This window comes from Lampetra planeri, chromosome 30 (assembly GCF_965212315.1).
Source record: "Lampetra planeri chromosome 30, kcLamPlan1.2.h2, whole genome shotgun sequence".
In the NCBI taxonomy this organism is placed as follows: Eukaryota; Metazoa; Chordata; class Hyperoartia; order Petromyzontiformes; family Petromyzontidae; genus Lampetra; species Lampetra planeri.
In genome coordinates, this window is record NC_136136.1 from 1,444,238 (window position 1) to 1,588,416 (window position 144,179).

The window sequence follows — 144,179 nt, forward strand, 5'->3', positions numbered from 1 at the left end:
TTGAGGACACGCTTATCCCAGAGAGACGATGCATGTTTAGTTCATATGGAGGCGGTTCGAGGCAGAAGAGGAGAGGAAGGCGATGAGGCAAGGGAGTCGACAGCACGGAGAGCGGCGGAGGCAGCAGGCCAGGAAGATCAGCCTCCTCGCACGGATACTGAAGTTCGATTCCAATTACGAAGAATTACAACCCACGCGCGATGATCAAAAGCAGACCCTAAAGACTCTGCGATATAGAATTATTCACAGGATAAGGCTCGTGTGAGTTGGCACCAAAGTTTACGTTCCCTATCAAGTTAATGATAATAAAGGTGGCGATTTAGAACCATATGTCAATCCACTGCTGCGTGAAGGCTCTCACCACGCCGCGTCGTTCTTACGCTACGTTTGACCATACTTCACCACGCTGGTCAGTGTGGATTCTTCAAGTAGGTGGCCCTATGACCAAGTCAGATGCCACTCGCCGCTGACGTTAGCTGCAGCTGGGAATCAAACAGAGGTATACACCCGGGTTCTGGAACATAAAAAATATATAATAATAAGCCTCAACAGACGTAGAGTATCCACGTCTCACAAGCCACAATGGGTCACAATGGGATCGTAGATGGAGCGGACAGATAACATCACGCGGGCAATTTTTTGACACGTGGATCATCGCGCGCTCTCCCACTTACAAAAACGTGGGCGTACGTCACGAAACGCACATCTGGAGGTCATTCTTAACCTTCCCTACGATGTAAGGCAACTCAATCTGGAGTCTCGTGGCCATGACATTCAGCGTGTTCCGCAATGATGTTACCCACCGACCCCACATGATGCACATCGCATTCAATGCAAAGCAACATGAGCCAGACAATTTCTCCGCATACTCTACACAGCATTGCAGAGCGTTCTCTGCGGTCGATTGTTTTGAATATAAAAAAAATCACAAAAAATAATGGCGATTGCTTACCCTCGACAGCCTTACTCTGCGTCTTGTTTTGTTTTTCTTCACGTGGGTTTCTGCTGCATCGGGGTGCTTGACCAATAACCATGACTGGGTGGCTTCACTTTGTAATTAAACGCAGCACGCGGAGAAATGTCGGCACGTATTCGAGGTGGCACTCAGCACTGCCATCTTCTGGCCATCTCGCAGCAGCGCCCCACGTCTTCACAACTCACGACAAAGGGGTTTGGTGGTGACTCACCCTCATCCAAGCACTGCACGAACCAGTCTCGAAGCCCGCTTAGCTTCTGAAATCTATCCAGATCGGGCGCATTCCATGTGGCTTTGTCCTCGGCATTTGTTGAAATTGCACGTTACTATAGGTACGTGTCATTTTTTGAATAAGTACCTTATATACAAAATAATAACGCCTTGCATTTACACATGAAAGCCTCAGTGAGTTCCAAGACTCTCAAGATTCTCTTAAATTTGGGTCCTGCACTGAAAAGCTTAGTAATTTCAATTCGTGTTTTGCAATGGGGAGCAACTGGGTATGGTATACAGTATTTGTTAGTAAATGCTGTATAGCATGAGCTTCAATTCCCGTGTGCGTATTCACGCGTTGGAGTGGTGGCGCAGTGATTAGCACATTGCACTACGAACCCGGCGACCTTCGATTCCCGATCACGACTCTCTTCAGTGGCGAGTGATGTCTGAACCGTTCGTGCTCACACAGCCCCTAACCAGCGTGGTGAAGTATGGCCAAACCCAGTAAGACCGATGCGGCGTGGGCATGTTCTTCACACAACAGTGGGCTGACAACAGGACTGTACATTGATATTCTTCTCCCAAACTAAGTCATAACTCATAATTAAGACCATAATTCAAGGACCTATTTATATTGAAGCGGTTTTTGATAATAATTGATTTTGTTGCAAACTAATCTTGTGCTACGCTCGGCGCTCCGTAACACACTCAGGCCGTTCTCATTAATAACCGCTTGGTGCCACCACGAAAGAACACGGAGATATAATTAGCAATCAATGTCCACTCAATAATGCCAAATGTTTCGATTTAAAGCTTTCGTGACTGCAGGGATTCATCTTCTTGGTTCTTTCGGTAAAGTCACGTAGAAGGGAAGTAATAAAATAATACAAATAAAACATAATAAAATCAAATAATTCTCACGACGTTTCGGCTACAACGCAAGCAGCCGTCTTCAGGTGAAGACGGCTGCTTGCGTTGTAGCCGAAACGTCGTTGTAGCCGAAACGTCGTGAGAATTATTTGATTTCATTATGTTTTATTTTTATTATTTTATTACTTCCCTTCTACGTGACTTTACCGAAAGAACCAAGAAGATGAATGTCAAATGAGCTCACGCTCGTCAGATCTCGGAAGCCAAGCGCGGCCGGGCCTGGCCAGCATTTGGGTGGGGAGGCCGCCTGGATATGGCAGGAGGTGTTCTACACTTGGGCTTCAAGGTGTCCGGGAATTGGCGGTTCAGCCGATGGATGCTTGATTCTATTTGTGCTTTAACGTGTAAAGCTTTACCACGTCGTGTATGCTTGGTTAGGTTTCTCTCCGGGCTCTACGGTTTCACTCATCACTGAAATTCGCCGAGAATGCAAATTGAGTCGGACTCTCCCGAAAAAAAAATCTCGACACTCAGTGAGGCTTTTTTAATGGGTAAGTAAAGAACATTTATAATGCTCGTATTTAATTAGCTTGACGTGCGACTGGTGGGTCAATTCTGATAAATTGCACACTTGTGAAAAATAAACCCCGCAGTAATGCATTGCTGGAGGTACGCATCAATGAACAGAGGTCGCTCGACAACAATTGAATCAGCCGAGGTTCACGTGCGACTTCATGTGGAGGATCAGAATCAATGCCGAGGAGGTTGCCATGGGAGGCCCACACGTGCGTGAGGCCAGGTTACCGATGCAGACGTTCCAGTGGACACCCAGAGGTCAACCACCAAGGGGAAGACTGAGATCCAGATTGTTGTGGCGTTGAGACACGAGGAGCGGTGCTTGTGATTTCGGGTGCCCATTGTGCAACAGCGAGGAGCGAAGTGCTGGCGAGATGTGGTGGCATCAGTGTGGCATTGGCCTGCACAGGGAGACGCTTGTGCATCAGCAGACGCTGCGGACTGCGTGATCACGAAATGCGTAAAGAGCCGTGTGCGCCACAGGCGCTACTCGCGACGCCTCGTGGCTGCGCCGCGGGCTATTGTTTGATTGGCGTGGACTCCACGCCGCGGCCGTGTGCATGAGACTTTCCATCCCCCCCCCCGCTTCCTCCTCTCCCCAACAACAACGACACCACCACGGCCACGACTCGCGTCACCCACCACCACACCCACCTACCCAGCCACTCGCTCACGCATCCTTCCCTATAGCAGGGCCGCCCCCACCGCCACCGCGTCCAGCACCTAACTCCCACCTCCCCCTCCTCCTCCACCCCACCGCCCCAGTCCTCCCCATTCCTGCCTTACTCCCCCCACTCCTCCCCCCAAGCAATCGCACGCGAGGCGGTGCCTGTGTAGGACTCGCGCCGGGACACAAACGTGATGGCCGTGAGGCGTGCGGTGGCTGCGGCTGTGCGATGTTGCGCGCTCGGCCATTCAAGTTCGTGGCGGCGCGTCAGCGCGGGTACAGCGTGTGGCGCTGTGCTGCTCTAGAGTCGGGCTGTAGGACGCTTGTGTAGAGAGAGAGAGACGTACCGATACGCGCGCGTGCATACCTGATCGACTCATTCCGTGAGGTTTTTTTTAAGGACTTGGGAATTGCTCCGATTCCAGCGCACACTCTCTCTCTCTTTCGCTCGCTCTCTCTCTCTCTGCGTATGGCGTAATAGTTTAAGCGAGCGGCAAAGCCACGCTAGGGTGGCTTAGTGACCGCCGCGGTGTTCTGCGGGCGGAATGGTGCGCTCAGTAGCGCCGCGTCGCCGCTCCTGCAGGCAAGCGTAGGGCGCAGATCGTGCGGGGCAGCTCCTCGGCTCGCTGCGTGGCGATCAAGGCGAGTCACCGCCCGCCGGACCGCGCCTTGGGGGCGGCGCTTTATCTTGTTTTACCCCCCACCCCTCCTCTTCTGACAAGTCAGCTGCTCAATATTTGTTCATTTTCTCGTCGTTTCAATATTTTGCGAATTGAGCGCAGCTTGGATGAGTGTGCGCCGTCGCCCACGCTCCGGGAGGGACCTTCTCTTGCAGTCGCCTCCTGCGCACGGACGAAGAGGCGCAAAAGACCTGGACCTTTAACCATCATCACCATTCACACACACGCGCGGACACGGAGAGGCAGGCACACGTGCGCACGTACACTAGCACGCGCCTGTGCACTTGAGCATGCTGCTCGCTGCGCGGTGACTCGAAGGCGGTGCTGCTGCTCCACGTGCACTTCTCGTCCGTGAAACGGAGCGAGGAGGTCTGTTATTGTCGTCATCTACACAGTGGCGATAGATCACACGTAGAGAACACGCGCGCCACACGCGCTGCTGCCAGGGGCGATGCTGGCAGGGGCGATGCTGCGTCTGTAGCCTGCACACACGGGGCGCGTGGCGGCTTCTGGAGGGGTTTATAATCGCATCGAGAAGGCAACCGAGACAATTTTCTTTTTTTTTAAACCGTAACCCCAAGACAAGACGATGAAATCCGTGTCGGTGAACAGAGACGGGACGCAGTACGCATCGGAGACGAGGAAACCGGTGGTAAGTTTGTGTTCGCATTTCACGGCGCGCACTCCACATGCGGCAAACGAAAAGCAATTCAATGCACAGCCCTTGCGTGAATCCACTCCTGGATGAAGGGTGCCTCCCGCCGTGTTGCTCGTCGACGGTGTTTGGCTGACTATACTTCACCACGCTTGTCCGTGCGGGTTGATGAAGGGATGAAGCGGTGGGTACCGATTAAGATATCACGGTCACATTGATGTTCGCCTTGGCTCGGGCTAGGCTGGTTCTTAATGCACTCCGCTGACCACTGCGCCACCGCTCCCCGAACGAGGACAACGTAAAGGCGCAGCGCTGCAATTGCTCGCTCGCCCCACTGGTGGCGGTAGGGCGCCTACCAGAGGGAGCACTCGAGAGCCGCTCTCGTAGAGGGTTCGCCAGCGATTCGTCTCGGCGATGTGGGTCGGTGACTGTCGATTGCCATGATGAGTCTTCACGGCCGTTGTGTTGTGTGCGCGCCGCTCATTGGCAAGGAAGGCGCTCTCTGAACGGCGCTTGTGCAGTCCACAGCGGCGTTCGCTGTGCAACGTCGCCTGCCCGTGCCGTTGGGGCCTTGCGCTGTGTGTGTGTGGTGGCTACGACACTCCATGGTATCTCCGTTATTGCCGAAGACGTCCTGAAGCAGTTTTTTTTACGATTGAATGTCAGCGAACGAAGCCCGACGACATCGCTAGGGGATACGTGTACACTCTGTCGTATGCAGCGATGTGAGGGTCCGTTTGGATGTAATAAAACAAATATCATCATCTTTACGCCGCTCTTCTTCCCTCTCGCTCATCATCCTATCTCACGTGAAAATGAAATAAATCTTCCGGATCGGCCCAAGTGATGTTGTGAGCACACGCTTCAACAGCCATAGCGAGAGGACAGGAACGGTTCAACCTTGTAAGCAGTTGGAGTCCACCGTGTTATGTGAAGCAATCCAATTGGTTATATCCTGCACAAAGCAACACTTTAGCCCATAGAACACTGCGCTAAAAGGGAAACGATAATAGGGTCACATATTGGGAAGGCATTGGCGTGAAACGTCGCCTCCTGTACGCGTTTAATTTTGTTTCGTGTTTTTTGCTGTTATTTGGGCACGGAGCACGGCCACATCCGAAGCGGTCATCGCGCACAGCTACTTGTTCGGTGTCCTCTGTTGTTGAGAGCGCTCTGTGGCGAGAGTGCGGATGGGGTGCCTCGTCACACCCGGGTATGACGAGCGCGTGGTCTATGCGGGGCTCCGTCCAGAGAGGGCGGCTGCTGTTTCCCAGCCGCTGCGCGGACGCGCGAAGCATTCCTGAGCAGTCGAATGCGAATGCGCCCAGGACAGATTTCAATTCCCGAGCGTTTGTTGAATCTCCCAGAGTTCTATGCGGTCCCATTAAATTATTCATCGGTTCATCTCGGGTAACGATCACCGCACATGGACTTGCGATTCATTCAGATATATGTTGAACTTCTTTCGCGCCGTCCTTAGTCAAACCTATTCGATCTTTCCGCGCGGCAATTGAAACAATTTGATTTTTTCTCTCCCTGAAATACTCCACCCCACCTCCCCCACCCTCTGTATACCCAGCAACATAAATGAGGGTGCATCATAGTTCGCGTGCGGTGGGGTAAAGTGTGGGTAACTCCCACCTATTACAAGACCTTGGGCCAGTGTGGAAGAGTAGGCCAAATACCATCCAGAGGGGCCCGTCTTGAGCTCGTCTTGTGGGAGGCCCCTTCTGCCAACAGTGGCGTGAGCAAGCAGTTGCAGATTCGCCCCTTTTACATTTCGCCCCGCTGATTGCCACCAAGTGAGGCACATGCTCGTGACGCTCTCGAAAGGGCTCCTGAGCTGATGTTTGGCACGCAGTGTCTAGGAATACATGGACATTACAAAACAAGAGGTAGCGTTTGGTTCTGGAGGTTGATTGGTTTCACTTATCGGGCACGGTCTTCCCTAACTCTCTAAAACTCCGAGCCACCGCTCCACACAGCAACCCGAGATCCATTCCCCGCCATGGCCAACATCAGTGGCGAATGAAGCATTTCCTGCCCCCCCCACCACCTACCCCCCCCACCACCTACCCCCTCACCTATACGCTCACCTACCCCCTCACCTACCACCTCACCAACCCCCTCACCTACCCCCTTACCTACCCCCACACCTACTACCTCACCTACCCCCACACCTACTACCTCACCTACCTCCTCACCTACCCGCTCACCTACCCCCTCACCTACCCCACCACCTCCTCCCTCACCTACTACCTCACCTACCCCCTCACCTACCCCCTCACCTACCCCACCACCTACCCAACCACCTACCCCCTCACCTCCTCCCTCACCTACTATCTCACCTACCCCCTCACCTACCCCCTCACCTACCCCCTCACCTACCCCCTCATCTATCCCCTCACCTACCCCACCACCTCCTCCCTCACCTACTATCTCACCTACCCCCTCACCTACCCCCTCACCTACCCCCTCACCTACCCCCTCATCTATCCCCTCACCTACCCCACCACCTCCTCCCTCACCTACCCCCCTTTTCACCAACCCTCAATGACCTGCATGGCGAAGTATGTTCAAAGAATCCCCAAAAACAAAATGCACATAGATGCCTTCATCCAGCATTGGATTCATCGATGCAATGCTATCGATTATCAATGAACCAATTGATTCGTCTGCGTGGAGTCTGACCCTAAAACCGGTAAATAGCACGTTGAAGCTTGCTGATGCAATATACAAATGTATTTGGCGAACTAGCAATTGATTCCTAATTTACCTGGAAGTATATTGTGAGTCAGAGCGATTGGAAGAGGCCTTGAACCGCAGCGTAACTTGATAAATGGCACTGCTCGAAATGTCGAGTCCGGCTTTAATTGTTGCACGCAGAAGACACGAGCGCTGTTAATTTGCAATTAATTGCGGCGTCTCTGCGCGGCTCGCTTCGGGAGCGTTTCTCCGTCCTCTCATTCCCCAGAGCCCTCGAGAGCGAGACTCGGCGATAGAAACGAGAGGGCGACGATGGCCATGCCAGAGCGGTTGTTGGTTGCCTCCTGCGGCCACGAGGAGACGGGCCACGCCAGGAAGAGAGACGAGCACGCGCGCGCACATGTCCTGGGTGGTGATTGTGTGTTTCGCTCAAATAAATAAATAAATAAACTCGATTAATTCCTTCCAGGGGTGGGGGCGCTTCCTCCAATTAATGGCAATTAGCACAGCAGGCGCGTAGTTGTTCAACCAGCCCGAACGCCATTTATTCATTTGTGTGTTTCCGGAAAATCCTTGAGTGCCGTCTTTTAGTGCGAACTTGGAGAGGGGAGCACCAGCAGGCATGCGACGTCTGTGTGATGTCGCAGTGATGTATGTATGATGTGGTGGTGATGTAGGTGTGATGTCAGTATGATTTAGGTGTGATGTGGTGGTGATGTAGGTGTGATGTCAGTGTGATGTATATATGATGTGGTGGTGATGTAGGTGTGATGTCAGTGTGATGTATGTATGTTGTGGTGGTGATGTAGGTGTGATGTCAGTGTGATGTATGTATGATGTGGTGGTGATGTAGATGTGATATCGCAGTGATGTATGTATGATGTGGTGGTGATGTAGGTGTGATGTCAGTGTGATGTAGGTGTGATGTGGTGGTGATGTAGGTGTGTTGTCAGTGTGATGTATGTATGTGTGATGTCACGGTGGTGTCACGGTGATGTCGCTGTGAGTCTGCTGGGGTGTGTGTGGGGAGAGCAACATTTGGTTCACCGGGTGCCACGCGACATGAGGGCTGCAGTGATCATCTCACAACGCACACCCACCCATTTTATCGATTGCGGTTCGTCGCCAGGTGCCATGAATTCCGGTTACACCAGCACTGTCGCTGGAAATGATTGGCCCAAAATTCCACTTTACCCCCGATTACCCAGCTGAGATATGCATTGTGTGCACTCCCACAGCAAGTCGACTGGACACTTGTGGGACAACTTAAACAGCCACTAAGATATGAGATTGCTTACTCCAACGTGTAACTCAAGCCCAAATACTGCCTGCTACTGCTGATGCCCGTGTGATTATTGATTTGCATTCACTCCTGTGTTCTGTGCATCGATTATTCCTGTTCTCTGCGGTTGTGTGTGGATGGGTAACGCATGACATGGTCTCATGGAACGCGAACTTTTATAATATTATCCGTGCCTTTCTGCATGTAAGAAGAGTCGCCTATACGTGACAGAAATGTCATCCTATTTTCCGTTATATGTGGATGACTATGCTTTATAACAAAAGTAATTTCCTTGGATGTACATGAGCAGCCTGGTTGTCAATTCACTATTGGACGAATGTCTCCTAGGCCATGTCGGTTGTGAGGGTTCCATGCATTCCTCTGCCCACGATGCCCATAGAACCTGGTATTGTGCATGGTCGTGGTGACCCATCACAGCATTACCTCGGCTCAACTCTGCTTAGCTTTTGAGGTCAGATGGGACCGGGCACATATTGAATGCTTTGGTCATAGACAATTTCCATGGATAATCGTGGGTAATAGCTTCCACCAATCGCAACTCCCCAAATCACCACAGATAACAGACGTTTCACTGTAATTACATTCCCAATGAGGCGGTGTGGGATTGAACGAGCCCAGGCTATTGTGCTACCGTGTCGCGAGGCATTTCTTCGGCACGCAGAAATTAATTCGTGTAATTTCGGTGAAGTAATGAAATATGTCAATCTTGCTGCATGGCAGCTGAAACGGCTGGCAAGTTTCTTAAAGCGTGGTCTCTCCCACCTCTTCCAAGACGTCTGACCAGCGTGGAAGAGTAGGCCAAGTTAGCCTTGAGTGGAGGCTCCCGAGCGCCCTCTAGTGGAGGATCTTCCACCAGCAGTGGCGATGCCAAGCCATTGCAGGGCTGCACCTGTACCTTTCACTTCTTAGTTTGTTGTTGCTGTTGTTGCGAGCTGGGTCATTTTCTGACGAGACAACTTGCATTTATGGAGCGGCGTCTAAATGCAGCCGCATCTCAAGGCGCCGTAAAGCAACGGCAGCAGCGTGGGACACGGACAACCATATTCTTAGTTCTTTTGGTAAAGTCACGTAGAAGGGAAATAATAAAATAAAATAAAAATATAAAAGAAAATTTTATTTTTTTTACCGAAATAATCAAGAATATGAATCCCTGCAGTCACGAAAGCTTTAAATCGAAACGTACAACCATGTTAATAAGGAGACGTGGCTGCGGCTTGACCTTTCTAAATATTAATTTGATCAAACTTTCGCCGCACGCGGACAAACAGGCGTCGTCGGATGGCAGCCAGCCCCACGCGAAGGCCGCTGCCGCCGCCGCCGCCTCCCCGGACGATCGCAGCGGCCTCAGGAGGCCGACGCCGGAGGGGGCCGGTGCCGTGCCGGGGGCCGGAGCGTGGGCCGGCGAGGAGGCCAGGGTGGGGGGGCCCCCCCCCGCCTGGTGCGCCGCGTGCGGCTCGCGCCAGGGGGAGCCGCGGAGGAAGCTCGCCTCGCCCGCCAAGGTCAGCCCAGCCCGTGACCCCTGCAGCGTGTGCGTGGACCTTGTTAAAAAAAAGTGGCTTGTGGGGTGTTGCGGGTTCGAACGAAACTCTAAATCGGAATATTGATGTTATACTGGGGGAATCCGATGAGCTATGAAGCTCTGTTTTTTCACAGTTGTCCTGTAAGCAGCCGGGGCACGACACGGTCGATGGTAAATAAGCGTTAATTAAACTTTGAAACAGAACGATCCGCCTTCTGATTTCGCTCTCTCTGTCTCTCTCTCTGAATGGATGAGAATAATCTCTGACGCTCATGGCGTGATCGTCACCGGCGTTAATTATTGTTGACCAGCAGTGTTTGACTTGCCTATGAGAATTCAGATGCGGGGCTGAGCCTTAAGCAAGGAGGGAAAGGGTGGGGATAGGGGTTGGGTTGGGTCACAGCTCCCACCAGCCTCACCAGGACTTTCAATTTCGGCAATTGTTTGAAATGGTGCGAAGTCAGAACGTCCTTTTTGTCCTCAATATTGTTTTCGTCGCGGCCACATAAGCCGGTATTTTTCAGTCTCTCCGCGTCTCTTCACAGGGGAGAATTGTTGGTTGTAAATAAAGTTCGTTATCAGCCATTGTCTATCCACTGCTGGATGAAGGCCTCCCCCATACCGTCACCCCCCCTAAACGGGCCAGAGCTGCTGCCGTCCGTTTCAGTACCGCCCTTGAACTGACCTCATCGCTCCATCTCGCAAAAAAAAAACCTGGATTCATTATAAACGTAGAGGAAGAAAGAATTATGTTAGTGGTATAGACCTTTTGTAAACACAATCTACACACGCACACACACACCCAGTGAAAAATGGGATTCCAATGATAACATTCAATTGTGACTTAAGTCTAAGGCAGCCTGTAACACAGTGAAGGACTTCAAAGGAAACACTTTAAACCCTTAAAATGGGGTAGGGCATTGAATGCTATCTCTTAGAAAAATTGCGTAGATTTTTCATGTTGTTATTATACGCTCGTATTAATGGCGCAAGAATATTGGTAACTCTCTGTATGTATGTATGTGTGTATGTTGAACTTCTTTCGCATCGTACGTAGCCAACCGTGCTAAACGGAGGTGCAAACTCTGCAAATAAACACAAAATAAGACGGGCGCTCCGTGATGGAATTTGCACACTGCACGGTAATGTTAAGGGCTGCAAACAAATTGAAGTCCAGTAATCTAATACCGTTAATATGCCGTGAAATATTATCGTCAGCTGGCCAGCGAAGTACCGCACAAGAAACTTAACGAGTCGCTTCGAGCAAAGTTTCCCAAACGCCTGCCAGCGTAACCCGGCACGCCCCGTCTGTCCCCGTCTACAATTTGCTCCCCATTCAGATACGAATCAACGTGTTCCACGCTGCACGCGCCCGATGATTGTTAAACACGTCACACGCGAGGCGACAAGCAATTAACACTTTGCATCACGTGCAAAACGCGCGCGCGCGCACACACACACATGCAGCACCTGCATCGGCTCTATATTAGCGCAGACAGCTTAATTGCTCAGAGCATCACATGGGAGTTGTTTAAAAATAATCAGGCGCGTGCAGCGTGGAAGGACTTAATTTGGATGGGGGGGGGGAGTAAATTTGTAAACTTGCAAGTAGCGCCGACTGGAGCTTGGGAAATCCTGCTTTCGAGTAACCATTCAATTAACAACATCAAACGCGCCCTTCATGAAACTGGGTGAATTCAACAACGTCCTGTATCACGCTCCGCGTTCTTGCCGAACGTGTCATTGCAGCGCGCCGGCGTGTCAACGGTCCGTGGAAGTCGCGTGGAGTCTAAACTCACGCTCGTGTAGACGCACCCCGCCGCACATCTGTGCTCCGTAAAATGTCCCTTTTGGCTCGAGTGGGGGAGTCAAAGCATCGAGACAGTGCCGCTAATAATCTGGGTGTGAATATGTTCAGCCACCTGTGATTAAAGCGGGGTCTCAAGTGTAGCGGTGATCTCATGGTCTGGTCACCAATGGCTGCACAACAACAACAACATTGGGTTGACTTCCACGCGACACACAGCCATGGTTTGAATAAGAGGTTGCTTGAGGGGCTCCTCTCTGAAGAAGTTCTGTGATATCACGTTCCGTGGGGCCGTTGTCTAATATGATTGTTCTGAATGGATTGTCCTCTACTGTGAAACTATTGCAGAATGTGTCTCTGAAATATTGTGTATTCACGACAGCCTTACATTGCATGAATGGCGCCAATACCAAATGTACTTGCAATTTGATTGAGTCCTGCGGTCTTTCGTGCGATGTTGCAGCAGCCCTGCGAGTAACACCTTCTCCCACCAATCGAGCACTTCCACTTTGACCCCCGATCAGTCTATGGACAACTCCCCAGACATGGGTTACAATTGTCTGGCACACACCTGACCAGTTTATGAAATTTAATAATAGTCACGATATATTTATTGACAGTGATCATTTGTGCGATGATAAATGTTCACACGGTGGAGCGATCGGTGGCATAGTTGTTAGTGTGCTGTGCCATGAACCTGGTCACCTGAGTTCAAGTGACGAACATCAGTGGGAAGTGATGTGTGCACCTGGTCTGAGCTCACCTGCCTTCACCAACCTGCCCTGACCAGAGTGGTAAAGTATGGTGCAGCGACCCCTGTCTCTGACAAGGAATGTGGAGGCCGTGATTCAGCAGTGTATTGCAAAACGGGTTCCGTATAATTATATATTAACATATATTATTATTGCTATGTTTGGTTATACAGTGTTTTGCGAGTATGTGGCATCATTATCCTTCTCTACGGAGTGAGCTCTCACTTGACTTCCGAGCATTCCTTGGAATCCCGAGCAAGACCCAATTGTGTGTCTAGACATCGGGACAAAATTGCCCTGCAGGCAAAGCATAGCCAGTGCACTAACTCTACGGGATTACTTTTCAGGATATAATACAATATCGTTGATCTTAAAAGCGTCTCAGAAATCGTAATGAAATATCAGAATGGTACAGGAAGCGTCTCTCGGTCCAAACAGGGCACCCAGAGTGCTCGATGGCACACGTTCATAATCAGGAGCCCGCACGGCTTAAATTCCCCGGCGAAATGTTTGTTTCTTGGTCCATGATCTGAATTTCCATGTTTTTTTTTTACATGCAGGATGATTCAGTTGTAGATATCCCACTAAAACACCACTGCTCCCGCCAATCTCAGTGCACTTCTTAAATTGTTATATTTTTAACACTATGATGGAGCCATCGAGTACACAATATCCAATCACCATTCCATAATTAAGGAAGTGGGGTAATTAGAAATCAGTGGAGTAGTTAGAATTAGTGGGGTATCTATGAATGTTATATTTTTCTCTCTCTCTGCAGCAGTGTTCTCCATTGCAAGGCCCACGGGCCACTGGCAGCCCGTTGGTGGCCTCTAGTGGGGCCCCTGATATGCGTCCCCCCAGAATACACAAAGAGTGACACCCCCCCCCCCCCATCATCATCGTGCTGCTGTCAAACCCCAACGGTTTAAAATGTGTGATGATGTCTTACAGGCGAAAGTGCCCCCCCTCTGAAAATATTGAAGAACACCCCTCTACAGACTATATATATATCTTTGTGATGAGATGACGACGATGATGAATGTTAAGCAGGCCACAAACTTTTGAATATTTTCCAGATGCAGTTTTTCCATAATGTTGGGGCAACGCAAAGCAAAAAATACCCTTTTGAAGAGATGCAGCGTAAGAAACAGATGATAACGGGATGAGTTTTGAACGTTGCCCCTAGAAGCAAGCAGTCGTCCTCTCGGATAAACCTAAGCTGTGTGTGTCTGCCATTGAAATTCTGTCGGACACATTTAACTTAGCCCCCACTCTATTGTGCAAGCAATCTGCTTCTCTCAGCCACAGCATTAAAGGCAGTGCCTCGCATGAAACCAAGGTGGAGCACTATTCATTATAAATCTTGTCTATAAAATGTCTGCGGTTAATAAATCGGCCTTCAACGCATTCCTGGTAATTCACTATGGGGGAAGGGGGGGGGGAATTATATGTTTTTTTACGTTATGTTTTTATATATTATGGGGTTCGACTGAAAAGGAATTAAAGCAACGGAGCCGCAGACGGTGTGCTTATCGTACTGCTGCTGCTGCTGCGGCGTGGTGGTGGCGGTGGTGGCGGTGGTGGTGGTGGTGGCGGTGGTGGTGGTGGCAGCGTAATTGAGGGCTCGGTGCTGTGAGGAAGAAAGCGCAGCCGCAGCTGTTTCCAGCCACATACTTGAGGGCCGAGACATCATGACGAGATGTTGCTCTGTGTTTTGTGCCCCCCCCCTTTTCGCTGCACACCCTAAAAGCAAAACATGCATGCTACGGGTCCAATTTGTGTTGAACAGGAACAGTCAATTTCAACAATGCCGTGGGTTTTCTGATGGAAGGGGTTTGAGTTGTTTCCCGACCACTCTCGATCGTGTGTAATAGTCGCTACTCTCAGCAATTGGCCAGAGTTTGAGATTGTTTTTTTTGGGAAGTAACCAACAGAAGCCACTGACGGGGGGTCCACCTTACTTCTGTGTTGATATATTCCAGAAACTCACGGAAAGGTGAGCCGACATTTGTTGTTTTTGGCAATTACGTGGGAGGAGAGGGGGCCTCTTAAATGCGGGAGCCCGAGCAGATTTGGCGAAATGTTCTGGTCCCCAGGATTGACGAAATGAGGGCATGTTGATGATGGCTGCAACGTGAGCCACTCGCGACGCAAGAGCATGGGACGGAGGGCAGAGCTGTTGAGGAGTACTTGTGTTTTGGTGACCCAACCTCAAGCAACATTTCTGCTGATTAAATGCTCCTTTCACAGCATACACGCCACCTGGCACGGGATGCATTGAGCTCCAATTTCATCGGTAAAATGAGCCAGTTGAATTTTTACAGGGCATCCTGTGTGTCCGATGAAATTAATCGACCGATTGTTAGTTTCGTGCGAAATTCGCACCGACTTCTTTGCCGGCACCAGGCCACTGTGCCGCGCGTCATGTTCAGCAAATTGGAGTTGTGCTCACCCCCATATGGGTTAGCTCGCGTGAGGTTGATTCTAAAGTAAGATAGTCCTTCTTGATTTCACATCGCTTTTTTTCTTGGTTTAAATGTATACTCACACCTGGGTGGCCAATGGGTTAACAAAGTAGACCGTTGTGCTCTGTTTAGCGATTGTTATCTGCCCTCTGACCCCTGATATATTATGTAATGGGATACTTTGTAAAACGGCTAATTTGTGCAAACATGCAAAAGTCTGAAGACTTTTCAACGCACACCACCATGTCCCATTAACGTGATGTGCCCATTAATGTAATCTGAACATTTTCTTTTTATGTGGGCCACAGCTAAGAAATCATTCCACAAACGTTTTAACAAGTGATTCTGGGATGTTTCAATGTATCAAAACTGTTAAATACAGCTTTCTTTTTTACCTAATGATGATGGCAACCTATTATTGATTGCCATGATTGTGACCTTGACCGTGGTTCGCATTTACAATTAAATCTTCATACTGCAGAGGGAACATGATAACGAGTTTTGATCTGGACTGACAAAGTGACACGGGGAGGGGGGGGGGTTACAGCGACCAATTGGGGAACTCGCCACAGGCTGCACTGATGCACTGTCTAAAATGCTTGTGGGTAGCAGAAGTTCTCTTTAAGAATTCCATCCCGTGAGTGGGTAAACGGTGACCGTGGGGTCGCTTGGAAGACCATCGGAGTAAAACGCTACATGGTGAATTTTATAGCCAGGCCACGTGTGTGTGTGTTGAACTTCTTTCACACCGTACGTTGCCAAATGTGCTAGTCGGAGGCAAAAGGTGGCCAAGAAGCTCTCCAGAAAGCGCGGCTAAGTCTTGTTGCGGCGACGTTGATGTCGATTCGACATTGATGGCCGCCGCTCGTTGTGGGGATTTTGTAAAGTGCCCGGCTCTCTCGTCCTGTCGGGATTACAGTGACGCCTGTGCCGAGTGAGTGTTCGGCGGTTAATACCACTGCGTGTGTGGTTTACCGCACTATGATTTCACTGCCGAAGCATTTCTGTTGTTGTTTTTTGTGCAACCTTTAGGCAATCACAACGGTAGCTTTCCCTTCACATACTCAACCGGTGTCTCATCAACAGAGTGAGCAGTGTGTGGCTTTTAAGTCTCCATGAGTTTCTTTCATACACGCAGGGTCACGAAAGGTCTTTGGACGCCCCCAGGCAATATGCAAAATTAGGCCCCTTCTGAGGCCTGGCTTGGCTTTTTCTGAGGCCCTCTTGATATCTGAAGCCTGTGGAAAACTACCCCACCTGTGCCTCCTCTCCACGAGGGTTGCCAACTCCTGGGGTTCAAACATCCACGTTTCATCATGGGAAGAAGAATATTTAGCAGAAAAAAAACTATTTGCAAACTATTTTTATAAGGTCGACTGAGCTAAATATCTATTTTTCATAAGCAACCTGGCCACAAATGATAGCTCAATGAAGTGGCTTATCACGTGGAAATTTATAGCAGCCAAATACTCTAAATACACGTTTCTAAATGTGGAGAGAAAAACGGATGGAAGCGGAGAAAAATCCACGTGACCACCGAGAGGACATGCATGCTCCAAATATACAGGGTCAGGGTCGAACTCATGGCCTACTGTATACCAGACGAGGTAATTAAACGTTTGCCACCGTGGCTTCCGACAAAGAGAGGGAGAACTATATGCTGCAAATGCATGATTCTGAGTTGTGTATTATCACACAACTGACAACACAACAGGCCTCCTAATATCCCTGGAAGACTTAGAGATGTCCTAGTACTGCAAACTCAACAAGAGGACTATGCTCAGAAAACTGTGGCAATCCTACACTCTACAAACACGTCATTACCCAGGGCCCACATTTTAAAGTTTACTCAGACTGAATGCTTGTGTTCCTCTAATAATAATAATTCAGATTTAAGGTGGGTACATTTCTCCATCAATAAGGATACTGCCGTGGCGTAATGATTAGCAGACTCATCTTGCAATCCAGAGGTTGCCGGTTCGATTGTATCTCCCGGCCTGGCGTTTTAGTTAATGGTTAAGTTTTTTGTAAATACCACCCCCCCACCCCTGTTCACCCAGAAGTGGGTCAACTGTAGTTAGTCGATCGACAGGTCACTTGCGGTGTGGTACCTCTTAAAAGACATCTGGCCAGAATACCCAAGAGAGGGGCTCTCTCTCTCCCCTCTTCTCCCCCTGAAATCGCTCACTGGCGTGAGCGATTTCAGGGGCAGTACTTTCCCCTCTACTCTCGCTGCCACCGCCCTTCTGCTCTGGGTGGCTTTACGCTCCGTGAGTCCTACGCCTGCACGTCTCCATCACGACTGTTTTGTGAAAGCTCTTCACGCACACACTGCCTATTAAAAAAAATGGAGTAAACCCGATGGCCCCATTGTTGTATTTATTCCTGGTATTTTAAATTATTCTTTTTTTTGTATGCATTTTTCGAGTCGCAATTTCTTTTGTAATCTGTGTATACAAGTGGAAAATTCAAGTTTTCAAAGAAAGGGAGACGCCTGCCAAACCGCGTGCTTCGGAGTTTACAGGGTTCATTAAAATCCCACTGAAAAAATGCGCCGAAATGCTGGGTCCCCCTCCCAGCCACGGCGATTTTAAGCTGCGGCGCTCTCGCGGTTACATCTCAAAGCGCTGCGAAGCATATTTCCTGATATTCAATCGTCGAGCCATGGGCGAACCCCACCCCCAGCGCAAGGTAAAACAAAATCTGACTGCACAAATCATTTGGAATGCGCATCGCCCGTCTATTGCCACTCAAAGTGAAGGACAGTGCCAGGTCCGCCTCTGCGGGGCTGATCAAGTAGCATCTCGGCCCATCGGCGGCAGGTACGGCTGCCACACCGGCTCTTGGGGATTCGGCCTGGGTGGTCTCCCTTTCTCTCGGGCAGAATTGCACTCTCGTGAATTGCACCCGTATCAGGTTCATCTCTCTCCTCTTTTTTTAGCTTCTTTTGAATAATGCTCCAGGCAGTTCCGCCTTTTCCCAAGTCCGCCCGTTTTGTTCCGTTGTAGGGCATCACGCGTAATTGCCGTCTGCGAGTCTACGGCTCGCAATTTTTTTTCTCTAATTCATCTATTCTTTCGGTCTTTGCTGCTGCTGCTGCTGCTGCAGCTGCAGCAGTGCTGTGCTCGTACAGTGCCGTGCTCCTGCAGCACCGGCGTTCTAAAATCCGGCCAGCGACGATGACTGTTCCACGCTGGAGATGGCGGGGAACGTCAGTCATGGGTGGAGAGCAGAGGGGTGGGGCGGGTTGGAATGAGTGTGGCGTTGGATTCCAAGTCAAAATACAGAGCAAACTTGCACCTGTACAGAACGTTTTCTGGCAGCTCTTGCCATCACAAGTTTTGCGCTGTGTTTTTTTAACATTTGTGTGTGTTTTGTGTCACTGTTAGACTAAAGTAAAACGTTTATATGCACCTGTACCTACCTTTTTTCAAGTTACACTTTCATTGTTTCGTTTATGACAGTCAAATGTATTAGTTGTGCGATATTCGTTAAGAACCTCGTCCTCGTTTTCACTATTTGACGTTTTTTGTTGTTGTTTTGTTGTTTTGTTGTTTGCTGTGCTCACGCACTACAGTGATTACAGATATTCCTCGTTAAATAGCTGTGAAACTGGCTAAACAAAATCATCCCAGGAGGGCCTGGGTTCGATTCTGACGCTGACACCTGCTGTATATTTGGAGTTTGCATGTGTCTCTCACCGTGTTCGTGGGGACTTTCTCTCCGGATCCTCCAGTTTTCCTATCCACGTTTAGAATCAACATGCGTTTAGAATATTTAACTGCGATACATTTCTACGTGATAAGCCACTTCGTTGGGCCATCATTTGTGGCCAGGTCACTTCGCTTCTGAAAAAAGCTATATTTAAGTGGGCCATACCTGGTAAAAAAAACATAGTTTAGTTTTAGTTTATCCATGTAGTAAACCAAAATAATTAAATATAGTCACAAAACTCCCTCGTGCAAAACCCGGTATGCCCCGTAGCTAATTATGAACAAGTGTGTCCTTGGGAGTGGTGGTGGTGGACTTTGCTGCATGTAGGCGAATGTAGTAATTGCACGCCTTTTACATTTTCCGACTGCTTTGTATACACTAGGAAACCCCCTCTGGATCGCGCTGCTGCCAGTCACGGACACTCTACCCTCATTACTACACATTTAGTGCAAGAGTTAGGTTATTAAAAATGTTTTTTGTTGTTGAATCAGCAAGCACTAGTAATTCCAAAATAATTATTGGTAAATGCATTTAATTGCAATGACAATGTTTGAACCCACTTCGTGTATAATCTGGTTTTGTTGTTTGCACAGAATGTAGTTTGATTGTTTTAAAAATGCAATTTTTGCAGTCCATTCGTGTGTAAAATAACGTAAGGTTGTTCGCATGTTTTATATTTCTGCAACGTGAGCATAGTACCCTTGTGGCGTCCACGACCCTTATAATCCAGCGGCATTTTTCTTTCGTCACACGATTGGAGTACAGAGTGAAACTTGCAAGATCTGCACACTCCCCTCATGCGAGACTCATTATCATCCACGACGCCTGGTATCCATTAACCCCAGTTGACTCGCAACTACTGCTCTATTATTATTATTACCTGCGCGGTGTTTTTGTGGCTATGAGGAGTTGTGTGGAAATTTAGATCCATATCCGTGGGTAGGAGATCCATAAGTGGTCAGCGCACACACTATGTTCGGCCAATTAATTATTCAATTTTTTGTATATACTTATAGGAGTCGCATGGAAAATTCATCCGATTGTCTGCAATGATCCATGGGTGAAGGCAGATCAGTCGAGTTATTTTCCCCAGATAAATGGAGGTATTAGGGTCTTCCCCAATAGTGCCACCTACATAGGCACAGCTATGAGAGGTTTTGCTGTAAATCCAAACATACATGTGCGAATGAACCGTAAAGAAAAAGACCGAAAAACACCTGACGAAAGCATAACGGAGAGGAAGGAAAATAAAAACTGTCATGTGACAGAAAGTAGTTTATCAAATGCTGCTTTTTTATGTCTGGCACATAAAAAATTGGAGCAGCACCATATTTTTTTTTTGCCGAAGCAAATTGATGCTGCTGGCACGGCAAGTTTTTGATTCATCGTCAGCGTGTGATGTCGTTTGGATCGCACGCACGCACGCACCCATCGGTTTGCCCAAAATACTCCCAAGCAGCTGGCAGCGCTTTGCGGCGCGTTATCTCCCAATCACCCGGTCAATATCGGATATCGCAGAAGTGTGAGAAAATTTTATTTTAAGCACGGACAGGTAGGGGCTCCATGAAAGAGCCGGTGCAGTGCTATTGATTGCATGCTCGTTTCATACACGGCCGGTTACGTATTGCCAGGGGTGCATTGCAAATGTGCAAAGTGAAGCCGACAAAACCCAAACCACTTAATGTGACATTTCGAATGCTGTTTATATTTTCTGTGTGCTATTACGAACAAGGCAAATTGCTGCGATTCAACACATTTGGGGCGGAAGGACTTTCAAGCCTGGCACATCTCGCTCTAGGTGCCAGTGTTGAATTTCAGTCGGAACCGTCTGGAACGCCATTCGGGGAATTATTCTGGCGCGTCACATCCATCTCAACGTTTTTTGCATCTCGTTAGCAAAAAGCTGTTCGTAGGATTTTAGGAACATCGGGTACAATAATATAATAATAATAATATGGCTAAGAGTACCCTTAAACTCCAGTGGTAGTGCCTTGTGCCGATAATCCATACCCCAAACCCTTGGTTGGTGCCCGTTTCTATTGAATCCACCGAGATGCAACGTCCCTGCTCTCAATACGAGAATGGAACGCCCAATGGCTTAATGTCAGTAGTGTGGGGTCAGTACAAAAATGTCAACATTGTCAGCGTCCGCATCGTGTTTCATTTACAAAATTATTAAATGTCACGAGCGAGATCGAGTCCCAGGAAATTATAAATGAGCTCTGAATGGTTAACTCACATCCTCACTGCTCCAAATACGAGGAGTGAATGATGCCCGTAGCATTTGAAGTGTCCATTTCAAGTGTGATTACAAAATGTTTTTATTGCAGGTAAATTAAATAATAAAGATTCCTGCATTCTCCCGATTATGAGATGCCCTATTGTTTTCCTTCATTTTAAAGTTTCCAGTGTCTTATAATCCAGAGAGTACAGTGATGTTTTCCCAACGTGCTAATTAACGTTTTAGTGTTATTTAGCAGGCATTATTCAAGAACTTTGCATATGATTTTCCCAGTTGCATCCAATTGTTGAAATTGATTATGTAACGTAATTCGCCATCTTCCCTGGCTTCTTGTACCTAAAATGTCCCCAATCAAAACATATTCTCTTTCTTGTTTTCTCATTACATGTCCAAAATAAAATTCGCCTTTCTCTAATTACGCTTAAAAATTTATTTATTTTGTACCTGCTATATTTAACACATTCATGTTAGTCGTCTTGTCTGCTCATGACATATTTAGCGTCTCTTTAAGACTGCATTGTTTTCATTTACTTACGAGAGTATATTTTAAGTTTACTGTCATTCATAATGATTGATTTGAGTTGGTACTTCAGCGGGGGCTGAAGAGACTTGGTTCCTGGACTGTTGTTTAAAAAAAAAACTGATCTCATACATTTGTTGACTAATTTTCCCACAGTTTTATGTTGGTTCTGTGAGTGTTTTTCTAAGGAAAAGCCTGGATTGATTATTTTCGACTCTTGATGATTGCCATGCACAAACTGCCGGTCACCGGATTACTTGGAAATGTGCCCAATATAGCCACAGAAAGTAATTCTAATGACACGCTGGATGGAAACTTTCCAAACCGTGTTACCCGATCCAATTACGACGTGTGTGTTGTTCTTAATCAGAGTGACTAAATGCACATTGGGCTGTCACAGACGTAAAAATAAACTCCGCCTGACAACGGTAATGAAACACAGCACAAACATGGTTTTCGTGGCAAATGATTACTTATTAGAAGTCATTTTTAGGGCCCTCATTGTGGCTGATGATAGTTTTCTATCACAGGCTACAGGCGATGGGGAGCATATTCACCGTACTGTTACAATTCGACGAAGAGTTCCATTGCAAAGTAACTTAAGCAGCACTCTGGACTTACAATCCAGACGTTGGCCGGTTCAATCTCCCGGCACTGCGGTTGAAACGATGTGGCAAGCTTCTTAAATCCACAGTCAGTCAATCGGCCAGAATAGCCAATGTAGAGGGGGCTTGGCTTCCACCAGCAGTGGCATGAGCCAGCAACTGCAAAGCACCTTTACCTTTTACTCTTTTACGTATTTGTGGCAGATTTGGTTACAAAGCCGTAGAGAAAGTTTGTAAAGGGGATTATTGAGCGTTTCTTCGCAGAGTGTGGATGTGTGCACCAAATGTTCGGGTGAGCCGAAGTGGCCGATTTAATCGAGTTGGTAAGTTACAAGAAGGGTAGGACGGACGGGGCCCTGTGGGGTGCGCCCGACAGATTTACACACGAGTCCACACAGTGGCAAAGTCGGGTGCGCGTGACAGCTGCCTCGTAGTAGTGACGGCAAGAAAGACAATCTGCGATATATTTTTGGCAGAACTCGGTGGAATTTTAATCAGGCTAAATCGAGCACAAGGCTTCAAGTTTTTTTTTTATAAAAGTGCGTGATTTTTTTAATTTGCCTGGAAAGAGAACATTTTCATATCTCATCTACTATCTCCAATTAGAGGGTTGAACCGAGGCCTATTGATAAAGCGGGCATGCTTTTATTAAGCACACAAATGGAATTGGGAATTTTATACGCATGGTCGTTTGGATAGATATATGGTTGTTGGGGTAGAAAAGTGAAAAGTGTGTACAGTTACGTGTACTGTACATTTTCTGAAAGGTCCTTCCACTGGGCGTTGTAGTAAAGCAGATTGAGGCTGAATGTTTTTTTTTTAACCGGCGACAAAAAACAAAACTAATCAATCAAATCGATGTAAATAGAACATCCTTCGGTCCTCGTTGGCACCGCTTTAATTAGTAAAAAATGTGAGCCACATCTAGGCCTTTTGATTTCCGGCCAAGTCTCCCTCCTCGTATCTGAATGTCATTCACTTCAAGTCGCTTTTTGGCACTTGAAAAAAAGAGGGAAATAGTAAATCGAAGCGGTAATGCCTTTTGTAATTGGCAGAGCATCCATCCATGCTTTATCTGGCTTCGTTGGGTCAGTTTTGCAAAATATCGTCCATGTCCTTAAAATGAAAATAAACCCAAAACAAGGCCTTTTCACACAGTTATGCGTGCACCAACTCCCGTATTACCACCATGCCCAACCCAGGCAATGCCACCAGCCCCACATGTCTTACAAACCCAATCAGTCAAACCATGAAAGCGAAGCACTTCACATCAGCAGATACTCAAATAATCAGCTTCAGTCTCCGAAGACAGATATCGATGTGTGCTGTGACGGACACAGAAGACTGATGCAAGTTTAATTTCAGCCCCCCTGCCACACCCGCCCTGTTGCCAGCTTGCCTGTCTCTCTCCATCCTTCCTATGTTTCACCCTCCTCTGAGGAGAAAGTCAAAGTAATACTATGGCATCAAGATGCTCTTTTAATTTCTTGTCTATTAAGAAATTCAATTTCAAGTAGAACACAATCGCTTCTGCCACTCGTAATGATGTGGTGTCATAAACTACGGATTCCTTTCTCAAGATTGAAAAAGCATACTCTTTGGTTGTTTCGGTAAAGTCACGTAGGTATAAAATAAAATAAATTAAATCACGACGTTTCGGGCGCAACACAAGCGTACGTGACTTTACCGAAAGAACCAAAGAGTATGGATCCCTGCAGTCACGAAAACTTCAAATCTAATTTTTAAAAAGTACTTCATGATGAAAGTGAGGCCTTTTCATGACATTATTGGGCTTTTTTGTAAAAAGAAAAAAACACTTTTCAACTCGCATTCGCTATTCCATCTGTCTACTCATCTGGGGGCACTTACTCTTGTGAAGATGATCCAATGCGATTGAACCTTTAGCATGAAGTTGTGTTGCTATTAGAGACTTAACCTAATTGAAAACTGGCCAAATTGATCAAAAGGGTTGCCCAAAACCTCGAGACAAAACCCCAGAGTAAAAAGGACCACGGTATTTGTAAGCATTCAAACGCATTTTCCACTGCCACATACCCGTGGCCTTCCATACGACAGACACCTGCTGGAATACCTGAATCCGTGAACGCACACGAGGGTCCCCATCTTGTTTATTTGTAAGTTTAAAGTCATCGTATGTCCAGGAGAGTCTCAACAATCGTTATTTAGGCTCCTGCTTGGAATGTTTGGAGCCACTTTTTTTTTATCGTGGAGCTTTTATTTCATTTGGGAGGAATCCCCGGAAGGCATGGAGGGAGAAGCCCGTGAACACGGGAGGATAAGACTAAACTATATGGACGGATGTGTCCTGTAACCTTCTTGATATACTGCACTCTGATGGTTGTCCACCTCTGGATGAAGGCCACACCGACACTCCCTGTGGGTTTATTTTACCATCGTTCACTGAGCTGGTCAGTGTGGCTACCGTGTGTACGTATGTGTGTATGTATGTGTGTATGTATGTGTGTATGTATGTGTGTATGTATGTGTGTATGTATGTGTGTATGTATGTGTGTATGTATGTGTGTATGTATGTGTGTATGTATGTGTATGTATGTGGGGAGCGGTGGTGTAGTGGTTAGCGCGCTGCGCTATGAACCTGGCGACCCGGGTTCGATTTCCGCTCACGGCCAACACCAGTGACGATTATCTGAACCGGTCCTGGGCCTCCCCTAGGTCGACTCAGCCTGAAATGAGTACCTGGTGTGGTGTGTAAACATTGCCACTGGGGAGACAAAGGCGGTCGGGCGTGGTGCTGGCCACCCACCCCCTCGTGTACCGTTCCGGCCTTCATAGGTGCTAGCTAACAACACTTGCCCCTACAGTCTGGTAAGGCTATACGGGAGATCTTTATCTTTATTTATGTATGTATGTTGAACTTCTTTCGCACCGTAAATAGCCAACCATGCGGTTTGGAGGTGCGGGGGGAGGACGATGAACGAAAACACAAAAATCTGTTCTGGAAAAATGAGTTTTCGATCTAGATTTAAAAGTGTATAGCTGCAGTGGCTTCCTAGTATCGGAAGGAAGAGCGTTCCAGACGGCTGCAGAAGCGCATCTGAAAGCGCGCGATGCGGTGACCATCTTTGTTAGATGGGCAGCCAAAAGTCGCCGCTGCTGTGAGGATGACCGCCGGAGTTTGCCTGATGATGGTTTATTCTCCTTGACGACATCAGCGAGGTGTTGTGGTTCATTTGTGGTGAGCACTTTGCGTGTGCAATGAGTGCGAGCGTATAATGTATTAGTTCGGCAACCGCTCCACGCTAAGAATGTCATGCGCCATGTATTTGTCCATTCTACCAATGCCCCCCTCCAAAGCGCTGGTTTGTATTTATCAACAAATGCCTCCCCTCCCCCCATCTCGTGCAATGCCAATCAGAATTGTGGACTCCGTGTAGTCCATGACACACATGCCGTGTCGAACTGTCCCCTGGGTTTTTTCTCTGCGCGCGCGAGAAAACTTTTTTTTAAGCGAAGCTCGGTCGTGCAAAACGTGCGGCGCAGTTCCAATTGGAAGTGACAACTTCATCTCTGCAGGCATAGCAAGCACCAAATGAGGCTTGTAGTATTCCGTAAGTTTGAAGAAGCAAAAAAAACGACAGTTGAGCAAGAGCCATGGGAGAAAAAAAGGAGTAATTTTAAATTAAAAGTGACGTCTTTTGCTTTGATGTGCGCCGCATACACAAGGCTGCACGAGTGAAATAAAAATGAAAACGGTCACGGAGGTGTTCGGCACCACGTCCGACGTTTCGCTCCACGTGCTCGGAGCATCTTCAGGAACTTCAGAACGCATCCGAGAAGCCATGTAGTGCAAAAACCCACCGTAGTTGCGGGTTAATTTCTATGCAAGTATTGTCTTCTGGCAAAATGTGTTTTTTATGTGAATATATTTATCATTTTGATTTCATATCGCACTATCTCTCAGTCAGTCCACAGAAGGTGTCCCTAGCCTGAACCTCGCTGTCAATTTCCTATAGCCTCATGTGACTTCTACGAAATATTCTGCCTCGGCTGCAGAATATAGAGTAGCAAATGGTCCCCACTTAAAGGGTCCCACGTGTATAAATCGATATGGGCCAGGCAACTTTATTAAGGCGGGTATGAGTGCACTAATGGTGAAGTCCACATCTCAAGTTTGTGAACTATTATTAAAGCCTGGGATTATTTTAACCATGTCTGGGCACACGCATTGTGCTGAAATGTCTGCTCTCGGCCGCTTATTAAAATAAACTGAGCTAATGAACTTCACACATTTATTCTTACGTGATCCCTAAAGATTATATGACACGGGATTGGATATGCATATCATTTACATGTGCAAATGCCGTGTTCAACATATCCTGAATTTAAGCATTTACATTGAGCATTGTGCATGTATAATAGGACAATAAGTGAGATGCAACCAGGGAGAGATCGGCTGAAGAGGTAGTATTGAGAAAGTAGATGGACGTTGTTGTGTGTGTGTTTGTTTCCGCAAATCGATGAGAACTTAGGAGAGCACCATCTCACTGGCGCTACTCTTCTCTCTCCACCCCAGCCCTTCCCGTCCTTGTTGGCATCCTGCGCCGCGGGAGATCATTTCACACATTTCACATTTCTTGGCTGTGACCGCCTTTGTTGTCGATCGCGTGCGTGTGCGTGCGCGTGTGTGTGTGCGTGTGCGTGTGTTCGTGCGCGTGCGTGTGCGCGTGTGTGTGTGCGTGCGCGTGTGTGTGCGTGTGCGCGTGTGCGTGTGTTCGTGCGCGTGCGTGTTCGCGTGTGTGTGTGTGCGCGTGCGTGTGCCTGCTCGCACGCGGGCAGCGGTAGTGTAGTGGTTAGCGCGCTGCGCTACAAACCCGGCGACCCGAGTTCGAATTTCCGCTCACGGTCAACACCAGTAACTATTACTTGAACCGGTCCTGGGTCTTCCCTAGGTTGACTCAACCTCAAATGAACATCTCCTGTAGTGTGTAAACACCGTGACTAGGGAGACAAAGGCGGATGAACATGGGGTGCTACCCACCCACCCGTGCCGACCTTCATTGGTGCTCGCGAACAGCACTTACCCCAAGAGTCTGTTAGGGCTACACGGGGGATCTTGTCCTCGTCCTGTTGGTGCGGGTAGCTTTCAAGTGTCGGTATACGCCCGCGTTCGTGCTGGTGGATGCAAGAGTGTGCGTGTGGGACTTTCCAAGGCACTGATGATGTCTGTTCTCTCCCAGGCGAGGGCTTGTGGTGTTCCCTGACGGAATCCGTCTCGTGGTGTCTTTGCTCATCCCAACACAGGTTCTCGTGCTTAAACACAAATACGCATACTGACCTGCCTGGGACAATTGGTGTAATTAAGTCTTCCTTTGGGTGTACTGTACAATGCATTCTGCATACAGCTACACGTTATTGATATGTGTTTATTTATGTATGTTGAACTTCTTTCGCACCGTACGTCGCCAACCGTGCTCATTGGAGCTGCGGCCATGACATGTGTATGTCATGCCAGTCGTGGGGGTTGTTGGGCTTATACTTCACATCAATCCGTGCGGGTTGTTGAAGGAGAGGTGCCCGAGACGGGTCAAGATACCATTCAAAGGGGGCTGGGTTTGTTTTACAGCATGTCAACCACTGTGCCACTGCTTCTTTTTTTATTTGTAGCCATAAGATAATCTATGATGAGAACTTTCAAGGCACCTGAGAATCGAGTGTAGTTTTTGATTGTTCATAGGATCCTAAAGATGTGTTTATTAATATGGATATTCGCTGTACACACAATCTCCTCTAGGTGTGTTTTACACGGCCCATTCTAGTAACTACTAAGATGGATGGGTTTAATTATTTCATGTTATGTTAAGTAGGGATATTTGTCTAGCGATGGAGGTCTTATGCTCCATTGCTTGCACATCCCACCTTACAGAACTTAACGCATCGGTCGCATGCCTCTAAAAAATCCCATCCTGGACACTCAATCTTTTACCCCACTATCTAACTCGTGATGGGGATCCCCTGTTTCTCCCCGACCCTCACCACCAGAAATCTTCCATCGCTTTAATCCGCAATCAGCTGCCGACACAGGCGCACCGATTTACGCCGCTGCAAAACAGGTGGCGGGCATCTCGCGAGCTTTGTCGACGGTTTTTCCGATTCACGGTCAGGGCGGTGAGGACGTAAACCGGGGGCTGCCCAGGGTGTTGGTCACTCTCGCCTGCCTGCCTGCCTGCCGGCCGGCCGGCCGGCCGCCTTTATCATTGTGGAGGCCACGGGGTTAACGGCCTGGCTCCGCCGCCGAAGCGCGCGCTCCCAGAAGCCAGGGGCTGTGCGTTGGGGGCACGCCAGCTGCTTCCAACCATGCTCTTCCCCGTGCCCTCTCTGTGGGATGAATTCATGAAGTTGGCAATCTCCTCCCACACCGACCGCCCCCACCCCTCCCCCCTCCAACTGTTTCGGTGGTGAAGGTAGAGGCGCAGCCCTGCAATTGGCTTGCTCGTGCCGCTGCTGGTGTGGAAGGGCTTCCACTCGAGGAAGCTCTCGATAGGGAGTATTTTTTCCTACTCTTCCACGTTGGCCAAATTTGTTGGAATAGGCAGGAGTGGCGACACATTGCACCTCCGGTCGCGATCTGCCCATTCAATGAGCCGTGGTGTGACCCTTTTATGCTGCTTGGTTGAAACAATATTTGAGAAAGTTGCACCGTCACTTCGAGTGCTGCGTCGGAAAATCGAATGGAACTGGAGTCCTCTGGATTGCACGTTCATCCCGCTGACCGTTACGCCACGGTCGCACCCCGACTGGTTAAACAATTCACACTGAAGGCCGTGCCTGTTGTTAACGAGAAGACAACCGTTGTGTGGCAGCATTCCTGAAGCAGAGGGAGTCCCTTGTCTAACCAGTGAACAAACGGTACATTAAAGCCCCCTTTCTTCTTTTAACTGAAATCACCAGATATCATTTGCCTCTGTTAGCCATGGCCAGGAATGTAACCGAGGTTGCCAGATTCACAGCTCAGTGCGCTTACCGCTGCTACGCCAGTGCCCCACGCTTAATATGCAGCATTACTCTTTTCCTCTCATTTTTCAAGCAGGTGGTCTCCAAATAGCAATTTTCCCTGTGACTGCACTATTTATCTGTTATAATTATACCGCATGAATAACGCACCGCTGCTGGATTGATGAGGGTGCACGGTAGACAGGTTTGGGCTGATATTTGTGCTGCAATTTAATCGCAGATCGCATTTGCACAGCATTTGTCTCTCTGTTGTGTAACTCGCTGAATAATTGCCTGCAAACCTGCTGAGCTATCTACCCATCAACCTGCCTACATACCTATCGACTGACCTTTGTGCTCTGAGCAGTAAGCTGCATTTGCAATATTTTAGTTGATACATTGATATTCATCGTTATTCTGTGCATCTATACTCCTGGGTCAATTCCATCGTTTTTCACTTTTCATTTCCTCTGTGAAAAGACGGGATATTTGTTGTTCACCATCATGTGGCATTGTGGAAAGGGTGTCGGGGTGGGGTATAGTTTTTGAGTCTGAAGGAGATGGAGGAGGGTGGTTAGCCTGACCCAATGAGGAAAGCCTTGTGTACAGAATCTCCTTGAACATGCTCTGAAACTCAAAGCCAGGAACCAGTCTCCTGACATGTGGATAGACCCTCGTGCTCATTGCACACAAAGTGTTTCCCGCAAATGAACCACAACACTTTGGCTGATCTCGTCAAGGAGCTCAAACCATCGCTTGAACTCCGGTCATCCTGAAAGCAGCGGCTTTTGGATAACCATCGAACAAAGACGGTCACTGCATCGCGCGTTTTCAGATCAGCTCTTCCTGCCGATATTAGGAAGCCACTGGAGCTATGCACTTTTAAATCATCTAGGTTACAAACTAATTTCTCAATAACTGCTTTTTGTGTTATGTTTGTTGTCCTTCCCCTACACTTCTGATTAGCAAGGTTGGCTATGTGCAGTGCGAAATAAGGTCTAAATAAATACATAGCAGCTATCCTACCATGGACAGCTGCTCTTCAATTGAGACATCGTTCTACCCCATACATCTTGTGGAACACGGATGTCCCCTCCACCTCTCCCATGTGCTCCTTTCATGTTTGCGTTTGGCCGGGGAAAGAAATGTTGCTGCTGTTGTTTGCACGGGAAAATTGCTCTCGGGAAGATCATTATTCTGCTGTAAAACGTTTAAGGGGAAGAGCAGAATAATGTATGTTGGTTTGGCGGGGATTGCAGGGTGAGAGAGCGGCTGATGGAAGCTGTAGCCAAGGGATCCTTGCCAGTATGTCCTGCAGATCATTTCTCTGGAGGAAATGATGGTGTCACGTCACAGGAAATGCACTTCCCAGGAATGTCCTTGTGTATGCCCTGGTGCGATCGAGTGAAGTTATGAATGATCGTTCCCCGGGACCCTGACCAAAGGGGAAGCCTTGCAGCAGAAAGGTGTGGCCTGTAAAAACAGATTTTACTTTTACAAAAGTAACACCCCTTGTCATGTTTCCACATCCTCAGAACTTGTGTTTCCATCATCTTCACCGCAAATACGCCCAAAAGCAAAACAAATTTGAATCGCGCCTCAATTCATTTAAGACGCAACTCAAGTGAACTTCAGTCTTTGTTTTATGATAAAGATGCCGACCTTGGACAGCGACCGATGCAGCATCTCCACGAATACTTTTCTAGTGAGCAGTGAAACGAGAAAACCATTGAGAACTGCTGATTATTGACAGTGCTTATGATGATGATAACAAGTAGTCCTTTTGTGGATACTAATTTAGTTCAATAAATGGCCACACGGTTTTGTAACTGGCATGGCGTTAATCTTGGTGGCTCTAGGCAGCAGAACAAACGAGAAGGTTTGTGAGAGACCATCTACGCTACGCTTGAATGGTAGCTCCTAATTCGGTGGGGGCTTTCTCCATTTCCTCCCACGTGAATTAGCGCCGAAAATTGCCAAAACATTCCCAGTGTGACCTTTGTGAAATGCATTCCTGGAAACATGAAATTCAAAGTCAAAAGCGACTTCCTGCTCGAATGTGGGCCGAGGCAGTTCCCATCTCCTATCCACTGCTGGATGAAGGCCTTCCCCCACCACGTCAGCCATGCAGGTGGTTTGATCATTCATCACCCCACGCTGATCAATGTAGGTTGGTGGGGAACAGCATCACTCGCCACCGATGTTTGGACGTGGCCGGGAATTGAACCCAGGCCTCCCGAGTTTCTGGCCTGCTCCCCTCATATAATCCTTTTCATCGTCATATCATTCGCAGTAATTCTTTCACATCGCCAACAACGTCCGTCAAGCACATGGCTCTCCAATGTGTTGTCGGGTTTTGCCGCGTGCTGTTTGGCACGATGTCCGACGTTTTGCTTCACATGCTGGGGGTATTTTCACAAAGTAAAAGGTAGGACGTTATGCGGAACAGTGCGTCAAGCATCATCATAACCATAATCAGTCATTAGCGCATCGTCGTTGAAGGCCAACGTCCCAGCGTGTTACTGGAGGCGTCCTGCGAGGTCAGGCCGGTGTCTCGACAAAGCCGAACGAACCTGCCAAGTCCCTTACAACCCACAGACACACCGGAGAGCTGGAGAGCATGATCGTGAAACCCTACGCAGTGGTACGAGTCAGGATCATGATGAATATCCTCCTTGCCAAACCGGCACTCATTTTGCATTGTTTAATTACGAATGAAACACACACACAGACACACAGACAGACAGACAGCCGGTGCACGGCACGGCCACACGGTCGTCACGCGTCACCGGACATCCTCAGCTCATAACCGTCAGAGAGAGAGCGAGCGAGCGAGGTGGGGTGGGGGTGGAGGTTGGCAGAGTCGGCCACACGTGAGCCGCGGGCTCTCTCTGGGTGCTGTGGCCGGGCTGCTCTCGCCGCAAGGCGACCCCCCTCCGTGTGCTCGCCCATTCGCATTGTTTTAGGGTTTGCGACGGGAAGCTTGGCGCGAGCTGTTAAACCGAACGCTCCTCGGTCGAAACAATTACGCCCAAGGGATTGCGTCACTTAAAAAAATTAATATTTATGTTTGGGGTTTTATTTTTTCTTCATTTATTTTTATTATTTGCATGTGTTCAGGTGATTTAGAAGCGGTGGTGTTTGTTCCTTTGTTTGTATTCGGTGAGATTTATTTCGCCGTATCGGAAGTTTGCACGAGAAGTGCTAGAACGCTTGGCACAGGTCACCTCCTGCCTCGACTCAGGCATTCAAGAAGCCCCAAACTTTAAATTTGTCGGTGAGTCAATTACAACACAGCAGTGTGCAAAACTTACATTTGTTGTTCATGTTTCCTGGCTGGTAATCTATGTGGTGTGATCAAGATACCGTCTAAGATTTCAGAATTAAAAGCGTGTATTCCCACATTCCTAACGTGTTTACCTTTTTTTAACCCAATTTGATCCCAATTCTAATATCAGTCACATAATTTGATGAATAATCGATAAGGAACTCCGTCAGAACATTGCCAATACCCCATGCTAAAGAGCAGTCTGCAAACGCAGACATCACAGCAGTGCCGGATTATCCTAGTAGCAAAAGTAGCATATGCTACAGGCCCCACACTTTCATGGGTCCCGCGATAAATGCTTTCAAGCTATCAATTCCGGTTCAGTGATTTTGCACTTGCTCTATTACTATAGTACTATAATGCCTTCAACTGTTATGAACTACTGGGTGTTAGTGATATCTAGCTGCATAGCAAATGAAAAATACAATTACTTTACTATGCAAGTTAAAATGTGTGTTTTAATATTTGTGTTTTTTTAGGGCCCCTTTATAACATTTGCTACATACCTCGCACTAGCTTAATCCGGCACTACATCACAGATCTACTTTTTAAAACTCTTCAATTGACCTTTTTGCCCACACAAGTGGGTAACACTTTTCTACCCACCCTGCTACAGAGGGAAATGATGTGCGATCGTCAAACCAATAATGTTAATTCTCAGTGCTGGAATATAGTAGCCAAATCCAGTGCAAAACCTAGTCAAATATTTGTTTATAGTGACCGGATTTAGTTGGTTGATATGCTTGTGTGCGGTCATTGACTTTAGAGAGCCCGGTTTATTGATTGGCAGCTGCCTGGAATCAAACCCAGGCTCTTCGTGGGACCTGTCCAGCGTGCTTCACCTTTGAATCGCACAGCCACCTCCAACAACGCATTAACAATGAATAATATAAATAAAAATGAAGCGAATACAAAATTATAAAAATATCACGACGTTTTGATCACAACACAAGCAATCGTCATCAGGAGAAAAAAAGTTTTAAGTCAAAATCAATGAACCTGTTGATATTGACTTTATGTTGTTGTTTTAATTGTTACACTTAATAGTCATAAGTTATTATTGTGGAGAACGTTAACAACCAAAATAAATAATATCTGCCTTCCAACTTTGTTTCTCCACACAAACAATAAAAGTGTTTATTACTCAACACACCAGCCGCACAGCCTTCTGGGAGTGCATCTTATCAGCAGCATTGGTTCAACACAAGCAAACTCTGGGACCAGTTTCAACATCGTATTTATCATAATTGGGACTGTTGCCACAAGCTTAGCACTGCACGCTTGCTGAACATCTTTTAATGGGTGGTCACTGTGGCAGTGAAACCCTTTTACATGGATAATATGTTCTGTGATGCCACAGAGAGCCATTTTAAAACTGTTTAAAATCACACAAGTGCCTTTTTGGAGTCATTACATTACACCAGAGTGTGTACTGCTGAGATAAAAATGTATTTATTTCTTCTTCTTTACGACAGCCATCCTAATTAACAAGCCTCATCCGTGTGTGTCACGGCAGAACATTTCAATGCAAAGTTCTAATTTGGGTAAATGTGAACAGAATAATTTTGTAATTGTTTTCAAATAGGACACAAGGCTATTAGGCCCCTAATTTGTGAAATACATCATCTTTCATAACCGCGATATTTTGTAAATCTCGGCTTACCCCTCCACCCCACCATTCCCCATTCAAATGGAACATTCTGGAGCTTATCGCGACCGCATGCCCTGTTGAGCACTGACAGCTTCCATTTTAGCGGCAGGGTGATTTCCGTGGTCACGGAATTACAAGAGCGACTCAGCCCTGCGCGCGCGCGCGTGCGTGAGGTCATTTAAAATAAAATGTGCAATCTCAAATGATGCTCATGCTGAATTCTGTGATCTCAAGGTTCCGCATCTCGGGGCTATGATTTCGTTTCCATGGATTTGAGCATCCCGTACGTTCGTGCGTGTGCCTTATATTTGGAGTGGACCACGTTTTGTGTGGATTTCACTAGCAAATGCAAAAGCGCAATCCCTTTATCTCTAGCCTCAGAGGCAACTGCACTGAAGTAACGGCTTCGACAACAGAGGACAATAAGCTGTCGTGCTGTAATGGTTCACACACCGAACCTGCAACCCCAGAGGTATCCGGTTCAAATTCATCTCCCCGCAGTTAGAACAATTTCTGAAATCTCTCCACCTCTTTGTGTGTACGTATGTTGCACTTCTTTCGCACCGTACGTTGACCTTCATCTGGCTAATCGGCGGTGCGGGAGGGAAAGGACAAGAAAGGGTGGAATAAAATAGCTGCCACGTGGGTTTGCAAATTATGCGCCACTTAGTGGGTCCGCAGAATGCCTGGGTTGCTTGCTGACTGCGGCGATGCTTAATTGCCCGCAGTGGGTGTTGATAGTTAGTGGGCACGGTTGTAACTGCAAGCAGATATTGACCGGTTTGCACGCTGTTGAGTTCGTAGGGCCCTTCCGATTGGGCCCCTGTAATTAATTCAGAGCGTCACATTCCATCAGCAATTGTGGTGCGGTAACCGATGGCTCTCGATTGCTCTTTCGTGCAATGTGCAGCCGTTAGGTCAATTCTCTCCTGGACGAAGGCCACCCCATAACCTGGCAGTCACGCACGGGGGGTTGTTTGACCATACTTCACTCTGCTGGTCCGGGGAAGGGTGGCTGGTGGTGGGGGAAGTGGGCAGGACCCGCAATGGTCAGCCGTGCAGTCCAGCTGCCAGTCGCAGCACATTGCTCAAATGATATTGTCACTTGCTTCACGCTGATTTACATTACAAAGAGAAAACGTCCTTTGATATGTTATACGCAGCTGACGACTGGCCGCGATGTTCGTAGCGCAGTGCACTACCCAGTGAACGTGCAATTTTCGGTCAACGTTGGCCCAACATTATGTGTTTACTGGGTAACCACTGTATCACCACTCCGTGCCTGTGTGGGGTTTCCACGTGTCCTGCTTTATCCGAGGTCATCCTCTTTTTGAGGTAGCTTTCTGTGGAATTCTGGAAGTCTTCTGGGAATATTCAACAGTAACAGTTCCAGTTTTAGTCAGTCACGTGCAGTTTTCCCCAGTTCTGCTGATGTGAGATCTTGCTCCTATGACATGCCCCGGTTTTTTTTTTGGTAGCTCAGAGGTTCCAACCCTTCCCCTGCATACAAAGCAATCCAAAATTTACCAATAACGAGCGCGCTTGCTTATCCGCCTACAGTACAACACAACGGGTCAACGATGACGCATTGCTTCTCTTTGCCGATAAACCTCCTGCCCTTCCGTACGTGAGCAGTGCATGCGCCGTGCAATTTGATTTATCTCTGCCTCTTCCACCGTGCGAACCCCGCGCTCGCGAGGTGGCTGACGAGTCGATCAAGAAAATGTCACGGCGCGCGAGAGATGAAAGGTGTCGGCCCGAGTAAAATCGGCTTCAGAATCTTGGCCGCGGCCGCGTTGACGCAAACCTGCAGGGCGCCGACGTCCCGGCCGCGGTCCGTGTGCAGCCAAACCCTCCGCGTGCGGGGCCAACGTGCCCAGCAACCCGCCCTGTGGATGTGGTCAGCGGCAGACTGCACGTTGCCGACGAGCATCTCCCGGATTGGTGGACTCGAGACGGCAGTCTCCGGGCCCTCTCTCTCTCTCTCGTCGCACCGCCGACGATGAAGCGGCTGCCGCCCGGCTTGGCGCGGTGAGCCAGGTGAAGAAAATTAAAATAATACAAATAATCACACGGGCTAGGATGGATGCTCGCGTATGGCGAAATGTTAATATTGCTCAAAAGTGCGCTCGCAAAAAAAGATCACTCTGCCGAATTCCGCGCGGAGAGGATTTAAGCTTCGCCTCTGATGACCAAAAACGTTTGCTGGCCTTGTTCATTGAATGCAGAACTCCTTCACCGCGTGTGACTTGAAATTACAGAAGGTAGGCAATATGCTGATAGTGTTAGTTGAATGACACTGATGCACCGATGCACAGTCTCATCTACTGGGGAGATGGAGCAATGGAATCGGCTCACGTGTTGGTGTTGGGTGGATTATAAAGTCGCAAGATCACGTGAGATGGTGGCGTCTTGGAGAGGCCTTCATCCAGCAGTGGATTGACCATTGCTGATTGTGACAATAGTAATACACATGCGTAGGCACGAGGTATCAATAAGACCACAACGCATTTATGTTTTGTGTGCGTATTGAATTTGGCTTGTTTCACAGCGAACATCGTTTCATCCCTTTAGACAACACGGTTGGCCGTCAACGCTCCTTCTGCATCGATCGGTAACGCTACCGACCCACGGGCATTGCTTTGCCGTGCGCGAGAGCCCCGTGCGGTAATTGGCAAGCTTGCGGAGCTCTTCTGACAGATGGGTGCAGCCCGACGCGGGTGCCCGCGTGCCGCCCGGCCGCGTTGGCGCTCCGCTGCGACGTCGCAGCTGCTCCGAGGGCGGGCGGTGTCCGTCCTGCGGCCAAGCTCATGGGGATCTCTGCGCCGGCGTTACTCACGGCCTGTCTGAGCCGGGGCTCGACGGAGGCCAATTCCTGTTGCTTAACGTGAATCCCCTTTTGTAATCTTCTGTGCACCCCCCCCCCTTCCCTTACTCTCCCTTGGGAGAAGATGTTGCAGCACAGCGGTGGTGGGGGAGGAGGGGCGTTTAACGCCCTGCAACAGATGGAACGCCCCGCAAATGCAGATTTAAGTATGGTGTTGGGTTTTTAGCGGGCGACCCCTCCTTTTCGGTCCGAGCAAAGCCCCGCTCGCCGATAGGGTTAAGGCACAGAGTCAAGAGGTCGAGGGTTTATGGCTACGGATGCTTACTTATCCCGGAGCAGCCGCCTGTGTTGTGGTTAAGATGTGGGTAGAGTTTGGGGTGGAGGCACGAGTGTTGGGACAAAGGCGTCCAGAGAGGGGTTATTGGCTCACCTGAGCTGTAGCATTCTTCTGCCCCGTGTCCCCACCGATGACCCGCAGATAAGAGTAATGCACGCACAGGTGGTTTATGAACGGTGGTAAATCACAGTGGAGTGTGGTGGGTGGATGGAGTGGGGTGGGGTCAGTGGCGAGTGTTTTCCCTGTGCGGCTGCGGCTGCTGCTGCTGCGTCAATGTCCCGCTCGTTTTCTTCACCGCGGCTCTCTGACACGTGTTGGGGTCGTGCCGTACGGTGTGTCTCCAGTGCGGTGTCCGACGTTTCGCACCATGTACGGAGGAGCTCTGTTCAGGAGCGGCGCGCGGTACAATCTGAGATCACAGCGGAGAGCTTATTCGGCACCGGCTGCTGTCCCCCGAAGCACGGCAGCTCAGCGATTACTATTTCGTGCAGCGGAGACTTTTACGGAAATTTATTTCAATGTGTGCTGGTTGCAATAATCGTGACATTCGTGCAAAAGCAAGCAAGCAAGCAACGATTGTTTTGTTACACTAGGTGAGAGGAGACGATATTTTAGTAGCCAGATATAAGCGCAGTCCTTCTATAAGCAACACATCCTTTACATGTTTCTGGTGGGCTTGAAGGTTAAGGGGGTAATTTTGCTAAACGCACACTACTGTAGATATAAGCAGAGTTGGCCTTTCTCCCAAAGGGGGTGTGTGCTTTTATCCAGCTTCTACTCTTCATGGACATTTTGCAGAGCCCTGCGTAGGGCTTGTTGCTGGCTTGTTGAAGATGTGAGTGGAACAAAGTGCAAAGCTGTGCTCGCAGAGTATGTGGCGGTACCCGAGTGCGATTTTGTCTCCTGTTTTCCAATCGCATCGTCAGCATCCCAGCAACAAGGTGGAACCATTTGTTTAATTCACGCTACATTAACACTCGCTTGCCTCCATATTTACACATTGAAACGTATCATTTGCAAGACTCGTTTTTCTGCCCTAAAAATTTAGCCAGCATTTCCTTCGATCACATGTTTGGTGCAATCTGTGCACGCCTGTATGTTGACATGCCAGATTGTCTCTGGTGACGTGCGGGGCATTGTTCACACGCGTGAAATGTGTGTAAGGGGTTAAATTTTTCCTCTCGCAAGGCAGAGACCATCCCTCTGCTGCTCCTGCTGCAGCAGCAGGAGCATGTGCGAATGGCTGACCTTTAATTTTACCTTTATCTCCCTGTCGTAGAGTGCTAATGAGAACTGATGTGTGCTATATGGGCCGTGCTCCGCATCACTATATTTGTTAGTCCTTGTCCGGAGAGGAGTGAGTGTTTCCGTTTTTACCCGTTGCTGAATCGCGGAATTTCTCAACGTGAGGCACTGCGTAATGGTAAAGGTGCAGCCCTGATATTCCTTGCTCAGGTCACTGCTGGCGGAAGGGCCTCCACTAGAGAGCTCCTCTAGAGAGGGAGAATTTGGCCTAGTCTTCTACGCTGGCCGGACGTCTCGGGAGAGGTGGGAGCACCCATATTTAACCTAACCGCACGGGACCTACCGATCGACTAGCTGGTCTACCCCGTCCACACGGCCGAGGGGAGAGAGTACAGCCCATTGTTTCGACAGCAGCACCCGGGAGATAGAAACCCAACCGGCACCCGCAGGATTTGCGCGTCCAGCGCGCTGACCCATTTCACCCACGGCAGCATCCCACGGCGTAAACGGCACTTTGTTTCTGAAACACCTCCGTTAATGACGGTCGTTAATAAATCCCGCGCCCGCGCTGCAATTTTATCTCTGTAACCTTTCGTCCGCCGGCGCTGCCTCGGCACGTGATAAATGGGTCACCGGCCGCTCTCTCGTCGGTGCGCGCGACACGCGCGGCGCGCGGCCCCTTCCTCGGGGCCACGGACGCCTCTCGAAAGATCACTGGCGAAGTCCGACTGTGTCCACCCAGTGCTCGCCGAGCTGCATTGGTTTCCGGTTGCCGAACAAATACACGTCGTGAGGTCGCACTCGATTACACGCCAAATGCTTGGCCACAAATTAACCACAATGCCTTGCTGATACCGTCAAGGAGCACGAACCGTCACGCAAACTCCACTCATCCTCGCAGTGGCAGTTTTTGGCCAACGACAGTCACCGCGTCATCGCACTTTCAGACGCGCTTCTGCGGCCGTCTGGAACGCTCTTCCTTCCAATATTAGGAAGCCACCGGAGCTATGCACTTTTAAATCATCTAGATTGAAAACACCTCCGATTAGCACGGTTGGCTACGTTACGGTGCGAAAGACGTTCGATGCACATACACGGACGAACATCTCGCGTCGTCATTTTACTTGACTAATTTGTTTTAGTTTTCCCAGGAGAAACGCGAGCCGCACCGGGTTGTAATCGTGACGAATGCTCGCGCGCGGACATGGCGGAGCGGCGAATTGTGGCGGCAAAGGAACTTTAAAGTTCCCGTCGACGTCCTCTGCAGACTCTGTCACCGCGCCAGTTATTGGCATGCGAGCGAGGGTCAACAAAACTCTCTCGGTGCCCGGCATTAGCCTTCGTCAACTTCATGTGCCTGCCAATTAGCGGATGCCTGTCATCTGAGCTGCTTGATGTACACATCAAAGCAGGGGCTGTACCCACGGACGTCCAAAGATGATCGCAATGGCAAAAGCTCCACCGTGAAGCGGCCCTCGCCCAGAGCTGAGAAACCCCTGGTTAGATCTGTCGAGTCTTTGATAACGTACAAATGTATTGATGCGTTTTCGTAAGGTGTTCAACGTTCCTTTCTAGCCGTCACTTCTAAGGCCTGTTTTTCGAAAGTGTTTATTGCTTTTCCACAGCCCTTTGTCAATAGAGCCGCCACCTCATGCTGCGTCAGTCGTGGGGTGGGTGAGGGGTTGGGCATACTTCACCATGCTGGTCAGTGCCTGGGTTGGTGAAGGGGGTGAACCAGGGCCGATTTGGATATCGCTCGCTGCCGGTGTTAGCCGTGGCCAGTAATTGCAGTGAGATCACCGAGCTCATGGCAAAGCGTGCGAAGCGCTATTCCACCTCTTCCAGTCATCACGTGGGCTACGCTCACTAAGGGATAGTTTTCTACCAAAATATACAGGGTATCTATAATGCAGGAGAAATCGGAAAAAAGTACACGCACAAAATCAATCTTAAATGAAATGCATTTCCAATGAACGCCATTTGATACGGCGTTGATTTAAAAAGAGAGAGCAATCGGCGATTTGCCTAGCAAACAACGCGTCGCCGCGCATCTGTGGCGAAACCAACAAGCACGTGGTGAGCCGTGCACTCGGAGGGGGCATGGTGGCTTCCAGAGCGCTGCGTGCCCCTCCCCAACGAGCCCACTGGCCGGGCGCCTGCCAACGTGTGCCAGGTGCCAGCCAACAAGCGAGCGCCCTCCCTCCTCCCCCCCAACTCGTAACAAAAAATGTTAAACTCCTCCTCGCCTCAACTGCCCAATAAAGCTATTGCCTTGATCGCGTGTTGTAAAATGTGAAGAATGCAAATAGGACGACCCGGCTGCTGGAAATGATGGCTGTTAAAGTGAGCCGAATCATTGTCCCTCCTGGGGTGGAGGGAGGGATGCCTCTGTAAATGTTGCAATTTTATGAGGAAAGGGTCCTCCCAAACCTACTCCTTGACAGCGTTGTCGTTGTTGTCGTTGTTGTCGTTCTTGTTGCTGTTGCTCTTTGTGCCCGGGCGCAAAGGAGGCAGACTCGGGACGGGATTGTGGGATGACAGAGACACCACGGGGATAAAAATGCCCCCTTTCTGAGCTTGTCACAGAAGTTGGTGATGTATCCCTGTGAGGTTTTAAAGTGCGCTCATAGCGACGGTGTTTGGTCCGTGAAATCGTGTTTTGCCTAGGGACGCCCTTTGCTGTACTTGGGTAGATGGTCGTGCTATAAAGATGCTACAAAGCGAGAGGATGCCCTATAAGTTATTTATGTATGTGTTATTACAGGGAATGTTTGTTGTTTGGAGAGTGTAATAGTCTTACCCAATGGTATATATTTCGACAACAATGATTGTTATTTTGTCTGTATGTATTGTTACCTGCAGTTAATATCCTTTGTTTGGGGTGGATCAGTGGTGATGCACACAATGTGCCATGAATCAAAGTCAAGCCTGAGTTTGATTCCCCATCGCAACCGACATCATTGGCGAGTGATCATTGAACCGGACCTGGGCCCTTGACCACCCACTTCATTTTGACCAGAGTGGTGAAGTATGGTCAAACAATCCCTACGGCAGATATGACGTGAGTAGGCCTTCATTCGACAATGGATTGACAATGTACCAAAATGTATTATTTTCATGATTATATTTTGTTTAAAATGGTGGGGAAGACACGTGACATATTTGAAGATGTCTCGGTTGCAAGTGAGACCTGGCAAAGGCACAATTAAACAATTCGGGGCAATGCAACAGCAGTATTAATATCAGCGCAAATGAAAGAATAAGAATAACACTCATAATAATAATGTCTCTGTAAGTGTAATAAGACTTTCAATTTGGTTCTTAGCATTTTACAAAGGGCTCGCTCACGCATTTACAAACACCTCCTCCCATCACCCACTGCTATGCATTTGCACATTTGATAGATGGTGCGTGAGTACAGCAGTCAAACCAACCCCTGCCTGTGGACGGCTTCCTTATCTCTAAGTAAGTTAAAGACGCTTTTTTTTTAATCTGTGGATTTTGTGGCTCAATGATTTATAGGGGGGCCGCCATTTGAAATGTGCCGTTCTCACCGCGCCGCCGTTGTGTGAAAGAGGGATTGCACGTCTTCTCTGATACGCCGCCGGGCCGTTCCAGCGAAGGGCGAGCGATTCATTTGTCCTCGGCAGAACCGGAATTGAACATTAATTTCCCGAAATAAAAAAAAGCACGCTCTTGTTACACGCATCGGTGACTGTTTTATGCCCACTGAGCCGTTTTATTGTTTTTAATGCAGAAAGTGAACTACCGCGTGCAGATGTTGGTGAAGGAACGCAGCAGTATTGCTGCCGTGTTGGAATGGTTCACGGCAGAGGTTGGTTTAGATTTCCCGGAGCGGCAGTTGAAACATTTTGGTGCAAGTTTACTAGATCCCAACCGTGCTGCTGTGCAATTGGGTCCACCCCTGTTCGTCTCTTGGTAGGTCACGACGAATGGTGAGGGCTAAGGTGTGGGTGCCCCCACCTCTTACTGGCCAGCATGGAAGAGTAGGCCAAATATTCTTGAGAGAGGAGCTCTCCTTAGCTCTCCCTCTAGCGAAGTGCCATGAGCAAGCTGTTGCTGGGTTGCACCTCCACATTTTTATTTAAAGCGATCATACTCGCCTGATGATGGCGGTGATGCAGTGGTGCCATGGTGGCGAGATTTGAACTACCTCGCTTGGTATACAGGTGGTCATGGTTTCGATTACGATCCTGACGCCTGTATATTTGAAGTTTTCATGTCTCTCTCCCCGTGGTCGCACGGATTTGTATCCGTGTCCTCCGTTTTTTTCTTTCCACGTTTAGAATCATGCATTCACACTATTTGGCTGCTATAAATTTCCACATGTGATCAGCCTCTTTGTTGAGCCACATGTGGTTAGGTCGCTTCTGAAAAAGAGCTGCATAGCTCAGTGGGCCTTACCTGGTTTAGACTAATTATGATGTCGTATGAGAATTTATAAGCTTTCATTTCCCATCGCGTGCTGTGGGATATGCGGAGATGTTTTGCTGGGGGAGAGTAACGGTGGGCAGCGTTGCACTCCAGGTTCCATCGTTTGAAGTGTGTTCACCATCACTCGCGCCGTGGGGTGTCCTCGAGTCTCCCTTGGTGCACGAGGTATCCGCAGCGTCCACGTGGTGTTCCCACGTGGTGTTCCCACGTGGTTCACGGCCGTCCTCCGTCGCCGAGGGAGTATGGTTGCCACCTTTGAAGAAACAGGCGACGTGTCGTGGGAAGAACAATCACTCGGCAAATACTGGATAAACGGGAGAGCTACACGCGTTAGTACATTGTCTTCAGCAGCGTATCATTCCACAACTGACAACAAACCGGGGACTTTTGATGTCCCGGTGAGATAGCTTCGAGATTTCCCAGGATGGGGCTACCTCAAAGTGAGGACGTCGTACTCGGGAACTCGGAGCCGGGAGGCTCGCCAAGCCGGGTCAGCTCGCGAGTCTCTCGTGTTCCACGTCCTCGGACGGCCATTCGTTCCGCCAGATCTCTTGCGCGTTCGCGTTCGACGTCCTCTGCTCATGGTCGTGACTTCTGGGACTGCCTCAATTGGCGCCGCAGCCGCAGCTCGGGCAATAGGAGACACGCTTGCTCAGTCGCGCTAGTTTCATTTTGACAAAATAGTTCTCATCAGAACCCCGCGATTAGCACGGTTGGCTACGTACGGCGAGAAAGAAGTTCAACATATGTACGTACACAGAGCGAGCGTGGCTTAAGCCCAAGCTCACTGTCAATCTAAGAAAGGATTTGTTTTTCTCACCTTCAACAACGTACTGTGAGCTGCTTTCGCTTTATCCTCGTGCCTGTGTAGCATGCACCCACTGTAAGTTCACACATACCCCCCCCGCCTCCCCCGGAACATCAGGAAACGTGGCTTTTCCTGAATTCTGACCTGCCGTGCTGCAAGCAACAGATTCGTGCATCCTGGTAAAGGCGGAGGAGAAAAAAAAAGCTGTTATGGTGCATTTTCCTGCTGGGGGATTTGAACTCTGCTTTCCCACCAGCTGCTGCCAAACATAAACAATCCACGCCAACGGTTGGACCAAAATATCCTTTAATATTTGTGAAACGCGACTACGAGAACTGACACGGATTCCTTTAAGTGGGTCACATTAAAAAAAGTGTGTTTTATAGCACAGCATCCCATGAAACATTCACCACAATGTGATCACCTGGTTTAGTTTCCTTGCAGCGCCAACGTAAAGTGCTCTCTGTAATGTTGTTCCTGTCGAGTTGCGTGAATCTGGAGGAGTGCAATGACTTATTAATTAACGCTTTTACATTTTTAAACGACGCAGGCCCGCTGCGTCCGGCTGCACATTTTCGTCACGCCAGCGTCTTTCCGACCGCTCACCGTCGGCGAGCAGACTGGGTCTGTCCCTCACATGACTTGGCAAGGTGGACGATCGTTAGCAGAGACCAAGGTGTTACATCGCCACGTGCTTCGAGGGGGGGGGAGAAATACAAATTAAATTCCCACTCGAGCTTTTTAAGTCACGCAAGCTACTTCACATCGCACAACCAGACACTTTCTCCACTCAGTACCCCCCTCCCCCCCCCCGTTTCCTTATTGTCAGTGCACCTCCCGCAACACACTTCGACTCAACTTTAATGCATTCCTTTTCGTCTGGGCCCTTTATGACTAATAGCGTTGCGGGGAAGTGAAAACCGGTTTGCATCGTGTGCGCGAACACTTGTTTTTTTACTTCATCGCTTTCTCAACAGCATCGCTCATCTCATTACGCATATTTCATTTGTCCACACGCATTTTTCTCATCTCACTACGGCTCCATCTCTGGTCTGTATCTATCCTGCCCTAGTTGTTGTGTAGGGCCCCCAAATGGGCCAGCACCCGCCACTGGCAGTATAAGTGCCTCGCATGTGCATGCATGGACACGCATGCGTGTGTTTGTATTCTTGTTAATTATGTTTGCTATAAATGTTCGAGCTAATCCTGCACGCAATGGCTAAGGAACTCGGTGTGGAGGGTATTCCAACCTTGAAGGGTGTATGTTCCGTAATTGTATAAGGGTCCCAACTGATTGTAATATCTCGAGGTACCACTTTTTACCCATTCGCTATGCGCATTTTACTGCAGTTATGAAACACATTGCTTGAATATAGTTTCTGATGTCTCATGCAGAATGACATTTTCACATGTAAATGTATCCCTGAGTGCCCATTATATTTTGAGTTCGGTGATAACATCTCTACATCGATGGATCATTATTAGAATCAGAACATTTATTTACACTGGAGGAATCCGATTAGTTATAAAGCTCTTTGTTCACAGATGTCCAGTAGGGGCGGGTCAGAACGTTACAACAACAAACAGTACAACAAAAACGACAGGAGTGCAATGTATGGAATAGGTAAACAAATCACTTAAAAAATATATACAAATGAAACAAACAAAAAATTCTGACCAGGTGAAGCCCGTTGAACTATTAGTTTATTTTTCATAAGCGACTTGGTCACAAATGATATCCAAACAAAGTGGCCCATCGTGTGGCGATTTATAGCAGAAAAAAGAATCTAAATAATCTAAACGTATGTTTCTAAATGTTAGATGGAAAAAAAATATCGATGCATGGTCGCTACATTTGTGTTACCCAAGCGACTCAGATTATGCTGTGCAAAGATTCCACAGTTGCAGTATTTGCACGTGTTAATTACAAAAGTGCTTCCTAAACCATACTTATGCCTCTCTTATTCCTCGCTGATAAAGGGCTTTGTTTGGCCAAATACTTGGGGAAATGACCCAGCAGGAGTGTTGGGATGACACTTAACTTTGTTTAGCAGGTTTTTTTGGGAGGTTTTCCTCTCTCACAGTGAAATTCTCTCACCCTCCCACGCACGCGTCTCATTGCCCACACGGAGCCCACAGAGATAAATGTGGGGGGCTCCACCCAGTGCATAGCACCATCCCCCCATAGGCAGAGTTACAGGGAGAAACTTTGCTCAGGCCTAGATTGTAGCGGGTGTTATTTTAATATGTAATAAGCACATTATGTTGGGCGATACCACTTGGAGCAGAGACTGCACAGACGTACGTTTTCATAAACGAAAATTGTTGGTTGAGATTTACCACAAAATTACATCAACATGTGCCCCGCATTCAGTATTTATTGTAGAAATTGCTTCGACATTAAATAGCCAAGCGATTTCGTATCTTGAATATAAATTCCTTGAAAGTTTTTGGGGGACCCTCCTGCTCTTTTGGCCCTGTTTCAGTGCCCCCCCCCCCCCCCAGCTGCTATCAGACCCCTCTTCCACCGTGTAACCGAATCACGCTGTAGCGAGCCAGCCGCTGCTCAGGTGGCGCTCCGCTGTGTTTTTCCCCACCGCAAAAATCCGAGCGGTTGCCGCTGAAGTCGCACGGAATGGACGCGGCTGGCTCGGGCCCCTGTCCGGCCAAAATTCGGATGCCTTGCGAGGCCAGCGTATCGCGGTTTGGTTCCGGCATGGCGTGGCAAACTTGTGATCGTAAAACTAACGCCGCACCACGAGGGCGCACAACGCTGGCTCGGCTCGGTCTGTGTCAGTGGAAATAGAGGCACGAGTTCCCAGACCCGTGTCCCCCGCACTGCCATTTCCTCCAGCAACTTTTAAAGATGACCTCTTTTACATTTTGGGTTGTTTTTGTTGCATTTGAGTGACAGTATATATATAGAATGAAAAAAGGCATAATGCAGTGATTAATTTGTACAAATGAACTATGCATTGTAAAATTGGAAAAAAAAATGTATTTAATTTAATATGAATCCCTGCGTAATATACTGCGTCATAGGAATTTATTAAAACTGTTTATTTTTTGACTTGCGTTGTTTAAAATGCGTTAAAACTAATTAAGCATTGCTTATAAAATAAATAACGTGCGTTTCGGCTGACTCGGGGTGTTTTCGGCCCTAATGTGTTTGCGTGTTTTTGTGCTTGCCTTGCGTCGCCCTCATAACACACACTACGTCGCGCACTTTATATTAATGAATCATGATTCTAAGTGATGGAAAGTCTGCAGTTGACGTCTTGCATCAACAGTGAAGATGCAAATGGTTCGTATTAATCATTCATGACACCGGTGGAGAGAAAAGTCCAAGTGTAAATTAAATAGATGCATCATTTTTCCTCTCCGTGAAACATTCTCCGTAATGGGTATAATTATGAAAGAAAAAAATCATTTCCCAGTGGATATTTTTTTCTGATGACGTGACCAAAGTCATGAATAAATTTGAACAAGCCATTAGTTTACAGGCCAGCCATCGGGCGCGTGTACATTTAATCTGGCAGTAGATGCATTTTTCACTCTGCGGAGATAAATGTTACACTTTCAACACACTCAACTGCATGATTGATGACAGTCACGCAGATAACATCGTGACCGCACCTCCCTTCTTCCCAGCCGATACTTTAATCTCCTTGTTGTTTGCGATACTCCGATTACAATGCTGTACTTCTTAATAAAAAAAAACGCACATTCGCAAACGTACACACTACGCTGCGCGCTGTTAACCAGCGGACACAACATTCCACAGTTGCCCCCACGCAAGCCCAAACAACGGGTTCTTATTTAGGGGCATATTTTCCCCGCGCTTCCCTTGCGCATGAAGGACAGCACAGAGCCTTCCGTCTGGCACCGTAAAAGATGCCGTTAAAAGGACATTCTGTGGTGAAGCTAGCAGCTGATTCAGTTTGGTCCAAGCCTTCAGGCTTTCCGTCCCCCACCGAGTGTGAAGAGTTGGGTGACGTGAGGGGGATAGAGCGGAGTTGTGGGTGGGGGGGGTCGAACAAAGATGTATGGCCTCATATCAGCGACTTGGCCATAGTTGGGCCTCCTGCCTGAACACTGAGAAGCCGAGAGGTGTCTCGGTCACATCGTCGGTGTGTGGCTGATGCCGCTCAGCGCCTCTCGCTGGCTTCAAACCCACGGCTGGAGAACGCCTCGGAGGCGACTTGAACCCACTGAGTGCACGGCGAGAGTTCTCGCTCGGCGTTACCAGGCCGTACATGAACACCCGCGGATACCTCGCGTGGCAATAGCCTCACACCCGCACCTCCGATCAGCGCGCTTGGCTATGTACGGTGTGAAAGAAGCTCGCCGCACGTACAGCAGACACACTTTGGCGGTTGGAGATTGTCCTCCTCGTGAATGTTTCCCGGTGGTTGTTGGTTAGATTACAGATACACAGTGACCAGTTATTTGCTAACGCTATCGTTAATTACTGTTGCTAAGATACGTGTAGCATTGACACACCGTATTTCAATGTATTTTTGAAAATCTATGCGCAAACTACGAATGTGCGAGAGAGGACATCGACTGAGAAGATGGAGCAATGAAATTAGCTCTTGCGCAAGGTGCTCGTGGATTGTTACATCTGAGGATCGTGAGAGGTGGCGGCCGCTTGGAGAGGCCTTCATCCAGCAGTGGATTGAGCAAAGCTAATGATGGAGTGTGGCACCTTTTTCACCGCTATTAAAACATATACTTAATTATATTCAATCGACACCACCACTGGCTACTGATTGGGTACTTGAGCCGGCTGTCCGTGCGCTGCTCTGTGTATTCAAAGCCTCCGTCGTCAGCGCGATCAGCACATACGTCGTCTTGTTGAATGGAGAAAAATTCAGACTTAGAAAAATTCCGTGGATATTTGGGCTGAAATGTTGTTGTGGGGGTGTGGGGGCGTTGCGGACACCCAAGACCGCCTACAGTCACCATGGGGGTGCCATGGTGGTGAGAAGTCGTGGGTTCGATCCCGACTCTGACGCCTGTTGTAAATTTGCGTGTCTCTCTCTCCCCGTGGTCGCGTGGATTTTTCTCCGGGTCCTCTTGTTGTTTTTTCCCCCTTCGCATTTAGAGTCAATGTTCATTTAGAATCAGAGTATTTGGCTTCTATAAACTTCCACATGGTAAGCCAATATGTTCAGCTATCATTTGTGACCAGGTCGTTTCGGGAAAAGAGCTACATAGCTCAGTGGGCCTTACCTCGTAAAAAAAAACAATAGTGACCATCGCTGCTGCCGCTGCTGGCTACTGAGCATATGCGCAATCTGTTCAGCTCCTTTGCCCCGCCGTGCGTTTGTTTTTTGTCGGCAAAGTTCCCACTACTCCTGTGCATTGCTGTACAAACACAGCCGCCAATCCACCATGAAGGGATAGCGATTGTCACCACAGCGCTTGTGCCAGGCTAAGGCGTTTGGTCACATTCACACGCGGCAAGCATGTACACTGACCACACGCGTGTCGCGTGCAAGAACACGCATAACGGTGCCGTCCGTGTGTGCATGTGCTTGGGGAGTGGCTCTGCAGTGCTACTTGGTGCACCTAGCCTGGCACGCATACTGTGGTGATGTCACTGCCTCTTACTGGCGAATGGTGGCTTCTGTTGTCGTTACGACGTGAGTTTTACTCCTGACCACATGGGTGGCACGTGACATTCGAACTGGTCATGGACCCCTGCCCTAGATCATTTCAGACTTAAATGATCACCAGTACGGTGTGTAAACATCAGCGCTGGGGAGACAAAGGCCACTGGGTGCTGTGTCGCCCACACACCACCCCTTATGCACCATGCCGGCCTTAATAGGTGCTCGCCCACGGCGCTCGCCCCAACAGTCTGTGCAGGCCATGGTTGGGGAGAGCTTAGTCGGTGTGCACACGTGGGAGGATGCTCGTGCATGCACGTGTTTATATCCCCGTGTTTCTATCGAGGGCTTTCGTTGACTGAAACCCCGCCACCGAACCTCAACCCCCTAGACTGAGACAAATTATTTCCTTTCCAGACAAAAGAGCGTGAGCTCGGCAGTGGCGGAGCATGTCGTGTGTATGTGCGTGCGTGCGCGCGTGCGGGAATAAGGTTGAGCAGTGGGAGCTTTAAAATCATAAACAAAGGTCCGCGCAGAAAGTGCGCGTATGCACGCATGCACGTGCATGTATTTTGCAATTGACCCTGCACTTGTGCACACAAGCACGCACGCACACACAATGCATTAATTTGCTTGCACAGTCTATCGCGAGGCCTTGAGTCCGTGGATTCGCACGTTGCACCGAAGCCCTGCCGATTTGTCTCATTAGGTAACCATAGCTTTGGTTTTCAGAGCCTTGGCCTTTTCCACTGTTCCCCCAGAAGGAGTGCGTGCGTGTGTGTGCGCGTGCGAATGCAATGTTCATAACGGAGGAGTTGATATCCGGGCAACCTTTATATCATGCACTTTCATACTTCTCTTCTCAGGCGTTCAAGAAGCAGGATGATATGAAGGATGTATTTGCTCAACCAACTGTGCTCGTTCTGTACCAGAAGCTAAAGCTTACACGCGTGCGGGGTGCCATCCGATTGGCTGCGGAACATCCACCTGCGTTCTGCCATGGCGTTGTGTTTGGAACACTGGACCTCGAGGGGGTACCGGCTCAATTCGATCTCCTGGCACGGCAGTTGAAAGGATGGCACACGTTTCTTAACCCACCCTCCATCCCTGTCCACTCAGGAGTGTGTGAATGGGTTCACCACAGTCACGCGGCAGGTTGCGTGTTGTGCGGTAAAGTGTGCGTACTCCCACCTCTTCCAAGACGTCTGACTTGGGTGGAAGGGTAAACCGATTGTACGATTATTGTTTTTTTATTACACTTGGTACCCATGTAAGCCCTCACTCTTTTTCCGGAGGGTGCTACTCGTTTTTTGCATTTGGGGCGACGATCGTCACGTAAATCTGCGAGTATTTTTTCCGATATGGAACCATTACACCGGCACGCAATGGCCTGCTCTTCAATGATGCCACGGGATCTTTAACGTGCCTTTGCGAAGCAAACGACGTCGTGTATTTTATGGTCCATGCACCTGCGGTATTAATCGGGGTGGCCGACCGGATTTGAACCACGCACGCCTCTGCAACCAAGCAGTGAATCGCACGCCCGCTAAACGTACCCTCTGGAGGATCTCGCACGACGATGTTCTCATCGCTCCATCGTCACGATGGCCGTCCTCGACAAGCAACGTTCCCTACTTTGTCTGCCACTCTGTCATTAGTCTCGGCCATCATCTCTTCCAACGAGGTGTCCTGCCCAATCACATTGACTTTTTCTGTCCACAGTCAATATGCTGTCTCGACACTTCTGATCCACTTGGTCCTCTTTCAGTCACTCAGTGTAATTCCAAGCATAAATCTTCTCCCCGTGCTTCTTGGCTGCCAAACTAACCTACAAATTTGTATTTTAATTTGACAGACCATGGTAAACAATAAAGGCACATTTCCACAATCAAAGTTTGGATAATCTAATGAGAAAGTAAAATCAAATCTGGATGCCATTTATAATATGGTATACTCCATTTGAGTGATGCCACTGTTAAGCCAAACATATAATGTGTGTGTGTGAGAGCGTGGTGTTTGCCATGTATTGGACTTTTTAATTTAGCCCACATGGGATGCTTGGGTATTTTTAGGACGCACGGGGCGACTGTTGGCACGCAGCAAAATACTAAATAAATACATAAATAGGCCGACAGGCAGAAATCGAATTGTCAGTGGGGAGGAAAATAACAGAAAGCTTTGTTTTTGGAAACGCGGTTTTGTGGTCGTAAATGTATAGGCGAGTTATCTTAATAGTCACCCGGGCTCACAATCCGAGCATTGTTGAACCAAGGTAATTGTACACTGCGCCATGTGTGTCTCGGGGCGTCGCGAGTTGATTGCTTCCATGCCACCTGCAGACGACTTCATCGTTGGCACGGAGCCGTCAGGGTTTTGGCTTTCGCGGGAAGCGAACATTTTGCCGTGTTTGCACGCGCTTGCTCTGCAGCAGCCATCCGAGAAATCTCCGAGCCAAAACTCGGAGATTTGTGAGTGAAGGACCGTACGGCTTAGAGACGTCAAGGCAATGACCAAAAATAAATGTTTACAGCTCAATTAGCAGATTATTGATGTTCGACTTCAGCCGCTGGCTCATAAGGGACTCGTGGTCCTTCGAGGTTAATTCTTCTGGCGTGTTTACAGCTCCGTCGATTGTAACAGTGATGATGATGATAATGGCTGTGGTTGGTAGTGGCCAAGGTGCTGGGGACGTTCCTGTCGGTGCCAAATATTGTTTTTCGAATACTGCCACTGCCATAGCTGCAGATGCTGCTACAGTCTTCTGATTATGAAGCTGCTGATAATAACAGTAGCAGTGACAATTGGGTAAATGATGATAACTGCTGTAGCAGCTACCACTACTAATGCTGCTTTTATGTGAATGATAGCAATGATGCTGATGATGATAATCCTGTCAATGATCGTGATGTTCACACCATAGCAGCAGCAGTTGCTGATACTGACGATTCTGATCCTAATGATGCCGATGATGCTGATAACGATGGCCGTTTGTATATCTTCAGGAGCCAGCGTCCGGCTGGGCTGATGGCCGCTGTGAGGCCTGCTCGTCGTGTCCTGGGCCTCCTCTTGATGCCGGAACGGCAGCAGCGGCGTGTCTGGAGCATCTTCCTATCGGCACGCCCACGCACCGGCCTGGCCCTGCCACACCGCCTCAACCATCACTGCCACCGCATTCGCAGTCCCAGTCTCCATCCTCGCGAGGAGCCAAGGCTCAACCACCACCACCATCGTCATCATCGTCAGCAGCCAGGGCCACGCAGAGTCCTGCGGCTGTCGAACGCAAGAAGGGAGGTTCCTCGAGTGCGAGCGTGGCAGGGGATGGAGCATTGACTTCGCCAAAGATGAATGGCTACGCGGCACATGCTTACCTGGTGAGACACCTGGGAGTCATGCGCGCAATGCTGAATGGGGGTCTCCATTCATGGTTCTATTCACGTAGGTAAAAAATTAAAATTAAAATTAATGAAAGTAAAATAAAAAATAAAATTAAAATCATGTATAAAGTGATACAGCAATCGTGCTGTGACGGTTCCACCTGAAGATGGAAGCTTGTGTTGCCTCCGAAACGTCGTGATTTTTTAGTTTTATTTGTATTTTACTTTTATTAATTTAAAATTTTCACCTACGTGACTTTACTTAAAAAACCTAAGAATATTAATCCTTGCAGTCACGGAAACTTCAAATCTAGAATTCTATTCATGAATGGTTTATTTGAAACCAAGGCTGTTTCAGTATCATCATTCATTGTCTTGCACGATCCACTATCCTCGTAATTATCCATTGATGCGCTCCCCAAATTTCACCAGGCTTACTGTCCATGAACTCTTGGAAGTGCTTGTACAAAGGATAGTAACATCTCATCCTGTGTTCTTGGAATCATTCATCAAAGTTATGATTTATCACATTCATCCTTGGTCATCATCATAATTTGCTGTTTGTTCATCATTCATAACCATCATCACCCATCATTGTCTTACCTGTTTTTGGGAAGTCCACAGTGATTTTCCTATTAAGAGATTTACTGGACTTTGCGATAAGAATTATTAATTTTAATACTGCATCCAGTGGAGATGACCACCACTCCAGACTTGAAATTCTTATTTTTCTTAAACGACACCGCACCCTATCACTCCAAAATGTACAATGGTAAAACGTGTTTGTTTGTTTGTGCATTAACGTTCCTTGGTGTGACGTCGCAAGGCCGTCTTTGTCCATCACGTATTTATATGAAGACTTAGTGGCTGTTTTTGCGCTATTTGTGCCAGCTGTGTGGGCAGTGGTGGCGCTGTGTGTCAAACCCGGCGACCCGAGTTCGATTCACGGCCAACACCAGCGACAATTATCTGAACTAGTCATGGGCCTACACTAGGTCGACTCAGTCTAAAATGGGTGCCTGGTGTGGTGTGTAAACATTGCAACTGGGGAGACAAAGGCGGAAGGGCGTGGTGTTGGCCACCCACCCCATCGTGCACCGTCCCGGCCTTCATAGATGCTCGCTAACAGCACTTGCCCCGACAGTCTGTTAAGGCTATAATGGGGATCTTTATCTTTGTATTGTGCCAGTTGTGAAATTCATCCAGTACAGAAATCCACGTGCACATCACCCTAAGGAAACCTTATGTTTGTACCGAACATGTTTTCAGCATGCAAACTCAGTTTTGTCAAGAGCTCAAATACAGTGCATGTCAAATGCAATTATTTATATATTTATTTATTTTTTGCTACGGCTGGAGGCCGAATGGTACTCGCAGCTTAAATTATTTAACCACATCTTCCCATGTGTTTGATCAGCCATTCAAATAATCAATCTATTCACTTTCAAACGCGGCGGCGCTGCACTATGATTACATGTATGTTGAATTTCTTTCGCACCATACGTAGCCAGCCATGCTAATCGGAGGTGCGGGGGAAGTACACTAAACTAAATATTAAAACAGTTATAAAGAAATCTTGACTTAAAGCTTTCCGTGACTGCAGGAATTAATATTATTTGGGTCTTTCGGTAAAGCCACGTAGATAGAAAAAATAATAAAAATATGACAAGGTTTCGATCGCAACGCAAGCAATCGTCATCAGGTGAAAAAAATGCGAGAGAGCTGCTGAGGCAGGATGTTATAAATGTTTGAGATGGGTGTAGCCCAAGGGTCATTAGCGAAGTGGGCGAGGCAGGTGATGAAGCTGCGGAGGTGGCCATTGTCTTGTGAGCTTCGTCGTCGTGGAGGTAGCTCTCCGATTTAACCGATCTTACATTGACATGCAAATTTCATCTCTAGCCCCGCCCACTTCTCTTATGACCCTTGGGCTACACCCATCTCAAACCTTTATAGCATCCTGCCTCAGCAGCTCTCCCACTATTTTTTTTTCACCTGATGACGATTGCTTGTGTTGCGATCAAAACGTCGTGATATTTTAATTATTTTTTCTATCTCCGTGGCTTTACCGAAAGACCCGAAGAATAGTTATAAAGAAATGAGTGTTCAATCTAGATGATGATTTAAAAGTGCACAGCTCCAGTCGCTTCCTCATATTGGAAGGAAGAGCGTTCCAGACGGCCGCAGAAGTGCATCTGAAAGCGCGCAAATATGAATAACTCCGATGGCTTCCATAAGGTATAATGAAGCGAGACCCACTGGAATGTGCCCGGGCTCTCGTAATGCACAGCCGTTGTTTGCGTTCGGCCTGTGTGCCATCACTCAGCTGGCCGTTCATGTGAATGGGCAGCCCTAGAGCAGACAGAACCGTGGGTTTAATAACCTGGTTTGAAGGATGGCTCACTCGCCAGCGTCCAGCTCGCCGCAAATCTCGTAAGGCTACGATGCCGGCCTGGACTGGCGAATCTGTGTGTGAGGTGTGCATGTGTGTGCGTTCTTTTTTGCATTATCAAAAGGACAGCTCGTTTCTTCCACACCACAACACTCCCGCCACGTCTGAACGACGCGATTCGCCGTTGCAGAGCTCATGCCGCGTATGTATGCACAATATTCATTTGCGTTCAGAACATAATCTGGCCAGGTGGCGTCATTGGTCGAGCAAGAGGCTCCCAATGGAAAGGTTGAGAGTCCTCATTGTGGGTGGAGGTTGACTCAGCCCAACGTCGTTCTGGGGGGGGGGGGGGGGGGTCGATGTAGTCAATTTCACTTCGTGGGGAAGTCAACAGTGGGTTGTGCTCTCTGGATCGACTCTCCAGATCCCCTCGGTAGTGGAAATGTGAATTTCCAAATGTGGAATTTCCACCACCGACTCAGGGCTGTAAACAGAAGAAGAGCACCGATGGCTCAATGCTCATCTGAGTAAGAAATCAATTGTACTTTTTTATTTCAAATTGCATCGGTCCACTTATTGATCTGTGCAAAGAACGGAATTGCAAACAGGGAGATGACACCGGATGGTCTTTCCCTGAGGTGTTCCATCAAGGTTTTTCTCTCTCTCTCTCTCTCCTTCATGCCCGACAACCTAAAAAAATGCTCGCAATGCATACTTCGCTTCGAGAAGAAGTTGCTGATTACAATTATTCAAAGGTGACTGTCCGGGCGGTTTGAGGTTTTGCACCGGCTGGTAAAATGTTGCAGATTGCCGAGAGATTCCTCGAGCTTCTCCGCTCCGGGGCCGCAGCTGTGTTGACAGAGTCGCCCCACCTCACCGCTGCTCCTGCTGCGGTGGTGGTGGCGATGGTGGTGGCGGTGGTGGTGGCGGCGGTGGTGGTGGCGGTGGTGGTGGTGGCGGTGGTGGTGGTGGCGGTGGTGGTGGTGGCGGCGGTGGTGGTGGTGGTGGTGGCGGTGGCGGTGGTGGTGGTGGCCTGCGGTGGTGGTGGTGGCAGTGGTGGCAGTGGCGGAGGTGGTGACGGTGGTGGCGGTGGTTGCAGTGGTGGCGGTGGTGGTGGTGTTGCTGGTGGTGGTGGTGATGGCGGCGGTGACAATGATGGTGGCGGCGGTGGTGGTGATGGTGGCAGTGGTGGCAGTGGTGGTGGTGCTGGTGGTGGTGATTGCGGCGGTGGCAGTGGCGGTGGTGGTGGCGGTGGTGGTAGTGGTGATGGCGGCGGTGACAGTGATGGTGGTGGCGGTGGTGGCAGTGGTGGTGGTGGTGGCGGTGGTGGCAGTGGTGGTGGTAGTGTATATAAGTCGGCATTGTTGCTGCCCGCTGCTACTTCGCAATTACCCCCGAGCTCTCCGTGTAAACACGTGGTGCAAGGACGCAGCACTTGGGGGCCCGCTCATAAATTCGTGCTGCTGCTGCCGCTCTCTCTGCAGCACGCCACGCGCTTGTTGTTGTTGTTGTTTTCCCAGCACAAGTCCGCGAATGCATTGCACCTGCGCACGGCGGGTTATGCATTGCGTCAGAAACGCTGCGTTTATATACCAACCGCGATCCTCTTGAAGTTTTAATTCGTTATAATGTGCATTGCCAGGGTGTGTTTATGTTTAAGAGCAGGCAATCTCAGCTGTTGGGGACTGTTTGTTCAGAGCATCTTGCAACAGCGGTGGTTGTGTGGCTGAGAAGCCGCGCAATGGAGGGGGTTAGGGCGGTGCAGAGGAGGAGGATAGGAGCGAACGTTGCGCTAAGAGGCGCGCGTCACACCTACCGTTGCCTTGAGGTGCAGTGGGCACGAACTTAGCACGTCTGACTAGTCGTGTTTGTTTCATAGGAACATTGCAGAAACATTTCAGAAACATTTCAGAAATGGGAAATGGTTTCGACTTGAGATAACAAAAAACAGTTGGTGGAAATATTTGTGTGTTTTTTCAAATCTCCCTGTATATTATTTGTAACAAAAAATATACTGCTCTCTAATATGTAATTATTTGCAATTCTACATTCCACTTGGCCTAAAAAGAGAATTGCCTCCATAATGGCGACTTCTGTTCCCCATCTCTTTCGTTTTCCTGCTACGGATGTGAAACTGACATCAAACCGTACTCATGCAGACAATGCATCTGATCAATGTCATTGACTACCGATGCCTCTGCAGGCAGTGTGTGCCATCACTGTTATTGGCTACTGATGCCTCTTCAGGCAATAGCTGTGTGGACAGCGGAGACCCACCAAGGCTGCATTGCCGCTGTGTGGAGCAGCCACAGCTGGAGTACGTGACGCTGAGACAAGCCAACGTCCTGCTGCGCTCACAAACTTGTTGACCAATACCGTGCATTTGGCATTCAGTGTGAAACGTCCGTATTATGAACCCACGTCTCAAAATAACTTTGTCTTCAATTTAAACCATAATAATTAACTTGAACTGTATAGCATCGCTGCGCGCATGAATTCAATGCATCGTGACACTGCCCACCTGACGCGAGTGGGCGGCAGAGGGCAGGGGTAGTGCACGGTGTTTAAAGGGGGTGCGTGACAGCAGCTGCGAGTCTCGGGCCAGCGATCACAGGGCAGCGATGCACATCACTGCCATGGAACAAAGCTGCGCTGGGGAAGAGGCAATTAAAACACATTCCACTGCAGCGAGGGGAGGGAGGGGATGCTGGTGAAGCAAGCCTGGTGGTGGGTCACGGTGGGGCTGGCGAGATGAGGGGCTGGGCACGGCGTGAGCAGAGACACGGGACCGTGCCACATCTTTATGAGGTTTCCAGAGCACGGCTGCGAGCGATTTCTCACCGTAAACTGTTGATCAGTTGTCGTCACCCCCCCGCCCCCTCCCCCCCAAAGTGACCCGACTAAGTTTTTGTCGTGCAGCCAACCGCAAGATTTGGGTCGTGCCTCTCCCCATGCCACGTCTGGTTTTTAATGCGTTTGTGATTTTTGTTCAGTGGGTGTCTCAAAAACATGTTTTTCAGGTTAAATTAACAATGCAACAAAAACATCAGTCTCCCTAGATTTACATCTGAAATAAGTATAGCAATTGTGGTCGTTGTTATTAGTATTATTATCAAAGAACAATTATATACGATTAGCAATTTAACAAAAAGCCTTTAAACTGATTAACTTTCGTATGGAAAGAGTTATTATAAAACATACCACATGATGCTGTTTTGTTCTGGCCTGGGATACACCATTACAAAACATCTCAGGGTTCATTATTTAATGATATTGGGTTAGGAAAATAACGCTAATGTGTTTTCACTCAATATTAATTTGGTGTAATGATCCACAACTTGCCTTGCATGCTATGCTGGTCAGGGATATCACATCAGACCCGTGTCAACAGTAGCACAAAGTGTCCATTGACCCCAAGAATGGAAAGAAAACCAAAACAAGTTTTAGCTCTGGAGCCTGGGCCGTGAAAGAGACCCCTTGGCTGGCTAACGAAATCAGGTCACGGCCTCACACAGCCTGTGACTAATTGGAGTTTTTCCACGTAAAGCAACGAGACGAGAAAAAAACATCAAACTACCCAACACCGACGTGCTGGGTGTCAGTTTCAAGTTACCAGCCCAATAGCAGTCTTAGACTCATTAGATTGTTACTGGAATCTCATGATCTCGCTCTGGTAGCAATTTAAAGAGCCCCTGCCCCCCCCCCAGCTAACGATCGGGCATGGGAAGGTGACTGCAGACAAGGCACGGATCGCGTCACGCACGCAGCTCGCTACAATTAAGCCGGCTTCCCCTCCACTCTATTTCACGTTGTGAGCGCAACGCGACAGCGCTGCTACCTAAGGCAGCGTGCCGAATAAATACGAGCACATTAGTTGTCACACTCGCGTTGTTCATTCCTCCATCTATAATTTAATGACGATCATTATTGTTTCCTTTATTTGTTATTTGTGCCGTTCGTGAAGTGCAAGGCTGTCAGGAAGGCGCTGTGTTTCACAAATGAATATATTCTGTCAGTTGGAGGAGGGGGGATCAATGCTGCAATGTGGTTTAACCAAATACATTAATTTGCAATTTTTATTTTCAAATATGGCAAACATGTACCGTGGCAGTGGCACACATGAGCTACTTATCTTTCAAATAACATCACGCGATCGTTAATGCCCACTTGGTAGTGGACGGCCTGTATTTACGGTTAATACGTGAACAGTATTGACCAGGGCGGCAGCTTCTGCTCGAACTGCAAATCTCTGCAACGAGCGACAACCACGCTGACGCCCGGCCCCTCCACCGCACGTAATGTCAACGCCGAGCACTCCCGGCCCTAGCGCACCGACGCCCGCTAACCTCTTCCTTATCGTGTCGCCTCTCCTCCCCACGTTCCATCCTCCTGCTGCTGCCAACCTCCTCCCAACCACGACAGCAGGGTGCGTCTCCAACGCTAGAGGGCTGCAAGCCGCTGTCCGGGGGCTCCAGCTGGGAACAGCAGAGCCTGGGCCACCCTCCGCTGGAGAGGCTGGCGTCGCCTACCCGCTCGCCGCAGGCTCTGCCGTGGCCGCTCTCGGCACCGGGAGGCTCCCCGGCGCACGGGAGCCCGCAGAAGACCGCCCACGCCGCCCCGGGGTCATGCGCAGCGAACAGCAACTGCAACGGCAACGGCAATCCGAACGCGTCCTTCTTCACGAGGCGAGTGCTCTCACGGCATTGCGCGCGGAGCCTCGTTGTGTCCGCGCGTCTCCACATGTCCACGGAAGGGAGAACGTGACCCAGAAGCCAGGCGGCTCTTCGTTTACCGCTGCGTTGGCTTTCGTGCTGCTGCTGCTGCATGGCTCTCCGATGTGTTTTCAGGTCATACTGCGCATTGCTCCATACGGCGTCCGACGATTCGCTCCGCGTGCCAGGAGTTCCTCCGTGTGCCGTGAGGTACTAGAGATCTTGGAGAAGCTCCCACGCGAATCTCAAACAACAAGCGGAACATCCCAAAACACATCGGAGAGCTGTAACTCTTATCTTGTGGCTGTGTAGGTAGGCAGTTTAAAGCTTCATTAATGATTAAGACAACACCTTTACAATTACGGCAAGGCATGCCGTCATAGTGCCCTATTGATGCGACGTCGTTTGACATTTTGGCATTTATAGCAGTGATGTCACCAGGGTGGTATAATTGTGCATATTACCTAACTGTAAAAAGAGGGGTTTTAAAATCATAGCCAGGTGCCACCGGAGTCGGAGCTAAGAAAGTGGAATTATGGAGTGAGATCAGGGTTCGAGTCTGGGTGTCAGCCGTCAGTAATTAAGTCCAGGTTCTCGTGCTGCGGTGCGTTGATGATCTCAGGCTGGTCACGAAGCACAAAAATCATCGTGTAAAATGTCTTTTGTCTTTTCATTTGGTCAAATTCCAGCCCTGATCATTCCAACAAGATTCCTCTCTGACAGGGCATCTTGGAAAGTTGACTGTGTAGTGTGTGCATAAAAAGGGACACTGAACAGCATATAAAGAAGCATTTGTATGAACATTTCTTGTATGGGCCATTCTCAAATACAAGCGGGGTTGCATTGCTCTGAGATTTGCCAATAGATGCTTAGTTTGACGCCACGACAGTGATGGCACAATGGGAATAACATTGAGAAGACAAAACAAATAATGTACAAAGTTTCAAACTTGTGTCAGCCCAGAAACACAGATACTGGCTATCTTCGAGATAACGGATATTTGTTTTTTGGGTTGTGTCTTCCTCACCCTACGACAACGCTATTAATAAATAGCCAATTGAAACGTGTAACGTAAACAACTTCGAAATGTGGCACTGGACGGAACACAAGGGCTTAAGTCAATCTCCCTCGACTGTACAGAGTTGTGTGATGATGCAGGCCCAGGTTATATCTTTTCTTGGCTTCATCACTCTGTATACAAATCTCGACGTCGCCGCCACTTAGTGGTGAACGGCGATTGTTGTCGTCTTCGTTGTTGTGGTTGTTGTCATTGTATATACGAGTGTTAGGAATTCGGTGTAAATGCCCAAGTATGATTGAGTCTCATTGAGGCTCCCACCTCTAATTCTAAGACGAGCTGGAGAAACGACCCCCACCGGCCAGTGTGGCTGCCTTGCTCCACCTCGATGCTTTATTGTTTATTCTTAACCATGCCCTCCGGTGGCAGTCATGTGTGCGCGGCTACGGGATCACAAAGCACTGTCATTCGTTCAGGAGGATTTGCTCAGCCTCCCTTTTCATCAAGCTGCCAACGTTGCCCGTCTCATGATACCTCACGAGGCCACAGACCGCTGTGATCCGGTCTTGAGGAAGTGGAGGGGGGCATCTTCCTGCGTATTACTCCGTGTGCACACAGCGCTGTTTCTGCATGCGTTGGAAACTCGCGTAGATGTTGCGCAGATGTACGCCAATTATATTCTGTCAGGTCCATTGGGATGTGAACACAATTGCCGAAGCAGAGCTAGGGGTTAGTGAAGCGGAGGCGGACCATGCAACAGATTTAAATTGGAGCGTATCTGAGAGCCAGGCTGGGAACATATGTGGGCTGTAGACCTGAGATAGTTTTGTTGTTGGGAAATTATGGAGGGGCAATGTGTTTGTGTTAAATAAAAGTGTTTCACATTTGCTGTGGTTTATCCTCCGTTATACGGGCTAATTGAGGCCATGTTTGTAATGCATTCATCTCCCACCGCATTCTGCACAACTCTGACTTCTCATCTGCTCTCACACCCACTTCTCACGTCTCATCCCACCCCAGTTTTCTGCGACATGGCCATATGGCTGCTTGCTCAGCCTAAGCCAACCGATACACATCAATGGATTGCCAGGGATTGATTGAATTCAGTGCATGGGACATCTAATATTCCCGATTATGAGAAAATATGAATTATCATAAATTGTGCATCCGTTCATGCATGTGTGTAGCTAATATTTACATACTAACGGACAAGACAAACTCCATTTTTTCCCTTTTTCCTACTTATTTATCTTGGAAGGCCACACTGAGTTGTCTCACTTTGTTGAGTATTTTTATTTGAAGTAACTTTTCAGCCAATTAATGAGTTTATATGTGTGGAAGAATACCGGAGTGCCCAAAGAAAACTGAAGCGTGTGAGGGGGCAACGCTTCATCCCCATACAAATGGAAACAGATGACGATTAGTCCACTTGCTGTACCGCCTTCTCCTGGCGAGTCATGGTATGGAATGTTCATTCCCACGGGAAGGGAGTTTCACAACATTTGTGCAGTCCACGAACCCTCGACTAGTCACCACTGCGTACACCACCGGTGGGAGCTGGTACGTTGTTATCCACTGTTATATGTTTTTTTTCTGCTTGTTGACCCAGGAAAAGCCTAAGTCTCGTGACTTCTTTTCAGGAGGGTCCTGCCAAGTCGTTTTTTTTGTAGCGGGTGAGTGGGTGGGGGGGTTGGGGGGGCAATGATTGCTCTGCTATAATATCCTTATCGAGCAATTTCTATATCATTTCTAACATGACAAATGTGGAGCTGATGCCAGCACGTGACGGCCTGCACTTGCGAATGACATCGCGGGATCTTCACCGTTCACTGCGGAGTGCACGGTGCGGTATTTTAATGATTACTCGACCAGAGTGGCCGCTGGATTCGAACCGTGAGCCTCTGCAACAAGTGAAGAGCGCACTGCCCTGGTCCAATGTGTAAATAACAACTTAGACTATAACATTTACACAGACGGTCAGTGCTGTTTCTCCACATATTAAATACATTCTGCGGGGCAATTCTGGTCTGCTGAGCCAATAGGACTGTGACTAAAACATATTTTATTCGAATCTGGAGACAGCGGAGGTCTGTTTATAGATGTTGTTAGTCATTATTCTCCATAACAAAACATAATGAGGTTGTATACAAAATAGATGTTGTTTGCGCAGAAATTGCCTTGTGGATTTTAAGCAATGCTTTACAGCAATTAACAGATTTTAATTGTTCCCCCGTATCTTCATAAAACTGGCACTTTCAAGCAAGGACAACGCAATTCGTGAATTAATTAATATGAATAAGCCATTACTGTCAATTTATAGTTAATTTTAATATTGGGTTTAAAGTGAGTTTTTATCTAATTGATTGTCAAGATATATATACAGTACTGTAGTGTTAACACGTGCAAAAATACACCTTTAGGCACACGACAATGTAGCCATCATACGTATAATATCCTTCCACTGGTAGCTCATTTCCAGAAAGGGCAGCGCTGTATTTCACATTTAATTTGAACATTTTCTTTGGCAAGTCTTGTCAAGCTGGCCTGTAGCTGACAACACAGAACCTAGTGGTCCATTTTGAGGTGTTCTTCTTTTTGTTCCAAACAAAGCATTGCGTTTTTTTCTCAAGTGTAACTGCCGTCGTGGCTTTAATTGGCCATCTGAGAGGCACATTTTCCAGAACTGCAGCAATTACTCGAAAGTCACGGAATAAAAAACTTGCATTGGTAAGGTAAAAAAAAGCCTAACTCATTTAAATGTCGTGATTTACAACAACTAAAACCACAATGTGCGGCCTGTAATAACATATGTAAAATAGTAACATTTAGCACACTGCTTTTGCAAACCAGAGATCGCTGTTTCAATCTTCTGGCACGGCTGTTAAAACAATGCACCCAGCGGCATACGACGGTAGATCACAGTCGAACGCTCAGGTCGCGTGTGGTGGGGTGAAGTGTGGGCATTCCCTGCCAACGGGGAGATCCTTCCACGAGCAGTGGCGTGAGTTAGCAATGAAAAGAGCTGGGCCTTGACCATCTTCACCAAACGGTAAACATTGCCCACGCCTGCACCGGCCAAAACGTCCAATCAAAGACGTGAAAGTTTGTCCACGCTGGTTTTTCCCATCAACGATTCGTATTTTGTCGCAGGACGTTCTTTGTTTGTTTGTTTGACGACTGCGTTGCGTTACATCCGTCCGTCCGCGTCGCCACGGTTTGATCCGCCGCACGCTGGGCCGTCGCCAACGGAGTGCCCCGGAATTCGGTTCGAACGTGGAGCACAACGCACGCGCGTTATCTCGCTTGCTTGTGTCATAAAAACAAACGTACATCGATTCGTTATTGCTGCCGAGCGACCGTTCCGTAGCCGAAGCTCGCCAGGGAAGTGCGACTACGGACGCAGGTGTGTTCGGTGTCGAGGTCGTTCGTGCTCAGCGGTTGGTCCTGAAAGCGCTGCTGCCAAGACCTGCCGCGTGGTGAATAGACGCGGGTGATAGGTCATACAGGGCAAGGCAGTCGACCCTCCTCCCGCGAGAAGAGATCTCGCACTTGACGCTTCGTACAATGACGATCTATTCACCGGCGTGAGTGGTCTAAATGCAGTTGGGGGGGGGGGAGGGGGGTGGGGGGAGTTTTCGGCCGCTTGACCGGTCCTTGGGACGACGCGTGTGTATGTGCGTGCGCGCGTGCATGCGTGCGTGCGTGTGTGTGCGCGCGCGTGCGTGCGCGTGCGTGTGTGCATGCGTGTGTGTGCGCGCGTGCATGCGCGTGTGCTCGCAAGCTCTCGCTGCTCGAGTGCGTCTATCGCGCCAGCGGGTGGTGGACGTGCGAGCGACCGGACTTTGCACACCGCCCGCCGGCTGCAGTGCCTGACCTTGCGCAAGGACTTCAAGTGGAACGCGCGGTCCGATGTCATAATTTAGCTTTTTTTATATTTTCCTTGACAGGTGGAACTGAAAGAGATAATTGAATAGAGGCTGCTACACCAGAGCATTTACATAAACGGAAAATTGGCCACATTTAGCGTGAAGGAATTTCTATCAGAGTGTGCGCTGCACGTACAAGATACGGTTAAGAATTAGTTCCGCGACATTATTTAAATCACCTTGTGATGCATTATGCATTTTTAGATTACAGACGTTGCGTTGTGTCCTTATATCAAGTTGCGCTCACCTTAACATTCGTGTGTGTTTTTGCCTTTGGTGAGCAGTGGCGCAGCATGTACTGGCGCTGCGCTACGAACCCGGAGACCCAATTTCGATTCCCGCACAGATTCAACACCAGTGACGATTATCTGAACTGGTCCCAGGGCTCAGGGTTCCGTGAGCTTGACACTACCACTGGGGAACAAAGGGAGGCCGGGCGTGGTGCTGGCCACACCATCGCTTCGTGTGCTGTACCGGCCTTCATGGGTCCTCGCAAAACAGGACTTGCTCAGACAGTCTGTGAAAGGCGATACGGTGGATCTGGGTCTTTGTGTGAGGTTGTATACTTTTTTCGGTCATAGAACCCAACATTTTTGTGTAATTGAGAAAATAATTGCATTTTGTCTGTTGAGGCTATACGGGGGATCTTTGTCTTTGCACATATGTTGGTCTTAATGAACGCTAATGGAAATCCACTGAGACGCAGTATGTCTTCACAGCCCCGGAGTCTAATCATTTATGCCTCTGCTGTTGCTAGAACACATAAATCACGTGTGGTCTTTTGAGACAAGCCGAATGCATGGGGATACCATACAATACTAAACGAGGGAATATAGTACAAATCTAAAGTGGTGTTCATTTTACGAACCCCAGAGAGTTTTTATGGGCTGAGTCAACCTCCAACGGGGGTTTGAACTCACAACTTGCCAATTGCGAGCCACTTGCGCTCCCGCTAGGTCACCCAGCCACATCATTGACAATCTTCGCGTAACCATGACAGTGATTTCCCTCTTACCTCTGCTTGACATCACGTGGCATAAAACTAAAAGTAATAGTCCTAGATGCGATGGTAAATATAACTGCAGTATATTTATATGCATAACTATTATTATACACGTGACAAATCAAAATCATATTTGCTTGCATGCAGCAGCTTGTTTACAATGCGCCGTGCAATATGTTTGTGTTTTTGTGGTCTATCTCTGTGTAATCGTCTACAATATACGATGGATTCATTCGCAGCCTCTTGAAATTAACTCGATGGTGACTCGGCAAATACAAATGCTGGGTTTTCTGTGCATTGCCCGTAACGTTCGTGATCAACATAGAAATGGCAGCTTGGGTCCACGACTATACATTATTGACGCAGCTCTTAACGACCTCACCAGATGGTGGCTCCTGAGCAAGGCCCGATTTGACCTTTCAGAACATTTAACTGCGAGCTTATTGAGAACCTTGCTGAGTATCATTGTGCAGCGCTCATCGTAAGATTACCCGTGTTTTTGAGTGCGCCGTACATTACGAATGTGACCAAGTGACGCTTGAGCATGAACAACTATCCAATTCAAGGGACTTCCCAAATGCACACAGCAACTGGCTACATTTCTCGCTTATAAAGGACAACACTAAGAAACAAATCATAATCCCTGCTGCATTACTATCGACCAATAATGACTGTCTCCTGTTGTGGATGTTTCCTGAGCTACTCTTTTGTAATAAAACTCACACTCCCCTAATGTGTTGGGCCACAGCATGTTCAACAGATGCTCACCGTGTGATGAAACGTAGTGGCTCATTATTATTATTCTAAAACTTTTAATTGCCTCTTTGCAGGTTCTGGTGCTTGGCATGTTTACGTGGAGAAAATAGCATAAGCCAATCTGCCTGTCATTTTCCGAGTGTTCGTATCAGGTGCACTCAGTGTTGTAGGTGCCCTAATTGACGGATCAGCGTTGTTTACACTTGACTACGGAATTGTTTTGCTCGGAGTATTGGGTCATATCTGGCCATGAGGTCCTCTGGGATTAAGGCCTCTTTATTTCTGCCTCGCAAATAGGAAGCCCTGAATGTGTGCTGTGCAGGTTGTATTTGATGTAAAAATAAAACAATTCCGACACTCGCGTATAATTTAGCAGCTTGTTAAAGAGTGATGTTGGTAATTTAATGAGCGTTGTGAGTCCTAGCGATAATTCAAATCCAACACGTATGTAAACTGTGAAAAAAAAACCCATCGCAACAGGAAACATGATTGCAGGATGGAAATGGAGAGGTATATACGCACACAAAGATGTGCTCACATATAGAAGGAAATAACAACTCCCATCAGGCCATTCATGGATGTAATGTGGTCATGACATTTGCATGTACAATGTACGAATGTATGTTGAACTTCTTTCGCACCTTACGTAGCCAGCCGTGCTAATCAGAGGTGATGGGGAAGGACAACAAACTAAACAAAGCAGTTCTGAAGAAATTCGTTTTCCTGTCCACATTTTCCAACTCTTGATATAAACGAAAATAAAACTGTACTGCCAAATACTCTTAGGTTTCTTCGGTAAAGTCACGTAGGTAAAAATAAATAATAAAAATAATAAAAATAATAATATAAATAAAATAATAATCACGACGTTTCGGGCGCAACACAAGCGACCGTCATCAGGTGGGACAACCACAGCAAGAAACAAATGCTGAAGTGGTCTGGACAAGGCTGAGAGCATTGGAGAAGTGACGTGGTTATCACTTGGCATGCGTGCAATGCATTGATGGGAGTTGTGCCTTCCTGCCATTTGTGAGCTATTCTATGTGTTGTTAAATTATGAGGAGTGGTGGCACAGTGGTTGGCGCATTGCGCTTCAATCCCATCTACCCGAGTTCGATTTCTGCTCACGGCCACCAACACCAGTGACATCAAATATCTGAAGCGGTCCGGAGCCTCCCCTAGGTCAACTCGGCCTCAAATGAGTGCCTGAAGTGGTATCTACACGAAAAAAAATCAGCAAATGGGGAGACAAAGGGGGCCAGGTGCGGTGCTGGCCACCCACCCCCTCGTGTGACGTGCCGGCCTTCATAGGTGCTCGTTAACAGCACTTGCCCCAACAATTTGTTAAGGCTACACGGGGTATTTGTATTTGTTATTTGTGTCTGTGTTGTTGAGTTTAAGACCTTTAGCTCTGCAGTGCGTTTTTTGGGACCCGACCTGCAAAATTCTCAGCTGCCTCTGGAGGACAGCTACAATGACCTGACATATTTAGTTGTTTTCATATCCTGTTCATTTACATATTTCGGCAATATTTTTTTTTTCAATTTACAGCACTTGCATTAATTCTGCTCAGAGCTCTGCTCATTTGTTGCAAAAAGGCTGCAATTTAATTTCTTCATTCTCCATTGACGCACTCATTTCAGGGCATCTCATTCGCTTCTGCAGTCCTGCAAAAGCTCAACGGTAAATTTGAGGTCTCTCTATATCATCATCGCAATTTTACCGTCTTAATAGAGTGTTGACAGCGTGTTTTAGCCCTACTTAAAATGTGTCTCCCTTCCACAGTCAAGTCATTAGTTTATGCTGCGCATAAACGCGTGCGTGCGTGCGTGTGTAACATATCGTCGAATTAGGTAATGGGATCTCATGTTCCTGTAAAGGAGCGTGGTGTTCGTGCCGCAATGGTGCAAAATATCGCATCGTCCAATGGTTAGGAGTCGAGGCAAAGCTTCAGCTGTGCCTTCTCTTACTCGTAACCATTACTGGCAGAAGGACCTCCACTCGAGGGAGCTCTAGAGAACCCTTCTTTAGAGGATTTTCTTATTTGTTTGTATATCATGCTCACATATTTGAAACGTCTTGCCTGGTTCTGTGTCTGTTTTGTTTCTTCTTAAAACGTTTCCATCGCAACCACAATTTCACGTCTCATCTCATATATTCTACAAAGTCAAGTCGAGTTCATTTGTTTCACCTGGTGAGATATACCGTAGGGGTAGATATATTGGTGCATATAGATTATTAAGCTCTTGATCAACGTTATCCAACCGCTTGTATAATAATCAATGTTTTTGAATTCATGTTTATTCTATGTAAAGGGGTCTCTTGAGGCACTCCCATTTACCACAATGTAAACATATATATTGATTATATAAGCAAATCTCTACACTGATTCGTGACTCGTAATTACATTTCTTAAGGGGTGAATTAATTCCCCCCATTACATGAGACCATACGTTTAATAATAGTTATTTTTTAATGTAAATATTTCACCTGGATAATCTCTCAAGTTGGAACATCCTTTTTGCAAATGCCCGGGGTGTCATTTGCCGTACATATAGCAACAACAACAACCGCCATTCGCCACTAAGTGGCGGTGACGTCACCACGACGCTTGTGCCAGGCCATGTGCACCTGAGGCCACGTGAAGTGTACATATAGCAAGCACATATCGACATACATACAAAACTTAGACCAACAGAAGCATAAAGCAAGGCCAGAAGGTGACATCGTTCCAAAAAAAACATGAAGAAGAAGGCATATGTTTGGTTTGGGGACGTCTGAAAAGAATGGAGACCAACAAACGTGGCCTTGCATTGCCATGTGGAACGAGCGCAAAGTGTAGGAGGCTGTCGATCGACGCAAGACGAGAGAAACGTGGCCCTACGGGAAGTGATTGTCACGACCGGAGAACTGAAGGAGCGCAAGAGCCCGTCCAAGTCTCATTGTCGGCTGCTTTGAGACGACTGACGGAGGAGTGAGAGAGACGGATAGAGCTCGGGTTTTACAGCCTTTGTCGGTGCTCCCTGAAAGCCCCGATGTCCCTGTTGTAGAATTGATGCCCTTTGGGGCTGAGCTCTGCTTAATGGGAGTGTCAGCAGTGCAGTGGCTACAGGTCAACTGTTTTTAACTGCTCCGTCTACAACGCGCGTGCTGGTTAGCTTCGCCGTACGCCCTTCCCAGAGCCAGCCTCTGACTGTACGTGTGAATACATTTCAGTGGAAGTATCCAAGCAGCAAAAACAACAAAATGTCTTTCCCAGTGGCACCATCCGAGCCAATGCAGTGCGGGACCCTCAAGTTTCCTTGCCGAGCCGGAACAATACCAGATTCAGATGCCAAAACGACGATGCACTCACGTCTGACTCTGGCTGGGGGCCGAGCAGGGTTATGTGCGGGTGTAATGACGAGTCCCACTGCATGTGATGCCAGTCGGGACACCGTGATGAGACCGCGTCATTTACATGCAATTCGACTCGTTCATTGCGCAGCAGTAGGGTTCACTAGTTTCACCGTTGCAAAAGAGGCTATGTTTCTCAATGCGATTGTTTCATCTCCTGGTCAAATAACGGGCACGACAAGCTCGTGAGTAGGTTGAGTGTAGGTGGATTACCCGCGGCTTGTTAGAACCTGTGTTGGAAAACAACTTGCAGGGCCGTGGGGTAGAGTGAGTCGGACTTGGCCCGTTAGCTTGGAGTTTGAGAGACTCGTTCTTGTATGCATGGGTTGTCTCCAGGCACTCCGGTGTCTTCCCGCTTGCGGACACATTTGAGCAGTGTGCGAAGCCAACGAACAAGCAGGAGCACCCTGAGAATGAGACTCGGCAATGTTTTTCCGTGGTAAAGGATTGCAGCGCGGGCTGGCTGCCGCAGTGCGCACGTCGCGCAGTCATTCAGACCGTGACAGAGCGAGACACTTTTACAATATCACCGCCGCTTGCCCGTTCTTCAATCTTCTTCCCCTCCCCCTCAACCACACCGCTCCCGGTCGTCGCCCCCCGACCGAGGTAGGGCAGCGAGCCCGGACACCACCCAAACCGTCCGATCCCTCATTTTGAGGCTGTGTATTGCGCCCAGTTTGCCAGACGTTATTCTGCCATTCCCCCCCGCCCCCTATTTTTGAAATCTACTTTCCATTCTGGGTTCTTGAATAACAATATATATTTTTTTATGAATAAATTCTCTGCCGCCGTCTTGAGCTCAGAGTTGCGAGGAGCCACAGCCGGGCATGCAGGGAAAAACAGCCAGATCTGTCTTCCACGGCGCGCCTCCAGCATCCGTACATTCGCTGCCGGCACAATCCTTCAGGCGATTGATCGCGTGGAGCCGTGCGCACCATCGCTTGAGAGAAGACGGACAAAACGCGCGTCGAGCGAGATGGATGCCCGGCGGCGATTGCGGTGGCGTTGTGATGACGACGACGACCCTGAGATTTTTTGGACCGAGGTGTGCCGACAGGCGTGCGTCAGGGCTCGAAATGAAGGGCACGAGGAAGCGCCGTATCCTAGGCGGTTATGGGGCACGTAACGGCCGTCATTCATCTCGTCCCCACGTCGCTCCCTTTGAAGCGTGCGGCAACATCCTGGAAGTTTGGAATCCGCCTGCTTTGAGGTTAAGTGGGATGACAGTATAAAAAAGTACAAATAATGTTGGCTGTCCATGCACGGATTTCGCGCATGCGTAAGATACGGAGATTTAAACAGGCAATTGGAGTTGCGCAAGCTGTGTGCATGTCAGTCCAGCAAATTCACAAGGAATTTGTGTATTTTGCAGTTAAGTGGACTTAAGTAAGAAGAGGCTTAACTTATACAGTACTCGAATATGCTTACAAAGCATTCAGGCATTTCGTAATTCCCTACAATATCATAAATAAAACAATGTTACCACCTTAACACATATTTATAAACGTTTCGAAACGAATGCAACTTTGTGAAATAGAATTTTTTTAAATTGGGCATCGAATACTCTGGGGAGAAAAATAATTCCGTAAAATCTCAAATTATTTTCCAAAAAATCGTGCAGTGTTTAAAAATAATGGGATGTCTTCTAAGATTTTCTCGGAAATAAAAACGTGTTTATTACTTCGTTTTAAAGTTGGGTAATGGTTTCGATCAACCGAGCGAGACTCCCCATTACATCTGACAGTCATGTAGCGTGTTAACAATATCAATAAGACCGCAACCATTACAAGACAATTATGCCTTCCTTAAATAAACTAAACTGCAGAGATTTGTTTTCATGGTTGCAAAAAGTTAAAGGTACAGCCCTGCACATTGTCTTTGCTCACGCCACGACTGGCGGAAGGTCCTCCACTCCGCGGAGCTCTAAAGAACGCCTCTGTAAACAGTGCAGGGAGGGGGGCAGGGGTCAAGTTTTGACAGATTTTTGCGTACCTACTCAATGGATGGCCCCTAAAGCTTCTCTGGTCATTTTTTTAACAACCCCCTCCCCTTTCCTCTCCCGTGTTTTCGTTGCGCAAGTCAGACGCCTAACTTAGCGGCACCTCCTCGTAGGCGAGAGGCACGGACGAGTGTCAATCTTGGCAAGCCAACTGGGCTCCCCTCCCTCCCTCCCTCTCTCTCCGCCCCACCCCCGACAGGTCAGGACAACAAAGGCACGGCGAGCCGTGTTTCCTTTTGCGAGACCTGACCCCGTGCGGCCGAGTGCCATTGTCAGCTCGCCATCGTTTCGCCAACCGTTGGGCCATGATGGGGCGCAGCGCGTCTGTGCGGAGTGTGTCGCCTGCCCCGTTTGTCTCCCCAGCGTGTGCGGAAGCCGCGTGCGTGGCGTGCGTGCGGGCAAGGCAGCTGTTGACAGTTATTCATGAGTCGCAAGGACACTTGGAATGAGTAGTTTCGCTTGCAATGAGGTTGTTCGCCATAGGCTTGGGCAAACGCTTGGACATGGCAGGAGGTACGAAGAGAAAACTCGTGTGTGGCATCTGTACATAGTTCGGTGAGGCTCCCGGAGAGCTGGAGTTGGTGCAGAACCTCGACACTATTTCTCAATAAACCGAATTGTTGTTTTTTGGACGTTCTAAATTAAGGGGCGTCCGTTTGGAAAAATGCAAAGCTTTTGGGGGGTCCCATCTGTATCATCTCTCTCAGTGACTGCCCCCTCAATGATGGTTATTGCCGCACAACTCTCAACTGACAACTGCTTCTTGAAGCTTTTACAATTTGAATGCTTATGCTCACTTATTTGTTCAATACAGCTTCCAAACATGTTCTGTTTGTGTATTGTGCAATGCCTTTTATGGAGCAAACCTCATTTCAGTGATGGTAAAATGGTTCTCCGGGTTTATGGCCTTCTGTGTTTCTTTCTTTCTTTCTCCCTGCGAAGGTTAAAAATTCGAACGCCACCATTGTTGTGCTGCGTAGGAGATTCGCGAGAGCAGACGCAACGTTGGGATTCAGGCGCAGTTTCCAGTCCACAGTGAAACTCTATAAAAGGTTAACATCCATTATTAAAAAAATTGTAATGAGGCAGCAGTTTGCTATTGGGTCGATGGAACTGCGCGCGCGTGCGTGCACTCGGTATGCAGGGTGAACATCATTTTGTCGTGCGGGTTTTGTCGCACTCGTCCTCCTCCACGTGCCCGCCACGTCGCGTCGAGACTCGAGACTCGAGAGAGCGAGAGAGAGAGAGAGAGAGTCCCAGGTGTTCGCCAGCGTCTCGGTTGTGATTCTCGCGAATGGTTCCGTCGCGGGCTGCTGGAGGTAACTCAAGCTTTTCGGCCTTGGCAAACAGTCCATCTTGAGGAAGGGGAATAACGTGGCCGACGTTTCAACAGCGCAGTTGAAGCCGCCGTCTTAATTACGTCAACGACAACAAAACTCGACACGTTCGTCAATAGCGCACCGTTGCATTAAAAGAGAAAAAGGTGTTGCAATAGGGGACGTTTTGGGCAACCGCCGTGCTTCACAGGACACATTGCCCAGAGAGAAGGCCATGCACCTGGAGGCGTTTTACCTCTCTGGCCAATGCCTCTCGCAGGGCTGCCAGGGATGGTGGTGGGCACCTTCATAGGGGAAGCCTTCATCCAGCAGTGGATTGGGCATGGTTGGTGATGATGATGATGACATTGTCACAATTATTATTGGTGGTAAACACAGCTCGTCACCACCGCTTCTGCACGGTTTACTCCTCATCCACATCACCCTGAACAAGCATCTCATGCCGCTCCGTGCAGAGTTTACTCAACGCCAAGAGCAAATCTGTAAAACTGAATATAATTTGCCTTGCTGTGTGGCTACCAAGCGTGCCGGCTTCACGGGCATCGTCTTCGAGTTTATTGGAACACTAAAACACAACGCTAAAAAAACAACGGAGTGGAAAATAACTTTTTATCGCCGGGATCTTTGACAGCAGAGACCCCGTGACACATCGATCAGACCCTAGCAAAAAATGCACAGGTGCCTTGTTGCAGATCACCTCCGATCAGCACGGTTGGCCGATGTAAGATGCGAAACAAGTTCAACATACACATAGATGCAGATCTCTGCTTTATTCACCTGAGAAGTGATTGTAAAGAAAAATAATTGAGTGAAAAAAATAAGTGGCGTTTGAATGTTTCATTTCAGCAGTGTGCATAATTTAAGTTAAACAAATGATAGTCTTTTTTCAGATGGTGCCATGGGAAATTTGTCAGCAATATCAATGGGTACATCCACAGTGAGTTGATTGACAGCTTGTGTGTGGTGGGGTAAAGTGTGGGATGTCTGGACAGTGTGAAAGAGTAGGCCAAATTACCCTCTATAGGAGCTCTCCAGAGCTGCACATTTATTCTTCTATATTTTTCAACAAGACCTTGGAAAAGTTTTTGAACATTCTTTAATTGCATGTCGAAAAGTAAAGTAAATTCATGAAACAAGAGATGGTGGCTGACAAGATGAGCATACAAAAGAAGCAGAAAAGATCAAATCGACTGTCATTAAGTTTACATTCAAAATTGTGTCGGTGCACAGAATGTAATGAATTTGACACCATAAATTGTGATCGGCCATTCTATTTATCTTTCATTATTGTGTCCCTGGTTCTCTCTTTTTTATTGTACACATCGGTCTCTCTGTCTGTATCGATGTTCACCCACTCGTCTCGTCCTCTGCGACTGTACATCCACTTGCTCTCTTTCTGCCAACCAATTCCACCCATCCATCTACCCATCTCTGCCTCCCCACCCCTATGTCTGTGCGTCTCCCTCTCTGTTCACCTCTCGGTCTCGCCTTCAGCTGCCGTCGCCGTCTCACGTCGTCTCGCTCTTGCAGGGCGGCACAGAAGCTGAGCTTGACGGGCCGCATGATGAAACGGAAGCAGCGCGCGGCCCCCCCTCACGCCCCGGCGGAGCCTCCCCCGAGCCCCGGCAGCTTCGCGTGGGCCCTGCGGTCCGCGGCGCCCCCCGTGCCACCCTGCCTCCTGCGTGCCGCGGGGAAGGCCCGCGACAACCCGGGCGCCGGCAAGGTGAGCAATGGAATTGACTGGACGCACGTGAATGCTCCGGCATCATGCGGTGCCGTGAAAATTCAGCATCGTAAGCGGCAATGCAGTAGAATCCAGCCTGTGGTCATCCGCGCCGCAGTGCCGACAGGCCAGCCTGTGACCACGTCGCTGGAACTGTGCCCGATCTCGCGAGCTAAGCAGGTACACGGCCTGCACGAAGGCATGTCCGGGCGATCTCGATGCCAACGGGTTCTTATCGGCGGCTGCGGAGCTACGTGTTGGGAAGCAGAGGGCACTGCAGAAACATCAACTGTTCAAGTGCCCTTCTGTGCTCCGTTGTTTCATCTGCCCACCTTCGCCAACCCGCACTTACCAGCATGGTGAAGCATGGTCACGTGATACATACCCCACAACCGGCAGTGGATTGACAAAGGGCTGTACACGTACACGTCAACGGGTTCGCCTTCACGCAGCAGACTCGTGCTAAGCTTGATCTCTCCGTCTATCGCACAACATCTGGTACTGATGCAGTACCGCGTAGGTGATGAGTGATGGCCATGGCAGACGGGTGAGGTGACAGTGACTCAGGTGGGATTAGTGCCAGCCAGGAGACTTACAAGAAATAAAATATGGATGGTGTGCAGCGACTCTGAGAGGGGCTTATTTTATTTTTTTCTCTTCTCCCTGTTCCGTGAGTTTTAGTTCTCGAAACACAACCGGATTGACCGAGTGCGCCATTAAAATGAGTTATCGCATCGATTGCCACAATACTTTTAGCAGATCCAAATCTCACTGAGGAATATGTTTTGAAAGAGAGACTCGTTGCACCTATACTACATAATGAGCCTTTCGTGTTTATTTCATAAATGTGTGCAAACATTTAAATGTGAGATTTTGTCGATGACGGTATTGTTGTTGCTATCAGCCTGCAACGTTGTCCAACTCTCTCATCGTGGCAGTGAGACCGCAGGGTCTCTAGCTGGATGGTGGTGGCTATGCACGCCTTTAATCCAGCACTGGAGGTAAGGTTCGGTGGACCACACAAACGCGTGAAACTCTCATTCCCGTGGGCATAAAGGAGGTGCCATACCCTGACTCGCCAGGAAAAGGCAGTACAGCGAATGTGTAGCCTCATATCCATCTGTCCAACTTGTATGGGAGAGTGTTGTCCCCTCGTGAGTGTGGGTTTTCTCCGGGCGCTCCAGTTACCTCCCGCGTGGATAAATGCAGAGCACGGTTGGCACCTCCGATTATCACGGTTGGCTAACGTACGGCGCGAAAGAAGTTCAACATTAATAGTGATTCTGATTCTGATTCCGACAAACGGCTGCCTACTTCCTGCTTGTCTGTGCTTCTTCGTGCCCCCGACTCGTTCTCTCCCTTGGAGAGTCAGCGATTACTGCCCGGTGCGTCGCGAGTGAAAATAATTGTCATTATTATTATTATTATTGAACATCAATTTCACAGCATATGGCAAACTTTGGTAAAGCCCAACTACATTTCCCCATTTAGCTGCTGAGATCCGCGTAGAACCCTCTAACCACTTTACTCTCCAGCCACCTGGAAAACTCATTAGGATTGTGTTCAAATCTTGTCACCTTCAAATTTACAACATTAAATATGTTAGCACTTAACTGCAGAATGATCACATGTGCAAGCAGATTAACCGCCAGTCTTTATTTTCTCTAATATGTCCTTAATTACCCTGTTAAAGATTCCCAATTTTTATTACTTTCCAGGTCATTAACACTGGGTGGACGTGTTTGTTTTCCAAATTTATTTGAGTATCCTATGAGTTTGCTTTGCTGGGGAATTGAGTCGCTTCCACATTTATTGCCAGTCGCAATTCCCATGATGGTGGTGGTGGTATGCTGGAACGTTATATCAACGTGTGTGCCGTCCGAAGCTGGGATGTTAATCCCGCTGCTGCGCTCGCTGCTTCTCTGAAGATGCAATTTGCTTCCATTGCGTTCACCAGTTTAGATCTTAATGCCAACCTCATGGTCAACGGCTCCCTGGAGAAGAGGACTTAGGGCCTAACATTTATTTGCTGCCAGTGCGCCTTCAGCTAATAATTAAAAAAAATCTCGCAGCAAAATCTACGCCCTGTAAGACAAATCCAACATTCATAGAAGATTCTCATTAATTGCATCGTTTTAGCAAGCTGTGAATGCATTATGAGGAAAAGCAATGCCAACTTCCATTTAATAAAACTGAACAATATGCAGAAGCGTCCAATTATGTTTTTATCAAAACATGATCGTGTGCAACAGTCCGCACACTGGATCTGCAAAGCAGAGACCGCCGGTTAAATCTCACGGCGTGGAAGTTGAAACTGTGAGCAAGTGGTTTTAAAGTCCACCCCACCCCTGCCTCTGTCCACCCACCAGTATAATTGTGTTCACCACGGTTCGTCGATCAGCAGGTCGCTTCTGGTAGGGTAAAGTTTGGGTCCTCGCACCTCTTCCAAGGCGTCTAGACAGCGTGGAAAATGAGACCAAAACACCCTCTGGAGGTGCTCTCTAGAGCTCCCAGCTCCCTGTAGTGGGAGGCCTTCCTCCAGCAGTGGCGTGACCAAGCAACTTGCAGGGCTGCACCTTTACCCCTTCCCCCCCCATCCCCCCCAAAATGAAATTGCTGTAAAATGTCACTCGTAGGTTGAACTATCCCTATGCGGTATTCAAACACGAGGAGCCAAAGAAGCAGCCGCGCTCCGTTTCCGCGTGTTCCTCTGTCCTAGCGAAAGGTAACGTAAACACTTGCGTGGGATAGGAACGGCGCGATGTTTTCTCAGCTTGTTTGCGAGTCACCTGCAGCTGTATTTTCTTATTACGTGTATATATATGTTTTATATCCCGGCTGCTTCTATATAGCACGTGTTCCCAGACAGTGCCATGTCTGGCCGCTAAAGTGCGCACCTTTCATCCGGTGCCAAGAGCCCCCCAACCCATGCCCCCCCCTACCCCACCCCCTACGTCCTCTCTACAACATCCGGAAATTGGGGAGGGCGCTTACAGCCGTGTGAAGTTGAGGGCTTCTTTCATCGAAGTTGCCGAGCCAAGGGCCGCTATAACCTGGCAGCAGCATCGCGCCACGGCAATCGTAGTACACGTACACTGACTAGGATGTGGAGAAACGTGGAGGTTTTGTTTACCGTTCACATTGTCATCGCTATGCTTTGAGGTCTCTTTCTCGCTGAGTTTGAAGAGCAATAATAATATGCCTTTATCGAGGATGTTTAACCATGAGATAGTTTCCATTGACGTGAATAATATTATTATGTTGGCTTTAGAATGCATGTAATTTTAAATAATATTGATGTATATTATTGCACTATGAAATTAGTAACCCGAGTTCGATTCCCAGCCATGGCCAATATGAATGGTGAGTGACCGTCAGAACCGGTCCTGGGCCCACCTCTTTCACAAGCCTGTGTCGGCAATCATGCCTACATGATGAAGCGTAATACATAATCCCATTAATCCTGAAGTGGATTGTTTACTATTGTAATATGTGAGCATTATTTTATTTATATATACCGTACGTGAGTATTAATCTACATGTTTCATTTCCTGGGTGACGGGACCATTCAACTTACATTATGGGGTCAATAAAATATGTACCATTTGTCAGTAATGGTCCTATGGACAGGCTGTCATCTACCATAAGAATATTGAATGTATATCTCTGGCTTAGGCTGGCCACTTGAGATAAGTATTGCCGCTTTGCAGGGAGACATTTGTTGTTTTGGGATGTAATCATGATGATGACGACGCCATTCACACGGTAAATACATGGTTTGGCAAGTCCATGTAAACACATACTGTCGTGAAAACAATCACGTCGTGTATTTTTGGCAGCAAGAGAAGCAATTACTGCGTTATTGTAGATTTTTGTTTTTAACTTTAAACAAATTGCAGGAAACTTGACAAGGATATGAGTAATCCCATTATCTTTTGTACAACAGGAGCCGCGCTGCTTTAGAGAGAAGCACGCTTGAATTTTGGGTCGAGAAATGGTGGAATCCTTTGCCCAAGCACTGTCTGCCACAGATCCTCGGCTGCTTGAAATGAGCCCTGTAAAGGTTTCGCCGATCCACACTCGTGAGAAACATTCAATATCAGCCCAACAGCCGGAGGGCAATCTGAAGAATTGAAGTCTGATGCCGACTAAGATCCTGAAATGTGACAGCTCCCAGTTGCATTATCTCTGATGCTTGATGTGACATTTTTGTGGGTTTCTTCTTCTTCTTCCTACTTTGCCTTTTTTAAATATATATAAAGTGTAACATGCAGGCTTTGGAAAATAAATCATTCTGCCTTTTCTTTAAATCCTTATTGAAATTTTTAAAACGCTGACTCTAAATTAAAGGGGCCCTTTTACAAAGCCTGCCTATGAGCTGGATTTTCCCCCTTTGTCGATGGTTTTGATTGAATTTTTTTGTACTGAATTGCAATGCAAATGCATTTCTGGCCTCTCTGTGAAAATATCTTGACAAAAATTGTGGCTGACTTAATAAAAAATGGTAGCATTTAATAAAATGATTATGCAAATGAAGGATTATATGGACAGTGATACATTAATGCAATTTCATAGCTGGCAATTAAGCATTTATATTGCATAATTACAATTTTAATTGTGATTAGGAAATGCCATTTGATGGGGGTGAAGAAATGTCATGTTATCCATCAGTAAAATAGCCCTCCACATATAAATAACTGGACCAACACATTTTTGCTTTGGTTTCGCATACACGCAGAGGGAATTCGGAAAAACTAAATCTGATTGTCATACAACCAACAAATGTACAACATTATGCATCGACACCAATCGTGATGCGATTTGCTGCATACTTGCAATTCCTCTTTCTTTAAAATATTTTGACTGTTACTCATAGCCAAATAAATATCATCCCCCAAATTATGATGTCTGAGATTGAAAGAACACGTGGGAGTGTGTGAGTGGACACCATGTGGACTGTAGCTTTGGCCAGTGTGAAAACGTTGTCCACAGGAAATATTCACATATAGCAGTGCGTCATGAGTACAAATACAAAGACAAAGACCCCCCTCTATTGCTTACACAGGTGGTTGGGGAAAGCGCTGTTAGCATCTCCAACTTCTTTAGGGTTCTCCAAATATATTTTTGCCCGTTGCTATATTCGTCTGTCTGTCCCTCTCTCTCTCTCTCGTCATGTCTGTGTCTCTATGCCTGTCACTCTTCCTATATGAGAAATGTTTCGTCACTCTTCATTTGTCCATCCCTTAATACCTCAATGTCCATCTATGTCTGTGTCTCTATAAGTTCGTTGAATCAATCTCTCTCGATGCGTTTTCTCTTTGTTGTCTCGATTCGTGCCTGTGTTTTTGTGACTTTCCAAGCCGACTCCGCCTTGAAAACTCGCTTCGGTGCGTAAACATTAGCGCTGGGGAGACAAAGGCAGCCACACCACCCCCTGTGCCAAGTCGGCCTTAACAGGTTCTCGCTAGAAGCGAGACCAGTCTGGACGCCCGTTCGTGGAACCACCGTCTTTGCCTGTTCAAATCTCTCTCCGTATTCCCGTGTCTGCCTCTTGCCATGACTCTCTAGGACCCTTGGTTATCCTGTCTGCTGTGGGCTCTGCTTGGATAGTTTTGACTGTGGGTCATGTGTGATCGCGTAAAAGGAAACAGAGGCTTTCCCCTCATACCCTGCAATTTGCATACTTCTCCCAGAGATGCCGGAGAGTTGGGTTTCAGCTGGGGCAGCGGCTGCCACCACAGATTATTTTGCTGTGTTTCTTGATTCATGGACAAAAGGTTGAACATTCCTCTCTGAATTTACTCACTATTGGTGACTGAGATGCACTTGCGATCTGAAAGCGGTAAATAAATAGCTATTTTTTTTACTTTAAAGCCAATAAATTACTTAATTAATTCTACCTTGTTTGTCATTATCCCAAGGGGTAAATGCTACTTTGGCTTCTCCATAATGGCACGGATTTCACAAATTGGACGTTTTCCATAATGCATTGACAATAGCGTTATCTCTTTTTATTGGGGCAGATTTAGCGGCAACACCCCCTCCTATTGCGGCTGTTTATTCTTCACACACTCACAAGGGCCACCACCCTCCTCATTTCTAATTCTTTTTATCTCATTGAGCTCTCTCTCTCTCTCATTACAGCTTTGCAGCTCCGCTCCCCCATGCCCCTGGCTTCTCCTGCTCTTGTCCATCACTCTCTCGCACTCCCTCTCATTCGCTCTCTCGCAAACCACGCTCCGTCTCCGCAATCCCTCCCAGCCATCCTTACCGACTTGGCCTCCTCCTTCCCGCGTGAGGGTGCTGTGGTAGCCAGATGTTAACTCCCTTGCCTGGTATGCAGGAGTTTGTGGGTTCGATCCCGGCCTCTGACGCCTGTATATTTGGAGTTTGCGTGTCTCTCTTCCCGTGGTCATGTGGATTTTTCTCTGGGTCCTCGGGTTTTTCCCTTCACATTTAGAAACATGCGTTTAGAGAATTTGGCTGCTATACATTTCCACGTGATAAGCCACTTGGTTGAGCTATCACTTGTGGCCAGGTCGCTTCTGAGAAAGAGCCACGGCAGCTCAGTGGGCCTCACCTGGTGAAATAAAAAAAAAAATTCAGTTTAGTGTTACAGAGGAAGTCCCAAGAGCCTCCCTGTCCATCTGCTGCCCGTTTGAGAGCAAAACGATCGTAATAATGGGATGTGCCGGCAGCCAATGCACGCAACGCAATGCTGCCCGCTCAAGTTAATGGGGCCCAACACTGTCTGTTGTCGAGAGGTCACCTTGAGTCAAAGGGATACGCATACGTATAAAGCTTTAGCCAATCTCCCACGTTATATTGCATTACCATTATCTGCTAGCTTGAGCTTTTATGTTTTCAAACCGTCGCCCTGTCAAAATAGATCAATTTGAGCTTTATTAAGGTTGGGATGTTACGCCGGTGTTCTGAAGATAGATTCGACTGGAATATCCATTTAGCCCGCATCAAAATGAGTTTGAATTAAGTGCTAGGCAGAGAGAGGGCTAGATGTGTGCGTGTGTGCATGTCCGTGTGGGTTGGTGGTTGGGTGGAAAGGTGGTGCATTGCATTGACATTCTGTGTCTCTCACAGCGAAGTGCATGTTTGCCATTAGGGTCACCTTGGCCTGAAATGGGTTTGCAATGCTTGCACATGTCAGCTTGTCTTGAAATGAGTGAGTGATGCTTCTAAGGAGAGGGGGTCAAGGTGGCCTTCTGGTAGTGGCTAAAATAATGGCAAAAGGAATAGAATTAAATGACAAGTTGAATAATTGATCGGCAGGCCCGCACTCATGTGGTGAAGTAAAGTCTCTTTCAAGACGTTCTAACCACCACGTACATTTGGCTCTGCATTTAATTTGATTAAATTACAGCACTGGGAATGAAAATATCTGTCTCAATGTCGTGCGACCGATATTGCTGACATATGCAGAACAGATGCGGCAGTGTTGTCCTCTGCTTTGTGGAACGGGGATGACTGGAAGTAATTTTAGAGGTAGCACTACAGTATCCGCTTCCATCGGCCACTCTTTCACATGGAGGGGTTTGCACTGCTCTGCAAGATATTCGAGTGGAGCCTTCATCTCATCACACAACACCGATAGTTCAATTTAGAAACACGCGTTAAGAGTATTTGGCTGCTACAAAGTTACACGTGATGATAAGCCACTTCGTTGAACTATCATTTGTGGCCAGGCCACTTGTGAAAAAGAGCTGTATAGCTCAGTGGGCCTTACCTGGTAAAATACAAATAGTTTAGTTAATAAATTGGGTATTAATAACCGTAACTTTGATCAGGTAAATCAAAACGTATCATATTTGTGCCGTGGCCCGACGTGTCGTGCGGTGGCAGGTGAAGGTGATGCTGCGCGTGTGTCCGGCTCGCCGCGACGCCTCCGGCTCGGCGGCGCTCAAGGTGGACCCGCGGAGGAAGCAGGTCACGCTCTACGACCCCGCCGCCGCGGCAGGGGCCAGCTCCCAGAATGCCGCGCTCCGCCGTGCCGGGGTGGCGGTGCCAAAAATCTTCCCCTTCGACGCCGTCTTCTCCCAGGATGCATCGCAGGCGAGAAACCGATTTGCGCGCGCCGACGGAATGTAAACAAGTCGTATGGCGCGGCCGCGTTGGCAGTGGCGCACGAGCACAAATGAGTAAACGCTGTATTTTTAAAGGAAAACTAAAATACATGTGATGCAGCTCTGCCTGTCGCCTGATGAGGCTAGTTGTAATTACCGGCAAAATGTCCTACTCAACTTGTACATGTTGTAGGTTTACTCTCCAACTAACCGGAGTGCTGAACTCGTAACGAATTGGCATGTTTAGTTTACGTGATAAATCTTACTAATTGGCTGTGTTGGGCGGTGGCGGGTTGAACGAAACATTTATATTTACCCGATCTAACCCAAAAAATCTCTATTATGAAAAATATATAATATGCAACATGTCAGGCAAGGGCACTTTCCTATAACACATATATTGCCCAGTATAATGTTAGTTATTGTTTAAAATCGTCACATAAATTTTTGTCATACTTGCTCGTAGTAATTGCGAGTGAAATAATTTATGATTTTCGATGGATATAGAAGGGTTCGTGTAAACGCTGCAGGCACTGGAGCGGTGCTGAATTCACGACAACAGATTTGGTCCTTGGATCAAATCGTGATCTTGAATCGAGACAATTCATCTAATAGAGAGGGATGCCATTTACTGGAGGCCTCGCGAAAAGGATGTACCTTGGCAGGAAGTGATGGATGCATGGGTGGCGGAGTTATTATTATAACTAATATACATTGCGCGTCGTGGTTTATGGCGTCATTGCTTGTTTATGGACACACAGCCAGGTACCGACTTGCCTTGCGCTCATCTACCCTCACCCACAATCCGCACGAATCCTCTGACCCCAATTTAATAAAAAAACAACTCGCATGGATACGCTCGGTGGCTTTAAAATGTGGCCCCCGACTTTTAAAAAAATGGCTCGTGCAGTGGTGGTAAGAGACAGAGAGAGACGTAGCAAGGAAACACGCCCAGCCATTGTGTATTGCTGGGTGGAGACTCATCGTGGTTGTTGGGGGGGAGAAAAAAACGTGTTGAACAGTGGCAGCCACTTTGGTTTGTGAGTCCCTGTGTGCAATGAGAGATGCACGCGAGTCTCAGGAAACCAGAGGTGATTGGAGCAAAGCTGCACATCTGAGACGTTGATTCAAGTCAAATATAATTTGTGTTTACTTTGGTCAGAACGCAAAGAGAGGCAGGACTGTCTCATTTGCAATAGTGACGTGGGGATAAAACTGAAGCGCCACACAGATAGGTCATCAACCTAATTGTTGTATTCTCCGATGCAGGCTTACCTCATAGTGCTGTAAGTGGGTGTCTCATACACATTATATCTTCATCATCCACCAGCCATTAGTTATATCTTGATGCATTTGCGCAAATGGCAGCGGAAGGAGGACGGATGTTACGTGAGATCACAAAATAGATAAGGAGACTGATATGTTCCCTTCACATGTCTGTCCCTCCACATAAAAGTAGATTATAAACGCATGGCCTATACATTGAGCAGCATTTACCCAATACAAGCAAAGTCTCGGCTGGTTTTGACGTATACTGTCTCATGAGCGTTGCTTGACTCATTGCTGTTGAGCTCGCAGATGTAATAGGCAAGAACCCTCTCTTGTAAGACATGGGTCCAAGTTCGACGCACAACTATAAGATGGATAACACAAAGTAATCATTAGCGCCGTTGCGGACAATATAAATAACGTGTAATTTGAGGACGCTTGTGTTGTTTCCCATGAGCACTGTTGGATAGAGCTTGTGAAGCCACGCCACGAGGCTAATGCTGGCGATCTGTGGCACAATCTGAGAGTAACAACCGAGTGGCACCACGAAAGAGGGAAGAGCGCCTCAGAGGACGCCCACCACGGAGATGGAACGATGGAGATCAGCTCCGGCGCAAGCGCTGGGCGGATCGGATAGCGGCGACCAATGCAGAGGAGGCCTTCACCCAGCATTGGATTGATCTTGGCCGCTGATCGTGATGAACGTGGGGCCTATCTGAGAGCACCAGATGTTGTAGGTTTGGGAAGGGCAGATGTTTGCCACAGCAATGGATTCTTGAATCTGTCTGTGTGGACGTACGAACATAATTCAGAAAGAGGAAAAGTTCAACAAATATAGTCACGTGCAGTTTTACTCTTGCAAACCAACATCCCTACAACAAAGATCCCCACACAGCCTCTACCAGGCTCAGAGGGAACGTGTTGTTAGCGGGGAACTATGAAGGCCGGCACGGCGTACAAGGGCGGTAGTGTGACACACACCATGCCCGGGCACCTTCATCTCCACCAGTCACTTATTTATGGCTGAGTCGACTTAGGGAAGGCCCAGGAAACGTTCAGATTTTCGCCACTGACGTTAGCTGTGGCTGGGAAATCGATGTCACTTGCCGGCTTGTTGCACCGTGCGCTAACCACTACGCCACCACTCCACCCACGCTTGTATCCACACACACTCTCATCTATGTGGAGCCTCGTTTGCAGAAGAACACACCCGGCATCAGAGTCGCCTGCGGTGCGAGAGAGTGATGCATTGTACCTGGCCTGCATTACAGAGGCGCGGTAGTTTCCGTGAAAATCGTTAACCCGGTGGCTGCAAGCCACAGTCAGAAGCATCCCGTGTAGCAGCCGGAGGAGCCTATTAGCCACTGTGGGATCGTGGGCAGCGATGGCTCAGCAACCTAAACCTGTCTCAGCCACGTAAATACGGCTTGCGCACTCTCCATTCCGACCTGAGGAGGGTTTTAGGGCGGCACGTTTAATAGCTTGGGCAAAGCTACTGCAGGATGGATTCCCAAGCCCGGCAGCAGAAGGAAAAAAAATAGCGGGATAAATTGCCTGTGACGAATCTTGGTACGAAATATACTGCTTTTGCCAGCATTAACCCTTCCCGCTACGATGTGTAAACCTGGACTGTGGCCGTCACCGGTGTACAAAGCAAGCTCGTGTGCATCCTGAAGGGGTCGTTTGAGCCGACGTTTTCACATCATTTGTAGGGACAAACGCTCTCGCTCGTTTCGTCGTACGAGTTCACGTGATATTGTAGATTAGCAATGTGGAAAAGCGGGAAGTTGCCGTTCCTTAATTGCATTTCATCAGCGTAGTTAGGGATTCGCATGAGGAGGGTGTTAACGGGTTCTCTTCTTTAGCGAGCCATATCCGGTTGAGGGAATTGCTCAGTTTTACGGTATGATGGTGCAGGCTTGGAGGCAAATAAGTCTACTTTATATTCATGCCACAGTCAGAAGAATTTGTGGCTTTGGCATTGGCAAGTAATTCTGCTGAATAATGGGAAGGAGGTTTTTTATTTTATATGACACAGTCTCCTTTTGGAATATTGCCTGCAGCATTAAAACAGTCTCCTTATTTGTGATTAACATTTTTACTCTGTATTGTTTTATCCTCGGGCATCTCCATATGCACTGCCTCAGCAATTGTGCTTAATTGCTAAGTTGTATACGTACGAGCATGACAAGTGTGTCCGTGTGCCTCGTACATTACTGGATGTGGTCAAAACATTTTTCTAACGATTGCCTAACTGAAACTCCACCTACGAAACGTTATGCACGTTTTGAGGCCCCCATCCCTATTCACTGGCTGCCTTGCCGTATCGATGATGACATCGGTGAGGATAGCGGCGATTCGTCGCTTGCTTAGCGTGCCAGTGCTACCCCGATTCAGTGAAGACTTGCAGAGACATCCATAGACTCGCATAGAGTCCCATAGACTCCCAGTATTGGCTGTCCATCGAATCACCAATGATCTCAGTAAAAATATGCCCCATGTTTGGCATGCTGGTGCAAGGCATCACCAATTCAGTGAAGACAAAGAGTCCATAGACTCGCATAGACTCGCACAGACACCCGTAGACTCACAGCATTGGCTGTCCTTCCTATCAGGGTTAACTTCAGTAAAGATTCGTTCCATTATTGGCAGGCCGGTGCGAGACTCATACCATTTGATTTAAAACAAAATATGTCTGCAGGTCACTGTGGGTAGGCGACCATTGCCACTGTACGTGCACTCGTGCATGTAATTACTGTTGTAACGGATATGGAAAGATCATAAAACGTTGAGTTTAATAGTGTAAATCCAATGCCTTCGACATTTTTGAATTTTGACTGCTTAAATGTAAACACGTTTTGAATTGCAGTACATTAATACATGCATGTTGGTAGCAGTGGGGGGAGTGGTGGCGCAGTGCTTAGCATGCTGTGCTGAAATCCAGTGAATTGAGTTTGATTTCTAGCCATGGCGAGCGACATCCGAATGCATCCTGGGCATCCGTCCACACGCCACCCCCTTCACAAATCTGCACCGCTGACCAGCGTGTTGAAGTATGATTTTTTAAAAAACACCACTACAGTTGATTGACAAAGAGCTGTAAATGATTACTGTTGTTGATCAAGGCACAACGTCTGAAACAAATTATTTGTATGACAGCCATTTTCCTATTACGGTGCGAGTAATAGCTATACAATGACCGACACTGTTAGTATATTTTCAAAAACAGGATTGAATGGATAGCACTCTGGCTAAGCAATCATGTACAGTAGTTGGTCAGCGTTGTCTAGCCAGGCGTATCACCTGCTTTGATGCAAAGACCAGCGCTTTGATTCTAATAAGCCGAGTTTTATATCAATCCGAAAAAATACTCTTCGCGAAACCAGAGTACATCTGACGCGCACATGAAGAGTTCGGCTTAACCGTGCGGTTAAATCTTAGATTCGTTCATGAATTGCGAAGCCAGGCCTCCGTGATTACAAACGGCAATTGCTCAAAATCTTACATTTCACAACAATTCCATTTGCGCTCGCCAACGCGCGACGCAGGACGGATAAAAACGCATTGGAAATGTATGGCTTAATATCCACTTCACAGGATGATGATGATGATGATGCCATGCCACCCCCTCCCACCTGGGATTATGTTAGTGCGTCACAGCCTCGCGAAGCCAGAATGGAATTTTGAACTCCGGCGTGGGGCTCCTGAGGGTTGACTCGGAGGGGGAGCGCCACTCCTCCTCAGAGCCAAGCCGCCTCCAATTCTCTCAATGCCCAATTCCGGCCCAGGCTTCCGAGCGGCACAAGCGATCGCGGTGACCAACACCCCCTACCCCCCACCACGCTATCCCATCTGTCTTGTTACAATAAATACTGCACAACGGTCTCCGCCGGAGCAGGCCGTTCCTCTGCCAGTGCCATTGCTACATTAACCACCCGTAATACGTGTTCAATCTCTCGCCGTTTTAAGCAGGCCGCAGGCAACACGAATGCTTCCGTGCATCCCCATTGTTTGACAGCAGCGAGGGAATGCTCGCGTCTTGTCCGTGCCACCGCCCGGCTTTTGCGTTGCGGGGACAAACCAACCCTGCCGGGCGATCGCGCTCCAAACGGCAGCGCGATTCGGAAGTCGAATTTGTCTGTGGGCCTCCTGCGACCGTCTGAGTTCCTCCGACGGTCACAACCATCGTATGGCCAAGGTGGCTCGGTGGGAGAAGGAGTGGCTCGGAAGGTTCTTTGGTGGTTGAGGTGGTCGGGGTGGTTAACTCTGGTGGGGGTAGCGAGATTATAGCTCGTGGGCAGGTCAAAAGCAGTTACCCTGTGGACAGACACACCCCCGTCATAGGAATGTGGAATTTCCACCACTCGCTCACGGCCGCAACAAAGGGGTTGAGCGCCACCGCAATGTTAAGTTGAGGAGGAAATCACTTTGGCTGTTTGCTCCGACGTCCGCCGCTGTTGCAATCGGGTCTAGACGCGAGGAGGACTTGTCTCCCCGGCTCGTGGGGACGTTTCTCACAGCGCTGCCGGCTTCACGAGCACCAGCGTGCGTCTTCAGAGCCCATCTATTTTAGCCGATTGCTGTGTGCTTCTTCGTAGATGATTTTCATGATATTTTGCCCATGTCAAATGCTGTGGGTGTAATTAAATCTAATCTTATATTTATAGAGCGCCTTTACTCAAGGCACTTGACTTGGTTTAATAAACGGTGACCGAGTGGAATGATTTAGATGGCAGGGGCATGTAAAGAGGGGTTCTTGGGGATCATGAAAGGGTTGGCAGGGGACGGGAAGGCGTGGAGGGGTGAGGGGAGGGAAGAGGAAGAGAATGGGTGATAGAGAAGAGGTAAGCATTGATTAAATCAATAAAAATCCATTCAAATGCTTCACTACACATGCATTGCATTCTGGATGCAAGATACATTTATTTAAACGTTTTGTACGTTACATGTAATGTGATCATATGACCGGCGTAGTCACCACAAGGCCTGACCAGCAATGGTGAAGTATGGTCAAACAACCACCATGACCAACACGTCGTGGGAAGACCATGCTGCAGCGAGTGGAAAATCTGTATTGTCATGCATTATATTATCACTGTTCATTATACTATTGGCTGTACGTTGCACACACACACACACGTGCATTGAATGCCCTCTATTGTGTTGCTTGTTGTGCCCTATAGGCGGAGGTGTGCGCTGGCGCGGTGCCGGAGATCATCCAGTCGGTGGTGAACGGAGCCGATGGATGCATCTTCTGCTTTGGAAACGCCAAACTCGGTACCGGGAGGAAGAGGCACATTCGGGAGGGCAGAGTCATTTATGCGAGCGTGCCTTTCGACACTCACTCCCGTTATCCTGCTATTCGCGTGAGCGAGAACCCACCGGTTTGGTTATTTGAGATGAACGACCTGGCACGTGTCATCCGCACACGCGGTGAACATGCAACGTCGGGCCAACGTCTGTCGACTTTTTCCTCAACGTTGAACCGACGTCAACCAACGGTTGGCCCAATGTTGCAATGCTTACTGGGTAATTGAGGGTTGGTGTCAATGACGTAGGCGCCTCCATCTTTCGAGATCTTCAGCCTCTTCCCATTGCAAGATTCCCGCTGCTCACACTGGTCCCACCAGCCGATCCGGAACCATCCTCATCACCCTCTTCCCTTCCGCTTCACCATGCAGAAATTATCTTGCTTATATCTCCAGCTGTGACCCTCTCGAGATGTGTCCTGCGTATGCCACGTTCGGAACTGTCAGTAATGATTGCTTTGTAGCCGTTCTCTCTCAGCTCATTTTCACATCTTCGCTCATCTTATCACACCATACTTATGTTTTCCATTCTTTGGTAACACCGAATATAAAATATATTTAGTCTTCCCGAGACATTGTGTAATTGGGTTCACTCCCGGATAGATAAGTTCTGCGTTAGAAAATGTGTATAATGTGCGCCTCTGTGGAAACTGCCTGTACTCACAGGCAGCAAATGTGGTGCTATTGGATCACCTAAAATATTACAGGACAAAAAAATTGGTCGGCTGACTTTACTCCTTTCGGAGTAATGAAAAAAAAGGTTTCCTTGCGCGTGCATGGAGTTAACAGATTCGGAGATTGCAACAAAAGCCATTTACACCTGCAGGTTTAGCAATTTTGTTCCGTAAATTAATGTATCTTCTTCACAGCCCAGAAAACAAATAAATATTATCTTGTAAATAGTGGCATTGCATGCTTGGCATTTGCTATTAACCCTTTCCCGTTCTGAGACATCTGCATGTTGCAGGTTGGGTCTTGGTCAACGCTGAATCTTTGAAACGTGGAAGCGGTTAGCGTTAATTTAATTTAGAGAGGCATAGCGCCGTTGTTTTTGTATGTATGTTGAACTTCTTTCACAACATACGTAGCCAACCATGGTAATTGAAGGTGGGTGGGAAGGACAACAAACTAAAGACATTGTACTCACCGCAGATGTGTTAGCGACACGACCACACTCTATTATAGCTGGTGCCAAACTGTGCCACGCCCTCCCGCATGGCCTCGTGGGAGCCTCGGTATGTCTTGCGGCCTGAAGACGTACCGATACAGTTATTAACTGAAGACGTATACGTACGTCATCAGAATGGGAAAGGGTTAGGGGGGGGCCTTTCGAATTTCTCCCCTCTTTTTGTAGCCCAGAGCCTGGGCACCTCCAGCCTGTAGCCCCTGATGCAGTTGCAGTGCCTGCACACTCGATAGCTATGCCGCTGCTTATACATGTCCCGAGGTTGTGTCCTTGATCATTCCAAAACAAATTGAAAGCTTCTTCAGTGAGAAAGTAGACTTTAAAATTAGAGGCAGGCACGCAATTATACCACTCTCAGGATCATTACTGTAATGTCACTCGTAGAATTGTAATCGAACATTAATTGGGTGGCATTACTCAAGCATGCTATGAAATAATTCCTTCCCTTTTATAATTAACGAAGCTTCGAACTGGTATGGTACAGCCTTGGAGACCCTGCCTGAGTGCATATCTATAAGATAAGAGTTATTTTATTTTTGGGTTGCAATTACCTTCACCTAACGTACTCTGTTTAAATGACAACTGACTTTGTCCTATCCCAGCAGAAGCTTCTTACGACCACTGTACGAATTATAATACGTTCCTTTATTTTGCTTGGAAAGCCTCTCTGAGTCTCACAACTCTCTTTTTGTATTTGGCCAATCCCATGAATTGTACCCGGAGAAAACTCACACACGTGGGGAGGGCCTGGTTGGGAGTAACACTTTTTTCCACTCCACACTGCTCTACTGCCATCGACTGGCCACCTCGCAGCCCATGCAGTCTCCCATCCAAGTTCTAACCAGACTCAACTCTGCTTAGCTTCTGATATCGGATGATATGGGGGCACCCATGGTAATAGCAAGCAAATACTATTCCTTTTCCACTAGCACGCGGTGCCAGTGATTTTTCCAATGGACATATGCTGTGTCGAACCCAGAACAGAACCGTGATACGGTGGGTCTCAAGACGCTGTGAGGTCACAGCGTCGGCGCGTCTATCGACATGTGTCTCGACGCGTTCGTCGCAAATTTTAACTCGCAACCTTCCCCGGAACCACCTCGCCGGTTCAAAGTTATTCATGCAATGGTGATGTGATGATCGTGGTGGTGACGACGATGATGATGACGCTGCAGGAAAGACGTACACGATGCTGGGCAGCGGAGACTCGAGCCAGGCGCTCGGCGTGGCTCCGTGTGCCATCTCGTGGCTCTTCCGTCTCATCGAGGAGCGCAAGGAGCGCACGGGGGCACGCTTCTCGGTCCGCGTCTCCGCCGTGGAGGTGTCGGGGCGCGGCGAGGCCCTGGACGACCTCCTGAGTGATGTCGCGTCGGGCACTACGCAGGACGACAATCAGTCCCCCGGGGTCTTCCTCCGCGAGGACCCTGTGTGCGGCACGCAGGTGGGCCGGGCCATTCTCATTTGCCGACGTAGCCATTCATCCATTCAAGCCATTCTGGTTGTGTGGTTGTGGTGGGGGAGCGGCAGTGTAGCTGTCAGCGCTACGCTGCGCTATGAGCCCGGTGACAGTAGTTCGATTCCCGCTCACGGCCAACACGCAGTGATGATTGTCTGAACTGATCTAGGGCCTCTCCTAGGTCGACTTGACCTCAAATGAGTACCTGGTACGGTGGCCGGGCGTGGTGTTGGCCACCCATCCCCTCGTGTCCCGTGTCGGCCTTCCTAGATACTCGCTAATTGCAGTTGTCCCAAAAGTCTGCTTAATGCTATGCGGGCGATCTTTGTTGGCACACTGGACTTGGAGGTTGCTGGCTAGATTCTATCTCGGTAGTTGAAACAGTTGTGCAAGCTTCTTACACCCCCCCTGCCTCTGTCCACCCAGCAGTGCGAATGGGTTTACCACAGTCAGTCGGTGGGCAGGTCGTGTGTGGCGGGGTAACGAGTGGGTAACTCACATCTCTTCCAAGACATCTGCCAACGTGGAAGAGTTGGCAAAATACACTTTAGTGAGACTCTAAAGCTCCCTCTATCGGAGAGCAAGCAATTGCAGGGCTGCACCTTCACCTTTTTACCTATTCTTAATAAGCCAATAGATAAAGTTTTCACCATGCCATGTTAATTCTAGATTTGAAGTTTTCGTGACTGCAAGGATCCATACTCTTTGGTTTTTTGGTGAAGTCACGTAGGTAAAAAATAAAATAAATTAAAATTGAAAACAACAAAATTTTGTTTTTACGAGCATGCCATGTTAGTCATGGGGGTAGAGTTTGACCATTCCTCAGAATGCTGGCCAGTACGTGTTTGTTAAAGGGGGGGAGGGGGAAGAAAGCAGCATCGGTTTTAATATCACTTTACACGGATGTTAGCCGTCTTCAGGCCAGTCAACTTTGACTGCACAGAAAATAATCAGATGAATTGCAGATGTTGGATTAGCAGTCGTGCACAAGCACAATAAACAAAAAAACATGTTTCGGGGAGTATTTTTTTGTCATAAAATCACTTGAGATTAGATGTATCACTTCGTTTGTGTAAATCTGAGGTCAGAGAAATAAAAAGATCACTTTGGCTGATGGGCTACAAGACAGCAGGGTTTGTGGGAAAGGACACTACCCTGAGTATGGGTAAGAGCGAACTTGTTGTCTAACCCAGCTTTGTGAGATTTGTAATTGGTGTCTTGATATGGTACGACACCAATTGCTAAACATTTGGTGAAGGAAAAAATAAAATAAAAAAGTTGATATTTATAAAACAATGATGCATTTGTTTGTGTGCAGTCGTTGGCAATCGGACTGTGACCATTCACTCGCTGCATTCCAGAATGTGGTTTTCAGCCAATATTAAAACCCAACAACAACAATAATAATAATGGCATATTCCAGATCTGGGCCTATATTATATTCAATAATGAAATATATTGTTACAGACCTGAGAATGCGGTGGTACGTGCTCTCTATGTAGATATTTCTAATAAAATAAATATACCGCATTCAATTTTATTTTATCATTGGCAAATGGATAACAATCATAATTTGAGCAACAAATTTAATTTTCCACCCAATAGCATCCCTTGCCTGGTAATAATGTCATACCCTAAACCAGTCTGGAAATTCCATGATGGGAGTTATTTGAGTAAATTGAGCCAAATACATTGGCGGCTTTCACAGACGAAATATAGGCAGCAACATTGAGCAATTCGTGACGGTGCCTCCTCGTTGAATACGCGATGTACACAACGCCTCGATGTGGCCACACACACGCGCACACATACGCGCACACATACGCGCACGCACACGCACACACGCACACACACGCGCACACAACAACAACAACCGCCATTCGCCACTAAGTGGCGGTGACGTCACCACGACGCTTGTGCCAGGCCATGTGCACCTTGAGGCCACGTGAAGTGTCGAACGCCCGCTGGCAGGAGGTCACGGGGCAGACCCAGGTGCCACGGGTCGACTGACCGAGATGACCGAGATGACTGGCTGATGCACCACCTGTGCCCCCTACTGTGCCAACTTGCTGTGCTTTAGCCACCCGGCGCTCCGCTCGTTGTTGTGAGCGTCGCTCCTCCGCCCTCCGTTGTTGTTGGAGGGCGACTGCCTCCAACTGCCCAGTAGCGTCCTTCACGAGCCTCCTCCACTGAGGCCGATCTTGACACCGCTGGTACCAGTCATCGGCAAGTCCACTCAGCTCCACGTCCTCCTGTACCACATCACTCCATCTCTTCTCTAGCCCGTGCCGCGCCCGTTTAGCAACCCTCGATCCGGCCGAACAAAAGCTGTTTAGGCATGCGGTGGCTGGGCATGCGGGCTACATGACCCAGCCAACGCAGCCTTGCCTGCCGGAGGAGCTCACTGATGGGACTTTGCCCAGATCTTTCAAGGACTTGTGAGCTCCTCACACAATCCAGCCTGGTTAAACCCAGGATGGATCGTAGGCAGGCCAGCCTAAATGTTTCCAACCGGCGAAGACGCTCCACTAGGGGGGTCCACTTTTTCGCAAGCATAGAGAAGGGAGGGAATGACCGTGGCCGAGAAGACCTGAAGCTTCGTGCGGAGCGACAGACCAGGTAGCTTCCACACAGCGTTACGCAACCGATGAAAAGATATTGCCGCTCGACTGATTCGGAGTGAGACCTCTGCTGATAAACTGGAGCCGGTCATGAGCACACTGCCCAGGTATGGGAAACTCTCTACTCTCTCCACAACTGCCCCATCACCGATTGGGAGTTGTGGGGGCGGAGTGCCCGATGGTACAAAATACCCAGGCAGGTGCTTAGTTTTGGTGGGGCTGATGGTAAGGCCCCACCTCTTAGTAGCACACTCCAGTCTCAGCAGCAGCGTCTCCAACTCCTCTTCTGAATGAGCAGCTATTACCAAATCATCGGCATACATAACGTGGTTGACCAATAGGGAGCCATCCCTTGATCGCACCCGGGCGTCGATCAGCCTCCCATTATATCTGTACCAAATGGTAATTCCCCCGGTACAGCTATTGAAGGCTTCACGAACTACGCAGTCGAAATAGATGTTAAATAATGTGGGAGCCAGAGGACATCCCTGTCGCACCCCAAGGTGTACAGGGAAAGGCTCCGACTCCCGGCCACGTAGTTTTACCCGGGCCCGCTCACCATCATGAAGGTCCTTAATGATCGTGAGCAGAGGGTCAGGGACTCCGAAAGCACGAAGAACAACCCAGAGCCCAGTCCTACTGATGGTATCATAGGCCTTGACCAGGTCAATAAAGCAGAGATGTAGGTCTTTTTGGAATTCCCTACACCTCTGCTGTAGCAGACGGACAGAAAATATGGCATCTGTGCAGGACCGCCCTTTCCTGAAACCACATTGGGGCTCCGCAAGCCTCTCCTCAGCATGCCTAGCAAGGCGATGTTGAATAATCCTTGCCAGGACCTTACTCGGCACACTGAGGAGTGAGATGCCCCTGTAGTTGTTACAGTCGGTACGGTCCCCCTTCTTAAAGAGGGGGACCACCAGGGCATCCTTCCAGTCCTGCGGAACCCGTCCAGTGGTCCAGACTGTTGTTATGATGTCATATAGGGCAGTCTGTGCACAAACGCCACCCTCCCTCAGCATTTCGCCTGGGAGATCATCTCTGCCCGGTGCCTTCCCTGGTCTCACGCACACACGCACACACGCACACACACGCACGCGCACACACAAGCACACACACACGCGCACACACACGCACACACATGCGCACACATGCACACACACACGCACGCGCACACACACGCACACACGCACACACACGCGCACACACGCACACACACAAAATACAAGCCACCTTTGCTGTCCCAGCTGCAGGGTAACGTGATGGTTATAGATATGCTGGTGTGGCATAAACCATTGGTGCGTTCACAGATGACACGATGTAACACAATTTTTGTTCCTGGGTATTAAGTGTTATTTTTTTTATTGCTTACGCCTCGAAAGTATAGAAAATGGCTATTATTCCCCACAAACTTTGCTTCTGTGACCAAGACTTTATGAATGAATGACACAAATCCACACGTTTTCTCATTGAAAATAGGTAAATTAAAAAATATCACTGGATGTTTCATCTCATAACAGGAGGCTGATGGCACGTTTAGAATCCATCTTGAAGAGCACCACCCCACCTCCACCCCGAACAAAAAAGATGTTCCACCTCGGGAATTATCAGAATAGCCGCGTTCTCGTGATAATTATGCTGCGATACGTGCCATAGGCGATTCACCACGTCCACTGCGACAGACGCGCAGTATGCGGACTGTGTGTGTGTGCTGTGTGTGTGTCACTGTGTGTTCTGTGGGTGTCACTGTGTGTTTGTGCTGTGTGTGTGTGCTGTGTGTGTCACTGTGTGTGCTGTGTGTGCTGTGTGTGTGTGCTGTGTGTGCTGTGTGTGTGCTGTGTGTGTCACTGTGTGTGCTGTGTGTGTGTGCTGTGTGTGCTGTGTGTGTGTGTGCTGTGTGTGCTGTGTGTGTGTGCTGTGTGTGTGTGTGTGCTGTGTGTGTGTGCTGTGTGTGTGTGTGCTGTGTGTGTGTGCTGTGTGTGTGTGCTGTTTGTGTGTGTGTGTGCTGTGTGTGTGTGTGCTGTGTGTGTGCTGTGTGCTGTGTGTGTGTGCTGTGTGTGCATTTAGGCACGATGAGCAGGAATAATATCCAGCGCCTAGAGTGGTAGTTGCGTTTAGACGCTGAATAAATGCAATTGTATTGTAAAAAACAACAATGTATCACCCCTCTTTCAATCAGTTTTCGGACAAAGGCCTGTCCCCACTATATATATAGTCTGGGCTATACCCACACGATATATACAGTGTGGGTATAGTGTACAGTGGGGAGCTGTAGCGTAGTGGTTTGTGCACTGCGACCCAAGTTCGATTCCCGCTCACAGCCAACATGGGTCACGAATATCTGAACCAGTCCTGGGCCTGCCCTAGGTCAATTCAGCCTCAAATGAGTATCTCGTGCATTGTCTAAACGTTGGCACCGGGGAGACAAAGGCGGCCGGGCGTGGTGCTGACCACCCACCTTCTCACATGCCGTGTTTCGCCATCGTAGGTGCTCACTAACAGCACTTTGCCCTTACAGTTTGTTAAAGGCTAAATGGGGGATCTTTGTCTTTGAATAGTAGCGCTCCTTTCAACAACAGCCTCATTTAAATTCCACACCAATCTAGTGGTGGGCTTAATGCGGAATCCCCGGAGTGACGCCGCTCTAACCTCCACCAGTTTTGTGTATCCCTGCTCCGTCACCGGCTCTGCCCTCTCGACACCTTTGCAGAATGTCGTGGGCGGTGGTGAGCAGCCCACTACCCCCGAGGTCAACCTTCCCCCCCCCCGTCGCGCCCCCCCCCCCTCCCCGCTAGCTGGAGAACCAGAACGAGCTGCGCGCCTCCACGGCGGAGCGTGCCGCGGGCTTCTTGGACGCGGCGGTGGCGGCTCGCCGGGGCGGGGCGGCGGACGCCAGCGAGGAGGACCGTCGCAACTCCCACATGCTCTTCACGCTGCACGTCTACCAGTACCGCATGGAGCGCGGCGGGCGCGGCGGCAGTAAGCCCGAGCGCGTGTCCGGGTCGCGCGCCGTGCCGTCCCGGGGTAGGGTGCCCGCCACCTCTTGTGTATGGGGCGCCACGGTGGTGAGATGTTAACTACCTTGCCTGGTATACAGGAGGGTCGTGGGTTCGATTACCCCGACCCTTGACTCCTGTATATTTGGAGTTGGCGTGTTCTCCCCGTGGTCAAGTGGATTTTTCTCGGGGTCTTCCAGTTTTTCCCTCCGCATTTCGAATATTTGGCTGCTTTAAATTTCCACGTGATAAGCCACTTCGTTGAGCTATCATTTGTGGCCAGGTGGCTTCTGCAAAAGGCCAATGTAGCTCAGTGGGCCTTACCTGGTAAAATAAAAAATAGTTTAGTTTAATATGTTGAACTGTGCTTATTGGAGGTGCGGGGGAAGGACAACAAACTAAACACAGAAAGCAATTCTAAAGAAATTAGTTATTAATCTAGATGATTTAAAAGTGGAAAGCTCCAGTGGCTTCCTGATATCGGAAGGAAGCGTGCATAAGCACATCTGAAAGTGCTCGATGCAGTGAGCGTCTTTGTTCGATAGCCAGCCAAAAGACGGAAACTGGGACGGGATCACGGGAAGATGATCATCTTACAATATCACTGCGTAGGAACTTCAATGATGGGACACTCGGTTAGCCGCTTACTTAACGTGGCTACTGAGGCTAGGATGACCTCTATCCCCTGTCTGTCCTGGTGATGACAAATTACCACAAAAGCAGCTTCACCTGTCTGAAGTGAGCGCCGCGGTGTCCCTTGATACGATGAGGCCCCTCCGTAGCTGTGTATCCAGGTGGTTCAGGGGCAGAGCGAGCGCCAACTGTGCGTAGGATTTTGTGGTTGTGCTTTTGGATTAAACTGAATTTTATACGGCACCGTGCCTAACGTTTTACTCCATGCCCTGGGAGGTAAAATCAAGATTCCCATAGTTTTTGCTTGGTCATTGGTGACCAAGCAGAAAGCCAAGAACGTCTTTTAATGATAAGTGATGCAAACATTAAACTGTACATTCAAAAGCAGGCAGATATTACAAATTTTAGTTAAATTTCAAAAGTATTTAGTTCTTCTCGTGTGACACCCCCCCCCCCAAGTGTATAACGGGACAATGTGTTCTGTGCCCTCCCTCCCTCCCTCGCGGCGGTGGCGGCAGTGACGGGCGGACGCAGCCGTCTCCATCTCATGGACCTGGGCAGCTGCGAGAAGGTGCTGTGCAAGAGCCGCGAGCCGGGCTCGGGGATGTGCCTCTCGCTCAGCGCCCTCGGCAGCGTCCTCCTCGCGCTCGCCAACGGGGCCAAGCACATCCCCTACAGGTCAGAACGGAGCACGTGCCCTGTGGGTCAGAGCAAGGGTGGTAAACATGTGCCATGTGGGTCAGAGCAAGGGGGGTAAACTTGTGTCCTGTGGGTCAACAAGAGAGTAAGCATGTGTCCTGTGAGTCAGACTTTACTTACTCATGCCCTATGGGACATATAAGGCGACCTGTGGGTCAGAGCACAAGGGGTAAACACGTGTCCAGTGGGTAACAGCAGTGGGGTAAGCATGTACCCAATGGGTAAGAGCAAAGGGGTAAGCACGTGCCCTACATCAGTGGTTCGCAAATTGTGGTCTGCAAAAACAAATCCTACAATTCCGATTATTTAAAATTTGGATCAAAAAATGTTATCGCTGCACGGTGGTCGACGAAAACATTTGTAAGGGTTTGGCAGTGGCCAGGGGGCCCCTAAAGGCTGGGAACGGCCAGGAAGGGGGCAAGCGCAGGTTCATGATGTGGGGGGGGGGGGGCACCTCACAGTCCACGTGTCTCCTTGATCCATTCGAGATTTTCCTTCCGTGAATTTTCTTTACAAACTCGCCTTTCTCAGAAGTGGACGTGGGTCCACGTACTCGAATGGAAATTGGGTCTGGTGCTCGTCGCTGTTGTAGGTCCTGAACCAGCGGTGGAAATTCCACATTCATATGACGGGTGGGGGGGAAGGGGGGGCTACTATAGCAATAGGATAATAAGATTTCCCTTTTTCCTCATTCGATTGAACCCAAAGGGGGACAATTGTTTTAAATATAAACAGTTTTGCAATATGTGGTAGCTGATTAAAGTCTGAGCTTACTACTAAAGGGGAGTGAGTCCAGAGGGTGAGAATTAAATTTGCGTGAAGCTAACTGGCAATGTTGGATGCAAAGCAAAGACGATGCGGTAGCAAGTCACCCCACCGTGTTCGCCTCAACGTTTCGCAAGAGGCTTTGTTTAAGTTGTGTCGTCAATTTATCTAGTTGTTCGCCAATGGGGTTTTTTGTTGTTGTTTATTTCTACGAGAATTACGAAGATTGCTTTTGTGTCTACAAAGCCGATGAAAAGAGTCAAAGCTTGCCCCGCTCTCGTGACAAACAAAATCAATTAAATGTTTCGGTGTAAATTCATCGCCGCCTTATTAGTTTTCGTTCTCCTTGTTTCTGTTACCAGTCGGCAGCTACACGTAAATGTTAATTTAGTGTTGTGTAGAGCACTAATTAAACCACAAAAATAGACAAGTAATGTGCCAAATTCCAAACCTCCAGCCCTTGTAAATATCAAGTACTTCCATTGTTCAGCGTGTCTGTACTGGTGGCTATGCGAAATGAAAAGACTCTAATGAATAACATCTAAACTGCCGTTTAACAGCAGGAGAAACCATGAACTATATATATTTAATTAAGATGTCTTTCTAACACGCATTATTTATGAGGTTTTTTTGAACCCAGCGATGAGAATAATTTTTTGACTGACTTCTGAGAGCAATTTATTTTTCCTCCCAATGAGATGAAAGGAAATCCACACACACACACATTATACTGACCTGTGTGCACAACATGTACTCGCTGCACGGGTGACATACGCAGGAAAGCACTCGCAGACGTACATTCTTCATCAGCGCAGCACAATGGCGGCCGTAATGATGAACGCAGTTTGAAGTTAATTTGTGCAGTGTTTTGAATTGCTTAATTGAAATCTAATTGAAATTTGTAATTTACATAATTTACTCCATTGGAGAACATTTCTAAATAATTCATGAAGAATTCCCATTTTAGTTAATTGCAGCAGGATCAACCTGTCACGCGTCTACTCTCTGCATATATAATTTTTCTAGATCATGTACGATATATACACACATACAAAAACGCCAGGTGCAGTGGTGGCACAGTGGCTAACGTAACTTTGTTGTGAACCCGCCGAGCAATTTGAGTTCAACTCCCAGCCGCATCTGACATCAGCGGTGAGCAATATCGACCAAGAAAGAATAGGCCCTTGCACAAAACAGATTTGAATGCGTGTGCCAACATTACAAAGCCAGTGTTGCAGGTCAAAAAATGTACCCGATGAGTGCCACTGATTTGCTCGCAGTGATGACGATATATCCGTTGAGGAGTGGGTAGGCCTCACGACGTACCTGCGGGGCCGCGGATTCCCCCCGCGCGCCTCGTACACGAGCGAGCGGCAAATGCGTTGACACCGCGTCGCTGTGTCTTCCCGTGGGGTTGATGGGGGGAACCGGCAGGGAGAGCCGGCTCACGATGCTGCTGCAGGAGTCGCTGGGCAACATCAACTGCCGCACGACGATGATCGCCCATGTGTCGGCCTCCGCGGCCCGCCACGCCGAGACGCTCGCCACCGTGCAGCTGGCGGCGCGCGTTCACCGCCTGCGCAAGAAGAAGTCTCGGGTGAGGGGTGGGGGGTGGCCCCCCACACGCACCCCCCCCCCCACCACACACGCTCTCACTCTCGCGCCTTCGGTAACGACGTTTCTGCAACGTGATGAGTTCCTTGTTTGAGGACAGAGTCAGCCTCGGGCAGTGTTCTTCACAAATGTTTTAGAGGGGAAGCCACTTTCAACCGTCAGTGTGAGGGCCGCCACACATTTTAAACCATTGTGGTTTGACAGCAGCACGATGATGATGGGGAGTGTTTTCACCATTTGTGTATTGTCGAGGGACGCACGTCGGGGGCCACACTAAAGGCCACCAGGGGCCCGCCAGTGGCCCACGGGCCTTGCAGTGAAGATCACTGGCCTAGGGGAAGCCCCGCTACGACACGTCGAGATACCGCTTAACGTTGCGTGCGCGCGCATGTTTCCCCGTCTTTCCAGTCCGCGTCCAGTTCGTCGGGCGGGGACAGCTCGTGCGAGGAAGGGCGCGGCCACCGTGGCCCGGCGCCCATCCGCCCGTTCCACCCCCGCCTCATGGCCCTGGATCCTGAGCCCCCTCCGCCGGTGGGCAGCCCCGGCATGCGGCCTCCGCACCGGCTGGGCCTGGCGAGCGAGGCGGAGTACTCGTCGAGCAGCGAGCAGTCGTGCGACACGGTCATCTACGCCGGCGAGGGTGGAGACCTCACCGACAACGAGGGCCCCCCCGAGTCCGTGCCGGTGTCCCCCGCGTCGTCGTCCAACTCGGCAAACTCGGCCAACTCCTCTGCCAACTCGGCCGCCTCCTCGGCCAACTCGGCAAACTCGGCCAACTCGGCCGCCTCGACCGCCTCCTGGACGGCCGAGGGTGACCGGGCACCGCTGCTGAGCCGGGAGAGCGAGGATGCGTCGCCGGTCACGCCCACCATGGCGATGAGCGACACATGGGCGGCGGTGGTGGCGGCAGTGGCGGCGATGGAAGGCCAAACGGGAACTTCTCCCGTAGAACGATCGGATGCCGCGGACGCCGCTGGCGACGCCACTTCTACGCCGGCAGGCGAACAACCGCCCGCGGAGCCGGCCAATCCCTTGGATCGCGACCACTTCAAATGCAAGACCTTCGCCGAGCTGCAGGAGAGACTGGACTGCATAGATGGGAGCGAGGAGCCCGGGTGTTTCGCGTTCGTCGAGGCCTCCGCGGCCACCGTGGCCGAAGAGGAGCGAAAGGCGGACGGCCGTGGCGTCTCCGCCGGGTCGCCGTGGCATGCCGAGGACGAACCCGCAAAGGACAACAACAATGAAGCGCCCGCATCTCCGTGCGCGCTCGGAAACGGCTGCAAAGCGCGCGGCAAGGGGGAGTGCGTGTCTTCCGAAGTGTCGGCGGATAAAATCAACAGGAACGAAATACCGAGCTGTGGTAGCGGGGCGGGAAAGGCGCCGGGCGGCGGCCTCGCGTGCGTGCCGATCGCTCTGCCGCTCGCACCGGGCGGCGAACGGGGAGGGAAGCTCGGCTCCCCGGAGAAGAGGGCGACGGGGAAGCGGTCGCTGCCCAGCCCGGCCCCTCCTCCGCCGCAGTGCAGAGGCACGGAGTCGACGGCGTGCAGGGCCCACGCGGCAGGCGGCCTCCGAACGAGGACGCCGCCCGTGGGAATGAGCCCCCAGGTGGCCAAGCGGGTCCTCGCGCCACAGCGGCCGTCGCCGGCGGCGGACGCGGAGGGCGGCGTGGAGGCAGACGTGCCTCCCGCTTGCGTCGATGGCCCCTTCGCCGCCGAGAAGACGGCGCACCGGCTCGACGAGGAGAGCGGCACGGACGACGAGCTCGTCTTCACGCTCGACCTCCTGCACGCGCTCCTGGGCGGCGGCGACGGCAGCGGCAACAACAACAGCACCGGCGGCAACGGCGGCAACGGGCGACGGCCGATCAGCATCATCAGCTTCACCAGCAACTGCTCGACGAGAGCGTTGGCACCCGGCTCGCGTCCCGTCAGCTTCGTCAGTGTGGACTTTGAGCCGTACTCTCCTCCTCCGCCGCTGGCCGACACCGGGGCAGGGGCGGCGGCCCCGGCAGTGAGTCCTCCGCATTCGTCCTCGGCCACGGGAGTGGGCGCCTGCGTGACCAGGCTGGTGGCGGGCATTCCCGTCGCCTTCTCGAGCCCGGCGCTCGACGGCGAGCCGTTCTCGGGGCGCGTCGCCGGCGAGGACAACTGCAGCAGCAGCAACGGCAGCAACAGCAGTTGCCGCTCGTCCATCGGCTCGTGGCTGAGCGAGCTGAGCAACGCCGGCAGCCTCGGGAGCGAGGGGGAGCAGTCTTGCGACAGCTTCGTTGTGCAGGCCATGTGCGCGGGAAGCGGGGAGCAAGGGGAGGCGGAGCGGATTCTCCCGGCGATGCGGTCGTCGTTGGAGTACGGCAAACAGGAAGGCGTTGTCGGACTCTCACAGGATGGGCACTCGCCTGTGAATGGGTGCTACCAGCAGGTTAGGGCACGGACTAAAACGATGGACAATATCGAGCTCAATGGAGTCATCTTTGCTGGGGATTTTAAGAAATTACCCTTCGGGGATTTAATGGGGACCGTTCTTGAAAGGTCACCAAACCTGCAGTCTGGGCAAAGCAAGGAAGGTGGCCGGCGCACAAGTTTGATCATTTGCGGGGACTTCAAGGACATATCCAACCTTGAGAAGAGATTGTCTGCGAAACACGGCGAGGACGATTTGGAAAACCACAAGAAGCAAAGCGTCTTCCCGTGTCCTGCGAGCGGGGCGCAGGTGGTAGCTGGTGGCGGTGTAAAAATTCAGCCGGCGGTCATTAGGAGCGGCATCTCTGTGCATCCTAGGATAACCCCCAAGCCAGCCGTGGCTCTTTTGGAAAAGGTCCCATCTAGGGGCACTCCCGGATCTCCTGCCAGGCAGAGCCCCAAGGCCAAAAACTGCGATGGTTGCATCAAACCGCCTGAGCCGAGGTCGACATTCGAAAATCCCTGGGTGATGCGGGAGCATGGCGAGATGGACGGCCTGGAGGAGAGCACGAACGTGAGCCATGGGAAGCCTGCTGACGTCTGCACGAGCGCTGGCACAGCTGCCGAGAGCCCCGCTCAAAGCAACGGTAGCTCCCAGGCACCCGGCGGGCAGGGGATCAGCAGCGACGCTCTGAGAGCTGGCGGAGAGATGCAGGGCGTGGACCGAGTGAGCGGCGGCGGCGTCGGCGGCGGTGGCTACGGGGGCTACTCGCACACGCTGCCGACGAAAGCGAGCGCTCACGGGAAGTCTTCGGCGATGCACGGCATTGTGAGGCTCGGCAACGGTGAAGCGACGTCTCTAGACCGGGAGCAAGTGGCGACGGTGCACAGCGCTACGATGGATCGCAAAAAGGGAGCTGCAAAGTCGAGCGGCGGCTGCGCCGGCGGTGGCACTGCCAATGTGTTCCTCTTTTCCAAACTGAGGAGCAGCACTCCTCCAGCACCGCCGGTCCGCAAGTCCAGCCTTGACCAGCGCAACAGAGCGGGGTGCAAGGATTCACCCGGCGCGAACCACGCGTTCTCCTACGCCGACACGGAGGAGGCTTTCAGCAGATTGCTGTCACCCAGCCGGGGTGGAAGCGGCGGTGGCTCCAACTGCTCGACACCAGCGAGGGGGAAATTGGAGTTGTCGGCCGAGCAAGGATTCAAGCGAAGCTTCACGGGCAGGAGCGACAGCACGGAGAGAACTGGAAGCAGGAAGCATGCGGCGGACGCGAAGATGTTGACGGATGGACACGGCTGCGTGGCGCATGCCAACTCTGCGAGCAGCAGGCTGGGACGACTGATGTTCAGAATTTCGGGGAATGGAGGATCGTCAGCGCACAGCACCCTGGCGCAGGAGGCCCTGATAGCGCACACGAAGCTCGCCGCGGAGCTTTGCTCCAAATCCTCCTCCGTTTTCGGCTCCAAGAATCGCAGTCAGTCGGCAAACGGCGGCCCACCTCCAGCCAAGGCGGCTCCTCTCAGCCCTCTGTCTCCGTCGTCCTCGTCGTCGTCCTCCTCCAAGACGCTGCCACACCCGGGCAGCACGCGGAGCTCCAGCTTGCCCGCCAGTTCCCGCGCCGCCACGCTATCACGCTCGGTGCAGGCCCTGCGCAGCAAGCTGGGCCGCGGCACGTCAGAGAGCTCCTCCAAGGCGGGCCGAGCGACCAACAGCCGAGTGTCGGAGCTCGCGTGCGGCTCTCCCAAGGCGTGCTCCTCACCCACGTCCCCTCCGCAGTCGCCTTCGGCACCGACGTTACCGGTCGCCGGAGGATCGGGAGCGGCGACGGCGGCGGCGGCAACAGCAGCCGGAGCGGCCGCGGCGGTCGGGCCGATGGGGAGCGGCCGCGGCAGCCGGGGCTTGCTCCCAACGGTGGCCGACTCGGACAGCGGCAACGACAGCGGGGTGCAACTGACGGACGAGAAGCCTCCCCCGGCAGGCTCGGCGGCGGCCGGCGGAGCGCCGGCATCGCCGAGCGCGGCCTCCTCCTCCTCCACGGGCGCCGGCGCCGCGTCGAGCTCGGCCGTCAAACTCGCGCTGCCGTCGCCCTACAGCAAGGTGACGGCGCCACGGCGGCCGCACCACCGCAGCAGCGGGCACGGCAGCGACACGAGCAGCGTGCTCAGCGGCGAGATGCCGCCGGCCATGGGCAGCGCCGCGCTCTTCTACTGCCAGAACGTGGGCGGCGGCGGGGGGATGGGCGTCAAACCGGGCTGCGGCCTGGCGGGCGGCGGCAGCGGCGGCGGCGGCTCGGTCGCCGGCGTGGTGGCTCCCATCCGGCGCGCGCTGCGTGGCAGCCCCCTTGCCGGGACCAGCAGCTGCAGCAGCAGCGGGTACGAGACGGGAGCCAGGCAGGAGCCGAGGGCCACGGCGGCGGAAGGCGCCACGGCCGCCGCCACCGCCGCAGTCATGACGGTGAGGTCGGCGCCCAACTCGCCAGCGTCGTACAAGCACGAGTCGGCGGTGAGCGACAGCGGGCAGCAGTCGTCCGGCAGCAGCGGGCACTGGTCTCCACGCAGCTTCAAGTCGCTCAACAGGAAGGCGCTGCTGGGTGAGTGGTTGTGTGGGCACGGTGTGTGGTTGGAACGCGGTGTTTTCGACTTGCGATCCGGAAGTCGCCGGTGTCGATCCCGTGGCGCAGAAGTTGAAACGGTGGGAAAATTAATTCCATCCCCGCCTCTGTCGCCGCTGCCCACCCAGCAGTATAAATGGGTGACGTTGCAGTTAGCCGATCAGCAGGCGGCATGTGGTGAGGTGGTGTAGCTGCTACCCACCTGTTTCAGGGCATCTGGCGGGCGTAGAATGATGGGCTAAAATTACCCTCTCGAGGGGCTCAGCAGAGCTCCCGCAGGTGGTGGCCCTTCTGCCAGCAGTGACGTGAGAGAGGAATTGCAGGGCTGACCTCACATTTTTATAATTGCAATGTTGAGCCAGTAGTCCATTTATCAATCACTGCTGCTGTCAGTTAGAAACGTTTGCTAGAATGTATCTTCATGGTAACCTTGGACAAGAGGAACAGGGATGCAGTTTTTCAGGAACCTCTGATGGTTTTTGCATGATGCACGCAGGCCGAGGGCTTTTTTAACGTGTTTTTGCGTGTTATTTGAAACGTATGCTTCCGTGTCATTATTACTACTTAAAATTATTAAATAATGTTCTTAAGTTGCGCCAAACATTTCTCAATGTTGTTTTGTTATTGTCATTTTGAACATGGGGAAAATTGAAGGTGCCCTAATTAGTATGATATACATAAAAAAAACAACTGCTTTCGTCTCACTGTCAATGCTCGTTAACAATTAATATTACAATAACAATTTTTTTTAAGAAATAAATTGTATCTGTCAGGCTTTGTTGAGTTGTTAATTGGGTGGAATTGGACATTGTAAGCATGTGCCTAATTGAACTAATTTGAGCATTTTTTAACTTCTATGCTACGATTACATTTTTTATTAATTATCTAGTCCGATTTACCACATCATCAAACTAATGATTATTCAATTGTTTAAAATATGAATACCCAGAAATTCTGGTCTCTTCTTTTTTCTATTAACTGGGCATACCACAAACCATTTATTTGGCTGCGACTGCCACATAGTTCGCTGGTCTTGTTTGGCATCGCGGGCTATCTCTTAAAACTCAACAATGCGGTCATTATAAAGGTGTCTTCTCAATTCTCCTTGCCAGGTGCAGCCAAAAGGGCATATTTGTGTGCACTGTAACACCCAGCCGGTCTCGAATTACATCTATTGGTTACACCTGGCCCTCTAAATGGACCCAGGGAGTGGCCTTGAAGGTGTACCTGGCACTTAGAGATCGTGACAGCTGATCAAACAGAGAGGCTCTCGGGCACACACTGGCTCTCAGAGAAGCCTCAATATTTCCGCACATATCCCAGGAATGCGTGACGCAACCACACCAAAGCGCGGTTGTGCTTTGTGTGCGCACGCGGCTAATACACATGCATGCATGCTTGTGTGTCGCCACTCGGCCACTTGTCCGGACTGTTTGCAAAATAAGAGCATTCCTCGTGCCTCAAAAAGAATGCTTGAGAAAGTGGTGTGTGTGCAGCTCATGTTTGAGTCATCGTAATGAGTGGCACTGTGGTGCAGCAACATTTATTTAATTTAAAATTGCACGTGATTAAGTTTCTTGGTGAAAGGGGCTTTTAGGAAACAATTCAGAAGAGTTTGCTTGTATATAAGGGCTCTTCATTTGGAGCATCCCATGGCACTTTACAATCATTATTTTAACCAGCTCAAAAAATAGAGCAACGCAAACAAATGTGAGTTAACAATTTTATTTGAAATGTTTGATTGTGCCAACAGATTTTCTGATTTGACTTGGAATAGAGTACCAGATGCAGGATGTATAACAATTAAAAGCCATTGATGTTGCTGATTGTATATGGCTGCTAGGATTTTAGAGTCAGGAAAGCCAGCAAAGAAAGCATGACATTCATCAAAGAGAGAAATATCAAAAAGCAATAACAAGCATCTCGGGATCTTTCAGATAGAATTTATTTCAACTTTATGACATTCCTCAAATTATGACAAAATGCTTGGCTTATGAAGGATAGATCAAATAGGCTCTCACAAGGCCTTGTGCATCATGGCACATGGACTCCGCCAGGGCCTTGTCACCACAAATTCTCGGGATGGGGTCACTCGTGGGGCCTCGCCAACGACCATGATATCACAGCAAGAGTTGGTGGTTGGGGGGGGGGGATGATGGTGGGTGGGCGAGGTGCCAGGATGGTTGTCCTGGCTGACGGTGTTGTCCTGTCGTGTTGTCGGACTTTTCCTTGAACTCTGCTTATGCTGGGATCTGTGGTGGCTGTCATACCCTTCGTGCCTGGGTCATTGGTTGGCCTTTTGTGATGCCCTTGGCTCATTCTTTTACATCTCGTTCTTTTCTTGACCCTTTTTACCCCTGCGAGTTTTTATTTTCCCGGTTTGTGTTATATAAGGCAATTTGAGGTGTCATGGAATTTTAAATGCAAATCATTATGTTTAAGCTTTAAATGAGTTTCATGGAAAACAGAATGATAGTTGGGTGTCTTCTTATGTAACTGCAATTCATGTCACACTCTTGGGCCTTGAGGTCGGAAGTTAGTTACCGTGGACATAGGATGTAACTACATACTTCTGCATTAGGTTTTTAGGGTTGTACTGTAGCGATCTCCGATGTGTCTTCGGGGTTGTTTGGCACGATGTCCGACGTTTTGCCCCACGTGCTGCAAGAAGCTCCCAGCACGCAGAGACGAACAACGTGTGGGATGACGTTAAAACCCATCGGAGAGTTACAGCACATAAATGTTTGGCCGCTTTTCATCTATATAATGTGTCCCAGCAGCACGCTACCGTGAGTTTATCTGCATCTTTGCAATAGTCCCCTTGTGTGACTTGTTTGATGTGCCACTGATGTGCGTTTTTGTTTTGTTTTATGTCGAGCTCCCTGTGAACTCTTGAGCTCAGAGGGAAATGTTATAGAAGCTTTGTCGCATTTTTAACTGCAGGCTGCTGGGGCTGTGTTTCATCAGCCTTTTCTCTGTGGCTTTGGGGCTGGACTTTGTCATCACACAAGCAACACTTTCGGAAGGAGGGTGTTTACAGTGGAGCGAGACATGGTTGACTGATCTAAAGTTTTTCCCGGTGATATGTGATAGCCTTTCTGGTTGTAGAATCTCTTTGAAATGCACATTCAACAAGAGGCTTGCTTGCTCAGAATCTCTGTAGCTGTTAGTCTTAAAATACAAAAAGTATAATATATGTAGCTGGTAAGACCTGGCTTAGGAGCACATGCTCATATATTTGTGAACAATAAATAACTTTAAGGGACATTATTGCAGCTTTCTCAATTACGCAGTGGGAGTGGGAGGAAAATGTAATAAATCAGTGAATTGGAAAGCAGGGCAAATGAACGAAATTAATTAACAAGAACCTGGAATGACCTTGCAATAAATCTCCCAACGTATTCTGGAATAAATTATTGGTTTTGTTAATGCAGTACTGGAATTGGGTGTAGGAGTAGAGACCTCGGCTAATCGAAAGCAGAAAGGCCAAAAAACCCAAACGTGTCTTGCCCGTTGTTCTGCATGTGTGAGATTCCTGTAGTGAAATGACGGGAGCTTGTGCCATCAACTGCGCTAATGAGGTCTGTGATGGATCGTGGCAAACACAAGCATTCTGTAAAACAGTCCAGAAGGAACGATGTGACCGTCTCGTGAATGCCACGTGGCGGAATTCTTAAATTTCAATTCGCTTAGAAATCAGACGGGAGAATAAAGCGAGTCGTGCGTTGGCATTTTGGGGTTAAATGCTAAATGCTGTACCTTGTTGAGGTGCTTTTACAACAAAAAAACCCAGGGTAATCTTGACCTTGACCTTGAAATGAGACGCTGCCAACAGGAACAAATTGGCTGAAGGTTTTTATTTATTTATTTAGCATTGACCTGAGACGACCCAGAAATCCTAGGATTTACTTGGCTGTGGTGACATTGAAGATTGCGGAAATCGCTTTAAAAAAAGTATATTTGTGTGGTGCATTTTAGGTATGCATTTAATATTTTGATAAGTAAGCCTTATTACCATCACCCCAGCCACCAAATTTGAGAGCCGTTTTTTTATTTTTGCTGAGGTCACGCTCGAACTCTAAAATCAGTAATTTCTAACTTGGTAAAATTAACTGATTTCTGCTTCATCTATCTGTGCCACCCAATACCCCCCAAGCTTTGTTTTTTAACGCTTCCCAGCTAACGTTAGGAGCGCAAATGCATTTGCTCTGTCCGTCCGCCTGCGTGTCACACAGGAGCAGGATCACTTTAGTATGAAGCTGTGTTGCTCATGGGCCACATTGATCAAACATATAGGCCATAACGTCGACAAAACCAGTGCTAAAAGGATTTGGCTTGACGCCTGCGGCCTAGTGGCTGGGGTGCAGATATATGACCCCCACCATCCCGATGATGGCATTGTATGCGACATTAACCCGTAACGTCAAGCTTCATGCATTGCGTGACGTGAGTGGCTTGAAACCTACTGTCATTATCACTCATGAAATCCGGTAAAGTATCAACATTCACAAATTCTACTCTCGCCCGACATTTTTTAGACGCCTAACCATCGCGAATGTCTAGGCCTTGCCGTACGTCCACGCGTGTGCGTGCTTTTTTCTTACTTTTCCTGTTGTTTTGTTTACATTCACTTGTTCAGGCTCACAGCGACGGCGTCTGGCCCACCAGCCCCATCCAGCAGCTCCTCCTACGCTGCCGCCCGTGGACGTGCCGCCGTGCGTGCCGCCGTGCGTGTCGCCGTGCGTGTCGCCCGCGCGCAAGGCGCCTGCACCACCACCCCGTCGCGCGGACCCCCGTCCCGCTCAGCGAGTCCTCAACGAGCCCTTCGAGATCAAGATCTACGAGATCGACGGCGTGCAGGCGGAGGTGAACACCGGCACCCGTCGATGGCGTCTTAAAACGAATTTGGGGGGGGGGGGGTGGGCAGAAATATTTCGTCGGTGGAACGTTTACCTCGGGGGGGATGCGTTCCCGAAAAGGTGCGGCGATGCAAGTCGAAGCGACGTGAATCAAAGAAATTTTACAGGCTTGGGCGATGGAGGCAAAAGGCTGAGAGGCCATGGATAATGAGAACGATCAGACGATGCCGTCAGCGACGTGAGTGTGGGGTTGAGGCGACGCAAATCGGGTAGCGGTGTTAATCATTTTTAAGTGACGACGTATTTGCGAAACAACGTAAATCGGCCTATTCCTGTATATGACTTCGGCTGACGATAATGATATTGGGTGTAAATCACGGAGCATTGACGACGACGGCTGCTGCCGACCAGAGACCAGAGTGTGAGGCCGACTGCGACGATGAAATCAAAGACTCTGGATGAGGACGCAAACTCAAAACAGTTTAGTCACATTCACAATTCTAAATTGTTCCTCTTTATTACTGCTACTCTTCATTATCATCAGCCATGATCAATCCACTTAAGGCCTTCATCCAGCAATGGATTGATTGATCATTGCTGATGATGATGATGAGTAACGTTATTAGAGACAGCAGCGCACCGAGGAAGGTCAAACACAGTAATTGCCTCTATACGTATGTCTAAAAAGATTCATTGAGTTCACCGATTATCTGAACTGATAATTAATTATAATTAATAAATGGCCGGGGGTGGGGGAGTACTGGTGGAAATTGCACGCCTCCTGACACCAACATTTAACAAATTAATAGGCTGTCATGGACTAGACAAACGTAAAAAAATACCGACTACCTTAGCCTCCAGCTGCTGCCCCACTTCTCGTACTCCCACTCCTACGTGACTCTTCCCCGGCACCATTAACGTCCTTCTCAATGCACTACTGCCCTTTGCATATGACACAGAAATGTACCCCCCCCCCTTCCTTCCTCCTCCTCCCTGCTGTGCTGTTTGTGAATCTGCACCACCGCAGTGAACGTTTGCGAATGCGCGAGTCGTGCAAATGTCGCTACGTCGTCGTCCTCGTCGCAGACGCACTTATTCAAAAGCCATCGGCTGTCGGGTGCACATCTTCCACTGAATTATAACCAGCTTAAGAGCCACATCAGTGAATAAATACGTTGAGAGTTAAGAAATAGAAATTGCACCAAAAATGTAGTTAAGTTTAATATAGCTGTGAGTTGCATACATTTTGAGTTGCACAAACAATTTACCCGGATTTCCCAGTGATATTTCTGTCTTGTTTCCTAAGATATCACGGCAGTATATGAGAATTGTAAAACCATGTCAGGCGAAGCTCCTGCAAATAATAGTAATGTATACGTTCATGACGAGTTAATGTTGCACTTAGTTTTGCCATCAGGGAAGTTGCTCTTTCTCTTTCTCAAGTGGAAAAAAAACTGCCACCGCCGTTGAAGGCATTAAAGTTCGGATAAAAATTTCAAAAGGATCCTCAATGTGTCTTTTTGGTTCTTTCGGTAAAGTCACGTAGAAGGCTGATAATCGGTGAACCCCTTCTACGTGACTTTACCGAAAGAACCAAGAAGATGAATCCCTGCAGTCACGAAAGCTTTAAATCGAAAAAAAAGATCCTCCGTGTGTGAGAGCTTTTCATAGAATGCATCTTTTAAGAGAATATTAATGTATTCATTCTCCTCCGTATGTGTGCGCGTGTGTGCATTATGTATGAGTTGCCCTCCGAGCATGTTCAGAAACGCAGGGGGAAAGGTCCAGATTTTATTAGCGTGGGGCATCCACCAAGGGGACCCCCAGGCGTGTCTCCGTTGAGCTGAGCACACCTCGCTAATGCAAGCGGGCAGATATTGAATTGCAACGGCATCAGCCTCCCGCTGCAGGGAATTCCAATACATCCCATCGTATCGGCCTTGCGCATGCAACGCTTCATAATGCCACGTTGTCCCACGCCTAATCCTGACAAACGTGACATTTCAGCGACCATTTCGGTCTTGTCTTTAAGTAAAAACAAAAAATGCCTCAAATGACGTTAATGCCGTGTGATGTGATTTATGTCTCTTCCTTGCTTGCCGGTGTTGTCCTCTTCGTTATGCCTTCTCCTCCAGCCTTTCCAAGGTATTGATGAAGTAAGTCTTATGTTTTGCCGATAACATATTGCTCTCTCAGATCAACAGCAAGTCCCATCTTTTGTGGGCATAATTTGGTTACAACAAGAAGGGAGAAAGAAAAACATTAAATCGAGAGATGGAAAGGAATAGTAAAAAAAACGATGTCAAGCGTAAGCATTATTTTGACGTGGCAGTTGATGGAAATGTTTAAGGTACAGGGTCCGGCAATGGTATTTGAAATATCTGGTCTGGTCGGCTGTTGCCATTATTGTAAATAGTTAAACATTCTCGGAGATGAAACGGGCATGGAGAATAACATCTTGTACGATGTTCGCTGGCAGTCACCTGAATTACAATCACGGTACAGCGCCGGAAATAAACCTCTGGTCTTTGACAAATGCCGTTCCGTCACCCTCTCACAAACACGGTAAGTTCAAGACGATCCATGTGAAACCAGCAGTTCACGGTGCCAGATGTGTTATTTTAGATTTAAGTTCTTTTTAAATCGGTGAAAGCATCTTTGGATTGTTTAATATTTATTAAATGCGACTTGCATTAATTATAAACAGATGAGAATTTAGTGATTTTTCAAAGCCACGTTTGAACTCTGCAGGAAGGTGGACCAAATGTAAATTTCGACCCCCACGATTCTTGATCTGGGAGGGCTAAAGACACATTGTTTGATCGCTTTGTTACATCAGCTTTTGTGGCTCTCAAGTGCTGCTAGATTTATGCTGCACCCTTACGTGGAATTTCTCGGATTTTTTCAATTTCTCAGCCCCTCCGCGTCTTTTTTTTGGTTGCTCCCTCGAAACATTTTGAGTGGAATGTGCCCAATATCACTTCGCTTTTAATCATTCTTTGTTTAATGTCACACCGACACGTGACATCTCAGAATGAATCCATGCATCAGCTTTAATGCCTTTTAATCAGAGCTGTGTAATTAAACCCAGGTTCATGGCAGAGTCAGATTTTACTCTGGGAGTCGGGTCACGTGTGCTCAATTCAGAGGTGCAGACACTTTGGTGGCAAGTGGCGGGTGTCCGGGAGCGGTGGGTTTCAGGTGGTAGATAAAGAGGTCCATCGATGAGAATGTCTCCATTTCGATGAAGAGGACGTCATTCTGCAAACGATGCCCCCACACACCTGCACCGTATCACGTAACTCTTGGTGCGGTGCGTGCGCGCGTGTGTGTGTGCAATCGGCTCATTCATTGTGGACTATGCCATTTCTTTTATGGGCAAGTGTCAGCCCTGCTCATTACCCCTGAGGCAAAACAGTTAATTCTATTATTAATACATTTTCATGTGGCCCTTGGTAATTTTAGTCCATTGCGACCATGCTCATTAAAGCAAAACAGACCTTGCTGTGAATTCAGGTTTGCTCCATAGCCCTGCATTCAAAGTTCCCATTGTTTCCCATTATTGAGCCCCCTTGATGGCTTAATGTATTAATCAGACGTCACTGTTAATTTGCATATGAAATGAGCTGGTACCCATTACTGGCCGAAGCACTGTCGGCAATATGACCAATTAATGGGAGGGCGGGGGGCGGGTATGGATGGGTCAGTGGCCAGAAAGATCCAGAATAGACTCTTAATTAAAAATATATAACGAAAAAAAAAAAGGTGGTTTCACTGACATCAAATACCCCGATGTTTAAAATGACCACAAAGCGTTTCAATAATGCCAAACGAAGGTATGACATCGTGTTTACACGCCTTCATGAAGGTTTATTTGTTATGGTAACAATTCAGATGCATATTATTAGGGGCCAACTTGATTCACCGATGCGCTGCTCATCCTTCAATCAGTTGGGCCCGCAATCCTCAGTTTGGGGAGCGGTGCAGACACATTCGTGCCGCTTTGTAAGAGGCCAACTTGTGTGCTGACGTCGAGGGCGTATCGTTAAATGACAGTCGACCCCGGGGGGCCCCCACCACGACTGCCTCTCACTCCTCCCTTACGCTGACCCCAGACTCTCCCCCCCCCCCCGTGTGCGCGCATCCTCCGCGTGCCGCCCCCCACGCCCCCCACGCCCCCCGTGCCCCCCAGCTCCTGGTCTACTTCAGCGACCGGCTGAAGCGGGTCGAGGAGCGGCACCAGCGGCTGGCGGAGGTGCAGGACAGGTATCTGGCGCTGCGCCTCGAGCTGGAAGCCTCCATGCGCCACCTCATGATCGAGCCAAGCAAGTGGATCGCCGAGTGTAAGCATCGCGAGCCGCAGCGCCACTTCCAGCCGCCCCCCCTCCCCCCCCATGAAGCGTTTCTTCCATGGCGAGATGTTAACGACCTCGCCTGGTATACAGGAGGTTGGTGGGTTTGGTCGCGACCCTGACGGTCGCCCTGATTAATACCGCTGGCGTGCTAAACGTAAATATACGCCGCCGCCTGCTTCACAGTGGACTTTAAATGTCCCCGTGACAACATTCGCCCACCAGAGTAGCTCATAATGTGTCGGCATCGTGCTCTACATTTTCCATGTTTTTTATCCGCGGTTTACTCAAATGGGATTATAATGGAAACCAACACCCCCCCCCCCCCCACTGAGTGTGAAAACTTGGAAGAAAATAAGAGCCACGAGGCTTTACTGAGTAAACAAGGATAATAATAATAATAATGAACAATAGTGTCATGCTAAGCGCTGTAATAAAATGTGCGTAATATTCACCATTTGCCATTATTATAATCGTCGTGGTGGTCGTGGTGACGTTCTCGGCGCTTGTCTCTGTGCGTGAAGTTGAGGTGGACGGCGAGCTGGACGAGGCCTCGCTGGAGTACCTCGACTGCCTGGAGCGCGCCACCGAGCGCCTGCAGCAGCGCCTCAACGTCTGCAAGTCGCACATCATGATCATCACCTGCTTCGACGCCACGCGCTGACGACGCGCTCCGCGGAACTCCTTGGCGCGCGCTCGCGCCGGGGAGTCCAGGGTTGGGGAGAGGCGGAGGTGGCTGGTGGAGCGGGGGGGGTGAAGAGAGGCGGTGGCTGGGGGGGGTGAAGAGAGGCGGACGAGCGTAGACAAGGTGGGGAGGGGGGCTGCATTGGCAGTGTCTGGGAGAGGGGACTTGAGGGGGTAAACGCCGACCACCACATTGTTTATATTCGTAGCGAACGAAAGAAGGAGTTTTTGACTGCAGTGCTTAACTCCAATCGCTCCGCTGCGAGCAAAAACTGAAAAGCAGACTTGTTTGCATTTATTGGAGACACTTTGCCCCGTGCTTTTCAATGCCGTTTGTCGATTCTGTCACGGTCGTGGTACCAACAATTTGGCCCACCGCAAAGCGATTCGCCGATCAACCTGCCAGCTGTGGCCTCGCCCGCTCCCGCGAGGGCACAGAGTCAATTGTGGATGGAGATCCTTCCTGATGGGAGGACGATTGGATGTATACCGTATATACACACAGCACATGCAGCATTTGGTTTTGTTTAGGCATGTGAATCTTCTGTAGTGGTGCTAAATGAGTATCTTTCACTCCAAGCCAATATTTCTAAATTAAGCCCAAGGTAGCGCGTCTTAACTTCCATTGTAACCACACGGCTCCTCGTCCCCTTCAACTGCCTCAAGTGTTTTCGGGTCGTCTTCATTGCTGCGGGTTTTTGTGATGCCGAGATCGGAAGTTTTTTCCACGGAACACCGCCATTCAGATCGGGGTCCGCGCGTGTCCCCTTGTGATCGACCAGCACTCTCATCAGGGCTGCGTCCACCAGCGTTGCACTGTAACAGCCATATCCAGAATAGCGACACGTCTGGCTACGGAAACGCAGGTCTGCGTGCGGAAATCAAGCGCGCGTCTGTGGGATTTTACAACTTCGTCATTGCCGCGATGGCAGGAAGCACGTGTCCATCCCATGCCACCTCTGGAAAAAGGAAGCCTGGTTTGTGGGACTTCAAGTTACGTTGCAACGACAGTGAAAGGGTTGGTGGGGAAGGGGAATGTGATTCTGGGAAGTGGAGGTCGGAACTGGTCAAATGACCGTGGGAGATGTTTGTCAACACGGCGCGAGACAGAAATATGGGGATGGCCGATACCATCGTGGTAGGATTTTTTTTTCTTCTTCTTGGGTTCGATTTGTTGACGATCCCTTACGATGGTATCGTGCTAATAGCAGGAATGTGCAGGCTACGTGGAATGTAGGCGATTTGCAAGTGGTCAGGCTGGTGAGAAAAATTGGGCTTGAGCAGATTTTCTTTTTTTTCCCGGAAGATACCTCGTGTGGAACACTGACATTTTTGACAGTTCGAGGTGGCATGAGGTGACATGAAGACAATAGAGTTCTGCAGGGCGGTGTATCACACTTTGTAAAGTTATATATCGTGGGTCGCAAGTGCATTGTGAAGTGCCAAATGAGTCGTTGAAATAATATGTGTTGCCGGGGCATGGAGTGATGTGGCGGTGAATGGTTTTTCATGCGGGGGTTATGCATTAGCCAAGAATCGTGCAATGTCTTCTTGGCAGCAAGTTTACCCTTTTATAACTTATTTTTTCCTTTTGTTAAAAAAATTATAATAATGATTTACAGCCCTTTGGCAATCAACTGCTGGATAAATGCCTCTCCACGCCACGTCAGTCGTGGGCAGGTTGTTTGACCATACTTCACCACAGAGGTGGGACAAAGTCATTGTTATGCAAGTCCAAGTCGAGTCGCAAGTCATCAAATTCATGACTCGAGTCTGACTCGAGTCCAAGTCACATGACTCGAGTCCACATCTCATAGGTGGGACAAAGTCATTGTTATGCAAGTCCAAGTCGAGTCGCAAGTCATCAAATTCATGACTCGAGTCTGACTCGAGTCCAAGTCACATGACTCGAGTCCACACCTCTGCTTCACCATACTGGTTTGTGTGGGTTGGTGAGGGATGGGAAGGAGAGACAGTATCGGTTCCGGTATCACTCGCCACTGATGTTAACTTTAGTTGGCAATCTAACTCCGGTCTCCGGGTTCATAGAGCGCAGTGTGTTGATCGATGCACCATCACTCATCCATTCTTCTTTTAATAAATAAAGAAAAAATTAAATGGTTTTCACATTTGAAAACGGAACAGAGTGAAGCAGTGAAATGTGCCCGATGCACTTTGAAGAAATGGCATCACATGCATCTGAATGAGCCCTTGATGTTGATGTGTGTGTTTCCAACAAGGAGATTAGCTTTCTGCATGCTTTGGAAGTCAGAAATATATATATATGGTTTAAACAAAGCTCATGAAATGTGTTTTGCAAAAAAGAAAATAGCACTGGTATTTGAGATATGGGCAAATTCATGAACTGACCTCCCTCTGTTTTTCGTGGCATTGCTCAGTAGCTGGCAGGGGATTGAGGGCTTTAAGAAAAGATTACCGTGGGTGGGTTCACAGCAAAGGTCCGATCATAGGTGAAGTGGAAAGGCCAGAGTTGCGAGATTGAGTGGCACGCGGCTGAATTGGACAGGTCAGAATTTTGTTTAGAAAGCAAAACGGAATGGCAGGAGTGAGCACTCCCACTACTACACATCATCGTTCCACAGCACGAGGATGGCTTTAGGGAAGCACAGCTTAGGAAAACGTTCACCAAAGGATTGATTGATGTCAAAAACATTAAAATGTTACGGGACAAAGTGGATGTGTGAAAAAAACTTAAAAACTCAACAGACAATTCCAGGAATTACATAAATGTGTGCAGTGTTTGTGCCCACAGTACTGTTTATATATATACTTAGGGGAGGAAGTACAGCATGTATCCAGCTGGCTGCTTGAAACCCAAGGATATTTCCAGGAGGCTCTGTATTTTTTTTATGTCTAATTCCAGGAGTGCGCAGACTCGGGCGTTATTCATTCATCGGTTGACAAAATAAAATGTTGAAGGTTGAACAGTGGCAAAATGGCATTTAACGTTGAGGGCAAATGACAATACAAAAATATTTACTCTCATGGAACGCATGAAAGACAAGTGCTGATTGGAAAAAGCAACAGAAACGCCTTTTTAAAAATCATATTTGCAAATAAGTCGGTGTCAAACATTGAAATTGCTTTGGACAGACCAACCAAATCTGAAACCATAAGTACTGGAAATATAGAAGACTTATTTCGGTCTTGCTAAGTGAATGCAGCTGTTTTGTTCTTTGAGGCCTTTTTCAGGCAGGTTTCAAAGGCTTTTGCAATGTCGTGGAGTCCTGTTAATTTTAGTGATTGAAGAAAATTACATTTAAGTTCAGAGTTTTACATTGAACATCTGTATTTTGTGAAGGGCCCTCTCTATTCAATTGCCATGTTGCACTTCCATATACGGTATATACATGTTTGAAGGTTAACCTTTATTTCATTGAAAAAAACCTACATATGCCTACAGTGTTTAATGTTTCACAACATATTATAATCGAACACTTTTTACTTTGGAAAATGTAAAATAGATCATTTTAATTAGTGTTATTAATTTTAACAAAAAAGTGCCTTATTTTCACGGCTGGTAAATATCCCAATTAAAGTAGAGCGCAGTTGTATAACACCCAACAGCAAGCTGTCGCTTCCCGACGCATCATGCAAATTCAGTTTTGATAATCACAAGATATTGCATTTTAAAACTATGAATATAATGCCGGCAAATATGGTTGTTAAAACCCAGTGGGGGGAAAAAAACATCCCCTGCAGTGTTGTCACTGCCATCCTGTGTTCATTCTGGGACGCCTTTTGTGTGGAATGAAATTATCGTTACCGACGGCATCTGCACAGGCTCGCTTAGGAAAAACTTCCTTAAATCGCTCTCGAATTTACACCCCAGGAGGATTGTGGAGGTGAGTGTCTTTACTCACTGACCTGGGAACAGGTGACCAGTCACCATGCCTAAACCACCTTTCGTTGTCTTAAAACTGCTGCAAGGTGGCCCCCTTTTTTTAGGCCGAGTCAACCTTCGAGGGGTATTTACCACAACAACCGAGCTATGTTGAGTAAAACCGTGACCAGTATTTGCTCATTTTAGGGCGAGTTGGCCTAAAGGTCGTCAATGAGGTGTGACAGCTTGGGTTACATTAAAAAATATTCTCATAAAATACTTGCCTCTGTTTTCACAAAAACAAATTACGCAGACTTTTATGACTACATCGAAGCCAGATCTGTAAACCCATGGGTTGCTGCCCATGGAAATTGATTTGTCAAACTGCCTGACAGCTAAGCAGATGGCAGGTTCCTAAAAGGTGCTCTTTTTATTCCAGTCATGACATGGTAATTTCCAGCTGTTGACTCTGGTTTTATAAACAGAGGAGCAGCCTGTGTGCAGATGAATTGCCCAGTCAAACCAGTACGCGTGTGTGTGTGGGCATTTGAGGACCAAAAAAACAAAACCACTTTCATGGTTATGGCAAACTCGTTAATCTCACAAATATTTGATAGACGAAACAGCATGCTTATTTTAAAATATACGGTGTACACATTTAGCTTGTTTTAAAAATGCATCTTTGTTTTTGGGTCTTCGAATCTTTCAAATATTTAAAAAAAAATGTGCAACCCCCTCTGCTCTCCCCTTAACCCCCTCCCGCAAAGCCCGAAACCGATGGTGTTATTGTAACGGAGCTGTAGATTTTAATTAGAAAAGCCCACGATACTGCTTGCTTCTGACTCTTGTTCTTCAGACGAACACAAATAACCCTCCCAACACGATCTGCATGAACATTTTAACGATTAATTTTCGAACACAAGTGCTTGTCGCTTATATCACGCCTTCCGAGATTTTTGTTTTTGCACGGTGGCTTTCGTGAGCTCAATGCCGATGTAAATATGCTCGAAATGTAAATATTCACCCGGTTTAATTATGTGTGCAGCGTTAGGTGGTTGAAGGGAGAACATTGTACCTGGCTTGATAGGACTAGTGTTGTAGGGGGAGGTGTTGGTGTGCTTATATTGAACTTCTTTCGCACCACATGTAGAAGCTAACCATGCTAATCGGGGGTGCGGGGGAAGGACAACAAAATAAATGAATAAAACTCTTCTTAAGAATTGAGTTTTCAATCGGAGATTGTTTTAAAAATGCGTATTTAAACAATATATAGTGTTGTAAAGGGTGAAGGCGCAGCCGTGCAACTGCTCGCTCATGCCTCTGCTGGCAGAAGGGCCTCCGCTAGAGGGAGCTCTGGAGAACAACGGGAGAATGTTTTTGGCCTACTCTTCCACGCTGGCCAGATGCCTTGGAAGACACGGGAGTACTAACACTGTACCCCACCACACATGCTCAGCCGATTGACCCATTGAGTGTATGTATTTTGTATAAAATATTAATTGTTTATAGCAGGTATTGCTATTCGAGTTGAAAACGTGGCTTTAACTCCCTCCATGCCACTGATAGCATCTCCCCCAACAGTTCGTGGCACCGCCTGACTGCAGGAATTGAGTCCTGTGCTGTTCGTGCACACGTTGCCCGTGTCCGTGTGGGTGTGTGTTTGACCACGTGGAGCAATGCATGCAGGGTGTTAAACAACTACAGTCTCTGTGTGTAAACGTGTTCGTGGGTTCCGCATCGCCGTCTTTGGGGGCACCCTTCTCATTCAGAATGGCGAACATAAATTCTGAAATGTGCGGTTTTTTTTTTACTGAAAATATGAAATGGGAGTTATTGAGTGTCGTATGCATTGATTGATGAGAGAGTGAGACGTGAGAAATTGCACTTTTGAATTCAGCAGGTTTTTATTGTTTTGTCAAAATTCGGTCGCAGTGAGATACATTGCTGTTGTAAATCGCCTTATTCTTTGGGGACTTGGTAGGAAATGTATGAGATCCAGAGAGTAATTCACATGCATGGAAGCTTTTATCAATACGGTATATATTAGATATGTGGCACAATGGTAAACTGATAATGCTTGTTGTATCTAGATACAGTCACTGTGTCCCAAACTCAAAATCACGATTCTTCTTATTCAATTAAAAACAGAGCCATGAACGTTCACTGAGATGGGTATTGTCCGTTCGTTTTTGTTGTACTGTAATTGCCGTTCGTCTGCTTTGTTAACCCACCTTACTGGCGATTGTTTTTTTTTCACTCCAAAACTGAAGCCTCAAAATCATTTTGAGACGTAGGTCAAAGAAGCCATGCAAGTAAAATGTATATTGCTCATTAAAACAAGGGTAAACATGATTTAAGTTGCTAGCAAGGCCCAGGGTAAACCATTTTCCAGGTGAGTTTTCATTTCAAACACGAAGGCTGAACAGAATAGCCGCTTGTAAGTTGGGTGAAATCTGGAAGCATAATACATTGATCAGCTCTATAAGTTAACCCGCCCGGCTGTGCAGGCCACTCTCGCGAGATCACGGGTCACATTGCGCAGGGAGGAATATAGGTGCTGCATGTTGGGTGTCGTCGCGATGCGTCGTGGGATTTGCAGCTCTCGCGATGGACACCATCTCATGTGAGTCTCGTTGCCGTTGATTCCCTGTCGAGCAAGGCTGGGAGTGCACAGCTGGTGCCAACACAGGGGCTGGAATAAAACATTTACAATGCCTCGTGTCACTTTTCGACACGCTATGATTTGCTCGCTACGGCAAAAACGGTCGAAACCACAATTCTGCTTTGGTGAATTTGATGAGGTTTTTTGTATAATTAATTAGCTTGAGCTCGGATACAATCAAGGTGATAAACGTGTTACATTCTTTGTAAAATATATATATTTTGCTTTCCTTTTCGTTGTGACGGCAATTGCGGCGTTGGTGTATTGGCGAGTTCAAGCTGCTCGCTGTTACACCCGCTATGTCACCGCGTGTCCGTATACGCGTGTCTTGAGTGTGCACATTAAGCGACGACGCTTGTTTTGAGCACAGGTGGCCGTTATGACTTGGGATTTTTGCAAAAATGCGCGGAGCTGCACAGTCCAAACACATGGCAAACATTTGCATGCCACTTGATGGTATTAATTACCCTGCAAATGCCTGGCCTGGGCTACACATACTCCCTGATTTGAATATAAATTTACGTTACATGAATGTGTCATTTAATTACGCCCAATAGTTTAGGATGATTTAAATTTCCCAAAAAACGGAAAGCTTCCTGTCATCTTACCAAGTTTAGCCCAATGAATAATTGCCACCCCAATTACTCTACGCCATTTAGTATTCCCACAGTCGGAAAATCGGTAGAGTTGCAGAGTTAAAGTATTGCCAGACTCGTGTGTGGAGCATGGTTTGTTTGAGTTGGTAACACTTTGCATCCCAGAGTATGGCCCATGCGTGTAAAAAAGACACGTGCCATTGGCAGTACAATACAATAGACAAGTGAAAGTGTATGATATTTGCTCAATCCCTAGTCATAACAGAGTGCGAATTCTTGTTTATGTATATACATGAAACGACTGTACAGATGTGTTGCAACGCTATTGGCTATATCATATATAAGTATGCATATTCGCAAGCGCGACTCGGTCTGTATATGCACAGTGCTATGATCTGCTTCAAGTTGCACCATGACCTACAGTGTAAGCCAAAATAAACAAAAAACTTCATGAACCGTCAACGTTTTGTTGATCTGTTCTATAATGGTGGACTAAGCCAGAGATCCGGTACGTGCAGAGTACAGGGTTTGTGTTGCCTTTCTGGGAGGTGGTTAAGGCATCATTACCACGCCGGGTGCTACGATATGGAGAGGGCAGGGTAATTGTTAGAAGCAGACTCTCGCTAAACGTGTCGTATGAACGCATGGTAGCGGCGTATAACAACCATATTCCGGAGTAAAAGTGAACACAAGTACAAACTTGCGCGAGAAACCTAACACCTTTTAACCTTCCTTTTTTCCTGGAATAACTGCAGCGTGTCGCAGCATTTTGATGTCACGACATTTCAACTTTTTAACTCTCATCTCCCCTCCCCCAAAAATATGAAACACGGCTTCTCGAGTATTTTCTTGGAAACTTAAGATGATCGTTCCGCCAGGTTCTGTTTTGAACAAAGTGCTCATTGATGTGCCTTCCCGCGCTGTGCGATTGCGCCTTGTGACCCACGGGAGAGGTGAGAGAAAGGAGGGGGGTGGGGGTAGTAGGAGGCCGTGTTCTCCCCAGATTTGTGAGTGAAGGCTCTCAACGCGACCGTGTCAGGCGTCGTAATGTAACACCCCGAGCTGCCCGCCTTGAAGGTCATCACGTGTCTCTCAAATTAGACGCCGCACCTGTAAATGGACGCTGCCGTGATGTCTCGGTTGGAGCACTGGACTTGCAATCCCTCCCAACACCCCGCCAACCCCAGTCCACCCAGCACGATAAATGGGTACGTCAAAGTGGATTGGCAGGTCTCGTTTAGTGGGGTAATGGGTGGGTACTCCCACGTCTTCCAAGATGTCTGGCCAGCGTGCTAGAGTTGGCCACAATTCCCTCGGGAGGAGCTGTCGAGCTCTCTCTCTCGTGGGAGGCCCTTTCCCCCAGCGGTGGCCTGAGCAAGCAATTTCAGATTTTTCACCTTTACCACTTTTTTGTAAATACAATACACTCCAGCTGCTCAGGCTGCGTATTAAATGTACCGTGTGTTTGTATATGCATGGTTTCACAAAGAGAATATAGAAAGTTAGCAGGGTTTTTTTACTGCCTGTTTGGGTGCTTGGTGGGTGGGGAACGACTAATGTGCCCTTTTCTTTTGATTTGTATCCCTCATTCATTTCTATTACATTATTTTCAGTAGATTACAACCTTTGCAATCTTTTCATTCATCAACATCACATTGGATGACTGGTAATATTTATTAGTAGGGGTTTTCGAGTGATCAGTGTTGCAGTTAAATTTTCCAGCCTTCATTTGCCCCCAACACTTTATAATCCTAGTGTTCTGTTATATGTCAATCGGACACACATTAACTATTGTAGCAGTGATCATAATAATACAATAACAATCTGCAGGCCTATGTCAATCCAGGCTATGCCAGTCATGGGGATTGGTTGACCATACTTCACCACACTCGTCAAAGTCAGTCGGTGAAAGAGCGTCCCCAGGATCGGTGGAGATGCCACATCACCCCCCCCCCCCCCCATGGATGCTCGCTGAGGCTGGGACTCAAACTCAGGTCGCTGAGTTCAAAGTGCACAGAACACGCCGCCACATCTCACCCCGGGACGCGTGGGTGGGTGGTGGTGGTGAAATGTGCTGCACGTCGAGTCACCGTCCGTTGCTTTTGCAAACCACGAGTTTATTCACGGAGTAATTTTCATGCACTGCTGTTTCCATTCAATGGTTTTTTGTATCATTATTATTATTATTGTCGTGCGTGTTGTATAAGCTACATACACACAATTACGTACAATACACGGTACCGTAAGCCGGACGAGGCCGCTTGTACATGCGGCATACAAAGCAGCAATAAATAATGCAGGCGGCGTGCCCGGCTATTAAGGTGCCAGCACATTTTAAATTATCGGCCCCCGCAGGTAGAGAACAGGGCCCCACCCCGGATCGCGCATCTCCGGCGTGGCTCGTCGCAGTAAGAAGGTTAATTTGCTTCCGTGTAATTACCACTCTGATTTAGGAGAGAGGGGGCAGCACCCCCGAGGGGTTGCTCGATGCAGAATAATTCTGGTCGGGCAAAAAGATGGTCGGCCACCCCCTCTCCGCCCCCCTCTGCCACCACCACCCCAACGCCCCCCGTTTCCTTGAACAATCTCCGGCGTTGCAATTCTTCGGCGGGGGAGTGCGGGGAAGGTGCGCGCGACCATCGGTGTGTGTCCACTCAGTTCGGCAGGCTGATGACTGCACGGCTGCAGAGTCCAAAGCTGCAGGGGGGCATTGTGTTGCAAGTCGTGGGGCTGCGTGCTCAAGGTGACCCCCCTTGAATGGCGGCGTACAGTTACAAATGTTCATTAATCGACTTCTAATTTCGCGTCAATTCAGCACCGCCAGTCGCCATCATCAATCATCGTCATCCATAATTTTTATGCTGAGTACAGTGAACAGAAAAAAAAAACACGAATGCAGTCACAACCATCTGGAATAACCAAAATGTTTAGTTTTTTTTTTACCAAAACAATGTAAAATGCCAATGTATAATCGTCATCAGCCGTGGTCAATCCGCTGCTGGATGAAGGCATCCCCAAGCCAACATCACCTCTCACGATCCTACGATGTAATATTCCACCCGGCACCCAAATATTGCAATTCATATCCTTTGTCATGAGTCTCATATTGCTATCAAAGTGTGTTACAAGGCCGTAATTATAATATATATTGGGGGGGGACGGACACACATTCCCCCCCCCCCAATATTCAATATGCTTAAAATGTTCCCCCCAATATATTGCTATAAAATAGATTTCTGTTTATATGATTGTGGTTATGGTTGTACTTTATTAATCCCTAATTTCTGCCATTACATACAATGAAACAAAAAAAGGAAAAAAAAAACTGAAATGTAATACAATATACTATTAGACATTATTTTAAAAAATAAATAAAAAGTCCATACTGTGGTAGTGAATTGTTTTTATATTTTATGCAGGAAATTAGTTTTCAAATTTAGATTTTTTTTTTCTGGGGGGGTACCCCCAGACCCCCAGGAAGATTTGGTCCCCCCCAATGTTGACTCCATGGTTACGGCCTTGTCGTGTTAGGTCTACGACTTGTATATTTCCACCGCGTCTAGGGGATTAAGCTAAGCGGCTGTGAATAGGTACCACGACGTCTGCGTTTGTTCGTGTCACGGGTGAGTGACCGTGCCGTCCAACGTTACGCAACGCGCTTACTGTGAAGCCCAAGGTGAAGATGGATTCGATATTTTGTGACGACGGTGATGGGAAACGCGCACACAGGTGTCACTAAAGATGCACGTAAGGAAACACATTGTAAACCATCGCTGGGAATACGACAGACCCTAAATAATTGTGCTCGGGTAACGTCCTCGCCCACGTTTCACCGTTAAACACCAATCAGCGCGGAATGCGCCTCTTGCATTGCATGCACAGCGAGCTCCATTACACTGACTGTGTAATTCACCCTAGCAGGAAGCGCCGTGTGTGTGTGCGTGTGCAGGTGTGTTTTTACACGTGTGGACGGAGATGGCACGACTTCCTGGAGCTTTGGCGATAATGGCGCTTTGTGCAAAGTGTTCTCTCCGCAGGCTCTTGCTATAATGATGTGATTGTTATTTTAGATTACGGGGTGTAAAGTTGTTTTATTACCCACGGGAGGCGGGGGGAGGATCGGGCGCGTGAAATGGGGGTTCAGTCTCTGCAGTGGAATCCGCGCACAATAATCCATTAATGGAACAATGGGGGGAAGAGTCGTGGCCGAGCACAGCATGCAACTTTCCTGGCCGAGTATCCGCAACACATTTCAAGACGTTTGCTTTGCATTGCCGCTCAGTTGAGACGAAGTTCTTAATTTTATTTCACCAAACTCAAAGATCAAGACAAAAGAAGTCATTGCGGCCAAAGCCATCGATGCCACCGCCACCACCACCACCTCATTCCCGACGCGTTCTGCCCTCCGCCAGATCCTGCAGCTGCCACGCAGTAGACACGCAGCCTCCAAGATTGGCCCTGGCAGTCTCCCATCATCTGCCCCTCAGCTCTCGTGGAGGCCTCTCCAATGCCTCAGTAATCCGCACTCGTCCATCCTGCACACGTGTTCAGGCCAAGTCACGTGTGACGCTGTGACTCGTTACATCTACAACGCTCACCTGCCACGCTCTCTTCCGGACTTGTGCGTTGCTTATCCTGGCTTGCCATTAATCAACCATAGTGGGTGGCGTTTTTTTTTCTTTCTTCAAGCAAAGCAAACAGTTCCCATGTCATTCCCACCACATTATTCAACGATAGTCTTGGTGAGTGGGGGGACATAAGTATTTTTTTTATGGTGAAACATTTGAGAGCAAAATTGGCTCGCGAACAACTACGTGACATTCGCAAAATCCCATTAATTTTCTGATGAGCCGAAAGCCGCAATTAATCAACTGTCATTACAATGACACGAATCGAGCATAACCACCGATCTGTCTGGGGAAAAGTTCACGAGGGGGCTGAACACCTCCTGTTGAAACGAAGGATTATTCGACGCGCGAAACGGCGAGTCCCAGAACGCATGCCGCCTCTCGATTCGAATCCTCCCTCCCCTCGTCGTACTGCACGACTTAGTTCACATTCATGACGTTCACGGAGGTGCATATGCACTCGTCATAGGTCTTTTGATGTTGTCCTTTTAACTATTCAGTACTTTTAAAAAAGAGTGAATGTTGACCATGAAACATTACGCTCGTGTTCAATGCAGGGGTGCTGCCGTAGTGTAATTGGGTAGCACACTGGACTTGCAATCAACAAGTCACCGAGGTGACCTCCTGGTGCGGCAGTTGAATAACATGCGAGGGAAATGGCGCTCCACAGTTAGACAATCGATAAGTCGCCATGTGCTGGGATAATCCTACCTCTTCCTAGACGCCTGTCCAGCATGGGAGAGTTGCTCTCTGGAGCTTCCTCTCTAGTGGAGGACCTTCAGCCAGCAGTGGAGTTATCGAGCAATTGCTGCACCTTTGCCTTGTTGTATGCATTCGGCAAGATGTACCACGTGATGTGGCTGTCGCGATGTGGGCCGCCTCCTCATTCATTTCGGGAAAGTTTCTATTTCAGACGAGTAAACCTGACAGAAAATCAAGTGCCCCCCTCCCACTCCACCCCAGGCATTACTTGTTTCTGTCTTGAATCGTAAAGCCTGCGTGCAGACTTCAAGATGTCAGCCGCACAATAGCCCTTGGCCTCGCCCATGTAAACACAATTACTTGATTAAGCTCCCACAAGGGAAACGTAAAAGAAATGTCATTGTTCTCCTGATGGTAATTGCTATGTTGCTATCAGATCCAAATGTGACAGGTATCTTTTCGGTAAAATATCTCTCAACATTTTTACTTTAAAAACTTAAATATTGTGCGTTCTCGTCGGGAAAACATTCAATGGCGACAAGGGGAGTCATACATTTGATTCCTGTATTTTTCAGCCTTGTACAATCATTCTCATGCAAGAGGATTTCATCCAGCAGCGGATAACCCACGGCTGCTGATGATGATGATAGTGACGACGACGATGAAAACGAATTTGCTTCCAGTGGTCTGAGATGGAGGAGTGTTGGGACGGAGACAGTTCTGAGCGAGGATAGAGATTAAAACGATCACCAATGTGTCGACCAACAAAAATGTAAATAAACTTTCAGTCCAGTGACTTAGCTTGGCAAATCACTATCCAGTGAGACTCCCGCAGATTTGGAAGAAAAAAAGTGTGGTTGGCCGACTCGGCGATCGATTGAATGTATCACTTTTGTTTGCAATCTAGATCACTCTGCGAGTTGTCGTGTTTGTTGCGAAGTCAGGGACCGCATGGCCTGGGGCTTGCAGTCCACCAGTGACGTACGTACGGTTACCCCATACGTCCAGAATGAGTATGGGCAGGACATGTGTCAGACATGGTCTCGTCATCAATGTCGACTGTTTAAAATGTCCCCCGTGATTTTGCACTCTTGTCTCAAAACTATTTGCCAGAAATGTATGACCTTACTTATTATATGCTAATGTCATGTATTAGAAACTCTGACATTTGCAAAGAAAATGGAACAAAATCTGAACGATTTGCAAAAGATCATGGGAGAGGCGTATGCATGGAATTACACCGAGAGACAGGACGAGATTTGAGAACTCATATAAATAAAACATAATATTAACTGTGGGAAAATGTGAGTAGGCTTGGGTATGACACGTCCCCTGAATGGATGATGGCTGGTGGTTGGAAATAACGACTGCAGTGGCAGTCAGGTATAACGCTTTCGTGTTTGATCCCCGTCCATATTTTGCTAAATTCAAAGGCGGCAAACTGAGATGCAGGATAGCATTGGAGGTCATTGCCTTTTGTTTTTGTGGCAAGCAGAAAAGCAAGATTGTATCTGCCATGCGCAGATATAAAACGACATGTGGCAGGCTTCAATAATGATACCAGAGTGCTAAATGTAACCCTGTGGTGCCAGATTAACATTTCTCCACCACTCAATCACAACTCTTTAGCTGCATGCAATCGCCCATTTTTTTAGATGTAAAATTCTTATGAATGTGACAACCTCAATGGATGTTACAGAACCTAAATTCACACATATATATATAAAGTATATTATAATAGCAACACAAACGTGGATGGATTGTAGAAGAGCATAATTTTAATTGTCGGACATTCCTCGGGACTTTATATGAATATCGCATGAGCGTGCAAGCTGCATCCTTACTGGTTGGTTAGTTGATAGCTGGAGTGCCGGAGGAGCTTTCATCATAGGCATGGACAATACGAGCCGTAGCTGCAGCCCGTGATGTGTTCTCTGTAATGCTAACGATGTTCCGCACACAACGGGTTTGATGGTAGTGAGGGGAAGTCGTAAAATGGGCTATCCCCCAAAACTCCCCACCCACCGTTTTCCCCAACACCCCCTCCCCCCCCATTTCCTCTCATCTCTCTGCCGATGATGCATGGCCTCATAATGCCAGGGACCGACCGAGCCATTCCCGGCTTCATGGTCCCTTTGAGAGAAGATGAGAGCTGTTCCCACCTCAGCAGAAACATCTCACAAAGGTAGCCTCGTTCATCAAGATTGTTTTGCTGCTTTGTGTTATTTTCTGTTCCACTGCAGGCAAGGAGAACAAGTATGGCCATCGATGTTCATTGAGGTCGTTTGGGATTTTTTTTTATTTCCTTTGTCCCCCAAGTATAAACAGAGGTGCTTTCAAGCAGTGACTTCACAAGCTGCGTACGTCCGTGTTGACAATTTTCAGCGATGTTGCTGTAAATTAAAAATGTTTGCGGACACTGAAGACATTTCGACAATGTCAGCTACACCTTGAGTGCACTCCGTCAACATGACGTCAACAGCTGTTAGTCACCTGTGCACAAGGTTGGAAGGACAATAACTAATGTCTTGCTGTGCACGTTTGTAGTTTGATTTGTGATGTTTGTATCACAAAAAGCCACGATGCTATGTCATCCGCGTCCATATTAAAAGTCACGCAGTGGAGGAATTTTACTTTGAAAACTTATTTTAATCGAGCATCATGCACCGCATACTAAAATGTGAAAATGTCATATTTTACCCATGAAAAAATATATCTTCTATAAACCCATTGTCGTTGTCTTGGATTATTGGGATTAAATCAAAAATATAATTTTATCCCTCCACATATATGTCTTCCAAATAAAATGTTACGTTGCAACATTTTATTAAATAAACACTGCACTGATGTCACATCAGCGTAATGCCTACACTTTCCATGGAGTGAACCAAGTCATGCTTTAAGACTACTAAAATTGAGTAACATGTTTACGAAAAGTAAAATCAGAGTGGGCAAGCAATATGAGGCTCAAAAGGACCTTTAGGCCTGAACTTTTCCCAAGGTATTTATTACGCTTGGAAAAAGAAAAAGTATGATTCCATATACTGTATGTAACAAAAAATAAGGCTCGGCAATGAGTCTCGATGCTGTGCTGGAATCTATTCATAATTGGCGAAATTGGAAGACATTTTTAATAATGCTGGAAGGGGGAAACCAAAAGTAATGAAAGTTTTGCCCCTCAGGTCACTTCAATTAAATAATGTCTGCCAGATGTATCCCAACTTTGCTTTCATTATGATCGTAGTTTTATTTATATATTTCTGATTTAAATTCTAATGAATCGGTTCAACCACGGACAAGTATAAGTAGATTTACTTCCATTGTGACTGAAATATGTGATCAATTTAACATTAATATTCATGTCCAGTGTAGCATAAAATACGTTGTTGGAATTTGCATGCCTTAGAAGCTTGTAGTTTTCGAATGTAATAAGTTACAACCCGAAGAAAGGAAGGTGCATGTTAAACGAGCTTCTCTCAGGCTCCATCTTAATCGCATGTCTCCCTTTGTGCCATTTGCCATTTCAATTCCAAATGCAACTCGCATGCAGTCACAAAAACGATATACGTGTACAACAAAACACTGCAAGAAATGCCGGTGCAAAACACATTTATCATAGCTCAGGGAATATCCAGCTTCATGTTATGAATATGAATTAATGAAATGTGCGCTTTTACATTTAAACGCTGTTTGCCAAAATGTAAGAACTATCAGTGTAAACTCATACATCCTTCACACAAGTTAATAATTGACTGCAGTCCACAGTGGCTTTGCCAAATAGTTTTTTTTTTTACAAAGTGTCTTAAGTTTACATGAACTCTTGTTATATTCAGCGTCCAAAAGAATACTCATCCGTTTAACGTAGAAACCTTGTAAGATTCGTGTACGTATTTGATGGAATGATAATTGTGACATTTTCCGAAAATGAAAAACCTGCAACCACCCCCCCCCCCCCCCAACAACAACAACAACATTTGGCATTCGTGTTGTTCGTGAAATCCGAAAATTTGCAAAGATGAAAGAGAAGCCATTAAATTGTTGATTTTATTTAACTTGGGGATTTGTGAGTTGGCTTTATGTGCACGGATCGCTTGCTGAAAGGGAGTTTCAGTGGAAAATGGCTGCCCCCGCACTTTATATTTTAGAGCACAAATCTGTGCCTTCGAACAAGAAGCCTCATTATAGATTTAGATTTTTTTTGTATTGCTTTGAACACACAAATGTGGGATGAGGGGTGGTGAAAGAGAGTGATGCGATAGATATTAGTGATAAATGAATAAATGTGAAGAAAAAATGGGGAGGGGTGAGGGGGGATGTGTTGGTGATATCTCAGCGGTGGGGGGTGGGAATTTTTTTTTCTCACTCAAAATAAAAAATGCGTTTTTTTTATTTTTCAAAGCATTTGTCTCACAGGCAGAATGTTGAGAACCTATCCTGTGCGGTGCTGCATACACAAACACACCCCATCTGCCGCTGACACTTCCACTCTCGTTAAAACGCCACTGCACGTGCTCGGATTTTTTTGTGAAACTGGGTCTGTTTTTTAATGTTTTATTGAAATTGACTTGAAACAATAAAAGCGAAAAAAGAGAGAAAGAAACGGTATTAGTGGGGGTGAATATTTTAAGACTGATTTTGTGCTATTTTCCTGTCACCCAAAGATACATTCTTATTATATTCCAGAATAGTGATGATAATTTACAACCTTTGTCAATCTGCTGCTGCTGCTGCTGCTGCTGTGTCGTGCAAAGGGGCTGTTTGACCATCGTCCATCCCATTGAGTGCGGGCAGGTGAAGGGGAGCCAGGTGGCCAGTACCACAACGCAGCACTCGAACCATTTGGTTCTCTGCTCTACGCTTCCAACACATGTTGTTAACACTGTAACACGGCATTTAAGTGTACACCAGCTTCAACATATGTCTTTCAAATATCGCGGTGATTTCTAACGACAGCTGGGAAATGTACCATAGAGCTGACATTCTCCCAGTCAAGCCTAATTTATCGATAATAGAGGTTTTTTTGGGTTAGATCGCGTAAAAATAGAAAATGTGTCGTTAAAACCCGCCGTCACCTGACACAGCCAACTAGTAAGGGTTGTCACGTAAACAGAACGTGGCCAATTCGTCACTAGTACAGCACTAACCGGTGTGTTGGAGAGCCAAGCCACAACATTTACAATCTGAGTACGACGTTTCGCCAATAATTACAATCAGCATCATCAGGCGACAGCCAGATTTGTGCCTAATTAAGGCGGCTGTGGCTATTTTTGAAATTGTCTGCCTTTTGCTCAAAACAAATAAAAAGTGTTCTCTCTTGGACGCATGGACTCTCATCTTGCGATCCTGGTTCAGATCTGACGGCCGTGCAGCATTCTAGAGACGGTGTCTTCTGCAGCATTCACTTTGCTCTCAAGCGGACTCGAGATGACAACGCGCGGATTTTTTTTAATTTTGGTTGCCATCCTCTCTGCGCTGGCACGCAGCGATCGCGGTCCTCTTGTGCCTGACACGAATTAGACTTCCGTGTGCGTGTGTGTGCAAATGAGCGTGAGTGTGTGCGTGTGTGTGCAAATGAGCGTGCGTGTGTGTGCAAACGAGCGTGCGTGTGTGCGTGTGTGTGCAAATGAGCGTGCGTGTGTGCAAAGTGTGGGAAATTAGACTGCAGCGGTTAGTGCACTTCACTACGAACCCGACCGTCCAATAACAGTGGCGAATATGTGAACTGGTCCTGGGCCTCCCCTAGGTTGACTCAGACTGACACGAGAACCTGGTGTGGTGTGTGAACATCGGCATTGGGGAGACGAAGGTGACCGCGCATGGTGCTTGTCACCCACCCTCTCACGTGCCGAGTTGGCCTTCATATACATTTCGTGCTCACTAATAGCACTTGCCCCAAGAGTCTGTTAAAGGCTATACGGGGATCTTTGTCTCGTGTAATTGTGCACACACCACAGCCATAGCGCTGGCCACACCACCTCTTTGTGTGCAATGTTGGCAGTAATCGGTGCTTGCTGACAGCACTTGACCCAACAGTCTACACGGCTATGCGGGGGATCTTTATCCTTTGCATGTGCCGCTCGCTGTGTGTTTCTTTGCATGTGGGACTGTACGGGTGCTCGTGCCATGAATTGACCTGTGTCCGTGTGTCACCGTATTGCTGTAATAACATTCCGTTAATTGTTTCCATTTCTAAGAGATGTTGGAAACGTGCAAAATCGTTGGTTTAGCTAAAGCTGCGCGTTACTGATGAGAGCCAAAAATCAAAATTCTTCTCTTTGGCTATTGCTCTGAGTCACGCATGTCTGGAGTATATTACTGGTAGGGACCACCTGGTTCCACCAGCCCACAGGGGATTATTGTGTCCGTCCGTCGTGCATCCAAAAATGGGAGGGATGGGGCTGGGTGAAGAGGGGAGGGTGGGGAGGGGCTGGGTGGGGAGGGTGGGGATGGGCTGGGTGGGGAGGGTGGGGCTGGGTGGGGGGTGGGAGGGGAGGGGCTGGGTGGGGAGAGGCTGGTCACCCCGTGGTACCCTGATAAAACTCAACGTTTAACCTACTCACGCTGGCTTGTGCCCGCCCTCACAGTCGGGCATATTTGCGGAATACACCACGCCGCCGTTGACCCTGGCCATTGACCGAGCAACCCAACGTTCCTACCAGCTCCCTCCGCAGGAATGCGTTCGTGTGTGTGCAAATGTGTGCAGAGATGGTCCTGTGGTTAGGGCACTGTGCTTACGAACACATCAATCTCAATGTTCAATTCCAAACCATGGCTGACATCGGTGGAAAGTGGCATCAGAATGTGTCCTGAGCCTCTCCTTGTCCTGATGCAGCGTGGCAACATCAGTCCGAGGGCATAAAGGTTGTGATGCTGGCCACACCAGCACCTCGTGCGCTCGTCATACTCGCCTTAATAGGCACTCAATAACTGCACTTGCATTCACAGTCAATAACGCTACAGATGGGCATCTTTGTGCGCAAGTGTGTTTACAGTAAAGTTGGCATGTATATCATCGGCATAGTTTTCGTGTACTATTACCAAGAATTTGACTTCCAATACATATGTTTTTGTGAACAAAGGTGTTTTTTTTCTTCATCTGGATCCAATTCAATATATTTGCTTGGCATTATATGCTGCTCCACACACACACACACGTGCACACGTGTGCGTGCACGTGTGTGTGTGTGTGCGTGAATGCACGCGTCGAGCAGCAGTTTGTGCACTGTGCTGCAATCAACGGCAAACTAAAACCGCCACGATTTTGCTTTGGATTTCAGGAGTCGAGCAGCGTTGAGCTTCATCTTGTCCTTGGAAAGTAAGGTTGCCCAATCCAAGCAAACCTTGTCGGCTTGGCTTGAGACGTGAGGCGGCTAAGAGATGGCAGTACAGAAAAGCATTCCTGAATATATCTGTGCGGAGCTTTTAGTGTTACCCGCACGTATCGTTTTCGTTTTCTCCAGGCACTCTAATTCCTCCTGCTTTAGTTGACGTTTTCTTTGCATTTGTCAGTCCTCCGGCTATTTCACAAAGGGTTGATGTGCACCACAGCAAAAAAAGAAAGACAAAACGGTCAACATCGCACAACAAGCCATGTATTTGACATTCATTAACAGGATTTGAATATCATCATCACCATGCCGGGCCACCACCTCCTGAAACATTAATGAGAGTCACTGAGGCCTTCCTGAGTAATTATAATTAAGGGCATTTTCATGTTTATTATTACTATGACCAGGTGTTTTTTATTTATTATGATTTTTCATGATAGGAACTTGCTCGGTTAATAGGATAACCCCAAATGAGTAGCGATTCGGATGCATCACCATAAGCGCTGGTGAGACAGAGGTTGGCAGGTGTGGCCCTGACTCCACCGGCCACCTTTCGCGCACCTTCCTGGCTCCAACAGGTGCTCGTTAACTTCACTTCCCTCCAGCAATCTACGCAGATAAATGTGAGCTATTTGTCTTAGTCTTCACGCACGTCATGACTATTACCACCCGTGCCATGTGTGTGTGTGGTGCGTACAATTGTGGCCGGGGTGATCGGGTGCGCGTGCTTACGAAGACTCGCTCCCGCACGTGCGGGCAGCGAGCGTGCACACGTGCGCAGGCTCCCCATGCCCGAGTGTGTTTGGGGTTAGGCTAATTATGTCTGCGAAAGAAAATGGCTTCATAATCGCCGAGGGGATTTATGGGGCCTGCGCGTTGTGATGAAACTAAGGATGTCAACTTCATGGCCTAAAAGTGCACCTGAAGCCGTCAAGCTCTCAAGTAACGACACTAATCTATAGGTTTTACTGGTAGGAACCTCCTGGTTACACTAGCACACAGGGGATTATTGTGTCCGTCCGTTCGTCGTGCAGGGAGGGGCTGGGTGGGGAGGAAGGGGCTGGTGGGGAGGGGGGGGTGGGGAGGGGGTGGGTGGGGAGGGTGGGGCTGGGTTGGAAGGGGCTGGTCACCCCGTGGTGCCCTGATAAAACTCAACGTTTAACCTACTCACGCCGGCTTGTGCCCGCCCTCACAGTTGGGCATATTTGCGGAATACACCACGCCGCCGTTGACCCTGGCCATTGACCGAGCAACCCAACGTTCCTACCAGATCCCTCCGCAGGAATGTGTTTCGTGTCTTTTCCAATCCCATATATGATATTTTTTATATATATAAAAGCAAATTATCCCGACCGGGGGCTCTGTAATGATCTCAAACTTGAGAGGCTGCTTCGTTATAAATGTGAATGCACTTCTTCCGAACATAGACGAAGGGAAAGATCTCGATTAAGCCGCACGGGCCTGATGGGGAGTCCCGGTTAAAGCAACGTGGTGCACATCACACGAGGGAGTGGTGTGGTGTGTGCAGTTGTTTGCACCACGCCTGAACACATTGTCTCTGCACCGTGTTCAGGTTTTAGGCTGAGCTGACCTAAGGGAGACGGGCCAGGTGAAGATAACAATGGCCACTGTTGTTGTAGTAGTACACAGTCAGGAAGTGAATATAGATTTCCTGGGTCAAAGAACTTGATGCCACATTATTTATACACATCAATGCATTTAGCCAAGTTAAATTGCATTTTAAATAGCTATTTGCGTGCGAAATAAAATTTCGTGGCAATAGTCACGAAGAATGGAACGTGCTTACAGTTGTTTTTTTAAAGAATGCTCATCCATTAAAGGACAAGGCAACGTTGTCGTCAAAATCAAGTGAGAGTGTTGGTCTAAGGGGTTGTTTTCCCATACTTCACCAAGCTGGACAGTGCAGATTGCTGAAGTGGAATCAAGGGTGGGATGCAGAGGACCATTTCGCGTATCATTTGACGCTGACGTCAACCGTGTCCGTGAATCGACAGCAAGTCGCTGGCGAGTTCACAGCGCGGAGCGATGACTCCGGTGCCACCAACTCCACAGCCCGGAGGACTCTTGCCTGGTTCTGACGAGCATTGAGTCCCGTGCATCATTGCCATCAGAAAGTAGCGAACAGTAAAGCATGACATTGAAATACCTTCAATGATGAGACTGGGCCTTCGCGAATGAACCGAGAGTTGGTGGACGTATGCGCGTGCAGGTACTCTGCTACTCACGCATGGAGAGTCTGCTCCAGTGCATGCACGGCTTGTGCTGGAAAGAAGTTTACTCGAGAAGGCATAGCAACGCCACGTGGAGTGGCATTAAGTTCATGCTCACTCTTTCTCCACTCCTATTCCCCCACTTTATATAAACACTTTTTAACAACCTGCTGTGATAATTGAAGTGGTGCTCATCTCCTGTTTATAGCACTGAGCCAGTGGTGGAAATTCCACATTCGTTTAGGGAGATCGAGTCTGTAAATAAAGCAACCACTGTTGACTTCCCCACAAGCGGTACCTGTTTTATCGACCCCAGGGGGATGATGGGCTGAGTTTACTCCCACAACCAGGATTCGAATTCACAACTTTGCAATCGTAAGCCACTCTCTCTCCACCACCCAGCTACCTGTCAGAAAATTTGAGGTTCTAAGCTTAAATTCCCCAGACATATTGGCAATGTATAATTTTTCGAAGCTGTTTTCTAAGAACATTTTATTATGTTGTTCAAATGAATACACTTTGTCCACAGATGTAGCGTAGGACTTTATCCTAAGGGCTAAGAAACTTTCCCAGGCTCATGGTGAAAGATGAGGCAGCTAAATCCATTTGCCCTTGTCACCCAGTAATCCTCTCAAAGTTGACGACGTTTAAAGCAACTAGAAATATCGTAGTGGCATTGTTAAGCAAGTCCACACTGTGTGCATAATTGCCATTATAATCACAGCAGCCAGTGTGACAGTCATTCACAGGGAAATAATTCCCCCATGGTGATCATAATTACGGATTTATATAATTATTCGTTCAGGTGCAGTTGATGAGAAATGAATGTTGCATAAATGGATTACAGTACTGTTTTTGCAATGTCATATAAATGTGACGCCTCCAGTTGTACTGCATGGGATGTGCGGTATAAATAGTAAATGATGCTGCGATGTAATGCGTTTTCGCTTGGTACGATGTCCGACGTTTTGCTCCACGTGCTGTGGAGCAGTTCCTGGAGAAGCTCCCAGCGCTTAAAGGGAAACGTCGATCATCGTGCCGACCAACGTGCAGTGACAAACAGACAGACACCATCGGAGAGCCATGCATCACATCTGCGAAAACATACGTGGCAGAACATGGGTCATTCGTTTACCACAGTCAAAGTTTGAGCTCATGACCTCAGAGTCTGTAAACAGAGTGCTACAGTGCAGTCATTTAGCCCATGGAAAATCGTTGAGGCCTCGCCTCAATTATTTTTTAATGGGGAAAAAAATCCCATCTCCATCACCTATTTCAATTCTTTAGCAGACACTCAGTGTTTCCCTTCCATAAATATATGCTTCCCAAGACCTATAGCCTGGAACATTTGGCGAAGGTAAACTGTTATTATACAGCTGTGGCCCAGTGCCAATCATGCAGCTTGCAAAAATATTTATATATATTCATACTAAATAAATGTAGCGAAATGAAGGCCGCTGTTTTTTTTTGGTTATGTCAAACAGGCCCCTGGTTTATTTTAAGAATGAATCCACGGATGCCTCAAAGGGATTTCAGTTCTCTGCCGTGAAAAAGAAGGCGCTCGTGTTATGACGAGGCAATGGCTGCAGACCGATCGTCATCGCGGGTCACGTGGCGTGCGTGTGACCCGCCTCGTCTGGCGGCATCGCACGCTGCAGCAGCAGAGGGCTTCTACCAGAGGTCACAAACGGGTTTTGATTCCTTACCCGTACCCGGCCGCACCAGGGTCGCAAACGGCTACCCGTACCCCACCCGAAATGAGTGACAAACGATTACTCACCGGTGACTCACGGCCTACCCGTACCTGGCTGCACCAGGGTCGCAAACGGCTACCCGTACCCGTACCCGGCCGGGTACGGGTAGCCGGGTATCGGGTAGGGTACGGGTATCGGGTACCTGGTTGCGACCTCTGGCTTCTACCGTCGTCATCCTGCCGCTACGCCGCGTGTCGCGTCCACGGAGCGCGCGCCGTGCGAGAGCGGTGACCCGCATGCCATTGACCACCAGTGGCGCACATGATTTCAGTTCGCGCTGAAGAGTGTGTTTGCCGGAATATGAATACAGCAATGAAGTGAGTGAATTCACTGCCGATTTGAACGCCTTCCATACACTGTCTCGGTTATAAATATATGGGGTTATAATAACCATATTTCACCACGCTGGTCAGTGTGGGTTGGTAAAGAAAGGGGCTTAGAACCGGTTCAGGTATCACTCACCACTGATGTATGCCGTGACTGGGAATCGAATTCTGGTTGTGGGGTTCATAGTGCAATAAGCTAAACACCGTGCCTAGACTCCTCAAGCCCTGCAGCAGTGCTATTGCACGGTATTTCTTCTATCTGTGTATGCTCCCAGTTTGTAAAATTTGGACTGGATTTTATTTCTTTGTCAGTCTGGAGCACTTTCCCGCTACACATCCGACAAATACATCAATTAACTTATTCCAAGGCTGTAATTGTAATATATATTGGGGGAGACACATCCCCCCAATATTCAAATTTGCTCAAAATGCCCCCCCCCAATATATTGCTATGAACAATATAAAAAAAAAATAAGAATTCCTATGCGATGTAAATAAAAACAACAATTTGCTAAACCTTGGCCACAATATCTGGACTTGTCTTCATGTAACAATGCATAGATGTCTGTTCATGTGATTGTGGTTATGGTTGTACTTTATTTATCCCTAATCTCTGCCATTACATACAATGAAACAAGAAAAGGTAAAAAAGAAAAAAACAGAGCAATGTAATACAATACACTATTAGACATTATTTTTTAAAAAAAGTCCATCCCATGTGTTAGTGATTTTTATTTTATTTTAGGCAGGAAATTAGTTGAAATTTAGATATTTTTTTCTGGTCCCCCCAATGTTGACTCCACGGCTACGGCCTTAACTTCTTCAAACCTGAACTAAAGGCCTATTTATTTGTCCAGGTATACGCTGGTCCAACTGGTTCGTAACTTTTTGGCCACTCCACCATCCCTCCTATGAAAGTTCTCCTAAATCCAGCGAAATGTTGGGATTGTGGTCTGGGGTATGGAGACTGAATGGATTTATTTTAATTTAATTACTTTTTCTGTGATGGTCATTTTCTTGTTATGTGTATTTTCTTCTCGTTATTTATGTATTTTTGTTGTTTTGATTTGCTAACTATTGGGTTTTGTTTTTGTATCATCTGTGTAAGGGACTGGCTAATTAATTTTCAGCGTTGTGGGATGCAATTGCATGAATGACGCTCTGTAAATTAAATTATTATCATCAGCCATGGTCAATCCACTGCTGGATGAAGGCCTCTTCACGCACAGCTTCATTGGTTTAAACTTTAATGTATTGTTCTGTCACTACTTATTCGTTTTTTTTGTATTAAATACATTGTTCTGGCCTTTGTTCATATTTTGACAATGTATGATGACGTTTTGCCCTTGCATCTCCAGTGAATTGAATTGATTTGCTCACCCATGTGTCGCTTAACAAGGAGACGTTAAGATGAGATGTGCTCTCATCTGGCGTTCAATGAAAATGTATCTCCACGACGACTACAGCTGCGACTGTCATCTTCTGCAATACTCCCACCAAACTACGCGACCAATTTCCTTCACGAAAATTAATTCATTTAAAAAGTCGTTTGTCCGAAACAAAAATAGCCCCGCTTTATCCGGATCAATTTTGTCACACGCTCCTTACGTTAGAAAAAAAAATCAATCGCATTTTATTTTTCTGGGAGCTAAAAATATATTGACGGTCAGTCTGTGAATGAAAAAAGGCATCAAGAGAATATTTGCGAAAACCTATCACAGATGTTCACATACTACGCCGTGCATCTTGGGTCTGTTATCGCTCGTGCCTAGGCTACAAACAAACACATGTGGAATAGAGAGAGGCCCCATCGCCACATCGCAACGGGTGGATGGGGAACCTTCAAATCGATTTAATACATTGCGGCGCCGAGGATGCTTTCTGCCTTTAAAAATCAACGAAATAAAACCCACTTTCAAAATACAGTCAGGGTGCACGTGCTGAGGCCGGGGGAATGGTAACGGCCACGCTAATTTGCTGGCTGCTGACCTTTACGATCGCGAGCGCGTTACTCAGGCACTGGCTGGGCATGCCTGGGGCCAGGCAGGGAGCGTTGGAGTTTTAATTCTCCCCAGCGAACGTGAGCAGCAAGCGACTGGACCAATCCCAGCATGACTTCGTGTCACGGGAAGCGTGCTCGGCAAGAATAGGGCTCACCCTTGCACCACGTGGTCTCCATCCTATTGGCAGTGATGATGATGTGCGCTCCTTTGTCAGCCCGCTGCTGGGTGAAGCCCAACCTCGTGCGTGTTATAGCCACGGCCATGAATCAGCGTGCTGTGGGCTCACCGCTCTGCCATCACATCCCCCACCAAAATATATTGATATATTTCAACGTAATTGATATATTTCAACGTAATACATCGCTGGTATTTGGTTGTTTATATATATCCTGCATAGTGACATATGCATATCATTATATTGTATAGGTCAAAGTGCCCTTTAAATTGTTATAATCAGTACTTATTATTCCAGACACTGTGCATGAAGTCAAGTGTGCAGTTATGCACATGCCAGACCACTTATGCTGCAGACTCTGCGGACGGGGGCTCAGACCGAACAGTTTGTGGTGTAGCACAGACTTTGATTGAGGAACGATCACAGGTTGAACAAGGGGAGTTTTATGCGACTGTTGAGCACTTCATTTCAGCTGAGACAGTCAGTAACACGGTTCCCGAAATAATGTTGACACGCCACAATCTCCTTATTTGGTCCTCATGATACCGTGATATCATCGGATCGTAGCAATTTAGGGTACAGTATTGTCGGTACAATAATATTGGATTATTATGGTTGAGCATACTTTGTAATCTAGTGGTAGTGCCTTTATGCCGATAATCCCGACTCCAAGACGGCCTAGCAACTGTCCTCGTAAACTGTAAAATGCAGGTGCAGTTTAGGCTTTTACTCCATCGAACGCACGCAAGGCGAGGCATGGGTAACGGCGAACGTATGCAAACTCCTTGCAGTGTGTGGGGAGGTGAGCTGATGTGAGCAGAGACGAATGCACTCTCCGACACACCAGTGTGCTGTACCAGTAATGAATTGAGATGTTTTGTTCACGTGACTAACTTTACTAATTGGTTGTGTCGGGTGATGGCGGGTTTAACGGCGCGCTTATATTTAGGCGATCGAACACAAACACCTCTATTATGGATAACATTGGTCGCGAAAGCCTACGTGTTAAACCCTGCATTTCACTACCACCCCAGCAACCGCACACATAAACACACACAGATATGCATGCACACGCATTCACCATTAACACAGGTCAGGTGTTTTGTCTGAATATCTTGCAAAGTTTCTTGTTTAAGAAAAAAAATCATTCTACGTACAATTACTGCCGTACGCACAAGTCTTCCCTGGCAGATGCCATCGGTGCTTCTTTTGCACAGATTGCTAATTTTTCGGGTCACAAATTCGAGAGGC

General features: G+C 48.2%; 2 protein-coding genes across 2 annotated transcripts; both read left to right on the plus strand.

The window, feature by feature from the left end:
- The first annotated feature begins 36,226 nt into the window (after positions 1-36,226).
- Positions 36,227-61,018, plus strand: LOC144728728 (uncharacterized). The gene is made up of 7 exons (XM_078608336.1): positions 36,227-36,255; positions 36,925-37,111; positions 38,577-38,621; positions 42,391-42,468; positions 50,378-50,545; positions 52,514-52,882; positions 59,697-61,018. The coding sequence occupies exons 1-7, from the start codon at positions 36,227-36,229 to the stop codon at positions 60,036-60,038; spliced, it is 1,218 nt and encodes a 405-aa protein (XP_078464462.1). The 3' UTR covers positions 60,039-61,018.
- Positions 61,019-73,635: 12,617 nt separating this feature from the next.
- LOC144728729 (kinesin-like protein KIF26B) lies at positions 73,636-116,716 on the plus strand. The gene is made up of 12 exons (XM_078608337.1): positions 73,636-73,694; positions 74,952-75,144; positions 83,002-83,211; positions 89,675-89,768; positions 92,162-92,427; positions 97,859-98,042; positions 99,211-99,370; positions 101,591-101,753; positions 102,179-106,763; positions 111,424-111,650; positions 115,836-115,986; positions 116,520-116,716. The coding sequence occupies exons 1-12, from the start codon at positions 73,636-73,638 to the stop codon at positions 116,657-116,659; spliced, it is 6,432 nt and encodes a 2,143-aa protein (XP_078464463.1). The 3' UTR covers positions 116,660-116,716.
- The last annotated feature ends 27,463 nt before the right edge of the window (positions 116,717-144,179 follow it).

Coding starts and splice junctions, on each gene's coding strand:
- LOC144728728 (XM_078608336.1), top strand. CDS start 36,227: ATGAAGCGGCTGCCGCCCGGCTTGGCGCG. Junction 36,256..36,924: donor CTGCCGCCCGGCTTGGCGCG/GTGAGCCAGGTG, acceptor CTCTTCTGACAG/ATGGGTGCAGCCCGACGCGG. Junction 42,469..50,377: donor TGGAATGGTTCACGGCAGAG/GTTGGTTTAGAT, acceptor TTCTCTTCTCAG/GCGTTCAAGAAGCAGGATGA.
- LOC144728729 (XM_078608337.1), top strand. CDS start 73,636: ATGCACCTGGAGGCGTTTTACCTCTCTGGCCAATGCCTCTCGCAGGGC. Junction 73,695..74,951: donor TCGCAGGGCTGCCAGGGATG/GTGGTGGGCACC, acceptor TCGCTCTTGCAG/GGCGGCACAGAAGCTGAGCT. Junction 83,212..89,674: donor TCTCCCAGGATGCATCGCAG/GCGAGAAACCGA, acceptor TGTGCCCTATAG/GCGGAGGTGTGCGCTGGCGC.